The sequence below is a fragment of the Pogoniulus pusillus genome, chromosome 8 (assembly GCF_015220805.1).
Source record: "Pogoniulus pusillus isolate bPogPus1 chromosome 8, bPogPus1.pri, whole genome shotgun sequence".
Taxonomy (NCBI): Eukaryota; Metazoa; Chordata; class Aves; order Piciformes; family Lybiidae; genus Pogoniulus; species Pogoniulus pusillus.
The window spans coordinates 20,434,374-20,574,925 of NC_087271.1; the positions used below are offsets into that span (position 1 = coordinate 20,434,374).

The following is a 140,552-nucleotide window of genomic DNA, read 5'->3' on the forward strand; positions in this document are numbered from 1 at the left end:
CAGCCATTGCTTCAAACTGGCACACCTTCATATCCCAGGACAATTCCAGGAGAGCTCCAGGCTTCTCCACAGCCTCCTCTCTTTCAGAAAGAGCCTTTTCCTCTAAAGAGCCTTCTCCAGGGCCAGCTACCTTGGCAATCCCTCCTTCTGCCAAGTTGGTATCCTCCACACCCTGCTCTCCCTCAGACACACCACTTGCCCCCAGGTCCATCCCTGCAAAACAGGCGTCCTCCTCCGGGCCATCAGCCTCCTCCACACCGCCCTCTGACTCATTTTCCTCCATTCCGAGCAGTTTGCTCCCTCTGGTCTCAACTCCAGACTCTGCAGATGCCTTTTCAGTGTCATCCTCTTTTTCACTCTCTGCATACTCTGTCGTTGTTTCATCCCCAGAGTCCTCCTCACTGTTTGCCTCAGTACTGACTGCTGACAGAGACTGCTTCGACCTCTCTGCAAAGAGCAAACGTAACTTTGGGTTACAGTTTCACACGCAGCAGCTGAAGGTGTCACAGCCCTCAGATGTCAGCGACCACTGACATTAGGTAGCAATCCAGAGGAGCACCATGAAGATGCTCAGAGGGCTGGAGAAGAGAAGGCTTTGAGGAGACTTAAGAGTAGCCTTCCACTATCTGAAGGGGGCCTACGGGAAGGCTAGGGAGGGACTATTTACAAGCTATTGTAAGGCCAGGACGAGGAGGAACTGGTTGAAGCTGGCAGAGGGGAGACGCAAAAGGGATGTTAGGAAGAAGTTCTTTGCAGGGAGGGTGGTGAGACTGTGGCACAGGTTGCCCAGGGAGGTGTTCAAGGCCAGGCTGGATCAGGCCTTGAGCGACCTGTTCTAGTGGGAGGTGTCCCTGCCTATGCTGGGGCATTGGAACTGGATGGGCTTTGAGGTCTCTCCCAACCTAAACCATTCTACGCTTCTACTCTATGACTACCTTTACAGCTAATGTGTGATGAGGCTTCCCTCTCATTTCCAAAGTCAAAATGATGGCATCCATCACCTGAGGATGACTTTGATGACCCATTCGTCTGATCACCAGACTGTCCTTCCTCAGTAGCTGCTTCATCTGCCTCAAAATCTTCCTCATACTCTAAAATCAAAGAATCCAACTGTGAGACAGGAAATGGAATTCACAGCGGACAAAGTTCCTGTTGAGCAGGCAGAGGTTAACTTAATTACTCTCCTTTTGCTCAGACTTTTTTAAAGCAGGAGAGAGAGTCTCAGGCTACAGGCAGGAATCGCAGGAGCAGCTTAGCACAAAGACCAAGAAGGCCCAGGGGATCCTGGGGTGCATTAAAAAGAGTGTGTCCAGCAGATCAAGGGAAGTTCTCCTCCGCCTCCACTCTGCCCTGGCGAGACCTAATCTTGAGCACTGCCTTCAGTTTTGGGCTCCCCAGTTTAAGAGGGGCAGGGATCTGCTGGAAATGATTGAGCAGAGGGCTGTGAGGATGATTAGGGCAATGGAGCACTGCCTGAGGAGGAGAGACTGAGGGACCTGGGGCTGTTTAGTCTGGAGAAGAAAAGACTGAGAAGGGATTTAACCAATGTTTATCAGTATCTGAGGGCTGGGGGTCCGGAGATGGGGAGCAGGCTCTGCTCACTTGCTCCCTGGCATAAGACAATGAGCAATGGATGGAAGCTGGAGCACAGGAGGTTCCAGCTCAACACAAGGGGGGATGTCTTTACCAGAAGGGTCCCAGAGCACTGGCACAGGCTCCCCAGAGAGCTTGTAGAGTCTCCTTCTCTGGAGCCTTTCAAGGCCTGTCTGGATGTGTTCCTCTGTGACCAGAGCTCGACTGTATGCTCCTACTGTGGCAAGGGGGTTTGACTTGATCTCTTTGAGTCCCTTCTAACCCCTAACATCCTGTGAGCCTGTGACCATCATACACTTCCTGGAGAGAGGAGCAGAACTGCAGTAAAGCTACTGAAGGAGGCAGCAGATAGCTCTCTCTCCACTGCCTGTGTTAGGGAATACTGTACCTTTTCTATCACTGGTTTCCTGTCTCTCTTTGCTCTTACCATCACACAGCTCTTCCCTTCCTTCTTCTCCAGTCTCCATTATGTCCTCACATGCCTCAGGACTTGGTAAGATGACTACCACAGAGTCTTTCCTTGGACTCTTTCCATGGCAGCCTTGACTTGGCTCGCTCTGCACTCCTTCTCCCAAGGAATCCACACGCCTTTCCAGATAGTTCTCCTTGGTCTTCTTGGGAGGGGATGGCTTTTTGTCCACCTTCATTGCTATTATGCACCTGTGAAAGAACAAGGAGAATGGGAAGTTTTCCTTGCTGTGAAAGGCAGCAGACCCAGTGAGCTCTGCAGCTCACTGACAGCACTGAAAAGAGGCTCCTGGCCCTGCACTGCCCCTCAGCCCACGAGATGACTGAGGACAAGTCACTCCGAGAAGCACCTTGGCACTCTCAAGAGCTGCACTAGCACAGGTGTGCTTCTTCCTTCAGGAAGAATAGCACGGCCCATGCTTAAAGGTGGCAGTGGAAGCAGAAACAGATGAAAAGCAAAATCATCAAGTGGCCATCCATTTCAAGCTCCTCTGGTATAAAAAGGAGTGGCAGCCTCTCTGTCACCCCTGACAGCAGACCTGTCGCTGATGGGGAGAAGGTGGTCACTGGAGATGCTTTTCAGTGACCACATCAGGCTGGCAGCACTGACCAGAGACAGGAAAACGCAGGCAGCACTAAGACAAAGAGGGGAAGGGAGCTAGAAAGTGGGGGTGACTCAGGAAGCTTCTGCAGCTTGAATTCACAGCAGCAGCTCAGCCTGTCCACTTGAATCCCATTAAGGTAAAAGGTGAGGCTGAAGGGGAAGCCACGGTGCCTCTTGGAGGTCAGCTGAAAGGTCTCTGTAGGGGCAGAAGGGAAAGGCTTCAGAGGGAAGGCTTCTGCTCTTTGCCTTGGCTCTGTCTGATCTGCATCAGCACCACAGCTCCCAGCCCTCTGACGCCAGCTGCAGTGGGGCATTAGTTGCTAAAACTCTGCCTGCCCCACACACAACAGCTTTGGCTCTCTCTGACCCCTGAGTGTCGAGCTGCAAGCACCTAACACATGGTCACTTTGGCCACTCACTGCCACAGCACAACAGGGCCCAGAGCCTCCTGTCTCAAAGAATCCCTTCTAAGCCCTACCCTTCTGTCATTCTCTTACTCCTCCTGTGGGTCTGCATGGAGCAGTGCAGCCCCATGGCAGAGCTCCTGCACTGCAACACAGCCATTCCTCAGTGCAGCACCTCACAGCTGCAGCCAGGCTCCACATCAGCACAACCACAGGGTTGGTGGCTCTGGGCCTGCACTAATATGGTCACGCTCACTAAACAGCTGAGAGATGCTGTTCCTGGAGCTACTTCAGGCTCCTCTGCATCCAGGCCTGAAGGGCACTGAGGCTGCTGACCAGCTCCACACCGCAGGGACTGAGCTCAGCTGAAATCATTTGGATGCCAAATTGTAGCCAAAAAACAAAGACCTTGCCAGAATCAGGATGAACTCTTGGACCACCCTTACCTCCTTCCAGCACCATGCCTTTGTAGACACAAAGGTTTTCTCCCCCGCAGTGCTGCTGATAGACTTTGATCTCGTCCCTGAAGTTGGTGTCAGGGTGAGCCAAGTGCAGACTTCTTCCCAGGAAGGCCCTGGTCACGAGCACGTTGCTGTGTAAAGAGGGCTTGTGGAATCCTCCAGAATTCTGCAGCAGGAAACACACAGCTCTGTGTGCTCACACTACAGCACGTGGAGCATGTGGTGACTCTCACCAGGTGTGACTGAGCAGCACATACTCCAACCAGAGCAAGCTGGAGGTCAGGATGATTGAGTTGACAAAGTGGTGGGCGTGGGAGGCAGGCAGGCCTGGCACCATCCACTAACCTTCTGGAGCGTTCCATCTGAAGGAGCACAAATTATGTCTCTGTCACCTGCTAGAGCCTCTAACAGCAATGGTGGAGCTTGCCTCCGCTCTGCCCTTCACTGGATGGACCCACTGGAACAGCTGGTTAAGGAAGGAGAGGAAATCAGGGGGAGAATGAGAGAGGGATGAGGGAGAAGACGTCTTCCCAGCCTCTGACTCATTTCCCTGCAGCCCTTTCCATCTGCTGATCTGCCCAAGACTCGACTCAGATGCCTCTTTTCGTCTATCTCCTCATTCGTGGTTTAGTTGAAGGTCTCTCAATCAGCCCCTGGCAAACGACACAGGGCACAGCTGACAGCTCTCATCACTACTCCAGAACACTCAAGGCTTACCTTGGTTCTCTCCCACTTCTCCATCCTCAGAGATTCTTCCAGCTTCCTCATCGCTTCCAACTGCTGCCAACGCTACCAGTGGAAGGGGAAGAGAAGTCTCAGTAACAGACATCATGAGATGCCCCTGACTGGCAGCACACTTGCCTCTGTCCTGCCTCTCGCTCACCTGCTGCTCCCTGGGTGCTACCCTCACTGGGCCTCTTGTGAAACCAGGACTGATGCGCCCCCTTTGGCATCACCTCTGTCCATCAACGTGGCAAGGGAAGATCTGAGTAGGTGTGCAGGGGCACAGAGCAGCTCCATTCTGAGCCCTCCTCCTCCTCTCTTCTCATGGTCTCTCCCAAGTGACATGACCCTTCACTCATGGGATTCCCTCCAGCATCCACCAGTGCCTCTAATCCAGATTCCACTTGCAGCACGGGGCCCTTGCCAAGCTCCACAGAGTACTGCACTGCATCCTCTGCTCTGAGGAGAGAGCTCCCTTCTACCACCAGTTCCTGAGACATGGCTGCTCCTGGGGCAGTTTTCTCCACCTCCAGCCACTCTTCCCCTGAAGTTTTCAGGTGGAAAAACTCATTTTGCTGTACAAAGTTTTCTACAACCATTGCTTCAAACTAGCACACCTTCATATCCCAGGACAATTCCAGGACAGCTCCAGCCTTCTCCACAGCCTCCTCTCTTTCAGAAAGAGCCTTTTCCTCTAAAGAGCCTTCTCCAGGGCCAGCTACCTTGGCAATCCCTCCTTCTGCCAAGTTGGTATCCTCCACACCCTGCTCTCCCTCAGACACACCACTTGCCCCCAGGTCCATCCCTGCAAAACAGGCGTCCTCCTCCGGGCCATCGGCCTCCTCCAACATGCCCTCTGCCTCCTCCACACCGCCCTCTGACTCATTTTCCTCCATTCCAAGCAGTTTGCTCCCTCTGGTCTCAATTCCAGACTCTGCAGATGCCTTTTCAGTGTCATCCTCTTCTTCACTCTCTGCATACTCTGTTGTTTCATCCCCAGAGTCCTCCTCACTGTTTGCCTCAGTACTGACTGCTGACAGAGACTGCTTCAACCTCTCTGCAAAGAGCAAACGTAACTTTGGGTTAGAGTTTCACACGCTGTATAGGGTTAACACTCCTGGGGGAGTAACCCTGAACAGTGGGGACCTGAGCAGCAGGTGGCATTTGACCAGATCAAACGAGAGGTGGTCCATGCCATGGCCTTGGGACCAGTTCGAACCGGCCCAGAGATTAAGAACATTCTCTATACAGCAGCCGGTGAGAATGGTCCTAGCTGGAGCCTATGGCAGAAAGCTCCTGGTGAGACACGAGGCCGCCCACTCGGGTTCTGGAGCAAGGCGTACAAAGGCTCAGAGACTAAGTATACCCCCACAGAGAAAGAAATCCTAGCTGCCTATGAGGGAGTCAGAGCTGCCTCTGAGGTGATTGGGACGGAGTCACCACTCCTTTTAGCTCCAAGGCTTCCAGTCCTGACTTGGATGTTTAAGGGGAAAGGTTCAACTCCACACCATGCCACAGATGCCACTTGGAGTAAGTGGATGGCTCTGATAACTCAGAGGGCTAGGATGGGGACTCTCGAGCATCCAAGCATTGTAGAGGTCATCACCAACTGGCCAGAGGGCACTGACTTTGGAAAACCAGCAGAAGAGAAGACAGTGACCCGTGCCGAGGAAGCCCCCCCATACAGTGACCTCCCTGAGGAGGAAAAGGCATATGCTCTCTTCACAGATGGATCCTGCCGCCTGGTAGGCAGCAAGCGAAGATGGAAGGCTGCTGTCTGGAACCCCACACGCAGGGTTGCAGAGGCAAGAGATGGAGAAGGTGAATCCAGCCAGTATGCTGAGGTGAAAGTCATCCAGCTGGCCCTGGACATTGCAGAACGAGAGCAGTGGCCAATGCTATACATCTACACCGACTCATGGATGGTAGCAAATGCCTTATGGGGGTGGCTGAAGGAGTGGAAGAGAAATGGTTGGCAGAGAAAAGGGAAGCCTATTTGGGCTGCTGACCTCTGGCAAGACATTTCTGCACGCCTGGACAAACGACCAGTTAAAATCCGACACATCAGTGCTCACATCCCAAAGAGCAGAGCCACTGAAGAACAGCAGCATAACCACCAAGCTGACCTGGCTGCCCACATCTGCCAGATTGACCTGGACTGGAAGCACAAAGGTGAACTGTTCTTAGCTCGGTGGGCACATGACTCTTCTGGCCACCAAGGAAGAGATGCCACATACCAATGGGCCCGAGACAGATCCGTGGACATATCCATGGAGGCCATAACTCAGGTTATCCATGAATGTGACATCTGTGCCACCATAAAGCAAGCTAAGCGCATGAAGCCTTTGTGGTACGGGGAACGGTGGTCAAAGTACAGGTATGGGGAGGCCTGGCAGATCGATTACATCACTCTGCCTCGGTCTCGTAGTGGCAAGCAGTATGTGTTAACCGTGGTGGAGGGAAGCACGGGGTGGCTGGAAACCTACCCAGTACCTCATGCTACTGCCCGTAACACCATTCTGGGCCTGCAGAGCCACATCCTGTGGAGACACGGTACCCCAGAGAGAATAGAGTCACACAATGGGACCCATTTCAAGAACCACCTTGTAAGCAACTGGGCAAAAGAGCATGGGATAGAATGGGTTTACCACACACGCAGCAGCTGAAGGTGTCACAGCTCCTTCCAGCAGCATGCCTTTGTAGACACAAAGGTTTTCTCCCCCACAGTGCTGCTGATAGACTTTGATCTCGTCCCTGAAGTTGGTGTCAGGGTGAGCCAGGTGCAGACTTTTTCCCAGGAAGGCCATAGTCACGAGCACGTTGCTGTGTACAGAGGGCTTGTGGAAACCTCCAGAATTCTGCAGCAGGAAACACACAGGAAGTGCATTCAGCTTGCAACTCCCACAAAAGCTGGACACAAAGCTTGTGGCTCTGCACACACTTGAGTCCTTCCTTGAACACCTCCAAGGATGGGGCTTCCACCACCTCCCTGGGCAGTCCCTTCCAGGCTCTCACCACCCTCACGCTGAAGAACTCCTTCCTAACATCCACTCTGAATCTACCCATTTCCAGCTTTCTTCCATTCCCCCCACTCCTGTCGCCACCTGACACCCTAAGAAGTCCCTCCCCAGCTTTCTTGTAGGCCCCCTTCAGGTAATGAAAGGACAAAATAAGGTCACCCCAGAGCCCTGAGACTGGATAGGCTCAGAGATGGGCCCAGATTGACTACAAGGGGCGGTTTTAGAGGAGTCCCTATGGAGCTGCTTCTTTAAGCAACACTTCTCTCCCCGGCTGAATCCCCATCGCTGTAGGTGTTTCAAAGGGGCAGGGAAGTGCTGCTGAGGGACATGGTTTAGCACCAGCCTCAGCAGAGTTAGAGAACGGTTGGGCTGGATGGCCTCAAAGGTCTTTTGCAGCCCAAATGATTCTGGCACTCTGGGACTCTACAGACAGCAGCAGACACAGAGAACTTACCACCATGGCAACCTGCCCGTTTGGGGCTGTCATGGGGCAAAACCGCCTCCAGCTGGGCATCCCATTGTTCCCTGCAGCTGCACTCCTGGGCTCCTTTGGTGGGTGAGGATCATAGAATCATAGAATCAGCCAGGTTGGAAGAGACCTCCAAGATTATCCAGTCCAACCTATCACCCAACCCTAACCAATCAACTAGACCATGGCACTAAGTGCCTCATCCAGTCTTTTCTTGAAGACCCCTAGGGACGGTGCCTCCACCACCTCCCTGGGCAGCCCATTCCAATGCCAATCACTCTCTCTGTGAAGAACTTCTTCCTAATATCCAGCCTATACCTACCCTGGCACAACTTGAGACTGTGTCCCCTTGTTCTATTGCTGGTTGCCTGGGAGAAGAGGCCACCCCCCACCTGGCTACAATGCCCCTTCAGGTAGTTGTAGGCAGTAATAAGATCACCCCTGAACCTCCTCTTCTCCAGGCTAAACAGGCCCAGCTCCCTCAACCTCTCCTCATAGGATTTGTGCTCCAGGCCCCTCACCAGCTTTGTTGCCCTTCTCTGGACATGTTCCAGCACCTGGCATCCCATGATGGCCAATGGGAGGGAGGTGACATGGGGAGCTGTCAGTCCCATTCTCCTTTAAATTCACAGGCCTTAACCCAATCCTCTCTCCCTGCAAAAACAGTGAAACAGGTTAAAGAGGCTTGGCAAAACCTGCTCCCAAGCACGTTGACCTAACCACTGTTTGGCTGCTCCTCACGTGCAGCAAAACACACAGACTTCTGGAAGAGAAACAGTTCTTCCACTTGGGGCTTGCAGTTGTGTTCCTGGAAACGCTGCTCCACCCCTTTCTCTTCCTCTGCAAAGCAGCAGGCAGACTGCCTGAAAACATCACAGATACACACAGCACTAAACCAGGTGCAGCTTATGGCCATGGACAGTCCTGACCGCAAGCAGACTGGGCACTGCACCAGCCCACCCCACCGATGGTGGTTCAAGACGCTTCTGGTACTTTTTTGCTCCTCTGCATCTGCAGATGCAGATGAAAACTTGTCAGGCTGAGCAAACTGTTCTGTGTTATTGGCATTAACTGGGTGGCTGCCTCCCTCTCTACAGAAAATCTACACAGGGGCAGAACAGTCTGCATGCAAGAAATGTTGTACTCTAAAAGGCAAGTCACCACATTTGTCCTGCATGTGACTGTGATAGGGAATAATGTGTTTTGTTCACTAAAATAAGGTAATAGAAGGTTTTTAATAAGTTTTGAGTTCCAGAAGTCCAGCTCAAAGGTCTGCCCTGCCTGAGAGGATTTGCCCGCCTCCCCTACCTGAGAGGTTTCCCGCCCAGCGATCACCAGGGGGTCGGAAGAAACCCCTCGGCGACAGCAACGCACATGCGCAGAGTGCTTGTTTACCTCGAAAGGGACCTGTCAGCGGCGGTGGGCGGACTATAAGAGAGGGGGACCGGGACCGGCTGGGCGCGGCAAGTGGGCGGAGCGGGGACTCCCCCTTGTCGTCCAGCGCTGATTTTTGCCTCTTATCCTGCTTGCTCGTTGTAATTAAATAAATTCTAATTGGACTTTAAGATTTTTGTCCTCGAAATTTATCACAGTGACCAAGAAGTGGGCATTAGACCAGTGAGACAGTGTCTTGAAAACGAAAGGGAGGTGAAAAAGCAGAGCCAAAGCTGATAACCACGTGGAAGGGGTTGCCTGCAGTAGCCAGCTCTGGCAGCCTCACCACTGCAGCAATGCTACAGAGCTCTCCGAACGTTTTCTTCTCAGAACAAAGCCTGGCCTCAGCCCCGTGGTCAAAAGTTCCTCGTGCTCATGTGCGTGGCACTCCTCTCTAGAGATGCAAGACCCTGCCACTGCGCAGCTGCAAAGCGGCGGGAGGCAAAGCTGGCGCTGCCTGCTTTCTGGAGATGTGTTTGGTTGATGGGAAGCCTGGAGAAGGAAAAAGAAAAGAGCTACAGAAGCTCCGGGCACAGCTTCCCGTTCAGAGCCGCAGCACTGATCACGAGACTGGGTGTGATGAGTGATTCTCAGGTACCTTCAGGAAACGAAATGCTGTAGTCTGCCTCCAAAGAGCCAGATCCCTTCAGGCATCTCTGCCTGAGCATCCAAAAGCTGCAGCACTTAAAATCACTCGTGGCAATAAATAGAGGGTTTGCTGTTGTTCCTTTACAGGGCAGCCTCGAAGCAAATAAGCATAGAACCGCAGATTTCTGGGCGGTGGAAAAGACCTCTAAGGTCATCGATTCCAACCATTGACCTAACACCACCATGGCCATTAAACCATGTCCCAGAGTGCCATCTCCACAGGGTTCTTGAACACTTCCAGGAATGGTGACTCCACCACCACCCTGGGCAGCCTGCTCCAATGCCTGACCACTCTTGCAGCAGAGAAATTCTTCCTCATCTCCAACCTAAACATGCCCTGCTGTTATCTCAGGCACTTACTCTCATTTCTGTCACCTGCTACTAGGGAGAAGAGACCAAGCCCCACCTGGCTCCAGCCTCCTTCAGGGAGTTGTAGAGAGCCAGAAGGTCTCCCCTCAGCCTCCTTTTCCCCTGCCTAAACAAGCCCAGTTCCTTCAGCTGCTCCTCACCACACCTGTTCCCCAGACCCTTCTTAAGGTTTGTTGCCCTTCTCTGCACGTGAACCTCTGCCTCGAACCCACAGAAAGGGCAGCAGTGGGCTGTGCTCTGGGGACTCCAGCGCACAGACACTGAGCGCAGGCTCTCTTAGCTCTGCACCCATCAGCGTGTTAAGCGGAGAACCACTTAGAAGTGCCCTACGCAGGGGTCCTCAGACTTTCGAAACTGGGGGCCGGTCACTGTCCCTCAGACACTGTCGGGGGCCGGACTCTGGGGTGGTTCCAGCCCCTTAGTGTCGGGGGCCGGACTCTGGGGTGGTTCCAGCCCCGTAGTCTCGGGGGCCGGACTCTGGGGTGGTTCCAGCCCCGTAGTCTCGGGGGCCGGACTCTGGATTCTCGGGGGCCGGACTCTGGGGTGGTTCCAGCCCAGCCCCAGCGGGTGCTCGGGCGGCCTGCGAGCGGATTCAGTGGCAGGGAGCGGCTGCTTGGTTTCCCCCCAGCCCCCGGGGGGGTTCTGTCAATACCGGCGGGCCGGACTGAGGAGCCTGGGGGGCCGTACGCGGGCCGTAGCTTGAGGACCCTGGCGCTATCCATCCCCCCTCAGGCTTACACCTTAGTATCACTCCTGGTGGACGGAGGGCCAGAGCCTTATGCAGCCTGGCCTTAAAGGCCTCCAGGGATGGGGCCTCAACCACCTCCCTGGACAAGCCCTGCCAGGCTCTCACCTCTCTCTAAAAAGTCCCTCCCCAGCCTTTTTGTAGCCCACTTCAGTTACTGGAAGGCCACAAGCAGGTCACCTCGCAGCCTCCTCTTCTCCAGCCCCAACTCTTTCACTCTGTGCTCACAGCAGAGCAGCTCCAGCCCTCTCATCACCTTTGTGGCCCTTCTCTGGACACGCTCCAGCACCTCCACATCCCTCTTGCCCCAGGGGCTCCAGAACTGGATGCAGTGCTCCAGGTGGGGTCTCGCCAGAGCAGAGTAAAGGGGGAGAATCACCTCCCTCGACCTGCTGGCCACACTTCTCCTGATGCAGCCTAGGCTCTGGCTGGCCCTCTGGGCTGCAAGTGCACACTGCTGCCTCGTGTCGAGCTTCTCATCCTCCAAGACTGATCCCAGGACTGATCCCTGAGGCACTCTGCTTGTCACTGGCCTCCACGTGGACACGGAGCCATTGACGGCCACGCTTTGTGTGCGGCCATGAAGCCAGTTCTTTATCCATCCAGTGCTCCACCCATCCAACCCGTGTGTCACCGGCCTGGAGACCAGGATGTGGTGCGGGACAGTGTCAAAGGCCTTGCTCAGGTCAGAGTCCAGCACAGAGCCACAACGACGATGAAGGAAGTTGAACATCTTCCTCATGAGGAGAACCCGAGGGAGCTGGGGCTGTGCTGCTTGGAGAGGAGGAGACTAAGGGGTGACCTCGTTCATGTTGCTAAATATGTAAGGAGTGAGTGTTCGCTGTCTCACCACCCTCATTAGAAACAATTGCTTCCTCATCTCCAGTCTTAAGTCTCTCCTCTTCCAGCTCAAAGCCACTGCCCCTCAGCCTGTCTCCAAAAGCCCTTGACAGAAGTCACTCCTCAGCTCTCTTGTAGGCCCTTCAAAGTCCTTCAGTCAGTGCTGCAGGACAAGCGGCACCTTACCTCCTTCCAGCAGCATGCCTTTGTAGACACAAAGGTTTTCTCCCCCGCAGTGCTGCTGATAGACTTTGATCTCGTCCCTGAAGTTGGTGTCAGGGTGAGCCAAGTGCAGACTTCTTCCCAGGAAGGCCATGGTCACGAGCACATTGCTGTGTAAAGAGGGCTTGTGGAAACCTCCAGAATTCTGCAGCAGGAAACACACAGGAAGTGCATTCAGCTTGCAACTCCCACAAAAGCTGGACACAAAGCTTGTGGCTCTGCACGCACTTGAGTCCTTCCTTGAACACCTCCAAAGATAGGGCTTCCACCACCTCCCTGGGCAACCCCTTCCAGCCTGTGACCATCATGCACTTCCTAGAGAGAGGAGCAGAACTGCAGTAAAGCTACTGAAGGAGGCAGCAGATAGCTCTCTCTCCACTGCCTGTGTTAGGGAATACTGTACCTTTTCTATCACTGGTTTCCTGTCTCTCTTTGCTCTCACCATCACACAGCTCTTCCCTTCCTTCTTCTCCAGTCTCCATTATGTCCTCACATGCCTCAGGACTTGGTAAGATGACTACCACAGAGTCTTTCCTTGGACTCTTTCCATGGCAGCCTTGACTTGGCTCGCTCTGCACTCCTTCTCCCAAGGAATCCACACGCCTTTCCAGATAGTTCTCCTTGGTCTTCTTGGGAGGGGATGGCTTTTTGTCCACCTTCATTGCTATTATGCACCTGTGAAAGAACAAGGAGAATGGGAAGTTTTCCTTGCTGTGAAAGGCAGCAGACCCAGTGAGCTCTGCAGCTCACTGACAGCACTGAAAAGAGGCTCCTGGCCCTGCACTGCCCCTCAGCCCACGAGATGACTGAGGACAAGTCACTCCGAGAAGCACCTTGGCACTCTCAAGAGCTGCACTAGCACAGGTGTGCTTCTTCCTTCAGGAAGAATAGCACGGCCCATGCTTAAAGGTGGCAGTGGAAGCAGAAACAGATGAAAAGCAAAATCATCAAGTGGCCATCCATTTCAAGCTCCTCTGGTATAAAAAGGAGTGGCAGCCTCTCTGTCACCCCTGACAGCAGACCTGTCGCTGATGGGGAGAAGGTGGTCACTGGAGATGCTTTTCAGTGACCACATCAGGCTGGCAGCACTGACCAGAGACAGGAAAACGCAGGCAGCACTAAGACAAAGAGGGGAAGGGAGCTAGAAAGTGGGGGTGACTCAGGAAGCTTCTGCAGCTTGAATTCACAGCAGCAGCTCAGCCTGTCCACTTGAATCCCATTAAGGTAAAAGGTGAGGCTGAAGGGGAAGCCACGGTGCCTCTTGGAGGTCAGCTGAAAGGTCTCTGTAGGGGCAGAAGGGAAAGGCTTCAGAGGGAAAGCTTCTGCTCTTTGCCTTGGCTCTGTCTGATCTGCATCAGCACCACAGCTCCCAGCCCTCTGACGCCAGCTGCAGTGGGGCATTAGTTGCTAAAACTCTGCCTGCCCCACACACAACAGCTTTGGCTCTCTCTGACCCCTGAGTGTCGAGCTGCAAGCACCTAACACATGGTCACTTTGGCCACTCACTGCCACAGCACAACAGGGCCCAGAGCCTCCTGTCTCAAAGAATCCCTTCTAAGCCCTACCCTTCTGTCATTCTCTTACTCCTCCTGTGGGTCTGCATGGAGCAGTGCAGCCCCATGGCAGAGCTCCTGCACTGCAACACAGCCGTTCCTCAGTGCAGCACCTCACAGCTGCAGCCAGGCTCCACATCAGCACAGCCACAGGGTTGGTGGCTCTGGGCCTGCACTAATATGGTCACGCTCACTAAACAGCTGAGAGATGCTGTTGCTGGAGCTACTTCAGGCTCCTCTGCATCCAGGCCTGAAGAGCACTGAGGCTGCTGACCAGCTCCACACCGCAGGGACTGAGCTCAGCTGAAATCATTTGGATGCCACATTGTAGCCAAAAAACAAAGACCTTGCCAGAATCAGGATGAACTCTTGGACCACCCTTACCTCCTTCCAGCACCATGCCTTTGTAGACACAAAGGTTTTCTCCCCCGCAGTGCTGCTGATAGACTTTGATCTCCTCCCTGAAGTTGGTGTCAGGGTGAGCCAAGTGCAGACTTCTTCCCAGGAAGGCCCTGGTCACGAGCACGTTGCTGTGTAAAGAGGGCTTGTGGAATCCTCCAGAATTCTGCAGCAGGAAACACACAGCTCTGTGTGCTCACACTACAGCACGTGGAGCATGTGGTGACTCTCACCAGGTGTGACTGAGCAGCACATACTCCAACCAGAGCAAGCTGGAGGTCAGGATGATTGAGTTGACAAAGTGGTGGGCGTGGGAGGCAGGCAGGCCTGGCACCATCCACTAACCTTCTGGAGCGTTCCATCTGAAGGAGCACAAATTATGTCTCTGTCACCTGCTAGAGCCTCTAACAGCAATGGTGGAGCTTGCCTCTGCTCTGCCCGTCACTGGATGGACCCCCTGGAACAGCTGGTTAAGGAAGGAGAGGAAATCAGGGGGAGAATGAGAGAGGGATGAGGGAGAAGACGTCTTCCCAGCCTCTGACTCATTTCCCTGCAGCCCTTTCCATCTGCTGATCTGCCCAAGACTCGACTCAGATGCCTCTTTTCGTCTATCTCCTCATTCGTGGTTTAGTTGAAGGTCTCTCAATCAGCCCCTGGCAAACAACACAGGGCACAGCTGACAGCTCTCATCACTACTCCAGAACACTCAAGGCTTACCTTGGTTCTCTCCCACTTCTCCATCCTCAGAGAATGTTCCAGCTTCCTCATCGCTTCCAACTGCTGCCAACGCTACCAGTGGAAGGGGAAGAGAAGTCTCAGTAACAGACATCATGAGATGCCCCTGACTGGCAGCACACTTGCCTCTGTCCTGCCTCTCGCTCACCTGCTGCTCCCTGGGTGCTACCCTCACTAGGCCTCTTGTGAAACCAGGACTGATGCGCCCCCTTTGGCATCACCTCTGTCCATCAACGTGGCAAGGGAAGATCTGAGTAGGTGTGCAGGGGCACAGACCTGCTCCATTCTGGAGGTGTGCCCAAAGGTTGCAGTCGGACAGGATTTAGAACCACCTTCAAACTATTTGCTTCTGATGAGATTTGTTTAAGCGACCAACCCTGTGAACATCACCCCATAGCCTGATGGCTACCCAAGAGCAGTAATGGATTCAGGACAGCACGTGTCCCAGTGGCAGTGTGGTGGAAGATCTCAAGGCAGGGGAGGCTTCATGCAGGGGATGTGAAGCACAAGAATTGTCCCTTCTGCTACAGGAGAGCTGGAGAGGCACTTGTTACAAAGGCGTGGAGTGACAGGGTGAGGCCTGATGGCTTCAAACCGGAAGAAGCTGAACTGAGATAACAATTTAGGAAAAATTCTTTCCAGTGAGGGTGGTAGAGACACTGGAACAGGTTGCCCAGGGAGGTCATGGATGCCCCCTCCCTGGAGCTGCTGTGTGTGGCCTTGAGCAGCCTGGTCACACAAGCACAGGATGTCAGGGACTGGGAGGGACCTCGAAAGATCATCTGATCCAACCCCCCTGCCAGAGCAGGTCTAGTGAAAGGAGTCCTTGCCCACAGCAGGGGGCTGGAACTAGACAATCTTTAAGGCCCCTTCCAACCCAAGCCACTCCATGATCCCCAGCAGGGAAGAGCCTTCCAGGGTAACCTGAGGACACAGCTACAGACGACGGCGTGGGACAAGCTAGCAGCCACTGGCTGGCAGCAGGGAAGCATCTGAAGAGGCTTGGACAGCACTGCTGAGTACACACCTTCAAGTCGAGGATCTTGTGGAATATGACTTGAGTCAGGTAGTCCTCCAGGAGTCGCTGGTGATTCCTCCTGATTTCATTTCTCCGGTACTCCTTCTCAGAGATTATTCTCCCACTCCTTGAGATCTGCCAGAAACATGATTGAAGCTGTTTAAATAACCTGTAGGGTCAAAGGTGCTCCCATTGCACAGTCTAAACCCCCTCAGAGAGCCAACGCGAGTCTGTGTATTTACAGACAGGAAGATCCTGCAGAGGCAAACTCCAAGGAGCAAAAAGAAACAGGGAGCAAAACCATAAAACGACTCTCCCTGAGATGTCATCTTCTGCCTGGATGTCAGCTATAGGCAGATTGGCATCACTGGCTGTGCCACATGTAGTCACTGACTGCACCTGCACTGTGAGAGGCTCAGGGCTCAGCCAAAGCTACCCAGGACATACACCACCAGCCCGCAGCAGCCACTGGCCCCACTCTGATGCAGATAAGCAGGACGACTGTTGCACTGCAGGGGATGCAGTGGAAGCATCAGCATGATGCCTGTGGTGCATGGAGTCCAAACTGGGTGTGAGCACACCGCTTCTAGTGTGCCTGCACCATCCACCAGAAGCCCCCATGCCATCACCTTCGTGGCCCCACACAGCCCCAGGGCATCCTCAAACGTCCTCAGTGCCAGCTTTGGTACCTCCTCAGATTCACAGATTCATACAACGTTCTGGGTTGGGAGGGACCTTAAAGATCATCCAGTTCCAACCCCCTGCCCTGTGCAAGGACATCTTCCACTAGACCAGCTTGCTCCCAGCCTCATCCATGATGGCCTTGGACACCTCCAGGGAGGGGGCATCCACAACCTCCCTGGGCAGCCTGTGCCAGTCTCTCACCACCCTCATTGTAAAGCATTTCTTCCTGATAGCCAGTCTAAATCTCCCCTCCAAGTTTCAATTCCTTCTGGTAGAGGTGATCCTGGTATAGGTCATGACCAGGGTGGGGTTGGACCAGATGACCGCTGGAGATCCATTCCAGCCTCTGACATTCTGTGATTCCCTCTTCTCTTAACACTACAAGCCCATGTGAAAAGTCCATCAGTGCCTTCAGAAGCTGCTTCGCACAGGGAGGAAAGCCCCCAGCCCAGTTTTACCTGTCCTTCTGTGTAGTAGTTTGAAGATAGCTAGAATGTTTTGGTGAGAAGAAGTAGATTGCAGGCTGTGAAAGGAAAACAATGGTGATGTCTACTTCCCTCACCATCTCGCTGAGAAGAATGGGAAGAAGAAATGAAAACATTTGATAACAGTCTCGCCATTTTCTCTCACTCTCACTTGGGCTGCTGACTGAACTGCATCTCTCTAACACACCCTTCCATTTGGCCTAACCCACTTTGCTTAACCTCTTGGCTGAACTTCTATTCTTCCTTAGGATTAGGGTTAGGTTGAGAGGGGCAGGGGGAAGGTGCAGGGGTGGTTGAGAGCCCCTCCTGGGGACTCAGGTTTCTGGGAGGGGAGTTGTGTTTCTGTATTACCTTTTACCTTGTATATTTCTGTCTATTTCTGTATATACTGTAAATAGCTGCTTGTATATTGTGCTGCTGTAAATAAATAGCTTAATTTATATTTCCAGAGCCAGCTGAGTCTAGTCTGAGTGATTTCTGAAGTGTGGGGGGGCGGGGAATACCCAAACCATCACATCATTTTATTTGGCACTCCAACAAGGGGCAAATTCATTTTGAGTGACAGATAATTAACTCTGGGAATCAGAATGAAGGTAATGAAGCAGCTATTTTACTTAGTGGGTGCTATTGTGTGGCCTGTTTTCTGTTTTCTTGTGTATAATTGGATCAAAGGCCAAATTGGTTATTTCTTGCTTAATGTAATTTTTAAGAAGGTCAAAGCTAAACTCACAACCATTTTCTGGAATTGGGGGGACTTCATTCTTGGGTATGCTGGATTTAATGTCACTGAAAGTTTTACTAGTAACATTACAGGGGTATTTAATAATAATATTAGAGGCGATGGAAGTACTTCTGCTTTATCTACAGCCCTGATGAGAGTGATCCTTCCCAAAACTGAGATGCCAGACTCTTGTTCAGAATTTTGTTCATGTCAGACTGTGGTATTTCTGTTGGGTGTGATTTTAGGTCTTGTAATTTTGATTTTCATATTTATTATGGCATTATGTAAGAAAAAATCGAGTGCAATGCCTGTAAGAACCAGGAAGCTATGTCGAAAATGAAAGATAAACAATGTACCAGTATAAACCAAAACAATGATAACTCAGGGGCACAGCAAGGGACAGCAAATATTACTCCTCCTTCTCAGGATTCTGGGACAGCCACTACACGTCCCTCTCCAGATTCTGGGGAAGCTGCCACTGTTCCCAGTGGGAATGATAACACGGCAGGATTGGCAGCATTCCCAGGAACACAGGTGACCACTCAAAGCCCAGATGTTCCCTTAACTAATAACACTAATTCAGACAGTTCGAATCCCCAGCCAGCAGACAACCAGAACCCTCCTAGCTCTAAGGCAGATCTGAACTTACAGGCCTCAGGCCAGACCCCCAATGATTCAAACCCTTCAGTAGACATGTCAAAGTCTGTAGCTGCACAGAATGCCTTTTTGGTGCCTGCTAAGGCAAAAGCTAAGACACCACATTTGACAAAGTGTGATTCAAAAGAGGATGTAAGAGAGGGGACCTCTGGTGAGCAAGAAGAGGAAGAGGAGACATATAGTCTTCAGGATTTGGTGAACATGCTCAGATCCCAGTACTCTGATGAGAGGAGTGCTGTGAGGTTGGCTGCCAAGAAAGAGGATGGTTCTGATGAGTTTAAGAATGTGCTTAGGAAAGTTTGGTTTCTAGGCCAGGGACATCCAGATCAACAAGAGGAAGAGGAGAAGGATGACATCCAGGATTCCAACGATCCCCTCAGAGAGGTCAGGGAAGTTAGAAAGGAATACTCAAAGGAATCAGGAGAGCCAATCCTAAGCTGGCTGGTGAGATGCTGTAGCATTGGTGCCAATGCCAAACAGGCAGGAGACAAGTCTGCCACGCAGCTAGGACCACTCACTAAGGAGAGTGGAGTGGACAAATACCTAGCAAGTCCTCTTGGTAAGGTTAGCTTGTGGACATGCCTTCTGTTGGCTGTGGCTATGAGATATCCTTCCCAAGATGATCCGCCACGGGCGGCCAAGAAGTGGAACACCATTGAGCAGGGAATTAGGCTTCTGAAGGAGTTTGCTGTGAAGGAAGTGCTTTATGGAGATCATGGCACACATAAGCCTGATGACATTCCTCTTGGAACAGGTCTCATGAAGAAGCTTGTTAAGCTTGCTCCTTCATCCTATGCTAACATCAGAGTTCAGCAAAGATGAGGGAGAGAACAAGCCCACCATGTCACCCTTTGCTCCTGAGAATTCAGACGTTACTGAAGCTGTGGTACAGACCTCTATGCCACCATCCGAATCCTCCAGTTCAGAATTGAGCGAGTCTGAGACTGATAGCAATGACAATACCTTGTATGAGGCAGCACAGCGAATGATACAGCGCTTAGCAAAGAGAAAAAGTTTGAGACAGCCAGCCTTTGCAGTCAGCCAGCAAGGGGCTGAAGGGAGTGCCCCGAGCAAGGAGGGCGTTAGTAACACAAGCAAGAGAGCAGAAAGGTCCAGCTCGCAACTATCACCTCCTAGGTGGCAACCATGGGGTAAAATAGCTAGGGAGGCTTTATCAGATGGGGACACTGAGGCTGCAAGTATGTTATCTAAAGTATGTCCAGTGGTTTATGACACCCGAGCAGATGAAACAATTGTTGGGGAGCATCAGGCATTTGATTGGAAACTATTAGCCCAACTTAGAGAGACGGTATCTAAATATGGACTTCACAGTGACCCTGCTCAGCAGATGTTACAGTATATTTTCTCTGTCTGAGGGATGCTAGCACAAGAAGATTGGAAACAGGTGTTGAGAATGATACTAACCGCCTCACAACAGATGCAGTTTAATACTGAAATGGAAGCCTTGTGTCAGGGTGCTATTTCACTGCCATGGGCAGATAGTGATCCTCTGCGGGGGATCACCGTTAGCCAGCTGAGAGGCGAAGGTCAATGGGCGGGGGTGGATGCTCAACTTAATATGGCCCTGGAGATATTAAAAGAAAGCATGAGATTAGCTCAGTTATCACTGGGGGGAGTAAAAACGGCCCTGATTACCCCATCTTATACATCAATTAAACAAAAAGAAAGTGAGCCTTTTGGCTCCTTCTTAGACCGACTCCATGAGGCATTGGACAATTCTGACTTACCGGAACACATGAAACACACCCTTATACAACAGCTTACTTTTGATAATGCCAATGCTAGAACCCGAGGTATATTAGTAACCCTACCCCGGGATGCCACAGGAGCACAAATGTTAGACAGAGTGCAGTGAGAGGAAACTGCACCCCTAGAACCTAGGGCTTATGTTGCAGTTTCTCCTGCACCAGACAATACTAGGGATCATCTAGAAAAGATTATTGAACAGCAGGCACAGGCACTAGCAGCTTTAGCTCCGATTAGATCAGCAGGAGGAGGGAACTGTTTTGAGAATCGAATAAGATGTTTTCGCTGTGGACAGATAGGTAATTTTCGCTCTCAATGTCCGATACCCAGTGTACATTGTAAAAACTGTAACTTGAAAAATCACTCCACGGCAGCCTGTCGATGACCGGGAAACAGGGGGAGGAGCGCGAGGAGCAACTGAGTGCCGACACAAATGGCTGCTCCCGTCACCTACAGTCAGCCACCAGAGGGAACCTCGGGGTGGACCTGGCAACAGCAGTAGAAACCACCTTAATTGACAGTAAGCCCCAAAAGATTCCATCTACTTTAAAGGGACCAGTGATAATCAACGGCCAAGCCTGTGAGAGTATACTTCTGGGAAGATCATCAGCATCTATAAGAGGACTATTTGTTTTGCCTGGAGTCATTGATTCGGACTTTGAAGGCATTATCCAGATTATGGTTCAAACGGACTTTCCACCAATACACATTCCTAAGGAAAGCAAGATTGCTCAGCTCATCCCAGTTCCATGTCTACTACAGTCAGCACCTCCTCTCTTACAGCAACATTGAGGAGAGAGTGGATTTGGATCAACTGGAGGTATGGCACTATTAAGCCTACAGCTGGGTCAAAGACCTGTGGTGACAGCGAACTTATCAAATGACTCAGATGGAATACAATTGCCGATGCTTGTGGATCCAGGTGCAGACATTACCATCGTTGACAGAAATCAATGGCCTGCACACTGGACCACTCAGGCCTGCATAAAAGGGGTTGAAGGGGTAGGTGGAACGGCCAAGTACGTCAATCCACTCAATGCCTGCAACTTACCATTGAAAACCAAACTGCCAATCTCTATGCGACTGTAATGCCTCTGCCCAGAGGTGTCAATGGACTAATAGGGAGAGATGCACTCTCTCAGCTTGGACTAATCATCACAAACGAGCATTGTTTTTATTAGCAGCCACTGAGAGGCAGCTTTTCCCCATTCAACTATATTGGCTAACAGACAAACCGATATGGGTGGAGCAGTGGCCGCTTAAAGCAGAAAGGCTGCAAAAAGCACACGAATTAGTTCAAGGACAACTAACAGCAGGGCATTTGATTCCTTCCACTAGCCCATGGAATACTCCTATTTTTGTTATTCCAAAGAAATCAGGCAAGTTTTGATTACTCCATGATCTTTGAGCGATCAGTGACCAGATGCAAGCAATGGGAGCACTACAGCCTGGTTTGCCAACTCCTGCTTTGCTGCCTGAAAAATGGCATCTGTTGATCATAGACCTAGAGGACTGTTTCTTTACCATTCCACTACACCCAGACGATTGTCAGCGTTTTGCCTTTACCCTGCCATCACTGAATAGGCAGGCACCAGCGAGCCATTACCAATGGACTGTGTTACCTCAAGGCATGAAGAACAGCCCTACAATCTTCCAGCTTTATGTGGACAATGCCTTACGACCACTATGAGCACAGTGGCCAACTACCTCCATTTATCATTATATGGATGACATTCTTTTTTGCAAAGAAACTCCATTTAGTGAAGGACAAATCCGGCCACAAAAACTTACTTTACATATGAATATCATGACACTTACAGATGCACAAAAATTAATGGGTGATTTACAATGGCTTCAACCAGTCATTGGGCTTTCCTTGGAAGACTTGGAAAAACTTAGGCCTTTATTTCAGGGCTGTGTCCCTGCGGCTACAATGCACCTGTCCACAGATCAGAAAGCCATGATTGCTAAACTATCAGATCAAATTAGCCAAAGATGGGTCAGTCGCCTAGACCCATGGGAACCTATAGACCTGCTCATTCTACCATCAGCCCACACCCGCATGGGTGCAGTTTGCCAGAGCTAAAACAAAAAAGGGGAGAGCATAAGGATCCTGGAATGGATTTCCACACCCTTACAAACAAAGACAACAATCCAACAAAAAGTTGAAAATTTGGCAGAGTTGATAGTTCGAGGAAGACGTCATATTCTGCAAATTAGTGGCACGGAACCGAGTACCATATTTCTTCCCATCAAAAGGGCTGACCTGGAGCAAACACTCTGGCAAACTCCTGCGTTACAATTGAGTCTACTATCCTGTCCTGCACATTTATCCATGCAACAAATTTAATGTCCCACACTAAAACGGATGTTCCGTTCCGTTGCCTGGAACGGTTATTCCAGGGAAAGAGATCACCACAACCACTGTTAGATGCTATCACCATATACACTGACATGGGGAAGAAATCGAAAACAGCCGTTGCTACGTGATATGAGAAAAGAACCTGGAAGCACCAACTTCCAACCTAGGGACTCTTTACAAATGCTGGAATTAGCAGCAGTAGTTTGGGCTCTTTCACGATGGATGCAAGAACCATTGAACATAGTGACTGATTCTTTGTATGTAGCAGGAATTTTGGAGCGTATAGAAAGTGCTTTTGTGAAGGACATATCGAATGTTCATTTAGGGCAGCTTCTGAGAGCGATGCAAAGTGCAGTACAGCAGAGAGCAGAAGAGTATTGTGTGATCCACGTACGTAGTCATAAATGGGACACAGGTTTGGGAGAAGGGAATGCAAGAGCAGATGAGCTAGTTTCCACAGTTGTTCCCCTGAGTGAGTTCACACTTGCATGAGAAGCACACCAGAGGTTTCACCAGAATGCAAAGGGTTTGCATAATCAGTTTAAAATCACGATGAATGAAGCTAAGGGTATAGTTCAAGCTTGCCCTGAGTGCAGCCATCATGGTCCTGGTTTGGGTATTGGTGTGAATCCTAGGGGAATGGAAGTGTTGCAGTTGTGGCAAATGGATGTCACACATGTTCCAGAATTTGGAAGGTTAAAGTATGTCCATGCTGCAATTGATACATATAGCAAGTTCATCTGGGCCACAGCTCAGACTGGTGAGAAGGCATTGCATGTTCAAAGACATTTGACTGTTTGTTTTGCAGTGATGGGAGTACCAAAGGAGATTAAGACTGATAATGGGCCAGCCTACGCAAGCGAAAGGATTAGGCAGATGTTGCAAGCGTGGGGTGTGAAATATACTAGAGGAATCCCAAATTCACCTACGGGACAAGCGATAGTAGAAAGAGCAAATCAGACCCTGAAAAGGTACATTCAGAAGTACCCGGAAATTGCTGATCCAGCCGAAAGTTTAGCAGTGACGCTTTCTACCCTTAATCATCTATGCATCTTTTCTGATCAGGATGTGCCTCCAGCAAAACTGCATGGTGGTACAGTAGAAAAACAACCACACAAAAAGGTCCAGGTTATGTGTAGAAATCCTAAGACAAGTATGTGGGAAGGGCCAGCAGAGATACTCTATTGGGGCAGAGGATATGTTTCTGTTTCTACATCAACAGGTCTGCTTTGGATTCTGGCGCAATGGACAAAAATTGCTCCTTCTACTGATCCTGTTGCTACTTCTAGAAGTGATGGTCAATGCGATCAATCAAGTGAATCCCCAAGCAAACATGCAAGTGACATGGGTGAACCAGACGGGTAATAAGGACTTTTGTCTTAGTTTACAATCAGCTACTGAGCCTTTTAAGACATGTCTGGTAGGATTACCAGGATTCGACCCAGAAGACTTTAAGGGTTACATGAAAAATTATAATTGTAATAAGATAAAGAATGCTTCTGATTGTGCTGTGTTGCTGATAAGAGGGCTGAATGTAACCCTGCCCTGGGACCCACAAGAACTAGAGTTATTAGGTAGTCAAAAGATAGGGAACTTGTCCACAACTAATTGGACTCGAACTTGTTTTGCTTTCGGGACAAAATATCAGGGAAATTAGGGATATTTGGCTTATATGAAAATGTTACAGCAGTGGACAGACGTATCACCAGGAAAACCTTATAATTGGTGTAATGGTAGAGAATACTGTGGCGCAATACCATGGATAAGTGGGGAGGGAAAAAAGAGGCCTGCATCAGATGCTGTGTATGGTGCAGATATAAAGCAAACTTAGTGGAATAATGGAACAGCCATTCCTAACTTTCTAACAACACCTTTCTTATCTGCGGCGATCGTGCTTGCTTAGCTGAAAAATCATACTAACCACAAAAACCCGTTTGACCAGTGTCTAACATCAATTTTTGGAGGTTTGTCTCCCTGGATACTACAGGTTATTAAGGAGGGCCTCCGCCTGCTGGGAATAGTACTGCTTATGCTTATATTATTAAGCATAGGATATGGATGCATTATGAGGGGTGTGGATCGAGTTACTGAAGGTGCAGCTCTGCTTGCCCAAAAACAAAAAAGGGGAATTGTTGAAGAATGGCTAAAGGAGAATGGACATGACTTAATGCTGGGCAAGCAGAATGAGTATATAGAACTGGAGCAGGGCTGTGCTAGGCTGCACCGAAAACAAAGGCAGCATTTGATATAACTTGGCAGGCAGGCACCGTCCTTGATGAGTCAGCAAACAAGCAGAGCAGAATCCAGCTAACTCTGGATGAGATAAGAAAGTTGGTTTGCAGCTTGCAGCTGTAACAGCAAGTAGGTGTACCATGCAAATATGGTCTTTAGAGATTTAGCCATTTAGCTTCTTACATGTATGCATATATTATCTGTAACACGTCTACCAAATAAAGTTGTCACTTGCTTTTGATCCATATTGCAGTGTCCTTTTAACCCTTCTCCACAAGATCTTCTCTGCAAGACAAAATCATTGACATTCTGCTGCAAGCAGGTTTTGCCATTAAGAGAGACAAGGTCAAAGGACCTGCCAGAGAAATTCAGTTTCTGGAAGTGCGGTGGCAGGATGGTCACTGTCACATTCCACAGGATGTGATCAACAAAGTCTCCACCATGGCAGTTCCCACCAATAAGAAGGAGACTCTCTCTTTCTTAGGTGCAGTGGGATTTTGGAGACTACACATTCCTGGATTCAGTCAAGTTGTCAAACCTCTGCATGATGTGACTCGTAAGAGAAACAATTTCGAGTGGGGACCTGAACAACAAGCAGCCTTTGATCAGATCAAGCGAGAAGTAGTCCATGCAGTGGGCTTGGGACCTGTGAGATCTGGTCCAGACATTAAGAACATTCTGTACACGGCTGCCAGTGACAATGGTCCAACTTGGAGCCTTTGGCAGAGAGCTCCAAATGAGACACGTGGTCATCCACTTGGTTTCTGGGGTCGTAGCTACAGAGGTTCAGAGACAAATTACACCCCAACAGAGAAAGAGATACTAGCAGCTTATGAAGGAGTGAAAGCAGCTTCTAAAGTGATTGGAACTGAGTCACAATTGCTTTTAGCTCCTAGATTGCCGGTTCTAAACTGGATGTTCAAAGGCAAAGGTTCATCACCACATCATGCCACAGATGCAACCTGGGCTAAATGGATGGGTTTGATAACCCAGCGAGCACGAATGGGTAATCTTGATCGACCTAGTACAGTGGAGGCTATCACCAACTGGCTGGAAGGCACAGACTGTACCAAACCTCCAGAGGAGAAAATAACCCATGCTGAAGAAGCTCCTCCCTATGGTGATCTCTCTGATCAGGAAAAGAACCATGCTTTGTTCACAGATGGTTCCTGTCATCTTGTTGGGAACAAGCGAATATGGAAGTCAGCTGTGTGGAGTCCTACCAGGAGAGTTACCAAAGCGAGAGATGGAGAAGGAGAATCCAGTCAGTTCGCTGAGGTAAAAGCTGTTCAACTTGCTCTTGATGTGGCTGAACGTGAGAATTGGCCTATCCTTTACCTCTACACCGACTCGTGGATGGTAGCCAATGCTCTATGGCGTTGGCTAAAGGACTAGAAAAAGAATGGTTAGCGGAGAAGAGGAAAGCCTATTTGGTGTGCTGATCTATGGCAGGACATTGATGCACGGCTGGAGAGAACTCCAGTGAAGGTGCAGCACGTAGACGCGCACATGCCCAAGAACAGAGCCACTGAGGAACACCAACACAACCAGCAGGCAGACCAAGCTGCTAAGACTTCTCAGGTTGATACAAACTCTGATCTTGACCTTGATTGGAAACACCGAGGTGAGCTGTTCTTAGCTCGGTGGGCCCATGATTCATCTGGACATCAAGGCAGAGATGCGACATACCAATGGGCTCACGATAGGTCAATTGACTTGTCCATGGATGCTATCACCCAAGTCATCCATGACTGTGACATTTGTGCTGCTATTAAGCAGGCTAAGTGAATCAAGCCCTTATGGTATGGTGAGAGATGGTCAAAGTACAAGTATGGTGAAGCCTGGCAGATTGACTACATCACTTTAACTCGATCTCATTCTGGCAAGCAGTATGTGCTGACGATGGTAGAGGCCAGCACCGGATGGCTGGAAACCTATCCAGTTCCACATGCTACTGCACACAACACCATTCTTGGCTTGGAGAGACAAATCATGTGGAGACATGGAACTCCAGAGAGAATCGAGTCAGACAATGGCACTCATTTCAAGAACAATCTTGTGAAAAACTGGGCCAAAGAGCATGGTACTGAGTGGATCTATCATATATCCTACTATGCACCAACTTCAGGGAAGATTGAGCGCTACAACGGTTTGCTGAAAACCACCCTCAAAGCCATGGGGGGTGGAACTCTGAAAAACTGGGACAAACATTTAGCACAAGCTACCTGGTTGGTATATAGTAGAGGTTCAGTAAGCAGAGCAGGACCTGCACAATCAGACTTGGTCCAAACAGTAGATGGTGATTAAGTTCCTGTTGTACGTGAAAAGAATCTGTTAGGGAAAACTGTTTGGGTATTTTCTCCTTCGGGCAAAGGGAAACCTGTCCGAGGGGTGGTGTCTGCTGAAGGTCCTGGTCATACCTACTGGGTAATGCAGGAGAATGGTGAAATCCAGTGTATTCCACAGAGAAATCTAACTTTAGCTGAGAGAGTTTAAATTCAGAGTGAATTATACAAGCTGTTAGGAGTTTTTCGTTCTAGGTACCATCAGTGTCCAACAATGAAAAAATCTGCGAGAGAATCTGGAGTACATGAGCACGAACCCAACGTCATCTGGGAGTCCCTGTTCTCTTCTCACCTGTGAGGAGAGAAACTGTTCTGAGCTTTTGAATTACCTACATCTGAGATAGCTGGAATGAAGTGTGAACTGAACTTGTAATATTCATTAATGTAAATACTGGTTTAGGTTAGATCAGATAGTTCTCAGCAATACTCTGAGTGAAGTAGACAGGGGTGGATTGTGCTAGTTTGAAGCTAGCTAGAATGTTTTGGTGAGAAGAAGTAGATTGCAGGCTGTGAAAGGAAAACAATGGTGATGTCTATTACCCTCACCATCTCACTGAGAAGAATGGGAAGAAGAAATGAAAACATTAGATAACACTCTCGCCATTTTCTCTCACTCTTGCTTGGGCTGCTGACTGAGCAACATCTTACTCCCTAACCTCACCTTCCATTTGGCCTAACCTACTTTGCTTCTTAACCTCTGGCTGAGCCTTAATTCTTCCTTGGGACTAGGGTAAGGTTGAGAGGGGCAGGGGGAAGGTGCAGGGGTGGTTGAGAGCCCCTCCTGGGGACTCAGGTTTCTGGGAGGGGAGTTGTGTTTCTGTATTACCTTTTACCTTGTATAGTTCTGTCTATAACTGTATATACTGTAAATAGCTGTTTGTATATTGTGCTGCTGTAAATAAATAGCTTCATTCATATTTCCAGAGCTGGCTGAGTCTAGTCTGAGTGATTTCTGAAGTGTGGGGGGGCGGGGAACACCCAAACCATCACATTCTGTCATTCTGACCTCCAACACAGCAGGCTGAGGCAGCACAGCCCTGCAGCCATCAGTCTCTACCTGACCAAGGGTTGAGAGTAGCACAGGGGGACATGCTGTGACAATCTGACACGTTGCTATTCCCATCTGAAAGGGAGGAGAGAAGGGAAGGGAAGGGAAGGGAAGGGAAGGGAAGGGAAGGGAAGGGAAGGGAAGGGAAGGGAAGGGACGGGAAGGGAAGGGAAGGGAAGGGAAGGGAAGGGAAGGGAAGGGAAGGGAAGGGAAGGGAAGGGAAGGGAAGGGAAGGGAAGGGAAGGGAAGGGAAGGGAAGGGAAGGGAAGGGAAGGGAAGGGAAGGGAAGGGAAGGGAAGGGAAGGGAAGGGAAGGGAAGGGAAGGGAAGGGAAGGGAAGGGAAGGGAAGGGAAGGGAAGGGAAGGGAAGGGAGAAACGGGCGCAGAAGGGAGAAAGAAGAGAAGGGAAGGGAGAAAGAGGGGAGGAGAAGGGATAAGGAGGGGAAGGGGGAAAGAAAGGAAGGGGGAAGAGCAGAGGAAGAGGAGGATAGAAGAGGGGTTAGGAGAGCAGGGGATGGGGAGGAAAAGCAGCAAAAAAGTATTTTTCTCTGACTTTCTCAGCATTTCAAATTGAAAATACTCTACCAGCACCTTGAAAATTCCCCATTTAAAGGGCTGGCCTGGGAACAATTCTTTTTAGCCACAGTAAGTAGCTGGGATCTTAAAAATGGCCAAGTAGCCTTTTAGGAAAAAGAAAAAATATCTACAGCAGCACAGTATAAAGTGTTGTGCTTTTTGATATAGCCACCAGCATGTGCCACAAACGCCTGCACAGCGTTGTCTGTCTGTTAAAACTGGGTATGTATTTGACACACAGGCAAGGAAATTCTTCTCTTCACAAAGTCATCCTGCTGCGGCTACCAGCATAACGTATGGCAGAGAGAATCTGCAAGCACAGATTTTACTGCCACCACTTTTGCACAAAGCCAAGACACCTCTCCAAGAGGCAGAATGTAAGAAGAGAATTACAGAACCATTAGTTGATATTAACCATGACTGCAGACCCACTCTTGATATAGCTATTAACCACTATTGCAGATGCAAGGAGAAAAGGCAGCATTCCTTGCAGCTTTCCCTCTGGCAGTACTTACTCCTCCACTGGCACCATGCACCAGCACCGTCTCCCCTGCCTTGGCATGCCCTCTGCATGGAGAACAGAAAACACTGGCATTAGAGAACAGAGAACACTGGCATTAATTAAGCACCAGACTGCCACATCATGAGTGCTGTAATTAAAACCCCTGATCTACAGCCTAATGCACAACCCTACGGCCTCATTAACATTCACCTTCAGGAATCTGAGCACTGAAGAATTCCATCCACAGATTCCAAGTGCAAACCCTGAAAAGCTTTTACAAATGCACACACACAGAGAGACATTTCTCAGTGTTTGGGTGTTTCTGAAACACGGAAGAAAGTGACACCCTTAAGAGACCCTAAGGCAACTACAGCATGACCCACAGTGCAGAGGGCTGCATCTCGAGCACTGCGAGTGTGCAAATGCAGGAGCTGCGCAGAGCTTTCAGGGCATCTCTCTGACACGACCAAGCTCATCACCTCTCTGTCGCTCTCCTTCAAGCAAAGAGCATCACAACTGCTGTTAGGAACAAAAAGCACACAGAAGTGATTAGGCTGGAGCGAGAAAGTGTTTTAACAGTCTTAATGACATATACCTAAGTGATGGTGCTGTCTAAAGCTATTTCCATTTCCAAACAAACCTTGAATTTCTCGCTCCTGCATGAGATCATTACCTCAGGCGGGAATCATTCTGCGTGGAGCACCTCTGCAATGCCACCAGAGCAGCTCTGCAGCACACCTTTTCTACACGCAGCGTCGCTGCTCCGAGCAGAGGAAGTGCAGTGCTGCTCCCCAGGAGCAACACTCACACCATCAGCACCCAACAAACCGTAAGGAAGTAAATCCCCAAGCACAGGTACCTTGAAGGCTGTGACCTGCTCCCCAACAGTCTCTATGGCACCAGCCACATCCGTGCCGGGGGTGTAGGGTAAAGCTGGCTTGCGAGCGTAGGTTCCAGAACGAATGTAGGTCTCCACAGGATTCACCCCACAGGCATGGACTTTAATGAGCACCTAAAAGAACAGATCACACAATCCCAGCATGCTGGCAGTTGCAAGGCACCGCTGGAAATCGTCCACTACAACCCCCCTGCCAAAGCAAGGGCACACACAGCAGCTTGCCTAGGATCACAGTGGCCAGCTGCGGTTGGAAGCTCTCCAGAGAAACAGACTCCAGGCTCCAACACCCGCACAACAAACAACTGCTAAGGAATCTGCCCCTGGAAACAGTGAGGGATGGGTACAGATCCCTGTCAGGGGTAGTAAGGGAAATCCACCCCGGCCCTCGCCTCCTCTTCCTCTGCCCTTGCACAACAAGTATGAGGTCCTGCATACAGAGGGTACAGAGGGTGAGAACAACGAGGAGCATCCAACTGTGACATTGCCTAGGGTGGAGCAGTCGCCACCAACTATGGTGACTAGCTCCACAAAAAACAAGAGGGACCCATTTGTCGTCCCGACCCGTCTCACAGGGAGGTCTGCTCCCTTCCTGGTGCCCGGGTTAGGGACATCACCAGGAGAATCCCTAACCTAATACACCCCTCTGATTATTACCCCTTGCTGGTAATACAGGCTGGAAGGGATGAAATTGAAAAGAGGGGGACCAGGGCAATTAAAAAGGAATTTAAGGCCCTGGGGAAATTGATAGATGGGGTGGGAGCGCAGGTGGTGTTCTGCTCAGTTCCCTGAGGCAAGGGAGTTCACAGAGAGGAACAGCAGAACCTACGATATCAACAAATGGCTGAAGGGATGGAGCCAGCGGCGGCATTTTGGGTTTTTTGACCATGGGGGAACTTTTACTGCGCCGGACCTACTTGATCGTGATGGGGTGCAATTGTCTAGGAGGGGCAGGAGAGTCCTGGCAATGGAGTTGGCAGGGCTCATTAGGCGGGCTTTAAACTAGGTCTGAAGGGGGTGGGTGAGGCAATTACTCTCCCTGAGAAGGAGAGAGTGGGAAGGAAACTAGGGACAATTGGGGAATCGAGAGCCCAGCTGAAGTGCATCTACACCAATGCACGCAGCTTGGGTAACAAGCAGGAGGAATTGGAAGTCCTGGTCCACCAGGGTGACTATGATATAGTTGCCATTTCAGAAACTTGGTGGGATGACAGGCATGACTGGGCTGCTATACTGGGGGGATATAACCTCTTCAGGAGAGATAGGCAAGGGAGAAGAGGAGGAGGGGTGGCTCTGTATATTAGGGAGTCACTCCATGCCATTGAGCTTGAGGTGAGGGATGAAGGTGTTGAGAGCTTGTGGGTTAAAATGAGAGGGAGGACTAACAAATCTGACATCCTGGTTGGAGTCTGTTATAGACCACCCAACCAGGATGAAGAAACAGATGAGATATTTTACAAACAGCTGGAGGCTGTCTCAAGATCAGATCTTGTCCTGGCGGGCGACTTTAACCTGCCAGATATCTGCTGGGAACTAAGTTCAGCAGAGAGGAGGCAGTCCAGGAGATTTCTAGATTGCATGGAGGACAGCTTCATGTCCCAGCTGTTAAGTGAGCCTACTAGGGGTCAAGCTCAGCTTGACCTGCTGCTCTCCAACAGAGAAGGGCTGGTAGGAGATGTGGCAGTGGGAGGCTGCCTGGGGTGTAGTGATCATGAGTTAGTGGAATTTTCAATATACAGGGAGGTAGGGAGGCACTGCAACAAAACCTACACCTTGGACTTTCGGAGGGCAAACTTCAATTTGCTTAGGAAACTTATTTCCAAAGTCCCCTGGGCAGCAGTCCTCGAGAACAAAGGGGTCCAGGATGGTTGGACCTACTTTAAACAGGAGCTCTTGAAGGCACAGGAGCTGGCAGTTCCCATGTGCCGAAAGATGAGCCGCAGGGGGAGGTGACCAGCCTGGATGAGCAAACAGCTCCTGAAGGAATTGGGGAAAAAAAAGAGGGTGTATCACCTCTGGAAGGAGGGGAAGGCTTCTCCTGATGTGTTTAAGGAGGTAGCCAGATTATGCAGGAGAAAAATTAGAGAGGCTAAGGCTCAGCTAGAACTTAGGCTGCCACTTCCGTGAAAGATAACAAAAAACACTTTTATAAATTTATCAACGCTAAAAGGAAGGGCAAGAAGAGCCTCCACTCCTTACTGGACCAGGAGGGGAATACTATAACTGATGATGTAGAAAAGGCTGAGGTCCCGAATGCCTTCTTCGCCTCAGTTTTCAACAGTAAGGAAGGAGGAGGAGAAGAATGGCCTCTTGAACTGGGGGATGGGGTCGGGGAGCAGTGTGTTCCCCTGGAAATTCCTGAAGAATTAGTTCAGGACCTGCTGAGCCATCTGGACACCCACAAGTCCATGGGACCAGATGGGATCCATCCCAGGGTGCTGAGAGAGCTGGCAGCTGAGCTGGCCAAGCCACTCTCCATCATTTTCCAGCAGTCCTGGCTCACCAGAGAGGTCCCAGGAGACTGGAAAATGGCCAACGTGGTCCCCATCCACAAGAAGGGTCGGATGGAGGAACCTGGGAACTACAGACCTGTCAGCCTGACCTCAGTGCCAGGGAAACTGATGGAGCAGGTTATCTTGGGGGTGATAAGAGTGCACCTGAGGGATGGCAAAGGGCTCAGGTCCAGCCAACATGGGTTTAGGAAGGGCAGATCCTGCCTTTCTAACCTGATCTCCTTCTATGATCAGGTGACCCGCTTGGTGGATGTGGGGAGGCCTGTGGATGTGGTCTAGCTGGACTTCAGCAAGGCCTTTGACACTGTCCCCCACAGCAAACTGCTGGCTAAGCTGTCAGCCCATGGCTTGGATGGCAACACTCTGTGCTGGGTTAGGAACTGGCTGGAGGGCCGGACCCAGAGAGTGGTGGTGAATGGTGCCACATCCAGCTGGCAGCCAGTCACTAGTGGTGTCCCTCAGGGATCTGTGCTGGGCCCCATCCTCTTTAACATCTTCATAGATGATCTGGATGAGGGCATCGAGTCAGTCATCAGCAAGTTTGCAGATGACACCAAGCTGGGGGCAGATGTGACTGAGTTGGAAGGCAGAAGGGCTCTGCAGCGGGACCTTGACCGCCTGGACAGATGGGCAGAGTCCAATGGGATGGGGTTCAATAGCTCCAAGTGCAGGGTGCTGCACTTCGGCTACAACAACCCCATGCAGAGATACAGGCTGGGGTCGGAGTGGCTGGAGAGCAGCCAGACAGAGAGGGATCTGGGGGTGCTGATTGATACCCGCCTGAACATGAGCCAGCAGTGTGCCCAGGTGGCCAAGAAAGCCAGTGGCATCCTGGCCTGCATCAGGAATGGTGTGGTCAGCAGGAGCAGGGAGGTCATTCTGCCCCTGTACTCTGCACTGGTTAGACCACACCTTGAGTCCTGTGTTCAGTTCTGGGCCCCCCAGTTTAGGAGGGACATAGAGATGCTTGAGCGTGTCCAGAGAAGGGCGACGAGGCTGGTGAGAGGCCTCGAGCACAGCCCTACGAGGAGAGGCTGAGGGAGCTGGGATTGGTTAGCCTGGAGAAGAGGAGGCTCAGGGGTGACCTCATTGCTGTCTACAACTTCCTGAGGGGTGGTTGTGGCCAGGGGGAGGTTGCTCTCTTCTCTCAGGTGGCCAGCACCAGAACGAGAGGACACAGCCTCAGGCTGCGCCAGGGGAGATTTAGGCTTGAGGTGAGGAGAAAGTTCTTCACTGAGAGAGTCATTGGACACTGGAATGGGCTGCCCGGGGAGGTGGTGGAGTCGCCGTCCCTGGAGCTGTTCAAGGCAGGATTGGATGTGGCACTTGGTGCCATGGTCTAGCCTTGAGCTCTGTGGTAAAGGGTTGGACTTGATGATCTGTGAGGTCTCTTCCAACCCTAGTGATAATGATACTGTAATGATACTGTAACTTTCTCCCCATCTTCAGATGGAACTTCCTGTGTTCCACTTTGTGTCCATGGTCCCTTGTCCTAGCACCCACCACTAAGGTACTGGCAAACACTGACCAGATCCCCTCTCAGCCTTCTCTTCTCCAGACTGAGCAGCCCCCTGCCTTGCAGTCTTCTCTCATCACACAGATGTTTCAGTCCCATCACAGGATGGCAGGGGTTGGGAAAGACCCAAAGAGACCATAGAGTCCAACCTCCCCTGCCACAGCTGGACCATACAATCGAGCTCAGGTTACACAGGAACACATCCAGACAAGCCATGAAAGGTTACAGAGGAGACTCCACAGCCTCTCTGGGCAGCCTGTGTCAGTGCTCCAGGATCCTTACACTACAGAAGTTCCCCCTTGTGTTGAGCTGGAACCTCCTGTGCTGCAGCTTCCATCCATTGCTCCTTGTCCTATACTAGGGAGCAAGTGAGCAGAGCCTGTCCCCTCTCTCCTGACCCCCAGCCCTCAGATACTGATAAACAGTGATTAAATCCCCTCTCAGTCTTCTCTTCTCCAGACTAAACAGCCCCAGGTCCCTCAGCCTCTCCTCATCAGGCAGTGCTCCAGTCCCCTAATCATCCTTCAGCATCCTCATAGCCTTCACTGGACTCTCTCCAGTAGTTCGCTGTCCCTCTTGAACTGGACAGCCCAAAACTGGACACAATACTCCAGACGAGGTTTCGGTAGGGCAGAGTACAGGGCAGGAAAACCTCCCTTGACACCTCAGGATGCTTCTTGAACAATAGTGATAAAGATTTAGCACTTGAATTCTCAGAGCAGCATCGTGCTTTTTTAACCAGATTCTTAAAACACAGTCAGCTAAAGTTCAGTCTTAAACTGAAGCCATTTTCAGCAGCTCCTTTACTGCAGCCCCTACCACACTAAAGGGCCACGTTTTGTTCAGCTCAGCACGTAAGAATGCACTGTCCAGGAACCACACATTCGAGATCCCGGGAGCTTTTAGTTCCGTACTCCACACCCTGCTCCGAGCGCCCCTGGTGTTCTCCCTCACCCTTACTTCGGCTCACAGAACCCCCACGTACCTGCTGTGCCTTTGGACTGGGGATCAACACATCTGACTGGAGTTTCAGCACATCAGGGCCCCCAAATTCAAAGACCCTGACTGCTCTCATCACGTTTCTGCTGGCTGCCATCGCGATCAGAGCGTCTGCGAAGGGGGGAACACAACGTTTACGTTCCCTTCCTATTTTGCATCCTCACAACACTCAGCCAACTGCCCGGTAAGCAGCTCTTTAAATGGGGCTCCGTGCGCCATTAACACCTGGGCGGCTTTGGGTTCCTTCCAGAGCCACGCAAAGGCACAAACTAAGCCAAGCATTTGCGTGACCTCAGGGCTGTCGAGAGAATCGATCGCTAATGCTTTAGCTGCTTTCTGAGCCGGCTCCCGTGAGCACCGTGACCTGCTGCCGGCGGCGAACGCGGCTCTGGGTTTCAAGCACCGGCTCCGGGCGGCTCCGCCGCCGGGCGCTGGGGGAGCGGAACAGGGGCACGGCCGCGGGAGCGGAGCCTGAGCCGGCTCCTGCGAGTCTCACGGGAAAATTCGGCAACGGAGCGGGAAGAACGGGGCACCACACAAGCTCACCCCCGAGCACGTCCCTCGGCTCACGGCTCGCCCCTCGCCGCCAGCCCTCGCCCCTCCGACACCTCCCGCCGCGCCAGTCCCCGCCCCGCCGCCCGCCGCTGCCTCCGGAGGGCCCAAGGGCTGGCACCCGCCGCGCCAGCCCGGAGCGCGGCGGATCTGTCCCACCCTGCCCGCGGAGCCCGGCCCTGCGCACCGGGGACCGCCGGCAGCCCCATCACGCTGCCCGGGGCAGAGACGAGTTTCGGCGGCCAGCGGAACGCCCTGGCGACCACCGCTTACCTGCCGCGGCGGCGGAGACGGGCCCGGGCAGGAGCTGCGGCGGAGGGTCAGCGCGGGGCTGCGGCAGCCGCGGAGCGGTGTCGGCCCGCCCTTGCACCCCGCCCTTCGGTTGGCCGTGGGCAGCTTCGGCCCTGGCGGGCCGCCGGCGGGCCGAACGATGGCGATCCCCCAGCAACGGCGTCCTTCCAGCAGCGGAAGGCGCAGCGGCTGGCGCGGGCGGACAGCGGCAGGAAGGGTGCGGTGGACGAAGGCGCCGCCGCTGTCGTGCAGCTGCTGAACGGGCGGGCCCGGTTCTGCACCACCAGCTCCTGCTCGGGACGCCTCGTCCTGGTGCAAGGCACCGCCACGGTAAGTCCCGGTCGTCCCGGGCAGAATAGTTCAACAAGAGGTTTGTGTAGCAGAAACGCTGCCTTTCAGAAAAAAGCTAAGATAGAATGCTATGCTTCTCTGATTCTCTTACACTGCTTTTTTGAGTGAGTGCCTTAATATCCCCTGAAATTTAAAGATATTTTTGCAGTAGGGTGGTGTTATTAGGACTTCCAACACAGTCTGCTCTCTGCGTTCATCTCTTTTCTTTGCCCAAAACAGAAGAGGTTACAAGTTCAGAAATTCACAGCTTCCGTCTCTGCATCCACACATTCTCAAATCTCCCCCCAAATACCTGACTGCCTGTCAGTCAAAGCTAAAAGCAGAGCGGATGTCCACGGGCCCGAGGTTGGAGACAGCAGTAGGGCAGCGCTGACAGAGAGTGTTTATTGCTGCCTTCAGCACAGCTGTGCTTATCTTCTTAAACCTGGAGCACAAATGACACACTTGGCTGTGTTCGGAGAGCACTGCTTTCGGCTGAAAGCAGGAGCAGGTATGAAGGGGACGCTGCATAAACACATTTACCTTCTGGTCAGTGCAGAAAGGAGAGGGTGTTGCTTCAGCAGTTGCTTTTTATGCTGCCGTGGCCTTAAAAATCACATGGCTTTGATTCTTGCCTGAAGATTCCTCCTGACTATTTTCATTTCACAAGAAGGAGGAGAAAGGCTGAACCAAATAGCAGTGTGGAGAAACAGCTGAAATGCCCCAAGGTAACAGAGCAAATTTTTTAGTGCTGTGAAGTAAGCCAGCGAAGGCAAACAAGAAGATGGAGCAGAGGGCAAATGGTGTTTAGAATTATGTGATCAGACAATGAAATAAGTGGTAGAACTGCCTCAAAGCACCCTCTTTGAAGAGAGAAAAGTCATAGCAACCTTTGAGATGTCTCTGCCCCACAGATGTGGCACCAAAGTGTTTTGGGCTTTGCCCTGTCATCTCAGTGCCTGTTTGGTGGCTTGCCCTTGGCACGGTGGGATGCAGAAGGCTCCCAATGAGTTGGCTGCAATAGCAGTGCACTTTAACTGTCCATCTGACAGGCCAGCTGAACATGTCAATTCACCACGGAGAGAAGCTCTCACTGATGCTTTTCCAGTTCTTTACACCTTCAGCATTTCCCACAGAGTGAGTACACTGCAATGCAAGAGAGATGTGGAGGTGCTGGAGCAGGTCCAGAGGAGGGCAGTGAAGCTGGGGAAAGGGCCTGGAGAATAAATCTTAGGAGGAGCAACTGAGGGAGTTGGGGATGGTTAGTGTGAGGAAGAGGAGGCTGAGGGGAGTTGCTGTCTACAACTACCTGAAGAGACATTGTGGAGAGGCTGCTGCTGGGCTCTTCTCACAGCTAACTGGACACAGAACAAGGGGAAATGGCCTCAAGCTGAGGCTGGGCAGGTTTAGATTGGGCATTAGGAAAAAGTTTTTCATGCAGAGAATGGTCAGGGAGTGGAATGAGCTGCCCAGGGAGGTGGTGGAGTCCCCCAGCCTGGATGTGTTTAAGGCTGTTTTGGATGTGGTGCTTAGGGCTATGGTTTAAGGTGACTCTTAGGTTCTAGGTTGGACTTGGCAACCCTGAGGGGCTTTGCCAACCTCCATGTTTCTGTGATTCTGTGAGGATCTACAAGAGTCTTTTCTGTTAAGCAGCTCCCAGCCAACCCAAGTCAGAAGCATCTGGGGGTGTCCTTTTGTTGTATCTTTGCAGGGCATGATTGCCTTTACCTTCCAATTGCAGCAACAGTCCTTCTGGTCTGGAGATGTGCCTTATCCTAAATACACAAACTGGTATGAACTGACACCTCCTGCTTCATTTGCAGTGCTGGACACCACCCTTCTCAGGGTCTGACTTTGGATGACATGAGAAGAAACTTCCAGTGCCCACCAGTTGACCAAAATGGTGAGTTAATGCAGAGTACTGCTCTGACCACCTTGGTGTGGCTACCCAGGGGCAGCTGCAGTCTCCTGAGCTACCAAAAAGTCTCAGGAAAAACTCACCTGTCACAAAAATGGATTTTGGTGTAGAGGATCCTGGGCCCTGCCTTCTCGCCCTTCTCCCACTCCACCTAATGCCCCAGACAGTTTTCATCTTCCAGTGCCTGTGCTCTCCTGTTTCCATCTGGCTGTCTCTGTGCAATGCCAGGCTAGCAAGAGCTTTGTGCTGGCTCCATTGGGTTCGTCACCTTAGCACAGTGACCAGTGACACCTGCAAGGGTGAGGACAAGCCAGTGCCTTTAGCACCACTGGAGCAGCTCCCTGACAGCACAGCAGCTGCTGCTTTCTGATGTGCAGCATCAAGAATGTAGCTGTTTTAAGGACACTTCCCAGAATGCTGAGTTTGAGCCCTTCAAGGCTCCAGTCGCAAGGGCAGAGGTTGTTGGTTCCTTTCCATGGCAAAGCCCCACAGTGTTGTTTACACTTCGATGTCAGTCACCAAAGCTTCTTTGTGCCCCGGTACCGTGGGTTCCTTGGGTGATGTTGACTTCCCATTGCCACTTCCCCTTTCCGCTTCTCCTCAGCAGGTGGCATCAGAGGGAGGCCTGCAGCCAGCACAGGGCATCAGTAGGCTCTGAGCCTGTGCAGCCCAAACTGGTTTTGTCGACATCATCACTGTGGGGAAACTGGGAGGCAGCATTGCTGCTGTGCCGAGCTGCACCTGAACTTCTCTCTGCCTCTTGCAGGCTACGTGTCAGATCCCATGGGCACCATGAGGTTCCACTCCTGCAGCAGCAGCGGCACCTATGAAGGAAGCAGCTGAGGGCAGGAACTGTCCAGCTCCAGACACTCGGCGTCGAGCAGCAGCACCACTCCTCACCGTGTCAGCCTGACCCTCAGCTACAAACTGAACAGTTTGACTTGGTGGTGCTGGCAAATGTCGTTGTCCTGAGCGCTGCTCTGGTGTCCCTCTCTGCTGGCCCCCTCGAGGGTGTCAGGTTTTGGTGGTGTGCATCCATTCTTCAACAAAGTCAGTGCCCACAAGGAATGCTGTGCTTTCATCTTCACCTTTAGGAACGTGGCAAGATGAAAGGAAAAATGCATCTGTGGTAGGTTCAGAGAGGGTTTTTTGTCCTAAGGAGCTTAAGCTTCCCTTCAGACTTTTCTTTACCAAAAGCAACCTGGGAGCTGCAAACGCGACTTGAAACCAGGTGGAAACCCTGCTAAATAGGACAGTCCTAATGCAGAGCAGAGTGCCACTTCTGACCCAGGGCAAAGCTGCTTCTCAAGGCAATACATGTGTAGTATAGAAAGCTCTTCCCAACACCAACTGCCTGCAGATAATGTTGCTAGTAATTACAGTGACTGGCTGTGGTGCTGGGACCGCAGCAGCAGGAGCTGCTGGCTCAGCAGGCGCTGCTGGCTCAGCAGGCTGGGCAGGGGCTACAGGAGCAGCTGCCATCTGTGGTACAACTGGAACAGAAGCTGCAGCTGGTGCTGGCTGTGGAGCTGCAGGTGGAGGAGCTGGAACTGCAGGAGTCGCTGGGCAGCCGCAGCACCATCCGCTGGTGCTGCACCAGGTCCAGTGGGTTGTGTGGGAACAGGTGGCCGCACTGCAGCACCAGCTGGCTGTGCTGCACCTGCTGGCGTAGCACCTGCCCCACTCAGAGGTGACTGTCCAGCAACTCACAAGGCATATCTCGGCCTCGCAACCTGATCAGCAGCATCTGCTGGCTGGGCAGGAAGCTGGAGGGGCCTGTGCACTCCGCGGCTGATGTAGGGGATGCCGAGCACCTGTCCCCACATTGACGCTGGCACGCTCATCCTCCTCTCGACTCAGTTCCTCAAGGTGTCTCCTCCACTCTCTACCCTTTCTCTTAGCTGCTGCCACCTCGACCCTTTCGGTGCTGGCTACCTCGGCACAAGCGGGCCCTGCCAGGGCACTGCCATTTGCCATGACGGCTGTCACACGGCTACTGCCACTTCACACCGTGCCGGCACGCAGCGAGCTGTGCCGCTGCGCCCCGGTGTGAGACTGGCACTAGGGGCACACTTGCCAGAGCAAGCAGGGCGCAGGCGCGGCTCGGCGGGCAGGGCGCAGCGGTGGGCGAGCGGCGGCTGCCGCTGCTGCTGCGTGCCGCAGGGTCTCAGCAGCTGTCGCCACCTCTGCCGCCGCTTGCCTAGGCACACCGGCAGCTGCGGGCGGCAGAGCGGAGCCGGCGCTCTCTCGGGCGCCGCCCGAGCCCGTGTTACGTCGGCAGCTGCCGCGACCGCACCCCCGGCCGCGCTTCTTCCTACGGCTGTCGCGCCCCCCGCCGCCGCGCCCTGGCTCGAAACGGCCGGAGTCGGAGGCGCCGCCGCCTGCCGCCGCGCCGCGGCCAAGAGTGCTCCTCCACCGCTCCCACCCCAGCTGAGCCGGCAGGAGCCGCCGCGCCGCGGCCAAGAGTGCTCCTCCACCGCTCCCACCCCAGCTGAGCCGGCAGAAGGAGCCGCCGCGCCGCGGCCAAGAGTGCTCCTCCACCGCTCCCACCCCAGCTGAGCCGGCAGGAGCCGCCGCACCCACACCCCGCACCGCCTTTGCCGCGTCGCTGTGAGGAAGGGGACTGGCGTGGAGCCCAACTACCCGAGTGAGCCCGACGGCGGCGGCGGCGGCGGCGACAAGCTACTGCGAACGCACAGGCTGAGCATGTGAAAAGTGTATTTAGGCGTATTAACCCCTGCCACCTCCCCCCCGCGCTCTCCCTCCTCCACCCCAACCTCTCTCCTCCACCCTGCCCTCTCCCTCCTCCACCCCAACCTCCCTCCTCCACCCCAGCCTTCTCCCTCCAACACCCTAACCCTCTCCCTCCTTCACCCTGCCCTCTCCCTCCTCCACCCCAGCCTTCTCCCTCCAACACCCTAACCCTCCCCCTCCTCCACCCTGCCCTCTCCCTCCAGAGGCCTCTCAGCCTCCTCCACCGGGTCCCCTGCCTCCTCTGCCACGTCCTCTGCCTCCTCCACGTGGCCCTCTCCCTCCTCCGCAGGGCCTTCTGGCTCTTCCACCCTGCCCCCTCCCTCCTCACCCGAGCCCTTGGCCTTCTCCTCACGGCCCTCAGCCTCCTCCACCAGGCCCTTTGCCTCCTCCTCACGGCCCTTGCCCCCCTCCACAGGCTTCTTGGCCACCTCCACAGGGCCCTCAGCTTCCTCCGCGGGGTCCTCTGCCTCCATCACATCACACTCGGCTTCCTCCGCGGGGTCCTCTGCCACCTCCATTCTGACCTCTGCCTCTTCCTCATGTCCCTGTGCCTCCTCCACCTGGCCCTTGGCCTCCTCCTCCCATCTGCCTTCAGCCTCCACAGGCCTCTCTGCCTCCTCCACTCTGACCTCTGCCTCCTCCACCAGGTCTTCTGGCTTGTCCCCCCTGCCCTCTCCAGCCTCCACCGGGTCCTGAGCCTCCTCCACTGGTCCCTTTGCCTCTTCCTCATGGCTCTCGGCCTCCACAGGCCTCTCAGCCTCCTCCACATTGGCCTCTGCCTCCTCTACAGGGCTCTCAGCCTTCTCCACTGGGTCCTGAGCCTCCACCACCAGGCCCTTTGACCCCTCCACAGGCCTCTCAGCCTCCTCCACATTGGCCTCTGCCTCCTCCACAGGCCTCTCGGCCTGCACAGGCCTCTCAGCCTCCTCCACATTGGCCTCTGCCTCCTCCACTGGGTCCTGAGCCTCCACCACCAGGCCCTTTGACCCCTCCACAGGCCTCTCAGCCTCCTCCATGTGGCCCTCGGCCTCCTCCGCAGGGCCCTCAGCTTCCTCCGCGGGGTCCTCTGCCACCTCCACTCTGCCTTTGGCCTCCACAGGCCTCTCAGCCCCCTCCATCAGGTCCTCTGCCTCTTCCACATGGCCCTCTGCCTCCTCCTCTAGGTCCTCTGACACCTCCACTCTGGCCTCACCCTCCTCCACTCTACTCTCTCCTGCCTCCTCCACCAGGCCCTTTGCCTCCTCCTCATGGCCCTTGGCCCCCTCCACAGGCCTCTCGGCGTCCTCCATGTGGCCCTCTACCTCCTCCACCAGGCCTTCTGGCTTGTCCACCCTGCCCTCGGCCTCCTCCACCCAGCCCTCTCTCTCCTCACTCCGGCCCTCAGCCTCCTCCACTTTACTCTCTCCTGCCTCCTCCACTCTGCCTCCTGCCTCCTCTACCAGGCCCTCGGCCTCCTCCTCACAGCTGTCGGCCTCCTCTCTGCCCTCTGCCTCCTCCGACAGGTCCTCTTCCTCCTCCACCGGGCCCTTGGCCTCTTCCTCACTGCCCTCGGCCTCCTCTCTGCCCTCTCCCTCCTCCACCAGGCCCTTTACCTCGTCCACCCTGCCCTTGGCCTCCTCCTCACAGCCCTCAGCCTCCTCCACTCTACCCTCTCCTGCCTCCTCCACTCTGCCTTCTGCCTCCTCCACCAGGCCTTCTGCCTCCTCCTCATGGCCCTTGGCCCCCTCTACAGGCATTTCGGCCTCCACCACTGGGTCCCCAGCCCCCTCCAGTCTGACCTTTTCCACGTGGCACTCTGCCTCCTCCACTGGGCTCTCGGCCTCCTCATGGCCCTCTGCCTCCTCCACTCTGCCTTCTGCCTCCTCCACCAGGTCCTGAGCCTCCTCCACTGGGCCCTTGGCCTTTTCCTCACAGCCCTTGGTCTCCTCCACAGTCCTCTCCGCCTCCTCCACATTGCCCTTGGCCACTTCCACAGGGCCCTCAGCTTCCTCCACCATGTCCTCTGCCTCCATCATATTGCCCTCGGCTTCCTCCACATCGCACTCAGCTTCCTCTGCGGGGTCCTCTGCCACCTCCATTCTGACCTCCGCCACCTCCATTCTGATCTCTCCCTCCTCCACTCTGCCCCCAGCTTCCACAGGCCTCTCTGCCTCCTCAACTCTGACCTCTGCCTCCACTGGGCCTTCTGGCCTGACCTCTCCCTCTTCCCCCAGGCCCTCGGCCTCCTCCACTCTCCCCTCTCCCTCCTCCACCAGGCCCTCAGGCTCCTCCACGTTGCCCTGTACCTCCTTCACCGAGCCCTCAGCCTTCTCCTCATGGCCCTCTGCCCCCTCCACTCTGCCTTCTGCCTCCTCCATCTGGCCTGCAGCTTCCTCCACATCACCCTCCGCCTCCTCCGCATCGCCCTCCGCCTCCTCCTCCGCATCGCCCTCCGCCTCCTCCTCCACATCGGCCTCCAACTCCTCCTCCGCATCGCCCTCCTCCTCCGCATCGGCCTCCAACTCCTCCTCCGCATCGCCCTCCTCCTCCTCCGCATCAGCCTCCAACTCCTCCTCCGCATCGCCCTCCGCCTCCTCCTCCACATCGGCCTCCAACTCCTCCTCCGCATCGCCCTCCGCCTCCTCCTCCGCATCGGCCTCCAACTCCTCCTCCGCATCGCCCTCCGCCTCCTCCTCCGCATCGGCCTCCAACTCCTCCTCCGCATCGCCCTCCGCCTCCTCCTCCGCATCGCCCTCCAACTCCTCCTCCGCATCGGCCTCCGCCTCCTCCTCCACATCGGCCCCCAACTCCTCCTCCACATCGGACTCCAACTCCTCCACATCGCCCTCCACGTCCTCCTCCACATCACCCTCCACGTCCTCCTCCACATCGCCCTCCACGTCCTCCTCCACATCGCCCTCCACGTCCTCCTCCACGTCCTCCTCCACATCACCCTCCACGTCCTCCTCCACATCGCCCTCCGCGTCCTCCTCCACATCGGCCTCCAACTCCTCCTCCACATTGGCCTCCAACTCCTCCTCCACATCGGCCTCCGCCTCCTCCTCCACATCGCCCTCCAACTCCTCCTCCACATCGGCCTCCAACTCCTCCTCCACATCGGCCTCCGCCTCCTCCTCCACATCGCCCTCCGCCTCCTCCTCCACATCGCCCTCCAACTCCTCCTCCACATCGCCCTCCAACTCCTCCTCCACATCAGCCTCCAACTCCTCCTCCACACCGCCCTTCGCCTCCTCCACACCACCCTTCTCCTCCTCCACACCGCCCTTTGCCTCCTCCACACCGCCCTTCGCCTCCTCCACACCACCCTCCTCCTCCTCCACACCGCCCTTCGCCTCCTCCACATCGCACTCCGCCTCCTTCACACCAGTCTTCTTGGGAGGGGATGGCTTTTTGTCCGCCTTCATTGCTGTTATGCACCTGTGAAAGAACAAGGAGAATGGGAAGTTTTCCTTGCTGTGAAAGGCAGCAGACCCAGTGAGCTCTGCAGCTCACTGACAGCACTGAAAAGAGGCTCCTGGCCCCGCATTGCCCCTCAGCCCACGAGATGACTGAGGACAAGTCACTCTGAGAAGCACCTTGGCACTCTCAAGAGCTGCACTAGCACAGGTGCGCTTCTTCCTTCAGGAAGAATAGCACGGCCCATGCTTAAAGGTGGCAGTGGAAGCAGAAACAGATGAAAAGCAAAATCATCAAGTGGCCATCCATTTCAAGCTCCTCTGGTATAAAAAGGAGTGGCAGCCTCTCTGTCACCCCTGACAGCAGACCTGTCGCTGATGGGGAGAAGGTGGTCACTGGAGATGCTTTTCAGTGACCACATCAGGCTGGCAGCACTGACCAGAGACAGGAAAACGCAGGCAGCACTAAGACAAAGAGGGGAAGGGAGCTAGAAAGTGGGGGTGACTCAGGAAGCTTCTGCAGCTTGAATTCACAGCAGCAGCTCAGCCTGTCCACTTGAATCCCATTTAGGTAAAAGGTGAGGCTGAAGGGGAAGCCACGGGAAAGGGAGCTAGAAAGTGGGGGTGACTCAGGAAGAAATGAACCCACCTCTGGTGACCTAACAATTCAGAAAATTTACTTCAAGTCTTTTAGAGACCACACAGGAGCTGATATTTGGCCATTTGCCAGCTCTACAGCCACTGCGTCCCTTCCAAATTCTGATGCTTTCTACTACTTGGAGCATACCAACCATGTGCTGTGTTAGATTGGATTAGACAAACTCTGCTAGAATAAAGCAGAAGTTCTGTTCCGATGCCTGACCACTCTTGCAGGAAAGAAATTGTTCCTCATGTCCAACCTAAGCCTCCCCTGACACAATTTCAGGCCATTTCCTCTTGTCCTGTCGGGAGAAGAGACCAACCCTGAGCTCACCCCAACCTCCTTACAAGAAGTTGTAGAGAGCATTGAGGTCTCCTCTCAGCCTCCTCTACTGCAGACTAACGACCCCAGTTCCCTCAGCTGCTCCTCACCAGCCCTCCTGTGGGCCTCCGAGAGCCAGGCTCAATTCTGCACATTTCAAGAAGTGCTGAGAAACAGAGCACGTTGGACAGAGCTAAGGGGTGCCAGAGAGATGAATGGGGGGAACCAAGGGATAAAGTCTCTTAAGGCTGCTGAGTCCAGGTGACCATACCTGTAGCAAGGAGATGCTCCCTCCACGCGGACAAACCCAAAATATCCGCGTCTGCCTCCCAGGCGTGAACGCTTCTGCAGCTTAAATTCACAGCAGCAGCTCAGCCTGTCCACTGGAATCCCATTAAGGTAAAAGGTGAGGCTGAAGGGGAAGCCACGGTGCCTCTTGGAGGTCAGCTGAAAGGTCTCTGTAGGGGCAGAAGGGAAAGGCTTCAGAGGGAAGGCTTCTGCTCTTTGCCATGGCTCTGTCTGATCTGCATCAGCACCACAGCTCCCAGCCCTCTGACGCCAGCTGCAGTGGCTCATTAGTTGCTAAAACTCTGCCTGCCCCACACACAACAGCTTTGGCTCTCTCTGACCCCTGAGTGTCGAGCTGCACCCACCTAACACATGGTCACTTTGGCCACTCACTGCCACAACACAACAGGGCCCAGAGCCTCCTGTCTCAAAGAATCCCTTCTAAGCCCTACCCTTCTGTCATTCTCTTACTCCTCCTATGGGTCTGCATGGAGCAGTGCAGCCCCATGGCAGAGCTCCTGCACCGCAACACAGCCGTTCCTCAGTGCAGCACCTCACAGCTGCAGCCAGGCTCCACATCAGCACAGCCACAGGGTTGGTGGCTCTGGGCCTGCACTAATATGGTCACGCTCACTAAGCAGCTGAGAGATGCTGCTGCTGGAGCTACTTCAGGCTCCTCTGCATCCAGGCCTGAAGGGCACTGAGGCTGCTGACCAGCTCCACACCGCAGGGACTGGGTTGCACTCCCCTAACACAGTTTGCTTCATTGGCCTAACTTCTCTATGCAAAACCGATCTGAGTCACAGTATTTGGTTAAGTCCCTTCTCTAAATCCCTTCTGCCCTAGTCTGCAGAAGTCACCGTAACCTCACCTCACCCATGGAACAGTACAGGCAGCTTGAGTGTGGAGGCAGCCGGTACAAGAAAACCCTGCATGGACACATCTTGACTGAGCTCAGCTGAAATCATTTGGATGTCACATTGTAGCCAAAACACAAAGACCTTGCCAGAATCAGGATGAACTCTTGGACCACCCTTACCTCCTTCCAGCAGCATGCCTTTGTAGACACAAAGGTTTTCTCCCCCACAGTGCTGCTGATAGATTTTTATCTCATCCCTGAAGTTGGTGTCAGGGTGAGCCAGGTGCAGACTTTTTCCCAGGAAGGCCATAGTCACGAGCACGTTGCTGTGTACAGAGGGCTTGTGGAAACCTCCAGAATTCTGCAGCAGGAAACACACAGGAAGTGCATTCAGCTTGCAACTCCCACAAAAGCTGGACACAAAGCTTGTGGCTCTGCACACACTTGAGTCCTTCCTTGAACACCTCCAAGGATGGGGCTTCCACCACCTCCCTGGGCAACCCCTTCCAGGCTCTCACCACCCTCACGCTGAAGAACTCCTTCCTAACATCCACTCTGAATCTACCCATTTCCAGCTTTCTTCCATTCCCCCCACTCCTGTCGCCACCTGACACCCTAAGAAGTCCCTCCCCAGCTTTCTTGTAGGCCCCCTTCAGGTAATGAAAGGACAAAATAAGGTCACCCCAGAGCCCTGAGACTGGATAGGCTCAGAGATGGGCCCAGATTGACTACAAGGGGCAGTTTTAGAGGAGTCCCTATGGAGCTGCTTCTTTAAGCAACACTTCTCTCCCCGGCTGAATCCCCATCGCTGTAGGTGTTTCAAAGGGGCAGGGAAGTGCTGCTGAGGGACATGGTTTAGCACCAGCCTCAGCAGAGTTAGAGAACGGTTGGGCTGGATGGCCTCAAAGGTCTTTTGCAGCCCAAATGATTCTGGCACTCTGGGACTCTACAGACAGCAGCAGACACAGAGAACTTACCACCACAGCAACCTGCCCGTTTGGGGCTGTCATGGGGCGAAACCGCCTCCAGCGGGGCATCCCATTGTTCCCTGCAGCTGCACTCCTGGGCTCCTTTGGTGGGTGAGGAAGGGGCACTGGCATCCCATGATGGCCAATGGGAGGGAGGTGACACGGGGAGCTGTCAGTCACATTCTCCTTTGCGTTCACAGGCCTTAACCCAATCCTCTCCCCCTGCAAAAACAGTGAAACAGGTTAAAGAGGCTTGGCAAAACCTGCTCCCAAGCACGTTGACCTAACCACCGTTTGGCTGCTCCTCACGTGCAGCGAAACACATAGACTTCTGGAACAGTTCTTCCACTAGAGCAGGTCACTCAAGCCCTCGTCTACGCTGCCCTTGAACACCTCCAGGGAGGGGCATCCACAATCCCCCTGGGCAGACTGTTCGGTATCTCACCACCCTCACTGGAAACAATTGCTTCCTCATCTTTAGTCTTAAGTCTCTCCTCTTCCAGCTCAAAGCCACTGCCCCTCAGCCTGTCTCCAAAAGCCCTTGTCAAAAGTCCCTCCTCGGCTCTTGTAGGCCCCTCCAAGTCCTTCAGTCAGTGCTGCAGGCCAAGCGGCACCTGCACACTTTCAGCTCTGTGTGCTCACACTACAGCACGTGGAGCATGTGGTGACACTCACCAGGTGTGACTGAGCAGCAGATCCTTCAACCACTGCAAGCTGGAGGTCAGGATGATTAAGTGGACGAAGTGGTGGGCGTGGGAGGTAGGGAGGCCTGGCACCATCCACTAACCTTCTGGAGCGTTCCATCTGAAAGAGCACAAATTATGTCTCTGTCACCTACTAGAGCCTCTAACAGCAATGGTGGAGCTTGCCTCTGCTCTGCCCTTCACTGGATGGACCCCCTGGAACAGCTGGTTAAGGAAGGAGAGGAAATCAGGGGGAGAATGAGAGAGGGATGAGGGAGAAGACGTCTTCCCAGCCTCTGACTCATTTCCCTGCAGCCCTTTCCATCTGCTGATCTGCCCAAGACTCGACTCAGATGCCTCTTTTCGTCTATCTCCTCATTCGTGGTTTAGTTGAAGGTCTCTCAATCAGCCCCTGGCAAACAACACAGGGCACAGCTGACAGCTCTCATCACTACTCCAGAACACTCAAGGCTTACCTTGGTTCTCTCCCACTTCTCCATCCTCAGAGATTCTTCCAGCTTCCTCATCGCTTCCCACTTCTGCCGACGCTACCAGTGGAAGGGAAAGAGAAGTCTCAGTAACAGACATCGTGAGATGCCCCTGACTGGCAGCACACTTGCCTCTGTCCTGCCTCTCGCTCACCTGCTGCTCCCTGGGTGCTACCCTCACTGGGCCTCTTGTGAAACCAGGACTGATGTGCCCCCTTTGGCATCACCTCTGTCCATCAACGTGGCAAGGGAAGATCTGAGTAGGTGTGCAGGGGCACAGACCTGCTCCATTCTGGAGGTGTGCCCAAAGGTTGCAGTCGGACAGGATTTAGAACCACCTTCAAACTATTTGCTTCTGATGAGATTTGTTTAAGCGACCAACCCTGTGAACATCACCCCATAGCCTGATGGCTACCCAAGAGCAGTAATGGATTCAGGACAGCACGTGTCCCAGTGGCAGTGTGGTGGAAGATCTCAAGGCAGGGGAGGCTTCATGCAGGGGATGTGAAGCACAAGAATTGTCCCTTCTGCTACAGGAGAGCTGGAGAGGCACTTGTTACAAAGGCGTGGAGTGACACGGTGAGGCCTGATGGCTTCAAACCGGAAGAAGCTGAACTGAGATAACAATTTAGGAAAAATTCTTTCCAGTGAGGGTGGTAGAGACACTGGAACAGGTTGCCCAGGGAGGTCATGGATGCCCCCTCCCTGGAGCTGCTGTGTGTGGCCTTGAGCAGCCTGGTCACACAAGCACAGGATGTCAGGGACTGGGAGGGACCTCGAAAGATCATCTGATCCAACCCCCCTGCCAGAGCAGGTCTAGTGAAAGGAGTCCTTGCCCACAGCAGGGGGCTGGAACTAGACAATCTTTAAGGCCCCTTCCAATCCAAGCCACAATATGATCCCCAGCAGGGAAGAGCCTTCCAGGGTAACCTGAGGACACAGCTACAGACGACGGTGTGGGACAAGCTAGCAGCCACTGGCTGGCAGCAGGGAAGCATCTGAAGAGGCTTGGACAGCACTGCTGAGTACACACCTTCAAGTCGAGGATCTTGTGGAATATAATTTGAGTCAGGTAGTCCTCCAGGAGTCGCTGGTGATTCCTCCTGATTTCATTTCTCCGGTACTCCTTCTCAGAGATTATTCTCCCACTCCTTGAGATCTGCCAGAAACATGATTGAAGCTGTTTAAATAACCTGTAGGGTCAAAGGTGCTCCCATTGCACAGTCTAAACCCCCTCAGAGAGCCAACGCGAGTCTGTGTATTTACAGACAGGAAGATCCTGCAGAGGCAAACTCCAAGGAGCAAAAAGAAACAGGGAGCAAAACCATAAAACGACTCTCCCTGAGATGTCATCTTCTGCCTGGATGTCAGCTATAGGCAGATTGGCATCACTGGCTGTGCCACATGTAGTCACTGACTGCACCTGCACTGTGAGAGGCTCAAGGCTCAGCCAAAGCTCCCCAGGACATACACCACCAGCCCGCAGCAGCCACTGGCCCCACTCTGATGCAGATAAGCAGGACGACTGTTGCACTGCAGGGGATGCAGTGGAAGCATCAGCATGATGCCTGTGGTGCATGGAGTCCAAACTGGGTGTGAGCACACCGCTTCTAGTGTGCCAGCACCATCCACCAGAAGCCCCCATGCCAGCACCTTCGTGGCCCCACACAGCCCCAGGGCATCTTCAAACGTCCTCAGTGCCAGCTTTGGTACCTCCTCAGATTCACAGATTCATACAACGGTCTGGGTTGGGAGGGACCTTAAAGATCATCCAGTTCCAACCCCCTGCCCTGTGCAAGGACATCTTCCACTAGACCAGCTTGCTCACAGCCTCATCCATGATGGCCTTGGACACCTCCAGGGAGGGGGCATCCACAACCTCCCTGGGCAGCTTGTGCCAGTCTCTCACCACCCTCATTGTAAAGCATTTCTTCCTGATAGCCCGTCTAAATCTCCCCTCCAAGTTTCAATTCCTTCTGGTAGAGGTGATCCTGGTATAGGTCATGACCAGGGTGGGGTTGGACCAGATGATCGCTGGAGATCCATTCCAGCCTCTGACATTCTGTGATTCCCTCTTCTCTTAACACTACAAGCCCACGTGAAAAGTCCATCAGTGCCTTCAGAAGCTGCTTCGCACAGGGAGGAAAGCCCCCAGCCCAGTTTTACCTGTCCTTCTCTCATTCTGACCTCCAACACAGCAGGCTGAGGCAGCACAGCCCTGCAGCCATCAGACTCTACCTGACCAAGGGTTGAGAGTAGCACAGGGGAACATGCTGTGATTACACAGATCTGGCTGTGGTGTGACTGGCTGCCTTTGGTCGGGCACAGCACAGCCCCACGTGTTTGCCTAGCCGCTCACATTCTCACCCATGAAAACACATGAGGCTGAGAGACAGAGCAGAGGCCTGGGTGCATGGCTTGTGCACAGTTCAAAGAAACCCTCTAAGACAGGAAACTTCTCAATCTCACCAGTCCTGATCTCTGCAGATGTTGTCTTATCCGGGCATTTCTGAAATATCCAGCCAGGTGTTTGTCCGTAAGGCTGTTGTAGGTAGGAATCGACCTGAAAGATCATCGGTGCAGATGCATATAAGCCCCTTGACAGCCAAATCATCACATCTTCACTTGCAAGGCCATCCCCGACAGGCTTGATGGATCACACCCGGCATTCTGCCAGACAAACGCCCGCTAGGTGATGTCAAGCTAACTCCTTATAGCCTCCAGAAGACTTCTATCAGAAACAAGCAGCTGGCACATGAGATACAGCAGCTCCGCATCGAGCGGCGTGCCACCACCAAGGCACAGGCTCCAGCACAGCTCAGCCCTGAAGCACACAGCTCCCACCACAGCCTCCTCACCTATAAGTGCTGACCTTCAGCAGGTCACTAGCACACCAAATCACAGAATACTACCCTGGCTTGGGTTGGAAGGGACCTTAAAGGTCATCTAGTTCCAAACCTCCCCTGCCAGCAGCAGGGATGCCTTCCACTAGACCCTGTTGCTCAAGCCTCCATCCAACCTGGCTTGGAACACTCCCAGCCTTGGAGCCTCCCCAGCTTCTCCAGGCAACCTGTTCCAGTGCCTTACCACCCTCATGGGGAAGAAGCTCTTCCTCATGTCTAATCTAAAGCCAGCTTCCTCCTCCATCCTGAAAGCCATCACCCCTCATCCTGTCACTCCATGCCTTCATCAGAAGTTCTTCTCCAGCTCTCCCGTAGCCCCCTTCAAATACTGGGAGGCTACTACACAACTTTTGCTGCTGTATGGCTGGTTGAGTCCAGCAGGCACAGACACAGCTCCCTGGCCAATTCCTGGAGGTGCCCTCCCCTCACTGAAGAGAGGAATGGCCTCAGATGTCTCCAGAACCCTTGCTCTACAACATAGTTCGCCTACCACATGGCCTATGCCATCTGCCCAGGGGAGCTGTGGATGCTCCCTCCCTGGAGGTGTTCAAGGCCAGGTTAGATGAGGCCTTGAGCGACCTGTTCTAGTGGGAGGTGTCCCTGCCTATGGTGAGGGGTTGGAACTGGATGAGCTCTGGGGTCCCTTCCAACCTAAACCATTCTATGATTCTATGATTGTCCACAACCCCTCTTCAATCTGGTGTCTGCACCGGCAGGTGGCACCAGCACATTTATCACCTGGTTACAGTGAGCACTGACTGATGCTATCACCTGGCAACTGCCCACAGAGGCAGAGGAGAAACCTCCAAGATCATGCAGTCCAACCTATCACCCAGCCCTGTCCAATCAACCAGACCATGGCACTAATTGCCCCATCTAGTCTTTTCTTGAACACCTCCAGGGACGGCGACTCCACCACCTCCCTGGGCAGCCCATTCCAATGCCAATCACTCTCTCTGCCAACAACTTCCTCCTAACATCCATGCTAGACCTCCTCCACCACCACTTGAGCCCCTGTCCCCTTGTTCTGCTGCTGGTTGCCTGGGAGAAGAGAACGACCCCCACCTGGCTACAGCCTCCCTTCAGGTAGCTGAAGACAGCTATGAGGTCACCCCTGAGCCTCCTCTTCTCCAGGCTAAACAATCCCAGCTCCCTCAGCCTGATGGTGAGGACGTCAGTGAAGGCACTGCCCACTTAGAGCTCTGTATCCCACTCGACTCTGACTGCATGTGCATTGCCACCAGTGCCTGGGTTTCCCAGTTGACAGCACACTATTCCCAGACACCATGACTTTGAAAACCAATCTTGCTTATTTCCAAGGATACCAAGACAAAGCCATAGCAGGCACCTGACATCAGTTCCGTAAAACAGAGCTTGGTCATTAATCATTTACAGTGCAATTAAACCAGCGGCTGCTCACCAAGGATGACCTAAGAGAGCAGCAGACCTTCAGTTACTGTCACCGCCAATTCCAGCCCATTGTGATTCACAGCTGGAGCAGTCTCCTCCTACAGCCACAGAAATAGTCCTGTGCCCCACAGAGCCTGTCTCTCACCTGAACTACCTGCTGTGTCCTGCCCTGCTTCTGCTGGGGACACCAGCCCAGCTGCCCTGGCTTCCATACAGCCCAGCTCCCCTTGCCACCCTTCACCAGCCCTGTTCTCCGGACCCTTCACCAGCCTTGTTGTCCCTCTCCGGACCTGCTCCAGCCCCTCAGCGCCCTTCTTAGCTCCCAGTGTCCGAGGTGTGGCCTCGACCGGTGCTAACTCTGCATCACTCTTTTGACACAAGGTGGCCGGTAGCCTTCCAGAGCAGCACACCGGTACAGCTCCGTAAGCAGGGGCAAGCCGGCGGCTGCTGGCAGCGCAGCGAGCGGCGGGCACGCAGGCGACGAGCCCCCGCGGGCTCTCCGTGCCACCATAAACACCCCCCCTCGGCACCAACCCGCAGGGCAGCTCAGGGAGGCGGCGGGACCGCGGGGGGCGACGCCGCAGGAGAAGGGCCCGGCCCGGGAGCACAGCTGCTGCCGTCGTCTCCTGCCCCACCGTCCCACTCACCCCGACCGCGGGCCGATCATGGCGGCGGCGAGACCGGGCACGAACGGACACAGGAAAGAGTCAAGAGCTACCGCGGACCCAGGAAAGAGTCAGCCAAGAGCTACCGCGGACACAGGACAGAGTCAGCCAAGAGCTACCGCGGACACAGGACAGAGTCAGCCAAGAGCTACCGCGGACACAGGAAAGAGTCAGCCAAGAGCTACCGCGGGCCCAGGAAAGAGTCAGCCAAGAGCTACCGCGGACACAGGAAAGAGTCAGCCAAGAGCTACCGCGGGCACAGGACAGAGTCAGCCAAGAGCTACCGCGGACACAGGAAAGAGTCAGCCAAGAGCTACCGCGGACACAGGACAGAGTCAGCCAAGAGCTACCGCGGGCACAGGACAGAGTCAGCCAAGAGCTACCGCGGACACAGGAAAGAGTCAGCCAAGAGCTACCGCGGACACAGGACAGAGTCAGCCAAGAGCTACCGCGGGCACAGGACAGAGTCAGCCAAGAGCTACCGCGGACACAGGACAGAGCCAGTCAAGAGCTACCGCGGGCACAGGACAGAGTCAGCCAAGAGCTACCGCGGACACAGGACAGAGCCAAGAGCTACCGCGGACACAGGACAGAGTCAGCCAAGAGCTACCGCGGACACAGGAAAGATTCAGCCAAGAGCTACCGCGGGCCCAGGAAAGAGTCAGCCAAGAGCTACCGCGGACACAGGACAGAGTCAGCCAAGAGCTACCGCGGACACAGGACAGAGTCAGCCAAGAGCTACCGCGGACACAGGACAGAGCCAGCCAAGAGCTACCGCGGGCACAGGACAGAGTCAGCCAAGAGCTACCGCGGACACAGGACAGAGCCAGTCAAGAGCTACCGCGGGCACAGGACAGAGTCAAGAGCTACCGCGGGCACAGGACAGAGCCAAGAGCTACCGCGGGCACAGGACAGAGTCAGCCAAGAGCTACCGCGGACACAGGACAGAGTCAGCCAAGAGCTACCGCGGGCCCAGGAAAGAGTCAGTCAAGAGCTACCGCGGACACAGGACAGAGTCAGTCAAGAGCTACCGCGGACACAGGACAGAGTCAGCCAAGAGCTACCGCGGACACAGGACAGAGTCAGTCAAGAGCTACCGCGGACACAGGACAGAGCCAACAGCTAGCGCGGGCACAGCGAGCGCGGTCGCGTCCCCAAGCGTCGCTAGGATACGGCGCGGGGCGCGGACGCAGCTTCCTCCGCCTATGACCGCATAGGGGTGCGGCTGCCCGAGGCTGCCCCACGGCTCTCCGGCCCGGGCCCCGCCTCCTGCAATCGCAGCCCCCGGGGACTACCGTGGCCGCGGCAGGAGGGGCTGCAGGGTCGCGACTGTCTGAGCTGCTGTGCCTCCACGGGGAGTGAGATGGGAAAAAGAGGGAGGAAAGGCGGGTGAAAAAAAGGGGGGGAAATGGAAAAGCCAAATAAAAAGAAGCAGGCGAGGAGGGAGGAAGAAAAGGGAAGAAAAGGAGAACAGCCAGGGTCTCGGCTGACCTTAAATCCAGTAGAGCCCACAGGAAGAACTGCAGTCCTCTCTAGACAGCTTCTGCCATCAAGGATCAGCTGCTTCTGCCAATATGCTCAGCTGCAAAGTAACAAATATTAGCAGGTACCTCCAGGATTAGGGTAGTTTGGGGTTAACTGGGGCACTTTCTCCTCAGATACTTAGGTAGGCAGAGCAGAACTGCATCTGCTTCCCAACACCTCACATTTGAGACATTCTTTGGCCATCTCTTGAACTGAAAAGTGCACAAGACTGTCAGTAAAAAGCTTTTATTGCAAGTAAATGAGGTGACAAAAGATGAACAAGACTGATTTTGTGGCTAAAGAACGTGCATAGCTCTATCCGAGCTACACACATGGCCAGCTCTATACATGGCTTTGTGTACTTACCTACCAGGTGGCACTTGGCACCACCTGCAGTGGCCTCCCTATCACTTCCCCTTGAGCACAAGATCAAGAGATATTCGTTTCCCTGCATCTCAAGGCCACACCAGCAGAGAACTGATTTCCACATAACACAAAAAAGCTGCCAAAATCATTAAAAAATATATGCAACCCTGATTATTAGTAAACGTCCTTAATTAATGTAATTAATTAGCCCAAGGTGGCCTTTGCTGTCACTGTCAAACCTGATCAAAGCATGCTTGGTAACACACGTTTGCTGCAAAGGTGCGGTTCGAGCAGCTACACAACAAAGGGCAAAGGACTTCATGGAAGCAGCACCATCTTTCCTTGAGCACCACTGCAGTGAATGATGTCTTCATGAGCCTTCACCACCTTCTCCAGGGGATATTCAGAGCCCACAGTCGGTTTCAACCAGCCAGCCTCAATGCCATCAAAGACTGCTGTTGTACACTCACGCCTCTCCTCCTGCATGCAATCAGGACAGCATTTACCACACTGTAAAGCAGTATTGCCTATTTGTGCAAGTGCTAAACCAAATATCACAACCCAAAAACCTTTCATCATCTGCTGAGATTGAGTCAAAACATAAAGGAATGAAAAAAACATTCACTTGCAGTGAAATTCTGCTGTCATCCTACAAAGGACTCTAGCAGGAAAGAGGGAGGTGCTGCAATCCCAACACAACGTTCTTTACAATAAGTGTGCTTCTTACCTCAGTTGCAAGAAACAGACTAACTCCAATGATGCTGGACTCTTTACTCATAGTGTCCCTTGGATTGATCTCAACAGGACCTCTGCAGCCCACGACCTGTTACAAAGGAGTCCAGAGAGGAGCTCTAACTGCTGAATTGCGCTGCTAAAAGCACGAACTGAAGGTAGCAACAGAAAGTGCTCACCATCACCCTTCCTCCACGGGACAGCAGCTGCAAGTCAGTAGCCAGGTTGACATTAGAGAGCATTTCTATTATTATATCAACCCCTTCCACCCCTGTGTATTCCTGCAGAGGATACAAGAAGTTGTTAGATCACCCCAGTTACTGCTTGGCTACCACTCTTTATTTCATATGCTACATATAAGAGACATTCTACAGCTTGAATTTGAGAGGCATCCTTTGTGCTAAGGCAGCTAATCACTTGAATTTCAGCAGATTTTGCTATGCTGCATGATGATATCTTGCTGGGATGCAAGAGCTTCTAAATCACAGATGCCACTGCCTGTGCAGAAGGCTCAGCTTCTCCAGCCTGGAAAAGCTTTTCCTTGTGTCACAATGAAAAAGGCAGGACATTATTGCTGCTGCGTAAGTCTGCTCTAAAACACTTCCACAAACAACTGTTCTGTTGGTAAGAAACACACTTCAGCCAGCCCTGATACATGCTTACCTTAAGTTTACTGATGTAATTAGCTTCCCTGTGGTTAAATGCTTGGTGGGCACCATTTCTCAGGACCGTGTTCATGCCTTCTTCAGTTCCTGCTGTACCCAAAACCTTCAAACCACAAGCTCTGGCAATCTGACACGCTGCTATTCCCACCTGGAAGGGACAGGAAAAAAAAAAAAAAGAAAGAAAAAAAGACACCAAAAATAGGGGGGAAAGGAGGTGGGGAGGGAGGGGGGAGAGGGGAAAGGGGAGGAAAAGCAGCAAAAAAGTATTTTTCTCTGACTTTCTCAGCATTTCAAATTGAAAATACTCTACCAGCACCTTGACAATTCCCCATTTAAAGGGCTGGCCTGGGAACAATTCTTTTTAGCCACAGTAAGCAGCTGGGATCTTACAAATGGCCAAGTAGCCTTTTAGGAAAAAGAAAAAATATCTACAGCAGCACAGTATAAAGTTTTGTGCTTTTTGATATAGCCACCAGCATGTGCCACAAATGCCTGCACAGCGTTGTCTGTCTGTTAAAACTGGGTATGTATTTGACACACAGGCAAGGAAATTCTTCTCTTCACAAAGTCATCCTGCTGCGGCTACCAGCATAACGTATGGCAGAGAGAATCTGCAAGCACAGATTTTACTGCCACCACTTTTGCACAAAGCCAAGATACCTCTCCAAGAGGCAGAATGTAAGAAGAGAATTACAGAACCATTAGTTGATATTAACCATGACTGCAGACCCACTCTTGATATAGTTATTAACCACTATTGCAGATGCAAGGAGAAAAGGCAGCATTCCTTGCAGCTTTCCCTCTGGCAGTACTTACTCCTCCACTGGCACCATGCACCAGCACCGTCTCCCCTGCCTTGGCATGCCCTCTGCATGGAGAACAGAAAACACTGGCATTAGAGAACAGAGAACACTGGCATTAATTCTGCAAATCCTGACATCAAATCTCATCTGTCACAGAGCATTTCCAATTCATGTTAGGACTAACAAGGTATACTCTGCCTCCTCAGAGGCAAAATAAACTGTAGCTCTGAGAATTTTCAGTACCATGCAGTTGTGTCAACATGTAGCAGACTGGTACTGAGCCTCAGTCCCACATCTTCACCTGTCACAGATCCCAGCAGTAACCACATCGGATCCAGTCACCACTTCTACCAAACTAATCCAGCTCCCCAGCGCTAAGCTCTCACCCAGCCTACCACTCACTGTTATGCTGTCCCCAGAGTGTCTTTGGCAGGGAGAGGCTGCTGAAGAGAAGAGGTGGGTCTGCTCTGCACCACATTAATTCAGAAATTAATTACTGCTTTCCTTCCCTAGCTAAAACATCAGTGAGCACTGAAAGAGCCTTACATGGTTTATTACATGTACTTACCAAAGAAGTCTCTCCAGGACTCTTCTCTTAAGAAGAAATAAGTAACAGGCAAACACAGGCACTAGCTTCTAGCTACCAATTATCTGACAATTCCATCAGCACAACAAATGTGTCTTAAACATTGCCCACTCGCTGATCTCACCACCACCCCTTTTTGACAGGACAACAGAAACAAGGGCTTTGATAATCTTAAACACTAAAAAGAACAATGCACAAGCTTAGCCCTGAGCCCCTTACTTTTGGCACAGAGCCCGGTAGGCAGTGAAATAAGGTACTGCAATGGCTGCTCCCTGCTTAAAGTCCAGCTTGTCTGGCAAAGGGAAGACTTTGTCAGCTGCAGCAACTGCATACTCTGCATATCCTCCAGAGATCGTCTCCATGGTAAAAACCCTGTCGCCCTTCTGGAAAGCAGGGAAAGAAAGAGACAAATTCATAATTTGCCTTATTTGTACCTTTATGTACATGAAGAATCAGCTTACAGGAGCTTGGGCTATTTCTAGCAGCTCTCCTATTAAAAATAACCAGTTCTATTTGTCACAGAGGAGATTTTTCTAAATGCTAATGTATACAATCAATGCAGCACAAGCCACATCATGAGTGTTGTAATTAAAACCCCTGATCTACAGCCTAACACACAACCCTACGGCCTCATTAACATTCACCTTCAGGAATCTGAGCACTGAAGAGTTCCATCCACAGATTCCAAGTGCAAACCCTGAAAAGCTTTTACAAATGCACACACACAGAGACATTTCTCAGTGTTTGGGTGTTTCTGAAACACGGAAGAAAGTGACACCCTTAAGAGACCCTAAGGCAACTACAGCATGACCCACAGTGCAGAGGGCTGCATCTCGAGCACTGCGAGTGTGCAAATGCAGGAGCTGCGCAGAGCTTTCAGGGCATCTCTCTGACACGACCAAGCTCATCACCTCTCTGTCGCTCTCCTTCAAGCAAAGAGCATCACAACTGCTGTTAGGAACAAAAAGCACACAGAAGTGATTAGGCTGGAGTGAGAAAGTGTTTTAACAGTCTTAATGACAAATACCTAATGATGGTGCTGTCTAAAGCTATTTCCATTTCCAAACAAACCTTGAATTTCTCGCTCCTGCATGAGATCATTACCTCAGGCGGGAATCATTCTGCGTGGAGCACCTCTGCAATGCCACCAGAGCAGCTCTGCAGCACACCTTTTCTACACGCAGCGTTGCTGCTCCGAGCAGAGGAAGTGCAGTGCTGCTCCCCAGGAGCAACACTCACACCATCAGCACCCAACAAACCGTAAGGAAGTAAATCCCCAAGCACAGGTACCTTGAAGGCTGTGACCTGCTCCCCAACAGTCTCTATGACACCAGCCACATCCGTGCCGGGGGTGTAGGGTAAAGCTGGCTTGCGAGCGTAGGTTCCAGAACGAATGTAGGTCTCCACAGGATTCACCCCACAGGCATGGACTTTAATGAGCACCTAAAAGAACAGATCACACAATCCCAGCATGCTGGCAGTTGCAAGGCACCGCTGGAAATCGTCCACTCCAACCCCCCTGCCAAAGCAAGGGCACACACAGCAGCTTGCCTAGCATCACAGTGGCCAGCTGCGGTTGGAAGCTCTCCAGAGAAAGAGACTCCAGGCTCCAACACCCGCACAACAAACAACTTTCTCCCCATCTTCAGATGGAACTTCCTGTGTTCCACTTTGTGTCCATGGTCCCTTGTCCTAGCACAGGGCACCACTGAAAAGGGACTGGCCCCATCTTCCTGACACCCACCACTAAGGTACTGGCAAACACCGACCAGATCCCCTCTCAGCCTTCTCTTCTCCAGACTGAGCAGCCCCCTCATCAGACAGATGTTTCAGTCCCATCACAGGATGGCAGGGGTTGGGAAAGACCCAAAGAGACCATAGAGTCCAACCTCCCCTGCCAGAGCAGGACCATACAATCGAGCTCAGGTTACACAGGAGCACATCCAGACAAGCCATGAAAGGCTACAGAGGAGACTCCACAGCCTCTCTGGGCAGCCTGTGCCAGTGCTCCAGGATCCTTACACTACAGAAGTTCCTCCTTGTGTTGAGCTGGAACCTCCTGTGCTGCAGCTTCCATCCATTGCTCCTTGTCCTATACTAGGGAGCAAGTGAGCAGAGCCTGTCCCCTCTCTCCTGACCCCCAGCCCTCAGATACTGATAAACAGTGATTAAATCCCCTCTCAGTCTTCTCTTCTCCAGACTAAACAGCCCCAGGTCCCTCAGCCTCTCCTCATCAGGCAGTGCTCCAGTCCCCTAATCATCCTTCAGCATCCTCATAGCCTTCACTGGACTCTCTCCAGTAGTTCGCTGTCCCTCTTGAACTGGACAGCCCAAAACAGGACACAATACTCCAGACATGGCTTTGGTAGGGCACAGTACAGGGCAGGAGAACCTCCCTTGACACCTCAGGATGCTTCTTGAGCAATAGTGACAAAGATTTAGCACTTGAATTCTCAGAGCAGCATCATGCTTTTTTAACCAGATTCTTAAAACACAGTCAGCTAAAGTTCAGTCTTAAACTGAAGCCATTTTCAGCAGCTCCTTTACTGCAGCCCCTACCACACTAAAGGGCCACGTTTGTTCAGCTCAGCACGTAAGAATGCACTGTCCAGGAACCACACATTCGAGATCCCGGGAGCTTATAGTTCCGTACTCCACACCCTGCTCCGAGCGCCCCTGGTGTTCTCCCTCACCCTTACTTCGGCTCACAGAACCCCCACGTACCTGCTGTGCCTTTGGACTGGGGATCAACACATCTGACTGGAGTTTCAGCACATCAGGGCCCCCAAATTCAAAGACCCTGACTGCTCTCATCACGTTTCTGCTGGCTGCCATCGCGATCAGAGCGTCTGCGAAGGGGGGAACACAACGTTTACGTTCCCTTCCTATTTTGCATCCTCACAACACTCAGCCCGGCAAGCAGCTCTTTAAATGGGGCTCCGTGCGCCATTAACACCTGGGCGGCTTTGGGTTCCTTCCAGAGCCACGCAAAGGCACAAACTAAGCCAAGCATTTGCGTGACCTTAGGTCTGTCGAGAGAATCGATCGCTAATGCTTTAGCTGCTTTCTGAGCCGGCTCCCGTGAGCACCGTGACCTGCTGCCGGCGGCGAACGCGGCTCTGGGTTTCAAGCACCGGCTCCGAGCGGCTCCGCCGCCGGGCGCTGGGGGAGCGGAACAGGGGCACGGCCGCGGGAGCGGAGCCTGAGCCGGCTCCTGCGAGTCTCACGGGAAAATTCGGCAACGGAGCGGGAAGAACGGGGCACCACACAAGCTCACCCCCGAGCACGTCCCTCGGCTCACGGCTCGCCCCTTGCCGCCAGCCCTCGCCCCTCCGACACCTCCCGCCGCGCCAGTCCCCGCCCCGCCGCCCGCCGCTGCCTCCGGAGGGCCCAAGGGCTGGCACCCGCCGCGCCAGCCCGGAGCGCGGCGGCTCTGTCCCACCCTGCCCGCGGAGCCCGGCCCTGCGCACCGGGGACCGCCGGCAGCCCCATCACGCTGCCCGGGGCAGAGACGAGTTTCGGCGGCCAGCGGAACGCCCTGGCGACCACCGCTTACCTGCCGCGGCGGCGGAGACGGGCCCGGGCAGGAGCTGCGGCGGAGGGTCAGCGCGGGGCTGCGGCAGCCGGGGGGCGGTGTCGGCCCGCCCTTGCACCCCGCCCTTCGGTTCGCCGCGGAGGTTTGGCCCAGGCGGGCCGCCGTCGGGCTCCCTCGGCGCTAGCGCCTGCGCCTGGGCCGCTCCGAGTGCCTGCCGATGGCCTCCTTCCAGCAGCGGAAGGCGCAGCGGCTGGCGCGGGCGGACGCCAGCAGGAAGGGTGCGGTGGACGAAGGCGCCGCCGCTGTCGTGCAGCTGCTGAACGGGCGGGCCCGGTTCTGCACCACCAGCTCCTGCTCGGGACGCCTCGTCCTGGTGCAAGGCCCCGCCTCGGTGAGTCCCGGGCAGTGGCGGCTCTCTAGAGGACCGCGGATGAAGCCTTGGTTCCGGAGGCCCCTCCAGCTGGCCGGGCCGAGACGACGGTGCCTGTTTTGCGAGGGAGCCTGGCGACTTTTCCCGTGTGGGTATAGTGTGGGTGCCGGGGCCCGGCGCCGCGCTTAGTGCCTGCGCCCTGGCAGCACCCGGAGACCCCGCAGCGATCCCGGCAGAAGGCCGCCGGCGCTGACGGCAGCACCCGGTGCCTCTACTCCTGGTTCCCGGGGCAGAGACGGCAACACTTGCGGTGCTGCCCCCTAGCCCGACGGTTTCGTCTGCCACCTGAACAGAAGCTAAGTCCGTTTCACACCGGCTGGATGTGAAAATCTTTCTGTGCGCTACCGAACCGTGTGGCGTCGAAAGCCAGGCTCCCTCGCCAAGACAGCCACCGTCGTCTCGGCTCCGGAACCAAGGCTTCATCCGCGCTCCTCAGAGTGTCGAAAGCCATGCTGTTTATTTCGGGGCACCGGTCTTTCACACAGGCAGAAGCTGGGGCAGGAGTTTCACCGTTTCTCTGCCTTTCTAGGACACAAACAGCTGCGACATTCAGAAGAAAGACTGCAGGTGGCTCATGGTGACACATGGAACGTGTGCCAGAGACAGTGTGGTAAGAGGACAGTCTGGTACAGCTTTGATTTCTACTGAATGTAGCCTTGCCAACGTCATGGAAAATATGTCCTGTGAACCACGAAAAAGTCTGTAGAGAGTTTGTATCCCTGTTAGTGATATGAATTGATGTGCCAGTTTCAAGATGAACTTCTCTCTAGGTGCTGTACTTAGTAAATTCCTAAGAGCTGTTATGAGGAGAATACATTTAGGCTAACGGCAGTTTTCCTGTAAATGCAGCTAATGTGACATTTGAAGAATGCCTTTCTCCATAGCCCAACAGTTCAACAAGAGGTTTGTGTAGCAGAAACGCTGTCTTTCATTAAACCCCTGCTGAAAAGCTAAGATAGAAATGCTTGTTGTTTTTTACATCCTTTTCTGTATTCAGAACTAGTGGAAATAATGTCTTCTTCCCCTCCTGAAAGGTTCCTGTTAGCATAACAGCACTTTTCATCTCTGCAGCTCTTTACCTGCTCGTCTGGAGTGTGACAGAGCTGTCAGAGCTGCCTCGATTGGTGTGCACCCCATTAACTGTTCTGTAAGCTGACTGTATGGCTTCAGTCAGCAATCGCAGAAGCAGCCAAAATGAATTCCTTTGTTTCCCTTCAGTGTGGATATGTTCATTTCCTGTGTCACATCTCCTTCAGTACAGTTAAAACAAAACCGTTAAAGCTGCCTCAAGTTATAAAAACTGCCTCGAATTTAAACCTGTCTTGAGCCCAGCCTTGCATTTACACACATCTGAAAGTAGTGCAGCCCTGTGAGCCACAAAGATGCTGAAGGGAATGAAACATCTCTCTTACAAGGAGAGACTGAGGGAGCTGGGCCTCTTTAGCCTGGAGAAGAGGAGACTGAGAGGTGACCTCATCAATGGTTATAAAGAAGTAAAGGTGAGTGCCAGGAGGCTGCAGCCAGGCTCTGCTGGGTGATGCCCAATGACAGGACAAGGGCCAGTGTGTAGAAGCTGAGGCATAGAAAGTTTCATTTAAACACGAGGTGGCATTTTTTTTTCCCTGTCAGGCTGACAGAACACTGGAACAGGCTCACTAGGGGGCTTGTGGAGCCTCCCTCTCTGGAGATACTCAAAATTTGCCTGGATGTGTTCCTGTGTGATTAGGTCTATGAGATCCTGCTCTGGCAGGGGGATTGGACTGGATGAGCTTTCAAGGTCCCTTCCAGCCCCTGACATTCTTTGGTTCTCTGATTCTCTTACACTGCTGTTTTAATTTAGTGCTCAGAATCACAGAGCCATTTTTGCCAGCCAAGACTTTCCAGGTCATGGAGTGCAACCATTAACCCAGCACCACCAAATCCACTGCTCAAACTTGCTTAGCTTGATAGAAAATTACTTCCACCATTTCCCTATTAAACTGAGCTTGCAGGAAATTTAGATGCAGCAAGGTGATAAAAAACCTTTGGTGGAAATGTCACTTTTCCATTGAGAAGCTTTCACGGGCCCGAGGTTGGAGACAGCGGTAGGGCAGTGCTGACAGAGAGTGTTTATTGCTGCCTTCAGCACAGCTGTGCTTATCTTCTTAAACCTGGAGCACAAATGACACACTTGGCTGTGTTCGGAGAGCACTGCTTTCAGCTGAAAGCAGGAGCAGGTATGAAGGGGACGCTGCATAAACACATTTACCTTCTGGTCAGTGCAGAAAGGAGAGGGTGTTGCTTCAGCAGTTGCTTTTTATGCTGCCGTGGCCTTAAAAATCACATGGCTTTGGTTCTTGCCTGAAGATTCCTCCCGACTATTTTCATTTCACAAGAAAGAGGAGAAAGGCTGAACCAAATAGCAGTGTGGGAAAACAGCTGAAATGTCCCAAGGTAACAGAGCAAATTTTTTAGTGCTGTGAAGTAAGCCAGCGAAGGCAAAAAAGAAGATGGAGCAGAGGTGTTTAGAGTTATATACATATATATTATATATATGTATATTATATCTATATAATGAAATAAGTGGTAGAACTGCCTCAAAGCACCCTCTTTGACAAGAGAAAAGTCATAGCAATCTTTGAGATTTCCTCTGCTTGTCTTTGCCAGCTTTTTGCAGAGACAAGCAGAGGAACTGCAATTCCCAGGACTGATGGCTGAATTGGAGCTGTTTTCCACACTCCACATCCAAAAAAGTCACCACTAGCAATCTCAGTCTTCTAGTCTGAAGGTAATGTCTTGAATTTTGTAATTATTAAGTTAATTTTTATTCTAGTTGTCTTCTGGGTTTATGTGCCTCTGTTTTCACCCTCTGAAATTCTTATCTCTATAACTCTTACACTGTTTTCTACACATTATTAGTATTATTTAAATTAGGATAATTTAAACTAAGTTTGTGATCAAGTATGTTAGGCCATTAATTTAATCTACCAAAGCCCAGAAGGTCTTCTGAAGTTGAATTATGTGCTCCAGAAACCAGATGGCTTTGATTTTAAAGAAGAGTTAAAAAAAAACAGATTCCAAAAAACTAAAAAACCTCTGCGCAGGCTCCCCTGATTACAGTGACCCAGCTCTCTTCCCATGCTGCAGTGACTGTAGTGATTCCTTCGAAGGTATGGAGATGTAAACAGGGAAACTCCAGGGAAACTCAGTTTTTCAAAGTGTTAAATCCACCTTGTGATTAATTTCTATCAGACCTCATCAGCTTAACAAATGGAATCGTGGAAATCCATGGAATTTCTATATGCTGTGAGCAATCACAGGATCATAGGATCACAGGATGTTAGGGGTTGGAAGGGAACCAAAGAGATACTAGACTCCAACCCCCCTGCCAGAGCAGGAGCATACAGTCAAGCTCAGGTCACAGAGGAACGCATCCAGACAGGCCTTGAAAGGTGCCAGAGAAGGAGACTCCACAGCCTCTCTGGGAAGCCTGTGCCAGCACTGTGTGGCCTTTACAGTAAAGAAGTTCCCCCTTGTGTTGAGGCAGAACCTGTTTTGCTGCAATTTACACCCATTGTTCCTTGTCCTGTCAGAGGGAGCAAGTGAGCAGAGCCTGTCCCCCTCTCCTGGCAGCCTTCAGATACTTACAAACATTTCTCAAATCCCCTCTAAGTCTTCTCTTTTCCAGAAAACTTTCCAATGAAAAATCAAAAGCAGCTGAACAAATCTGACTACTTGGAACTCGTTTGCTGCGTGTCTAATGCTTGTTCCACACACTCACTAGGTGTTCTTTCTTTTTTTTTTAATTCTTTTTTAGTAATTTCACCCATTTGCAGCATTAATTTAAGTATTTTGGTGTGTTTTCCAGCTGGCAGCTCTAGAGAAAGCCACCGGTGACGTCGTGCTCAAGTTTGAACCATTTGTTCTTCATGTGCTGTGTCAAGAGCTGCAGGATGCCCAGCTCCTGGTAACATGACATCAAGTAACAGTGTTCCGTTGTTCTATTATGATCCTTGCTGGAAAAGTGCAAATGCTGCTTCCTGAGAAACTTTTGGCACTTCAGAATAGTCCCAGATCACACAGGCTTACAGGATGTTAGGGGCTGCAAGGGACCCAAAGAAATCATTGAGTCCAACCCCTCTGCCACAGCAGGATCTAGCTCAGGTCACATAGGAACACATCCAGACAGGCCTTGAAAGGCTCCAGAGAAGGAGACTCCACAACCTCTCTGGGGAGGCTGTGCCAGTGCTCTGTGACCCTCACAGTAAAGAAGTTTCCCCTCGTGTGGAGGTGGAACCTCCTGTGCTGCAGCTTCCATCCATTGCTCCTTGTCCTACCCTAGGGAGCAAGTGAGCAGAGCCTGTCCCCACCTCCTGACCCCCAGCCCTCAGATATTTATAAACATTTAAATCCCCTCTCAATCTTCTCATGTCCAGACTACAAAGCCCTAGGTCACTCAGTCTCTCCTTATAAGGCATGTGTGCTATGTGTTTAATAAGTAGGTTAGTAAGGTAAGCTGATGGAGAAAACACTGCTGTAGGCTTACAGAGGCTGTGCTGTTCAGAGTGACTCACCTACAACTTGATGCTTGAGCTGAAGCAGGCTGCTAGCTAAAACTTTTCCCCAGTGAGGCTGGGTTGCTGTTGCTGCCTGAAGTGGTGATTTTCAGCCATCATTTTGCCACCAGGCATGCCATTTGGCCACAGTATTTCATCTGACGCAGTACTACCTTTGCCTTCTGCTTCTCCAAAATGCCTCAAGAGGGTAATACCTGATAGGTTTGTTCTTCGTTAATGTGGGAGAGAGCTGATCAGCTTCTTTCATAGCACTGCTGCACTTTTAGCTCTAACAGTATTACACCTCTGGTCATCAGCTGAAATGATGTTACCAGCTTTTCAAGATGAGATGGTGCAGTGCCTGGAGGGATCTTAATGTCCCATCAGCACTGGAAACCAACCACAATTTCTGATACCACCTGGGTTTGATTTTTAAAAACATTTGAATCCAACTGTTACTACAGTAATGTAGGGAGGTGGGGTTGAATTGTTTTATGCAGCTGGGATTATAAACTGCATCACAACCAACCCATAACTGTTTCTATTTGTAAAAGTGTCCAAGACCTGTTTAAGGCCTTTCCTTTTTCTGCAGCACTCAGTGGCGATCAATTCTGGGTTCAGGAATTCTGGCATTACAGTTGGCAGAGGAGGAAAAGTTATGATGGTAAGGACTTTGCTGATTACCTGTAAGGAATTGTATAGGGTTAACACTCCAACCCTATACAGGAATGCAACAAATTCATCTTGTTGCTCTTAACTTTGGGGCTTTTTTGCAAGCCAAGATCTGAACTTTAATATGACTTGACGGCTGTCTCTGGGTGTGCTGCAGCAAAGAGCTTTTTGTGCTGTAGTTGACAGCAAACCAGCCAGCTGTGTGGATAAGTGTGGATTTTCTGTAATAAACTCTCTCTATTACTTAAATCACCTTCATAAAGCAAAATCCACTTCATTCTAGCTGATGCCTTCTTCTGGGTGTGTTTTAGGCTGTCCGGAGCACTCATTGCTTAGAAGTTCCACTGACCCATAAGGGGAAATTGATGGTCTCTGAAGAATACATTGATTTTCTGGTGCACATAGCTAATGGGAAGATAGAAGAAAACACAAAGAGGATTGACAGGTCTGTAAGAATACAGCAGCCCCGTTCATGACATATAAATCCAAAACTCAGGTTATAGGAAAAAAAGGGGGGAGGGGGGAGGAATGAAAACTAACAAACAAAACCAACCAACCAAAAAATCCAAAAGCAACAGATAACCACCTCTCAAAGTCCAAAATACAAATTCTTTTTTTTTTTACCTCTGAAGACTACAAACTGTTTAATCAAAACCCTACGAGCAACAAGAGTTTGTAGACTTTGTCACTGTGTAGGGTTTAATTTTCTGCCTCTAACTATAACAGCACTTGTTCTAGCACAGTAACCATCTCAGAAGTGGTCAGATCCAGTGCATGTTTAAACCCTGTAAATGTTTTGTGTGGTTCCCAAAACTGATGATTTATGAAGGTGGTGGAAGGTTAGACACACTTGGCTCTTTACTTATGTTTCCATCTGAGGAGAACAGAACAGGTTGAAGAGCCAAAGAGCACAAGCATCAAAAGGATGCTGGAAACGCACCAACATGTGCCAAGATTAATTCTTTTTATATGTCCATTGAACATCTTGGTAAAAGTAGCTGTTCCTAGTAGCAGTCCATCTGATGGTATCAACCTGATACTATTTTATAGTTTCTGTAAGAATAATGGGATCTTAATGGCCTGTGAGCACATCACTGACTGATTTCTGACATAGAATCAGTCAGGGTTGGAAGGGACCACAAGCATCATTTAGTTCCAGCCTCTCTGCCATGAGCAGGGACACCTCACACTAGATCTAGAGCCTTATCTAGCCTGGCCTACAACACCTCCAGGGATGAGGCTTCCACCACCTCCCTGGGCAACCCCTTTCAGGGTCTCACCACCCTCATGCTGAACAACTTTGTAATATCCAGTCTGAATCTACCCATTTCCAGCTTTCTTCCATTCCCCCCAGCCCTATAACTATCTGACACCCTAAAAAGTCCCTCTCCAGCTTTCTTGTAGCTCACTTAAGATACTGAAGGGCTACAATAAGGTCACCCTGGAGCCTTCTCCTCTTCAGACTGAACATCCCCAACTCCCTCAGTCTCTCCTCAGAGCAGAGGTGCTCCAGCCCTCTGATCATCACACATCATACATGCGGATGTACAGAGAGAGCTGGCATGTTGTGCACAAGGACACCTGCTGACATTGCCCATTTTCCTTCCAGTATTGGCTAGAAATTTCAATGCTTGTAACAAATTTCTTCTCTTGCCATGTTTCCATTACACCACAGAAGCTTTAGTTTCTCAGAGCAGTTTTTCAGGTCCTCAGCAAACCTACAAAAATAACAGCTATGCAATTGCTTGTTTCTAGGTTCTACAAAGGCTTAGTGTTGGCTTTGGAGACTGGCACTAGTGTCAGCAGCTCTGCTGAAGGGAGGGAGAAAAATCACTCCGTGTACCTTCACAGGAGGAAGAGAAGGACTGGCCAAGAACGAGATGTCCACGCTCCTCCAGAGCACCACAGCCAGGACTCAGGAGCTGAGGAGGACACAAAAAATAGTCTTGATATTTTTGCTGAAATCCTGACCCAGGACTCAGGAGCTGAGGAGGACACAAAAAATAGTCTTGATATTTTTGCTGAAATCCTGACATAGACTAAGACACCTGAATGTAACAACTGATGGTAACTGCAGTGCTCTGTATATGAGACACAAATGCTGCTCTGTTCTAGGGAGCAGCACTCTCAGGGACATCTACCAGGAAAAGGGGAATCAAACACAGCTGTGAACAGGTTTAGCAACAGAAGCATAGAGAACAAAGCCTTAAAATGTTGTGAGGGGTTTTTAACAGCACTATGGAATTAACAATCTTTTACTCTGCCAGTTACCACAGCAGTACCTGGTTTGGCCTAGCCTTTGGCCACGTTCCTGGTGGAAGTGTCAGTTTCAGCACTGGGTTTAATCCTTCTGATTTTTGTCAGAGAGGTTATTAACTCCTGAGGACTTTTCATCCCTGCAGAACCTCTTTGAAGCATTGTGCACCACTCCAGATGTCCCTCTCAGAACAATACAAAGCCACACATTGGTCAGCTGAGAGCAGCACCTGGTTGGAGGTTGGAATGGATAAGCTGCAGGTCCTGCTGTTCTCTGCTGCCTTCAGCTGGGGCACACCAGGACCCTTCCAGCCTGTGCCAAGCAGAAGCACTGGTGCTGTTCTCCTGCACCTTACTGCTTCTGGCTCCAGCACCACTCTGCTCAGTGTTCTGCTTCCCCCAGCCAGCATCCATTCTGTGTTGCTCAGCCAGCTCTGGTCTGTGTGGCTGACACCCTGCCTTAGTTCCAACAGTGGGGCAGAAAGTGTACCCCAGTGTACAGTAAGGGGGTTTCTCACCTGCCTGTGCAACACTGGCATGCAATAAATCTTAAAACATAAAGCTGCAGCAATTGTGCACTCTGGTGTTGTGCCACTGGAACAGCCACTCTGTGTTCATAGTGAATTTGTCAGGCTGAGTTTGTAAACCTCAGTGATGATGAATTCTGAGCCCTTGCTGACGACAAACACTGCTGGGCAAAGCTTTGGCTGGAGGAAATGGCTTTTTGGTACCAGAACTCTTAGTTCAGGCAGGTCACTGTTTCCATTACATAAGCATCCCTCTTGGGGACGTTTTTGTTCCACTGTAAAAATCTGACACACAAGGAGGTAGCCAAAGGGAAAAACAGCTGGGGGCTTAAATGAATTCTGAATCATAGAGTGTCAGGGGCTGGAAGGAACCTTGAAAGCTCATCTGGTCCAGCCCCCCCTGCCAGAGCAGGATCACCTAGAGCAGATTACACGGGGACACATCCAGACAGTTTTTGATATCTCCAGAGGAGACTCCACAACCTCCCTGGGCAGGGAAAAAATTCTTCCTCGGGTTCACATGGAACCTCCTATGCCTCAGCTGCCCCCCATTGCCCCTTGTCCTGTCCCTGGGCATCACCCAGCAGAGCCTGGCTCCAGCCTCCTGCCACTCACCCTGCACATCTTTATAAACACTAATGACCTGTTTGGCCTGTTTCCAACAAGCCTGAGCCTTTGGTGTGAACTGTCCTGGTGTGATCTACAGCCAGGACAGTTTGGTATGCTTGCTGTCACCCTACTGCTGGTGGTTTGAGAGATCTCAGCACCTGGCTGGGACATGAGAAGGTGAGAGGGCAATTTGCCTCCATGCTTGTAAGAAGATCATGGTCATGTCAGGTGTATGAGCCAACAACAGCAAGATTTTTTGACTTTTCTCGTCTCTGGAGGGGTGAGGTACTGCTGACACATTTTGAAGATTAAAAGAACATCAGCTTGGGAAGTGACCAACTACCACAAGAAACCGGAAATCATACTCTGTGCCATGCCCTCAGGTAGGCTTCATGTGTGTTTGAGGGGACTAACTATTGTTCAAGGCTGACTGAACATGGAGAGATCACTTATGATGCTGAGGAGCTGCTGGCCAGAGGGTGGGCAGCAAGCACCTGTCACCTGGCAGGACTGGAGCATGTGGCATGAACATCCTGAGGCCACCATAGCCCATGCAGCAGCAGGTGGGGACAGCTGAGGGCCTCTCTACAGGCAGTGGCCCTGTTACTGAGCAGCACTGGGGGAGGGGCTTGCATCAGATCTTGGCAGGAACAGTTTCTCACAGACCTTCCTTTCCACCAGCTGGCTGTCCCTTTCACCTTCCCTGTTGGGGGCTTCTCACCATCCTACAGGTTCCTCTTATTACCCAGGATGGGTCCTGTGTGCAGAAGGGGCAGTGGGTGCCTCTAAAAGGGTGTAGAGGCCAGACTTCAGGGAGTTTGTTCAGAACCATCTGAACATCTGCATTTAAAGCAGTCCTACAAGATCTGACTCTGGTCTGTTGGAAAGCCACAGAGTGGCTTGATGTTGTGCAGACTGAGCAGTCTCCACATGCTTTGAGTGCCATGATCTTCCACCACACGCAGGAAGAGAAAATACAGCACTGACAAAGCAGAGTTGCAAAGAAACCACATCAGGCTTCAACCCCAGCCCAAAGCCTCTAAAACAAAAAGCTGGTTTCAGAACTCAAAGGAGGTTAACTTCCAGCTGTGGGTGCACCTGTGTGAGGTGGCAGAGGGATCACTGATACTCATCTGTGTGTAAATCAGGACTTCAGTCTGCTTTCATGGGCAGAGCTGTGGGGCTGTGTGTTTGGAGGAAAGGGCATTGAATGCAGCTGCTTCATTCTATTTCACCTTTACCATTGTTTTTTGAAGTGCAGCCCAAACTACAATAATGGCTCAAACCTTCACAGTCTGTAACAGCATGTTCAGGATCTGCAGTCTCAGAAACACAGTTCATCAGAAACTAGTGTATGATAAGACCCCAAGTTCCTGTTAAAAATGGTACTACCAAATGCAGGAAGAGTTTGTGACAGTCTTAACCTAGGATAGTCACCCTAACATTGGCCATCTTCTTCCTCCATACCTGGCAACTCTAACCACTCTGCAAGCCCTTGGACCAAAAAAAAACCAAAATGAGACTCTACAGCTAGAAAAATAAACAGTCTTGGGATTCTCAGAGGAAGATTAGGGGCTCGTGTTACTTCAGGGCTCAAGATACCCAGCAGTTTTTACAAGCTTTTCCTGAATTTTTTAGCCCCCTGAAGGTTTCAGAGAGCAACACTGAGGTGGTGTCACCATCCTCCAGCTGAGCACCAGCCCCACTCATCACCACCCTGTCCACCACAGACCAGGTGATAGCCACACTTCCCTCAGCCTTACCCAAGTGCTCCTTCTGAGATTAATTTCACCAAGTTTTGTTTCATTTTCAGGTTCTCTTATCTATTCTGGTTACACCCTCAGTGCAGCATTGAGCTGCAGCCCACAGGTACCACAGCCAACAGGTTACAGGCAACGAGCAGCAGCCTTTGGATAGGTGATTCTGGGGTTCATGGCAGAAGAAAAAAACACTAATAAGCAACAAAATTATCACTGGCAAGCAACAAAACTCCTAAAACTGGCAAGTCTTTGTAATTTCTAAATGTGCTTAGCCACTTAATTAACAGAAGGGTATTTAAAATGACAGTTTTACTCACTGTACCCCAAAAGGCAGCTCTATTCCTTTTCTCATCTACAACATTCAGCACCTGTTCCAAAAAAAAAAACCTCACCTTCAACATCACCCCTCAGGCTGCAGCCAGAACCTTGCCCAGTTGTGCTCACCTGCAGCACCCAGCTGTCCCACAGCACGGACCCGTCACTGCCTTGGCTCACCAGGACAGCTGTGGTACGAACCACAGGATTCACAAGGATTTGTCTGAAATCAGAGCTGCTTCCTCTGAAGTGCTTGGGGCTGTTTGCAGCAACGTAGTAGAGAGAGCATGGGAAGCTTTCCAGAAGCAGCCGAACCTCTCAGGGAAGAGCAACTCTCAGCCAGCACTCCTGAGTGCTGTCCTTCAGTCCAACTCCCAACTAGATCAAATTTAGTCTCCTATTGTATAAGTAGCTTTGTACTTACATAGCAGGCACTGGAGATGTAGAAAGTCTTCGGTGCTTTTCATTGCTCAAAATGAACAATTAATTCACAACCTCTTGTCAGTTTGTTTTGACTTAGCGTGATATTAAGGAGAAGGTTTAATTTGTGACCCACCAAATGGTAAAGACAACACCACTGTGCACGTTTTAAAAAGACCTTTGGAAGGGTAGCTGAGGCTTTTAAAAAAATTAGGTAATTATATGCCTAAATTTTCCTAGCTGCCCACTTAATTTATTTAGACCAGGAAGAAGTAAAGCTTACCAGAATTGCTGCCTTCAACCTGCCAGCTGTGCTGTGAAACAGCAGCCACCCGAATCCCACACAGAAGCTTTTCTCCTGTGCTGGGTGAAGTTCATTTTAACGGTAAATGAGCAGATAAGGAACTTCGGTCAATTTTGCCCTGGGGAAGAAAAACAAGTCTTATTTTGGTTTCATTTTCTGCATAACCCCGTGAAAATATTTCTTCCTCAAAATCAATTGGTTTGGTTTCGGTAGTTTGGGGTTTTTTTTAATCAAAAAGAGCGCTGATGCTGCATAGGTCGATACTGGATGCCGGGATGCTGTGCTGCACAGCTCTATACCGGCTCCGGCAGAAGGTGACCATCCGAGCTCCGATGCAGGCTTTCAGATGGTCAGAGATGGCAGAAACCCGATTTGATTTTTACCGGGTACCAGCGGTGTTTGCTCCGTGGAGACGAGAGACAGCGTTCGAATTTCTCCACCCAGCGCTGTCCACCCCAACTTTTGGGCATTTTTAACCGCACACAGGAGCCCGCCCCGCACCGGCCCGGGCTGCTTTAGGGGGTTCTGGGTTTGTGCGAAAGTCCGGAGCTTCTGACTACGAACGGGCAAGGACCCGCACGCAGTCCGGCACCGGCAGGGCAGCACCTGGCGGTTCCCGGAGCCCCGCACCCGGCTGCTGCCGCTCCCGGGCCTGCTGCCTGCAGTGCCCGTGGGGAGACCCTGTGGAGATTTCCCCGCGGCCCGGCGCCGGGAGGAGCCTGGAGCCGAGCCCAGTGCGCTCCCCGCAGCCGAATGGCGGACCGGTCCTGGCCCTTCCCTTCCCTTCCCCTCCACCGGCTCTGGCCCCCTCTTTGCTCGCTGCCCGGCCGCGGCCACCCGGAGCGCAGAGGGTCGCTCCTTCCCGGCGGCCCGGGGTCGGGGGTCTTCCGTGTTGAGCCCCACTGAACTGAGCTTTCCCGGGGTCACCCGACAGGGACGGCAGCCTCGCCAGCGACGCCGGCATCTGGGGATTTCGTTATGCGGTGTTACCGGCGTTAGCGACGGCGCACCGGCCCCTGGGACACGGAGCGACCCTCTGGGAACGGGCAGAGCAGCGGGCGCTGTGCTGGGGGGTCCCCGAGACCCCAGCCTTTCCCGGGGGTTTCATCAGTGGCACTGAAACTTCCGACGGGGCTCCCCGCACCCGTAACTCGCTAGCGCTAACTAACCCGATACGGGGTTTTGGTTTGGCACATCGCACCGAAACGGCTACGATTCTCCGGCTGGGTACCCACGGAAGGCTGATGCCACGCTGTCCCCTCCCGGGTGGCGCAGCCTGGTCCCGCACCACGGTCACTCGCTGACGGAGGAAAGGTTCCCGCGGCTGGCAGTGGCTGCGAGCGCCAGAGGACAGCTCGGGGCCTCCGAAAGCAGAGGCTCCGCTCTCCCGGCCCCAGCCCGTCGAGCCGGGGGTGCTCACACTTCCGAGCAGAAGATCCTTCGTCTTGACGGGGAAAAGCCAGTTCTGGTGACTTGCGCCGGGCTGCCGCGCTCCGAACCGTGTAACCTCCCGACACGGGGACCGCCGGCTGGGAAAACCCTCTTACGGGGCACGACCCCGTATTGCCCGGGATGCAGATGGTCCCAGTGCCTCCTGAGCAGGTTTCCAGTCTGGAATCAGTCCTGTGTCCCTGGTAAAAGTGTCAGAACTGCTCTTTTTTCTTTTTCTTTTTCTTTTTCTTTTTCTTTTTCTTTTTCTTTTTCTTTTTCTTTTTCTTTTTCTTTTTCTTTTTCTTTTTCTTTTTCTTTTTTTTCCCCCTTTATCTGACAATTTAAATATTTTTGCGTGACACTGCTGACAAAAAAATCCAGGAATATTTACTAGGGAAGTTCCCCCAGAGTTTAGCTATTACTAATTACTTAATTCCACCATTTTGCATCCCTCGGGAGCATGTTTTAGACAGAATTCCCTTTGATTCCAGCGAGGCTGAGCCTGCATTTGTTCTCTGTGGCTGAAAGCGCCTCACTTCGGAGACGGCACAGAGGAGAAAGTCAAAGCCTGCAGGCTTCCACGGAGAGCTCTGTGCAGGATCTGCATGCTTTCCCTGCACCACCCTCACCTCGGAATGACAGGCAGGACCCAGAGACATGCCACTTTTGGAAACTATACTCAGTAACACTGCAGCTAACTTATAAAGGATCAGAATTTGGCCCCCGAAATGCGCAGTATTGCAAATGATCCATTCTCCCCCCAGCCGATGATATGAGAGTTCTCGCTCAGGAATGTGTTCACAAACCCACAGCACTCGGGGGTAATATTGAATAGACCCCCTTTAATAAAACACATTCCCAGTTGTTGTTTTGATGGGAGCATTACACTTTTGTCCTGCCATAAGTAGCTCAGATTTCACCGGGTCATTGAAATTTTTTGAGTCAAGCTCTCTTTAAATCACGCTTAAAATGCAGCCCCCTAAATAACTGTGGCAACAGATACAGTCACAACTCCAGCCAGAAACAGGGACACGACGCTGAGCTGAAGCTTTCACTGCATTTATCTCCTAAGTCAGAGAACAAAACATTTTCATCCTCCAAAACACTGATCACAAACCATTTTACAAAGGCACCACACTCATGCAGGGGAGCCATGGCTCCCCGTTCTGTCCTCCATTCACTACAATAAGAGGTATTTTGATCACAGATGCCTGCTATTACCAAACACTGCGGGATTTCAGAAGGATGAGCTCACCTGGCTGAAGCTGCATACATGTCCCCTTCAGTTTTCTGGCCTGCCTCTGGTTTTAGAAGCTTTGTTACTTAGAACAGAGGCACCAGATACAGTCAGGGCAGACCCTGGGTCTATGGCTGGACAGCACATTGTCCAGATCCTCAGAATCTATGTTTTCTCCCTGGAGTATGCCAATGTGAAAGTCCTAACAGACTTGCAGGAGATGTTGGAATGAATATTTTCCTAAAGACTGAAATGCATGGGCATGTTAGGAAGAGGAAAATCAGCTGCAAAGAGGAAAACCAGTGCAACAGGAGCTGCAAAGAGGAAAACCAGTGCTCATAGGTGTGCTGAGGCACCAGGTGCATTCCCCACCACGACAACCCAGCAGCTCAGGGTCCTGTGCTGTCTCTCCTTACGCTGCCCACAAGGCACTGACAGCAGGGTCAGGGCAGGAAAGCTTGAGCCAGGCTGGGCAGCCCCTGACCACACAGGCTGTGCCAAGGTGAGTCTATTGCCAGGACAGGTGTACATGAGTAGCCCCTACATGGAGACCCCCTCACCACCTGTGCCCTGCACCCCACGGGTGTTCCCACAGCCCCCCAGGGCAGCACAGACCCTTGCCCCTTCATTTGGGAAGTTTCTAAGGTAGAAGGTTTTCCACTGGGGCAGCTCAGGCAGGAGGTCCTGTGGTGGGAATGACACTCCTGCTCAGCATAGCCCCTGATCCTGGTGCCAGGCTGTGGGCACCACACACTAACAGAGCAAAAGAGCCATTTCCTTACTCTTTGTGTGCCTTCCCATGAACTCTGAGCACGCTGAAGCCCTGCAACCACAGCTTCCCTCCGGGCTTTTCTTCCTGGCACATCCTCACCCTGCATTACTTTTCCTTCTGGCATGACATCAGTGAGCATCCTTGTGGTGGACTTGGTAGAGGAGCAGCAGGGCAGAAAAAATAAAACTCTGACAAACGGTAACAGCCTCCCAACGCCCCTTTAAAATAATAACGATTTACCAAATGGTTGGGAAGTTGTTATAATTCCTCTTCCAAATTATTACTCGCCCTTTAGATTAGAAATGAGGCCAGGGTTAGCAATCAGCCATAAATGGTAGGATTTCTGAAGTAGAAGCACTTGTCTGATTGTGAAGTGGAGGCCATTATTGCCTTGATTGAGTCTTTTTTTTTTTCCTTCCTTTTTTTTTTTTTTTAAGCTTGCTTGATTTGTGGCTGAGAGTGCACATTCACCACTGCACTTGGAGCAATCAGAGCCTTCCCTGCTCCTTTCTGCTCAGCGATTTAGGGTCCACTACTTTGGCACAGCTGCCACCTTTTAGCCTCCATCAAGCAGAGATATTTTTAAGTGAACTGCATTTCATGTTTGTCTTTTATTCTCCCACTCCTTTCCTTCTTCACCTTTTTTTTCCTTTTCTTCCCCCACCCCCCCTCCTTTTTTTGTTTTTCTCCTTCCCCTCTCCCCCATTTCTTTTCTTTTTTGGTTTTTTTTTTCTTTTGGTGAAGGGGGAATGAAAATATTGTGTGAACTTTAATTCCAAGTATGAAGTTGGAAGAAGAGAGCTGAAGCTGGCTAGTGTGTTATTTGGACTTGTAACAAATCAGCTGTCGCACAAGGAACAGGGACAAGGCAACTTGCTCAAAGGGTTGAAGTCAACCAAAAGCACTGAGTTTAGAGTTCTGTTTGTCTGAAAGCCAGATTCGAGCCAAGAACTTGTATTTATACCACTTCTTTCCAGAAATCATTTGTGCTGCTGGCATATCATACTTTGCCACTCCTCCCAAGCGAGCTCTAGAGGGGAGCAGCACAGCAGAAGAGTCCTGGTGCAACAGACAAATGCCACACAGATCTCAGGGTTCATCCTTTAGAGCTGTGGGGCTCACCTCATAGACCCCCAGGGCTCACCTCACACACCTCCAAGGGTTCACCCTGCACACCCCCCGGGCTTACCTCACAGACCCCAGCCCGCACACACAGCAGCAGTGAAGCACTAACACACAGAGCAGGCTGCACCAGTGCAGCTGCTCCAGTGCCAGCCCTGTTCAGATGCCAACCAGCAGAACCAGCCCACAGGCACTTTGGGTTCAGAGAAACATAGGCACATCTGCAGGAATCACAAACACCTACTTTACTTCTCTAGTTTCTGCTGCTCTGAAACACCTAAGTTTTACTTCAGGGCACACTTGCAGGCAACTCCACTGCCAACTAACCAAACAGAAGACACTGTCATGGTCCTCTGGCAAAAACAAGCAGTTCAGCACTGTAATGAGTACCAAATCCACAGCTGTAAGTGGGGAGTGCAGGGACCAGAGTGTGCAAGTCTGTGCTACTGTGAGTAATCAGATGAGCAGAAATAACAGAGCTGCTGTCTGCTGGTGCTGGAGGCTGCACATGAAGCAGAAGAGGGATCCTTGTCTACTCAGCACCCCTTTGCTTTCCAAAGCCATTGGATTGAAGGGTCCAGCACTTCAAGGGCAAAAGCTCCTGTTTCAGCCCAATTAGCAAGCTGAGTGAAATGAGGTCATGGAATGCTCACCAAAAGAAATTGCTTTAGAAAAAGGAAGAATCTGTTTCAGTGTTATCCAGGGAAAAACAAACAAACAAACAAACATGTGGATTAGGCCAAAATGCAGTGACAGAAATTATTTTCTTTCTTAAACTTCTCTCTGCAGCAAATTCTTGTGGAGCCTCAACAGGCACCTTGCCCTGAAAGCAGCATCAGAATCCCAGAATCCCAGGTTGGAAGGGACCCCAAGGATCATCTGACCCAACCTTTATAGGTGACAGTGCAGTTGGAATGAGCTGTCCCAGCACTCTGTCAAGCTGAGTCCAGTACAGGAGAATCCACCACTTTTCCTTGGGAGATGACTCCAATGTCCATCTATGCTCATGGAGAAACATTTTCTTCTGGAGTCTAGTGGGAATCTCCCCATCACTAATCTGTCCCCATCACTCCTTCTTTTACAAGTCCCATAAGACTTGTAAAAACAGAGCTTCCATCCTCCTGGTAATCACCCTTTATGTACTGGTGATGACACCAAACTGAGAGGCTTGGCTGACCAAGCTGAAGGCTGTGCAGCCATCCAGTGAGACTTGGACAAACTGCAGAGCTGGGCACAGAGGAACCAAATGAGGTTCAACAAGGACAAGTGCAGAGTCCTGCATCTGAGGAGGAGTAATAAACTGCACCAGTACAGGCTGGGAGGTGATTTGCTGGAGGGCAGCCCTGTGGAGAGGGACCTGTGTGTGCTGGTGGATAACAGCCATGGCACAGCAGTGTGTCCATGTGGCCAAGAAGGGTAATGGGATCCTGGGGTGTATTAGGAAGAGCATGTCCAGCAGATCAAGGGAGGTTCTCCTTCCCCTCTACTCTGCCCTGGTGAGACCTCATCTTGAGTACTACCTTCAGTTTTGGGCTCCCTAGTTTAAGAGGGACAGGGATCTGCTGGAGAAGGTCCAGCAGAGGGATATGAGGATGATTAGAGGACTGGAGCACTGCATGATGAGGAGAGGCTGAGAGACCAGGGGCTGTTTAGTCTGGAGAAGAGAAGACTGAGAGGGGATTTAAGAAATGTGTATCAATATCTGAGGGCTGGGGGTCAGGAGAGGGGGGACAGGCTCTGCTCACTTGCTCCCTGGGATAGGACAAGGAGCAATGGATGGAAGCTGCAGCACAGGAGGTTCCAGCTCAACACAAGGGGGAACTTCTGTACTGTGAAGGTCTCAGAGCACTGGCACAGGCTCCCCAGAGAGGCTGTGGAGTTTCCTTCTGTGTAGCCCTTCATGGCCTGTCTGGATGTGTTCCTGTGTGACCTGAGCTCTACTGTATGCTCCTGCTGTGGCAGGGGGGTTGGACTCGATGATCTCTTTGGGTCCCTTCCAACCCCTGGCATCCTGTGAGCCTGTGAACCCCCTAACTTCTAGCTAGGCTTTGTGGCTCCAGTTACCATCACCAGCCGAGGACAGGCAGCGCTCTCTTGATCAGCCATGAGGTCCACAACACTGGGGAGGAATGTACGTTGTGTTTCCTCCCTGCAGACTAAAGCTGAACACATTTGACTATGGTGGTTCAGAACTGTCACTTAACATTATCAGCTACATCTCCCGCAGGCCCCAGCACCTCCCCCAGCGCAGGGTGGGAGCCTGCTGCAGGGTGGCAGCATGTCACCGGGGCTCTGGGCGTGTGGGATAACCATCTCTGCCAAACCTGACATCCAGAAATTGATCACATCAGCGGGCACTGGTGGTCCTTTCAAGTAACGCTCCTTTTGTTTCGGCTTTACAGTAAAATCACCCAGCAGCAGTTTACAATTAAGGGGAAACAATAATAACTGCACATGCTTTCATCTGCACACATAATTACAATAAACTGCATGCTTTAATAGGATTGTGAAAAATCTGTGTTTGACCCATACAAGAAAGTAAACATTCTTGTTCTGGATACTATATCATTATCACAACAAAGGGAAACTCCTGAAATCTGATGATTTAAACATCTGGAGAATGTTAATCACTTCAAAATGACGGATGTTTTTTATTTCAGCTTTTGACAGACACACTCCTTCCATAGATAGATGATTATTTACATAAATTACATCACCAATGTGAAAAGGGAAAAAAAAAAAAAAACCAACAACAAAACACCAAAAACTTCAAAAGACAAAGAGCTTAATTAAAAGGAGACTTTTCTATTTCTTCTCTTGTCGAATACAAAACCAATAGAAGAATTTGCAAAGGGAAAAGGTAACTCCATTGCTTTAAATATTATGGCCTGGGCTTCAGAGGTTCACTTCAGGCAGAGCCAAGCTGCAGTGGTGCTCAGTGCAGCAGAGCAACTGGCCAGCCTCCAGCTCAAGGAACAGAGGGCATTGTGAGACTGGGTCAAGCCCTAGATCTGCTTGGCCACAGGTTATGGTGCTGCTCCAATCAGTGTCTCCAGTCTTCTTTGATCATGAATTTTTATGCAATACATCATGATTTTTTTTTTATGCAATACAAAGCAGAACTGCTCTGCATCAGCTTTTGTTTGTTTGGGCTTAGAGAGAGATAGAGATATAAAATGGTGTGTTATTTGTACCACGGATGGGCTGTGTTCTGTACACCCTAACCTGTTCCATCTAAAATACACACGTGTGGGATAGCCTGGAATCCCCCAAACCATGACAGTGCAACAGCACCATGATCACCAGGAACAGGATTATGGGACCTGTACTGGGTCCTTCACTCTTGTCCCCAGGTAGAATCATAGAATGGTTTATGTTGGAAGGGACATCAACAATCATCTAGTTCCATCCCCCTGCCATAGGCAGGGACACTTCCCATTAGAACAGGTTGCTCAAAGGCCTCATGCAACCTGGTCCTGAACACCTCCAGAGAGGTTGTGAATCAAAAGATCACATTCTGTGCTCCTGTGATCCACAGCCTCCCTGGGCAACCTGTGCCAGTGTCTCACCACCCTCACTGGAAAGATCACATTCTGTGATTCTATGATCCACAACCTCCCTGGGTAACCTGTGCCAGTGTCTCACCACCGTCACTGCAAAGATTCTTCCTAATATCCATTCCTAACTCCCCTCTGCCAGTTCAAACCCATTCCTCCTCATCCTGTCATTACAAGACCTTGTCAATAGTCCCTCCCCAGCCCTCCTGTAGGCCCTTGTCAGATACTGGAAGGGTACTCTAAGGTGTCCTTGAAGCCTTCTCTTCTCCAGATGTCACAGGTCAGGAAATAAACTGAACCTCACAGCACGGTGCAACTCTGAGAGCAGACTTGGCAGCAAGGTTTCAGCTCCTTACTACCTGCAAGGACCTGCAAGAAGGCTGCAGATGGGAGTGAAGGTGCAGGGAAAACTGCACCACGCAACATCTGCAGAGAAGTGAGACCAGCCTGGATAGGAGCAGGAGATTGCTGGGTTTGGTACCAGGGGTCCAGGGGACCGCTGAGCAGGTCAGCACGAAGCTGAGAGGGTAGCCACGCTGATCCAATTCCTTGTCACCACGCCACTTAGACTCCTCAGGCTTAAGAAGGGCCTGAATTGGACCAACATCAGCAGGACAGCACTGGAGCTGGAGGGCTCCTGCTGTGCGCTGCGGGGTGGGGGCTGCGGCCCCTCCGGGTCTGGCGGCGTGCTGCCCACCGCTGCCGGCCTGCCTTGCTGCAATTTAGCTGATCCCCTACAATTTCCTCCTACACTCTGAGCTGATCTGCACGCTGACCTTAGACAATTTGTCTTCTTTCTGGCAGAAATGTCATCCAAAAGGAAGCTATTAAGTCAAGAAGGTAATTCTGCTGGAACAGTCCACTGTATAAACAAAACTTGACCTAGGGTAATTTATTGCTAATCCTGCACAAAGAACCTAAGAGAGGTGATCAATACCTTGCAGGACCCGAATGCGCCCATCAGGGTGAGAACATCAGGATCTGAGGCAGCATTTGTGAGAGGCTGTCTTTAATCCCAGAAACTGAGGCAGCAGAGTGTAAAACACAGCCTCTAAAATCTGAGGAGGTTTTTGTGTCTGCATTTCACAGGCTAACATCTGTGCACTTTGGTCTAAACTTCTGTTGATCAACTACCTGTCATATAATTCCTCCCCCCACATTGAGCTACACCAATGTCCCAGGGCTTGGCACCATTTACTGCCGTAATTATTCACTACCTTAATTATTTACCCAATTTAGAGGCTGCTAGAAGTTGGAAACGATTTTTAAAAGGAGACAAAGTAGTGTGTGCGTAAGGTTTCATTCTTGCTTTGAAACATTGAATCAAATGAATTTGGACTGCAGGAAGAAGCTTGTCTTTCTCGTTAACACTGTGCTAATATTTTGCTTAGCCCAAAACAAAGCTATTTCCTTCTCCAAAACTCATTTTCAGCACATCTGTGGACATGAACCATCAGAGTTTTCTTACAGGGAGTGTATCGCAAGCACTACATCAAAAGCTGACAGTTGGCAGAAACAAGCCCAGACCCTGGGCACCACCAAGGGGAGTTTTGCAGAGAAATATCTGGAAGCAGACTTGGAAGCAGAGGTTTATGCTTTGTGTCATAGACTGGTTGGAGACCTTAAATATAATCTAGCTTCAACCCCCTGGCATGGACAAGGACACTTCCTACTAGACCAGCTTGCTCAAGACCCCATCCAACTCAGCTTTGAACACTTCCAAGCTCAAAGCCTCCACAACTTCTTTGGATAACCTGTTCCAGTGCCTCAATACCCTCATGAAGAACTTCCTCTTCGTGTCTAGTCTAAATCCAGCCTGAAGCCATCACTCCCTCACCCTTTCACTCCATACCTTTGTGACAAGTCCCTCCCCAGCTCTCCTGTTAGCCCCCTTCAAACACTGGCAGGTTAAATGCTGGAAGTAGGTGTAGTCAGGAGACAGTTCAAGCATGGGTTTCAGTAAAGCTGTAGGTGGGTGATGTTATCAGAGTTTCATGTCTCAGCAGGGTGCATGCATGTCACAGGTTCTACACCATGCAAACCCCCTTCTGGTGTGCCAGGTGTATGAAATGGTTAATGGAGAAAGCACAGAACTCCCCAGCAGCTCCCTTCCTCGCCTGCTATTTACACTGACAGTCAGTAACACACTTTAGGGGTACCAGCAGCTGAAGTTCAAGGAACTTCACAGTATCAAACGTTTCCTTACTGCCTGCACCTGGAGCCAGATGAGCTCATTGTATACACCTCCATCCCAGTTCAAACCAGCTGGCTGCTCTGCTTGTTCTCACCAGCCAAACATGAATGCCTGTGCCTGACAGTCCTGAAATCTGCTTTTTGTTCTTGCTCTTGTCACCCAAAAGGGATTTCAGAACACGCTGGAGGGTCCTCAAAACCTCTTTGAGAATTACTCATGCTGACTGGAATGAGAAGACAACGTGGCTCACTAACTCCTGACTGCTGCACTGATGTTGGGTCCCCCACCATCAGCTGGAAAGACATCCTGACAGTGTATGCCAGAGAAGTGAGTCTGGTTTTTGGCAGTCTTTGCAAGTTCTTTCCCTCCTCCTACTTGAAATTGCAAATTCTTTTCACAAGGGGTTCGCTTTGCCTGCTGAAGCAAAAAAAATACCTCTGCCTCCTGTCCAGATTTTACCCCTGACACAGTGCAATGAGCTTTTGGTGGTGCAAGGTCTATTTCTGGTAGAGTGACTCACATCAGGCAGATACTTTTTTGGTCTGGCACAGAGTGTAAAGCTCGACTTCACAACCAACGTTTTGCTGAGAGGTTTTACCAGACCCACTCGAGGTAGCAAGAAGCCAGGTACTGCAAACTCCAACTTCTGAGCACTTCCCCAGGAGGCAAACAATCTCATCCTGCAAGACAGCTTCTATCTTCTTCATAAGGCTGTGTGTAGGAGCAGTGTGGGACACTGGGCACAGATCCCAGGGCAGCCAAACACCCCTCTTGGTGGCCAAAAGGGCCATCAGTTCCCACCTCTCTTGCATTCTATGATTCTATGATTGTCTCCCCTCTGCAGTGACTCCACTGCCTCTTCACAAGGACAGTCACTGCAACATAGCTGCTCTGCAGCTCCTAGACAGCCTCTAACGTGGTGCCCAGAAAGGTGCCCATCAGAGGGGCATCAATATAGCCCAGAGAAGGTGGAAAACACACACTGTCACTGTATGAAAGCTATTCATCATATATTACCCATTTTTATCATTGTTTACCACGGTTGGAAGGCAGCGAGGGGGAAAAGGATCTGGGTGGGTCCTAGTTGATGGCAGGTTGACCATGAGGCAGCAATGTGCTCTGGTGGCCAGGAGGGACAATGCCATTCTGAGGTGTATTAGAAAGGCTGTGGTTAGTAAACGGAGAGAAGTTCTCATGCCCCTCTACTCTGCCCTGCTGAGGCTGCACCTGGAGTACTGTACCCTGTTCTGAGCCCCCCAGTTCAAGAGTGACATAGAACTGCTTGAGAGTGTCCATCAGAGCCACAAAGACAATGAAGAAACGGAACATCTCTGTTAGGAGGAGAGCCTGAGGGAGCTGGGGCTGTGCTGCTTGGAGAAGAGGAGACTGAGAGGTGACCTCATCAATGGTTATAAAGATGTGCAGGGTGAGTGGCAGGAGGCTGGAGCCAGGCTCTGCTGGGTGATGCCCAGTGCCAGGACAAGGGGCAATGGGTGGCAGCTGAGGCATAGGAAGTTTCATGTAAACATGAGGAGGAATTTTTTTCCCTGTGAGGGTGACAGAGCACTGGAACAGGCTGCCCAGGGGGGCTGTGGAGTCTCCCTCTCTGGAGATATTAAAAATCTGCCCGAATGTGTTCCTGTGTGATCTTGTATAGGAGATCCTGCTCTGGCAGGGGGTTGGACTGGATGAGCTTTCAAGGACCTGTCTGCAATGAGAACCAGACAATCACCTCAAGCCTGCCAGAGTCAGGGCAGCAGTCCTTGGTCTGTTTGTCCTCGCACTGTTTTCAGCCAGCTTTTGAAATCTGTTTTAAGGTTTAAGGTTTTTCTATGATCCAGTTACAGTTCTCGAGCTGCTAATTGTTAAAGACATTCCTTCCAATGACCAGACCTATCAAATCACTGGTTGTCTTCCACTTTGCTCTCTGTTGGCAGTGTCCTATGCATCTGGGAGCAGGCAGCTTTCCATGACACAATTCAGTTTTGTCATCACACAAAATATCACTTCTGCCAGTGTCTAAGCAGTCAAAGTTCAACCATACAAGAAGTACCCCCAAACAATGGTTAAGTAACAAATTCTCTGCCTTCCTCTAGAATGAAAATCTGTTTTCCAAGCAGCTCTTCCCTTGTGTTGTCTTGTGTTGTTTGGCTAGGAAGGCGACTACAGGTCCCCACCTGCCATGCACATTCAGAAACCCCAGCTCTGCAGAAGAGGACACAGAGGAACAGGCTGGGGTGAAGTGAGCAAGTCCTGCTGCACATGGGGATGGTCAGTGCTGCCTGTTGGTCTAAGTTTCTCTTTCTGGGGTTCCACCTTTTCCCAGGGCTACAGGGTTCCAAGTTACAAAAGCCTGGAAAACCCCAGGGTCAACTACACTCAGCAACAACCTCCCCTGTGCCTGGGTTTTATCATTTGATCCTTGTTTATTCACCGTGTCATTTGCTGATTTCACAGTACCACAGTATCACCAAGGTTGGAAGAGACCTCACAGATCATCAAGTCCAACCCTTTACCACAGAGCTCAAGGCCAGACCATGGCACCAAGTGCCACGTCCAATCCTGCCTTGAACAGCCCCAGGGACGGCGACTCCACCACCTCCCCAGGCAGCCTATTCCAGTAGCCAATGACTCTCTCAGTGAAGAACTTTCTCCTCACCTCCAGCCTAAACCTCCCCTAGCACAGCCTGAGGCTGTGTCCTCTCGTTCTGGCGTTGGCCACCTGAGAGAAGAGAGCAACCTCCCCCTGGCTACAACCACTCTTCAGGTAGTTGTAGACAGCAATGAGGTCACCCCTGAGCCTCCTCTTCTCCAGGCTAAACAATCCCAGCTCCCTCAGCCTCTCCTCGTAGGGGAGAATCAATATAGAATCAATCAGGTTGGAAGAGACCTCCAACATCACCCAGTCCAACCTAGCACCCAGCCCTATCCAATCAACCAGACCATGGCACTAAGTGCCTCATCCAGGCTTTGCTTCAACACCTCCAGCAACAGAGACTCCACCACCTCCCTGGGCAGCCCATTCCAATGCCAATCAATCTCTCTGACAACAACTTCCTAACAACTTGCAGCCTAGACCTCCCCCAACACAACTTGAGACTCTGTCCCCTTCTTCTGTTGCTGCTTGCCTGGCAGAAGAGCCCAACCACCCCCAACCGTGGTATCTCCTTGTGAGACTTCTCTGGCTCCTAGAACTTAGGAAGATCATTACTTTGTCAGTGAGGGCCAGCGTTTGTAGCAGCTTGCCCATAAGTTACACCAACTTCACACACACAGCAGCAAGGCAGAGCTGGCACAGGAAGGGCACAACTGCGGCCACAGCATTTGGAACTGCTCACAGCAGGCAGGGTACCCACAGTCCAAGGCTAGAAGCCTCACACACAGTTAAACCCCAAACTAGACACTGACGGCTCTGCTTGCTGGAAAAGGCACCACAGCAAAGAGGGTCAAGTGCCTCTGAGCAGCCCACTGCTCCCAGGACCTTCTCCATGCCATCTCCAGAGCACCATCACTCACAGAGAATTATCATAGAGCTGTTTGAGTTGGAAAAGTCCTCTAAGATCTTTGAGTCCAACCACTGACCCAACACCACCATGGCCATTAAACCATGTCCCAAAGTACCACATCCACGTGGTTCTTGAACACCTCCAGGGACAGTGATTCCACCACCTCCCTGGGCAGCCTGTTCCAATGCCTGACCACTCTTGCAGGAAAGAAATTGTTCCTAATCTCCAGCCTGAACCTCTCTTGACACAATTTCAGGCCATTTCCTCTCATTCTATCACCTGACACTAGGGAGAAGAGACCAACTCCCACCTCACTCCACCCTCCTTTCAGGGTACTTTTGAGAGCAATGAGGTCTCACCTCTGACAGAGAGAGCCTGGCACCAGCACCACAGGGAGCATGACTCACCTACAGCTCGCACCATTGATGTCACTTCTCAGGAAAGGCAGGACAGTCTGGTACACCCATTTGCACACCTTGCTGAACAGTCTGGGGCAGCCCAATGGCACAGGGCAGCACACAGACACACCATGCTGCTCTGCTTATGCCCAGGCCCAACTGGAGCCCCTCATCAACAGCTCCTTCCCAGGTGCAGGTCTATCCTCTCTACTGCCAGAGCCCTCCCTGGCAAGCAGCAGCCACCTTTCCCCTGGCATTCCTTCCTCAGCCTGGAGGCACCTGGCCTCACAAGCTATCCCCAGCAGACAAGCATCAGCATCATCTCTGGCCTGAGGAAATTACATGCATGGGAGCTCCTGGTGAGTTTACAACATCCCAAAGTTTTTCCCTATGTCTTGAGATGACCTGACCCTCACTACTAGGCTGTCATGCTAAAAGGCTGTGTGTGGGCTTTTAGGTAACTGGTCTAAAGAGGGAAAGCAATGGTGTTGAATCAGATGTGACAAGGTTCATGACAGAGTCTCCTTGACAGTCAGCACCACAGTGCAGTGTGGGCTGCACTCCAGTCTCAGCACAGGACTGAATTCAACATGGTTGCTGTCACAGAGGTTAGATCTGTTAGGTCAGCACCTGTCCAGTCCTGCAGCCTTTCAATGAGCTCAAAGGAGAGTATATTCCCCCTGGTGTGGGTCTCGGCTGGCAGCACTCACTGGCATCAATGACAGTCAGTACTGAACAGCTGATTCTGCAAGCACTAAGGGCTAAGATAGATCACAGGCTCACAGGACGGCAGGGGTTGGAAGGGACCCAAAGAGATCATCGGGTCCAACTCCCCTGCCACAGCAGGAGCATACAGTCGAGCTCAGGTCACACAGGAACACATCCAGACAGGCCTTCAAAGGCTACACAGAAGGAGACTCCACAACCTCTCTGGGGAGCCTGTGCCAGTGCTCTGAAACCTTCACAGTCAAGAAGTTCCCCCTTGTGTTGAGCTGGAACCTCCTGTGCTGCAGCTTCCATCCATTGCTCCTTGTCCTATCCCAGGGAGCAAGTGAGCAGAGCCTGTCCCCCCTCTCCTGACCCCAAGCCCTTAGATATTGATACACATTTCTTAAATCTCCTCTCAGTCTTCTCTTCACCAGACTAAACAGCCCCAGGTCCCTCAGCCTCTCCTCATCATGCAGTGCTCCAGTCCCCTCATCATCCTCATAGTCCTCCTCTGGACCCTCTCCATCAGATCCCTGTCCTTAAATTGGGATGAAACCTGTACAACAGGAGAAATTTCCTTGGGCAGAAAGACCACAAAGAGTTTCCAGAAGAAAACAAGAAGAGAGTTTAGTGCCACTGAGTGAATGGATTAGTCACTTCTATCTTCAATAAATAGGAGCTACAGAAAGTCCAGAGTGCATCTTTTAAGATGACAGCTTCACATTGGCATTTCACATCCTGGCTTTTCACAGAGCTGGCAAAGCATGAGACTTCTGGCTTTCACCCTCAAATATCCAAGCTCTTCTGGTAGCATCCATGATCCCTGTTGAAAAACAGGTCTCCAAATAGCTGTCAAAGTGTTGAGTAATTGAAAGCAACAAGCTCTTTGAGCATCAGTCTGCCCCCACACATTTCTGTGTGCAGTTAAAGAAACTTCTCTCAGGTGGTGGCATGTAATGTCAGATGGAGTCGACCTGAGCTTAAGAAAAGGAACTAGAAGCTGTGAATCAGAAAGGAAAAGTGCTTGAACAAGAAGGTTCAGGATAGTATATGAACCAAAGTCACTGCTATCAGTGAACTGGCCCATCCACAGGCAGTTACACACAAGCAAACAAAAAGTCTTCCATGACCCTGAGAGATCCATTCTCTTACCTTATTTCTCAGCTTTCCTGGTCAGTAGTGGACCAAAAGCCTCTTAGTCTACATGCTCCCAAAGTAACATGCAGCTGGAGATTCCTTGTAATGGTCACAGGTACCCAGGTGAGCAGATGTTCCTGGTGTCTAATCCAGCCTGCACCAGCCTGAGAGAGCAGTGTAAGGTAGGACCATGCATGCCTCGGCCAGCCAGGTAACACCCATCACATTATAGATCACAAGTGTCTACAACTGCAGACGTTCACTGGGCTTTCTGCAGACCCAGGGAGATACTGGCATCACCAACAGCCAGTTGCTGCAATACCATCGTTGGTGGAACAGGAGGGGCATGTCACTACAAGAAACTGCTGCTGTGCACAGGTCTCCTCAAATATTTTGGTTTATTCAAAGAATCATAGAATGTGAGGGGCTGGAAGGGACCTCCAAAGATTACCTGGTCCACCCCCCAGCCAGAGCAGGATCACCTAGAGCAGATCACACAGGAATGCATCTGGGTGGTTCTTGAATATCTCCAGAGAGGGAGGCTCCAACAACCTAATTTTATTATTATTCAGTGTAGTGCAAAAACTTGTAAAAGTGCAGGACAGCTTGATGGAACTCTGCAAACTTCCAGAGCAGCAGAGAGAGGCCTGAAAGCCAAGTTCACAACTCTGTGACTGCCATGAAAGTCACACACAGGCTGCAAGTGTTTGAAGAGCTGCTCCGAATAACTCAGTTTTGGTGCTCCCCTGTCACCTGCACCTGAAGGACTGAGCCCTGTGGCGTTAGCAGGCACAGCTCTCTGCCAGGGTCAGCACCAGGGACCAGAAGCAAGAGAAACACAACAGGACAAGCTGCCCTAAGCGGCTGCCTTTGCTGCTCCCTGATGCTCCCCTTTGCAGAAGTTACTCCTTGGAGTCACACACCCGTTTTAATTGCTGACTTCCCGTGGTGTGACTGGAAAACACAGGATAAGCATTCCCAGGGCCACGTTTTCCTTTGCATTACATTGACACGGCTGTGACACAATCACTGTGATTACCACGCAGGGTAATGGACTCCCACCCAGTGACTCTGGATTTACTGCTCTAGCCTCCTCCCCTTCACTCTCTGATTTACTCTTCTATTACTACTCTTGTATTACCTTTATTTTTCCACTTCCACTAATTTTCCAGGGTCTGCAACATATCATTGTGGAGTTCTCCAGCCTCTTTGAAGAGCTGAATACAAAACGTTTTTCATGCAGAGTTGTTTAGGAACAGGATCTGTAGCTACTCCACATCAAGAGCATTCAGAGGGGTACATAAATGGCTTGCATTAGTTTGGAGCTGCAACCAATAAATAAAGTTCAGGGTAGATACTTCATTCAGTCTAAAGTGCCAGGCATAGTCCTCATAAATCTCTCACTGAGGTAATCATTCACTGAAGTTCATCTACACTGAAGAGCTTCTTCAAGTGAGTAGTCAATAACAGGCTGACTTCAGCCTGGTGCCCCTGAACATCTCCCCTCATCCTTTACTCTGTTTTAATCTAAGTAGGGGCTCACACAGCACAGGCACTGGGAGATCCTGGGGTTTCCACACTGTCTAGAAGTTCATCAGTGGTGAATTTAACTGTTCTGGGAAAGAAGAGGAAGCTGCTCTGCTCCTCGCTCTGGAGTTCTCTTCCATCATTGACTGATGGGGACCCAGGTAAGCTTGAGTGTGTCCAGAGAAGGGCGACGAGGCTGGGGAGAGGCCCTGAGCACAGCCCTACGAGGAGAGGCTGAGGGAGCTGGGATTGGTTAGCCTGGAGAAGAGGAGGCTCAGGGGTGACCTTATTGCTGTCTACAACTACCTGAGGGGTGGTTGTGGCCAGGAGGAGGTTGCTCTCTTCTCTCAGGTGGCCAGCACCAGAACGAGAGGACACAGCCTCAGGCTGCACCAGGGGAAATTTAGGCTGGAGGTGAGGAGAAAGTTCTTCACTGAGAGAGTCACTGGACACAGGAATGGGCTGCCCGGGGAGGTGGTGGAGTCGCTGTCCCTGGGGCTGTTCAAGGCAGGATTGGACGTGGCACTTGGTGCCATGGTCTAGCCTTGAGCTCTGTGGTAAAGGGCTGGACTTGATGATCTGTGAGGTCTCTTCCAACCCTGATGATACTGTGATAGTGTGATACTGTGATATGTTGATCTTCAGGGCACTCTCTAAAACCTATTTCTTCAGAGACTTTCCAATAAGAAAACTCTGTACAGAGTTTCAACTCTGTCATGGACGATTTTGTAGCACATGTGTCTTCTGTGGCCAGAAAGTAGTATGGTGGAAGCTTTTGAAGAGGACAAGAGGCAAACAATAGAGAGCAAATCAACCCAAATGGCAAGGACAACCTGTGGGCCAGCCCAAATCATGGGTTGCTGCAAAGCACACTTCAAGACACAAGAGTTAGATAATCCAGACTTAAGTTCTGAAGTGCCTTTCTGGATTAGAATCATAGAATGGCTTGAGTTGGAAGGAACTTAAAGACCTCCTACTGACAAAGCCCTGCCATGGGCAGTGCACAGGGTTGACCTTTCTGGGAGGGTGACCTTGAACTCGACTGCAGGTGGTCTTGGTCCCTCCTCAGGGGTGGTGGGTCTGAACACCACCAGGTGATTCATGGTTAGTCTACTCCCCCTTCCTGTCTAAAGGTCTACAAAAGCAGGAGGACTGCCTGTTCTCCTTCCCTGCTCTCCCTCCCTTCCTGCTCAGGAGGAATCACCGTTTCTGTTCCCTGCTGCTCTCTGTTTCACTGTGTGGCCACCATCACCACGAGGTGGACAAATCCCATTGCTGTCACAAACCTGGGTGTATATTTACATTTTTTGTACCTTCTTTTCCCCTCCCTACACCTTTGGAACTTCCCTACCTCAGATAACTTTTGATTTATTGTTAAACTTTTCCCTTTTTTAACTTCCAAATTGCAGTGAGATTATGTATTTGGGTCTGCTTCACCTTTCCTCTCTCTCCATCTAACTCCTTTTCTTTTGGGAAAGAAGGGGGAAGAGGGAAGGGCACTCTATAAATTGTTATTGGTTCTATCAACTATATTTCAGCCTCTGGGAATTTAAATTAGAACCGAGACAGGCAGGAACACCTTCCACTAGATCAGGTTACCCAAGGCCCCATCCAACATGGGCTTAAACACCTTCATGGAGGAGCCATCCACATCTTCTCTGGGCAACTCCTTCCAGTGTCTCACCACCCTCACAGTAAAGAACTTCTTCCTAATATCCTATTTAAATCAACCCTGCTCTAGTTTCAAATCACTGCCCCATGTCCTGTCACCACATGATGATACCTCCTATCTTCTCTCCAGCCTTCTTGCAGGCTGTCTTCAGGGAGTGAGAGGACACTAGAAGGTGCCTCCCAGAGCCTTCTCTTCTCCAGGCTGAACAGCCCCAACTCTCTCAGCCTGTCCTCACAACACAAGATCACAGGATTGACCAGGTTGGGAAAGACCTCTAAGATCATTGAGTCCAACCTAACACCTTCTAATTAACTAGACCATGGCTCTAAGTGCCTCATGCAGCCTCCTCTTGAACACCTCCAGGGATGGCGACTCCACCACCTCCTCAGGCAGCCCATTCCAATGCCAATCACTCTTGCTGTGAGGAGCTTCTTCCTAACATCCAGCCTGAACCTGCCCTGGTGCAGTTTGAGACTGTGTCCTCAAACATAGGCAGGGAGCACCTGACAGCATGAACACACCTAACAGGGAATCACCCTGAGCTTTCTGCTGCTCACTCCCGAAAATATCAACTAGAACTAGAGACATTTCTGGAAATCTCATGAGGTATCTACCTGTGCATCCACAGACAAAACCTAACCCAGAAGGCCCCAGCAGCTGGACATTTGCAAAAGTGGGCTTTGAGCTGCAGAAAGCACCTGGCAAACCTACCCCTGTGATCCTTTATGGTCAGCTGCTCACTGTAGATGTAAATAGTGTGAGCTTACACTTTTCATACTGTGTTTGCACTCAATACGTGCCAAAGCCTGGAGCCAAAATGCTGTCAAGGCTCTGTTCTTTTCAGTTTTGATTCCTTGAGAAAGAATCTGAGGGGGAAATCACTCACTCATACAAATGAACAGAGGAGAAATAGACACTGACAAGAAATGTCATCAAAGCCTCCAGATTCCAGCAGCCACAGAGATGTGAACAATCCTCTGGCAACCCTACAGGGAGCAAGCTGCAGGCAGTGTCGTTGGAATGGCTGCTCAACATCTTTTGCAAGTGTCCACCCAGTTCATGTCCTGCATGCCCTACACCACACCTTCTGCCACAGGTAGAAGAAAGCTCAGCCATGTGTTTCTGTTTTAACTACAAACCCAGCCCTTTCAGCTCATTCCTGGATGACTTCATTAGGCTGGGAGCCTGAGCAAGGCTGACAGATGAATGTGCACATAAGAAATGCAGCTGCTCAGCTGGACCTTTCCTCTGCTCTGAGTGGCTGTGATCTCCTGCTAAGAGCAGCAGAAGCAGAACATCCAGGGGACCCAGGGGGGCCTGACCGTGGTTCCAGGGCTTGTGCAGGACTGTACATTGCTCTAGAAGCTGCACACCTTACCTACCCAGAATATTTCCTTTTACAAAACCCCTAAGGGGTCAGGTTGGTACCTGCGGAAAGTCAGGCACAGTGAGTGAGCAAAGGATTTACCTGAGGGCTCAGGGCAATTAGTGCCACAGCAGGGAACTGAGCTTTGATGTCCAGAATCCTTGGCTTGTTCACTACACACAAGCTCAAGTGTTGAGCTCTCTAGTTTAAGAAGGACAGGGATCTGCTGGAGAAGGTCCAGCAGAGGGTTACAAGGATGATTAGGGGACTGGAGCACTGCTTGATGAGGAGAGGCTAAGGGACCTGGGGCTGTTTAGTCTGCAGAAGACTGAGAGGGGATTTAATCAATGTTTATCAATACCTGAGGGCTGGGGGTCAGGAGAGGGGACAGGCTCTGCTCACTTGCTGCCTGGGATAGGACAAGGAGCAATGGATGGAAGCTGCAGCACAGGAGGTTCCAGCTCAACACGAGGGGGAACTTCTTGGCTGTGAGGGTCCCAGAACACTGGCACAGGCTCCCCAGAGAGGTTGTGGAGTTTCCTTCTGTGTAGCCCTTCATGGCCTGTCTGGATGTGTTCCTGTGTGACCTGAGCTCAATGGTATGCTCCTGCTGTGGCAGGGGGGTTGGACCCGATGATCTCTTTGGGTCCCTTCCAACCCCTGACATCCTGTGAGCCTGTGATCATTCTCCACACTCAATCTGTGCCCACTGTGAGCCTGTGATCATTCTCCACACTGAATCTGTGCCCAAAGGCACGTGCAGTCCAGCAAGAACCAAGCAAAGACACAGAAATGTGTAACACTACCCCAGTGCTGTAACCATCTGTGGTCCAGCCCAGATGACTCCAACACACGGTGTGGTGGTGTCCCAGCTAACGAGCAGAGGTCCTTCTAAAGGACTACGACAAGAAAAGCATCAAACATCCACTGCCACCTACACCACAGCACTCATGATGGCACTGGGATGGCAGTGGAGTGTCCCAGGCCCTATTCCTTGAGGTGACAGAAGGCAGGTTTCCATTTCAACACACAGACTAAAGCCCATGGGTCCAGAGGTATTCAGTCTCTCTGTGGTATGTCTGAGCTTTTTCTCTTCCAGTGATGACTATTCAATAAAGCCTTGTAACTGCAGCTTCACATCCACAAAATAAATCAAGTTTCACTGCACGAAGTATGTGAGCATTTTGGCAACCAGCTGAAAGCAGAGAGATTCCTACTCACAGCCCCATGGCAGTGGAAACCGTGACAAACTGAGGAAGATCTGTTCAGAAAGCAAAATCTCACACCAATACTCATATGGAAATGATTTTTTCAAAACACTCTGGTATTGCAAACCCAGCCCAATAAACAGCAAGGTCATGATAGCATTGTTCATCATGGCATCTCCTGTAAAAACCCATTTATTCAGCATTTTTTGGCTGCCAGGACCCTGCTTGCTTCTCAGTGCTAAAAATTAGTGTTAAAACAGCTGCACCAAAGAGTCATCCTCAGCCACAACTCATTGTTTCTGTTGGTTCTAAAACCCAGGAACTGGCCTCCATCCTCTTGAGTGCTGCAACTTTACCTAGAGAAGCCTTTCCTAAATACCAACACAGAACATTGCATGCTTGCTACTTAAAAACTGACCATTTTATTAGTTAATATTGCTGTGAGAGATTCCATCTCTGTATTTGGTTCTCAACACAAAGCTGAAAAAGCTTCTCTTTGCTGCAGGACACTGCGAAGGAACGAATGGAAACCACAGAGAAAAAGAAAGTATCCCTAGGTTTTCACAGTATCACAGTATCACCGTATCACCAAGGTTGGAAGAGACCTCACAGATCATCAAGTCCAACCCTTTACCACAGTGCCCAAGGCTAGACCATGGCACCAAGTGCCACATCCAACCTTGCCGCAGCAGAACACATACAGCCTTACAAAATCCACCTGGAAAAGGAGGCTTTGATGCATGAACCCAGCAGAGCTGAGCCACAGGACTCAACACATCTCTTCCACCTTCCCTGCTGGAGAGCAGAGGGATCTGGAGAACTCAAAAGTGCTGCTCAGAAGACAAAGATTCACACTGTCAGACTGTCAGTGCAGCCTCCCTGGAGACTACGTCCAGGAGAGGAGCATGGCCAGGTCAGTAATGCTGTCCCAGGGCAAACTTGGCTCTTCAGCCACTCTCTTTAGACTTTTCCTGCAAACAAAGCTGACAAAAGCTTCATTTTGTGCATGTGAAGCACGTTTCGAGGGACACGAGCTAGATAACCCAGACTTCAGTTCTGCTTAGTGTTTTGCTGAAGTGACTTTCTGGATTAGAACCACAGACTGATTTGAGTTGGAAGGAACTGAAAGATCACCTATTTCCAAAGCCCTGCCATGGACAAGAACACCTTCCACTAGATCAGGTTACTCAAGGCCCCATCCAACATGGGCTTAAACACCTTCATGGAGGAGCCATCCACTTCTTCTCTGGGCAACTCCTTCCAGTGTCTCACCACCCTCACAGTAAAGAACTTCTTCCTAATATCCCATTTAAATCAACCCTGCTCTAGTCTCAAATCACTGCCCCATGTCCTATCGCCACATGATGATATCTCCTATCTTCTCTCCAGCTTTCTTGCAGGCTGTCTTCAGGGAGTGAGAGGCCACTAGAAGGTGTCTCCCAGAGCCTTCTCTTCTCCAGGCTGAACAGCCCCAACTCTCTCAGCCTGTCCTCACAACACAGGATCACAGGATTGACCAGGTTGAGAAAGACCTCTAAGATCATTGAGTCCAACCTAACACACCTAACACCTTCTAATTAACTAGACCCTGGCTCTAAATGCCTCATGCAGTCTCCTCTTGAACACTTCCAGGGATGGTGACTCTGCCACCTCCCCAGGCAGCCCATTCCAATGCCAGTCACTTTTGCTGTGAAGAACTTCTTCCTAACATCCAGCCTGAACCTGCCCTGGCACAGCTTGAGGCTGTGTCCTCTTGTTCTGTCACTCCAGCCTCTGCTCCAGGTATCACAGCAGCCTTTCACAGCGGTACTAGCCCATCACAGCCACAACAAGCAGAATTCAGCTCATTACAGCCCTGGTATCAGTTGGGTTCTGGATATGCATTTTTCTGTCAAATACACCTCTGCCATCTAATTAATTAGCAAATAATTAGCCTAAATTTTGGCAGGTCTTCAAGTGGTTGCAACTTCCTACAGTGAGCAGCATTTCCTAACAGCTCATTGCTCATCCTCCCACTGAATGCACTGGAAAGCTTGGGCAAAAGTGGGGATGGAATCAGGGGCTTCAGAGCATCACGGGTGGGCCAGGGCTGAGCACCCTCCTGGGACCCACCCACCTCTGTGGGCAGTCAGGGATCAATCAGTTCTTCCCCACACATTGCAGCAAACACTCGCACGCCCCACTGGGGACCTTACTCACTGATAAATACCAGATTGCCTCAACATGGCTGCTCTGGGGCTTGGATTTCCTGCAAAAAAATGCAGCTTTTATTAAAGATAATGAAGGCTTGTTTTCTTTGGGGTGAGCCCCTGAGCTGCACCGTGCGCCGCTTCCACGCTCAGATCAGGATGATGATACCGAGCAAACAGAACCATTTTGATTACCACAGCTAAGAGCAAGGGCAAAAAAGTGCTGATCTTAAATTTCACAGCGAGCATCCATTATTGCTCCCCTATTAACAGAGCAGGGCCCTGGACATGTTCATTTGTTACTCAGGGCTCCCTGGGAACACTGGGATAACCCTCATTCCGCCCCACCACCCCCCTGCTAGATACCACAGCCTTGAGGTTCACCAGTTCAAGACAAATTCAAACCGACTTCAGGAAACGGTTAGGATGTTTTAACCAATTGTCTTGTAGCAAGAGGTAATTACTGGTGAACTGCAAGGATTAAACTCCATCTTCAGTGAGTTTTAAGCATCTTTTTAGCCACTTCCTCAGGAACACAGAATGCAGGGTTTGGAAGGGACCTGTGGAGATAACACTACGTTGGAGGAGTCAAGGCTCTTAAGCAGTTTTGTAAGAGAAGATTTTTGCAGTGCCAATAAAAGTTAACAAAGTTAACTTCTGAGGTTGTTGAAGTTGACAAAGACTTTGTTATCACTTATTCAGTGGAGTCAAATCTTCATCAGCAAGGATGAGATTTACCTCCAGTCTCTCAGAGGAAGCAGACACTGCTATTTTAGGGCACATCCACCCCAAACACAAAGGCAGTTCTCCAGAGCTCTCATTCACATCTGAAATGCTTTTGGAGCAGTGGTGTGGAGGTGTCATGCCAAAATAACTTGGCTTTCATCACAGTTAGGATTGCTAGCTAACTCACTGGCAGATGGAGTAGTACCAGGGACCACCTCCCTCAGCTCAAAAGCCTCACCAAAATCAACGAAATCAGCTTATTAACAGCACTGGAAGGTCTGGAGCTCCATTTTTCATTGCCACCTTTGGTTTTCCTTGGTTGAATGTCAGGGTTTGAGCAGAATCGAGTAGTCTGAAGCTAAGCAGAGTAGGCAGGGTAACATTAAGTCACTCTGATAAGAGGCACAGCTGCAGGGAAGCTGCCTTTTGGAGGCTAGTAGAGAAGCTGAGAAGTTAGCTGCTATCTGTAGCTGAGCTGTGCGAGGGGGCCTTGAAGGGGGGCAGGCTGGTCAGCCCTGGGAATAGCTGATGACCAGAGCCTATCAAAAGTACACAGCCCTGTACCACATCCATGATAGGAGCATCACTCCTAGCTTCAGTAAACGGACCGACCTTCTGTGCATCACACTGGGATAAGCTCGTGTCTGTCCAGCCTCCAGCATGGCCGTCTAAGAGCCCAGCAGTTGAATTCCTGTTCATTTCATGATCCTGTGCCTATTGCAAAGAGAAACGTCTGCCTTTTAAAAGAGAATAGCAGTTGTAGGCAGCAAAAATGATCAAGCAGCCCTTTGGAGCCTTGCAGAAGCCTTGCAGGGGCGTTTTCTTGTAACTTGCTAACATGTATTTCAGCCCCTGAGAAGAAAGTCTCTCACTTTGGTGGCTAAATACAGCTCAGACCTATAAACCTGTAGCAAAGATGCTAAGCCTACAGTAACAAAGCCATAGATTCCATTCCACCAGCTCAAACAAGTGGAGACTGGAAGAGGAAAGAATCTTTTAATTAAAAAATAATCATTGTTGCTCTAAATAATGATTTTGGTTTTTTCCAAGTGTGAAGGCATACAGAAGAGTTTGATTTCTTGTGGGAAATTATGGATGATCTCTAAAGCTTGATCACCTATACAGGACACATCTATGTTTGCGACAGAGCTTTTCAAATGAGTCTGACTAATTCCCACAAGATGAAATCACCAAGGGTTGGCCTCTAAAGCTAATTTCCATTCCAAATACCTGCAATAAATTATTCTGACCACTTTCTGAGTTCCAGGCTGCCACAAATTATCCAAACCACACTCCTGGAATGAAACACTTCAAAGCTTATCATTCCTACAGAATATTTTGATTATTTTATTCAACTAAAACAGGAAAAAAAACCCAAACAATAATAACCCCAAGGAAAGCTCCTGTGTGGTTTCAAGCTGTATTCACCTGGTTTCAGATCTTGTCTTTGTCTTCAGTTAAACCTATACTCAGTAAATTGAAACAATAGACTCCAACTTTAAATTTGGATGGAATCTGACTCAGAGTCTTGGCAGCATCCTGCTAGGGTGTTACCCACAGCCTTCTTTGGCTCTCCCAGATGTACAGTGCTGTCAAGCTCCAGGGACAGTGTCCCTGGGACAGCCCAGGTTTCCTTAGCTCTGTACAAAAGCCTAAGCCCTGGGCTGGTCACCACAGCCTCACTGAGTGTGTCCTGGCAGTGCCAGCACTTGCTCAGAAGCAAGTGAAGTCATTCTGTGGTGAAAGGAGGTTCCAGAAGGAAGCACAAATGGCCCATGGATTTCCACACAAAATGCTGGGCTTTCTGGAAGGTGCAGGAGAGTGCAAAGGGTATTTACCAGTAGGAGGGACTTTGTAAAAGCACTCTTCTTGCTACCTCCTCATAGAATGGTTTAAGTCAGAAGGGACCTCAAAGATCATCGAGTTCCAACCCCCCACCATAGGCAGGAACACCTGCCACTAGAACAGGGGATTCAAGGGTGACCCATCTCAGTATGAACTTAGCAGCTCTGCAGTTGTGTGGTACAAAGCCTCTGCCTGCTGAGAAAACACATCCTGTGTAGGAGTGTCCCCTGATTTCCTGACCATTTCTTTGCCTGTCCTCAACCACACACCAGGCTTACAGGACTGCCTCAGTGCTGCCTTGGTCATGCACAGATTGCTGTGGTGAAAGCCTTTGCTAACCATTACAGCACAGCAATGTCCAAACAGTGCCATGTTCCCCTAAAGGTGAAGCAGGAAATGTTTTCTGAAGTGTTGTGGCATCTCACAGCAGCAATTCAGTGCTGTCAGCACTGGATATCACACACTGTTCTCCAGACCTTGACAAGAGCTCCAGGAGGCTCAGTGGAAGCTCCCTGGGGCACAGGGCTGATAGCACAGTGATGAGGTGAGAGAGCTTCAGATGCAGCGATAGGGCACTGTCTGCTAAATGAGAGCCAACTTCTGCCAACAATCATCAACATGGAACTGTGCAAGTGCTTCATACCAGTCCCAGTAGCTAAAGGAGGGAAAACCAGGCTGCAGGGTGAAGGCACTCTGCAGCCCACCAAGCAGAGCTGCTGCCAGGATGACTCACTGGCCCCAGGAACCCCTGTCCCACTGTGGCCAGCAGATCACGGTGGGCAGTGCCCTGAGCGGCTCCATGTTACAGGTGGGTGCTGCATGCACCCTGCCAGCTGCCCCTGGGGCTGCAGGTAAAGAAGAGGCACCTAAAAGCTGAGGACAGCTACTGCCAGCTGCCAGGATTGCTGTGTCCCACCAAACTGGAGCACTGCCTTATGAGGAGAGGCTGAGGGATCTGGGGCTGTTTGGTCTGCAGAAGAGAAGACTGAGAGGGGATTTAATCAATGTTTATCAATATCTGAGGGCTGGGGGCCAGGAGGAGGGACAGGCTCTGCTCACTTGCTCCCTGGGGTAGGACAAGGAGCAATGGATGGAAGCTGCAGCACAGGAGGTTCCAGCTCAACACAAGGGGAAACGTCTTTATTGCAAGGGTTCCAGAGCACTGGCACAGGCTGCCCAGAGAGGCTGTGGAGTCTCCTTCTGTGGAGCCTTTCAAGGCCTGTCTGGATGTGTTCCTTCATGACCTGATCTCAATTGTATGGTTCTGCTCTGGCAGGGGTTTGGACTCAATGATCTCTTTGGGTCCCTTCCAACCCCTGACATCCTGTGAGCCTCTGATCCTGTGAACCCCTTGCCCCTCCACCATGTAAGCTCTGCCAGTGCCCATGGCCCTCAGCAAGCCAGGAACCATGCTGTCCAGCCCCAGTCCCATGGCCACATATCCTGCAGCCCCAGGGAGCAGCAGAACCTCCCACCAGCCTCACCAGCTCCTTACCCTGTTCCTGCTGTTCTCCCATGCCACAGACTCACAGACTGCATCAGGTTGGAAGAGATTCTCACAGGTCATCTTGTACAACACTGCTGTAGTCAGGAGGGACACCTCTAACTAGATCAGGCTGCCCTGGGCCACATCAAGTCTGATCAAGAATATCTCTAGGGATGGGTCCTCAATCCCATGCCATGGGGTTTCACAGCAGCAGGTGCCACAGGCACAGCTCCTTCACTGCAGATAGTGGGTAAGGGACACAACACTCAGCACCTGCACATGCAAACACAGAGCTCCCACTCCAGAACTCTAGTTTGAGTCAATTTGTTGACATGGCAAAAAAAAACCAAACAACCCAGAACAACACAGAGCATCCTGCAGCACACAAAGGTGGCCAAAACAATTCTCTATAGGAAAGACAAAATAATTTCCACTTGTGGCAATGCTGATGAAACCCCCAACTCCCATGGTACATACACAAAATGACCAGATCCAGACCTGAATTACTGCCTCTGCTCACATGCTCCTCTCTGGGTGCTTGCATTGCCTGCCAGGACTTTTCAGAGAGATGTTTATATTTAAAAGATGCTGATTCACCAACAATGAGGGGGTTTTTCTTTAATGTCAGGGAAAAGGTCACCAAGTGTAAGGTCCTGCACCTGGGTGGGCACAGTCCCAAGTACAGCTCCAGGCTGGGTAGTGAATGGCTGAGAGCCCTGGGGGTCTGGGGTGATGAAAAGCTGAACATGAGCTGGCAGTGTGAGTGCAGCCCAGACAGCAACTGTGTGCTGAGCTGCAGCAAGAGCAGTGTGGGCAGCAGGGCAAGGGAGGGGATTCTGCCCCTTTGCTCTGCTCTGCTCTCCTGAGCCCCCATCTGGAGTGCTGTATGCAGTTCTGGAGCCCCCAGCACAAGAAGGACATGGAAATGTTGGAGCCAGCCCAGAGGAGGCCACCAAGATGCTCAGAGGGCTGCAGCAGCTCTGCTATGAGGACAGGCCATGAGAGTTGGGGCTCTGCAGCCTGGAGAAGAGAAGGCATCCAGGAGACCTTGGAGTGACCTTCCAGTATCTGAAGGGAGCCACAGGAAGGCTGGAGAGGGACTACTGACAAGGTCTTGTGATGACAGGATGAGGAGTAATGAGTTTAAACTGGCAGAAGGGAGATTTAAACTGGATGTGAGGAAGAAGTTCTTTGCAATGAGAGTGGTGAGACACTGGAGCAGGTTGCCCAGGGAGGCTGTGGAAGCACAGAAAGTGATCTTAAATTCTGTGATCCACAACCTCCCTGGAGGTGTTCAGGGCCAGGTTGGATGAGGCCTTGAGCGACCTGTTCCAGTGGAAGGTGTCCCTGCCTATGGCAGGGGGTTGGAACTAAATGATCTTTGAGGTCTCTTCCAACCTAAGCCATTCTATAATTCTATGACTTATGACAAGTCTCCAGTTTCAATATCCAATTCAAAAGCTAGTTTCAAAAGTCTCAGTGCAAAGTTCCAGTTGTGTAATCAAAGCCATTTTTCTCATTATGAAAATGGGATGGCTTACAGCAAAAATGTAATGTAAAACAACAGCAAAAAAAAAAAAGAAGTGAAATCAGAACAAAATACTTTAAACAGTCTAAACAGTCACAACCAACTGCCTCCATTTTTGCATTTTCAGGGGTTCCTCACACTCTAATCACCCAGCCAGGAGTCTGAAGTCTTTTCTGATGGCTGTTTTCCTGCAGCATTCTTCTAAGCACCATCAAGAGCTGCTCAAACTGCCTGCTGGCAGAGAGGGCACAGGTGCCCACCTTGTCACCTGCAAGGCAGGCACACTCCCGTGTGGTGCACCAGGTCCCAGTAACTCCCTGTCACAATGCTCCTTACACAGTCCTCTGCTAGTGCTCCATCACAGCCTGGCTTGCAGGACACCACCCTCTGCAAGCCCCTTTATTTTACTTCTGCCAGGCACTTGTTCCATTCACACAGTGATAGCCTTGTGCCATAAGATCACTAATTAACATTTCCCCCATTTTGCCTGCTCTCATCTGTCCTCTTCTCTCCTTTGTGCAGAGAGGGTGAGACAGGTTTACAGCAAGCCTGTCCCCATCCCTTCTGGACTCACCCCTGAGATGGCCATGGCCACTCCAAGCCCATGGCACTACCCTCCACTGCCCTTTCTAGGGGCAGTAGGCACCATCAGCACCCTTGGCAGAGACATGGCACTGCAGCTCTCCTTGGCCCCTGCTAGCAAGGACATCCAAGACTTTTCCAAACACCACAGTGTGTGTGCAGAGGGGTCTGCAGCTCTGGAAAATGACAGTGTGTTATTAAACACTGCAGCGTGTCTTGTCCCAGACCAGCAGCAGCAGCCCAAGGACAGGAGCCTAGACTAGGCTGTAATTTGCTTCTACATTTTAATCAAGAAGCAAGACTTAATCAGCCTTCTTGTAGCTCCTCACTGAAACAGCGTCATGGAGGCACTCACCAAAGTTTCTTCCTACAACTTTGCTTTAAACAAGCAAAACAAAACAAAACAAAAATATGATTGCAAGTCCAGGTTTTCAAGGCAAGCTCCTTTTGCATGAAAAATTAAGCAATTAATTAATTAAGCTGCTTCTGCACCAAGATCTCCATGTTTCTTTACTCATCTGAGCAAGGAAGGTCCACTTGTTTATGGAGAAAATGTTACCTGGGGCTTATTTGTTCTCCCTGTCCAAAGGCACTCCACTGACAAAGCACAACCTACTCACCCCCGAGCAAATCCACCCACCCTTGAGCACACCCCATGTGTGAGCACAGCTACCTAACCCTGAGCACAGCTACCTAACCTTGAGCACACCTACCCACCCCTGAGCACATCCACCTAACCTTACCCCTGAGCACACCTACCCAGCCCTGAGCACATCCACCTAACCCTACCCCTGAGCACACCTACCCACCCCTGAGCACATCCACCTAACCCTACCCCTGAGCACACCTACCCAGCCCTGAGCACATCCACCTAACCCTACCCCTGAGCACACCTACCCAGCCCTGAGCACATCCACCTAACCCTACCCCTGAGCACACCTACCCACCCCTGAGCACATCCACCTAACCCTACACCTGAGCACACCTACCCACCCCTGAGCACATCCACCTAACCTTACCTCTGAGCACACCTACCCACCCCTGAGCACATCCACCTAACCCTACCCCTGAGCACACCTACCCAGCCCTGAGTACATCCACCTAACCCTACCCCTGAGCACACCTACCCACCCCTGAGCACATCCACCTAACCCTACCCCTGAGCACACCTACCCACCCCTGAGTACATCCACCTAACCCTACCCCTGAGCACACCTACCCACCCCTAAGCACATCCACCTAACCCTACCCCTGAGCACACCTACCCACCCCTGAGCACATCCACCTAACCCTACCCCTGAGCACACCTACCCACCCCTGAGCACATCCACCTAACCCTACCCCTGAGCACACCTACCCACCCCTGAGCACATCCACCTAACCCTACCCCTGAGCACACCTACCCACCCCTGAGCACATCCACCTAACCCTACCCCTGAGCACGCCTACCCAGCCCTGAGCACATCCACCTAACCCTACCCCTGAGCACACCTACCCAGCCCTGAGCACATCCACCTAACCCTACCCCTGAGCACACCTACCCAGCCCTGAGCACATCCACCTAACCCTACCCCTGAGCACACCTACCCAGCCCTGAGCACATCCACCTAACCCTACCCCTGAGCACACCTACCCAGCCCTGAGCACATCCACCTAACCCTACCCCTGAGCACACCTACCCAGCCCTGAGCACATCCACCTAACCCTACCCCTGAGCACACCTACCCACCCCTGAGCACATCCACCTAACCCTACCCCTGAGCACACCTACCCAGCCCTGAGCACATCCACCTAACCCTACCCCTGAGCACACCTACCCACCTCAAGCACTCCACATCCCACAGGCACTCTTGGCTGCCCACAACAATCCATACCAAACGTTAAGAAAGCTCCATGAAGGAATTAAGTCAGAGAAAGACAACGATAAAGAGGGTGTGTAGCCCACAAGATGCACTTTCAACCCCCTAACAAGCATTTGCCTTCCAAAGGACAGCAACCTGGAGAGCTCAGAACGTTATGTAAGGGACACAGGCAGCAGAAGTCACACAAAGTTAAGAAGTCTCTGTTAATCAATGACAAATTTAGTACTTGTTGCTACAATTACAAAGATAATAGTTCCTTTATGTCAGTGCCTTTGGGTTTGCAGCTGTAAAATAGCTTTGAAATTCAGCATTTCAAATAACAGAAATTAATAGGAGGTCATTTCTACCAGAGAAATTTTAGGGGCCCATCCTCTCTAATCATCATTAAAAAACTAAATCCACAGGAGAAGAGGCACTTTACTGATTGTCAAGTGGAAGCTATTATTCATTTGATGAAGCTCTTGGCACAGTGCCATTTATTCTGCTGTAGAGCCTGCTGGTTGCTCTACTTCATCTCATGCAATCAAGGTTGTTTCTGCCTGCCAAGAGTTATTTATAGAGTGGAAGGAAAAAAAAAGGAAAGAAAGAAAAAAAAAAACCCACCCCAATGTGCTCTTGCTTCAAAAACAAGTTTCAAACTTTCTAACTGAACAACTGCTTCCCAACAATGTGCCTTTATTTTGAGCCCATTTGTACAAAACCAAAAGCACATTCCTGGATTTCATCTTCCTTAAACCAGGGGAAACATTCCCCATTCCATGAACATTTTCCCTGAGAAATCATCTCCTTTTCTCAGGCTGAGGTTCTGCAGAGCCCTGTACCTCTCATAACATGCAGCCAGTCCCACCACACCCCAGCCCTCTTGGCCACATCGGTGCAGAAGGGGACATGGGGAAGAAAAGAATCCCAGAATGCCAGGTTGGAAGAGACTCCAAGGATCGTCTGGTCCTGCCAGATCTGTTCTAGGTGATTCTGCTTTGCCAAGGGGGCTGGACCAGATGATCTTTTGAGGCTCCTTCCAGCCCCTGACATTCTATGATTCTATGAACCAGATGATAGTCCAAATGAAATGAGATGACCCCAAAAGAGCTGAGTCTTCAAATTGCCCAATGTATAAGAATCCACCATTTTCCCTTGGCAGACTTTTCCAGTGTTCAGCTGTTCTGATGTTGAACAATTTTCCTCTGGATCACAGGCTCACAGGATGGCAGGGGTTGGAAGGGACCCAAAGAGATCAAGTCCAACTCCCCTGCCACAGCAGAAGCATACAATCGAGCTCAGGTCACACAGGAACACATCCAGACAGGTCTTGAAAGGCTCCACAGAAGGAGACTCCACAATCTCTCTGGGGAGCCTGTGCCAGTGCTCTGGGACCCTCACAGTCAAGAAGTTCCCCCTCGTGTTGAGCTGGAACCTCCTGTGCTGCAGCTTCTATCCATTGCTCCTTGTCCTACCCCAGGGAGCAAGTGAGCAGAGCCTGTCCCCCCTCCTGACCCCCAGCCCTCAGATATTGATAAACAGTGATTAAATCCCTTCTCAGCCTTCTCTTCTCCAGACTAAACAGCCCCAGGTCCCTCAGCCTCTCCTTATCATGCAGTGCTCCAGTCCCCTAATCCTTGTAGCCCTCTGCTGGACCCTCTCCAGCAGATCCCTGTCCCTCTTAAACTGGGGAGCCCAAAACTGAAGGCAGTACTCGAGATGAGGTTTTACAAGGGCAGAGTAGAGTAGGAGGAGAACCTCCCTTGATCTGCTGGACACACTCTTCTTAATGCACCCCAGGATCCCATTGGCCTTCTCCCAGTGGGAATCTCCCCAGGAGCTATTTTGCAGTTGCAAGGGGTCACAGCTCACAAGTCTTTTTCTTTGGTTTGCAAACATTGTGTTGGGACTAACAAAGGTGACTCAACAGGCCCCGTTTCTAAGCTGCTGTTGTTATCATCATTTAATGAACTCACAGACAGAAAGCAGAGACCTGATTTCTGATCTTCACTTCCTAAATGAAATGCTGTTTCTTGATGGGTTCTGTTCCTTTCACAGAATCACAGAAACATCCAGGTTGGAAAGACCCTCAGGATCACCAAGTCCAAGTTCCTTGTGACCAGGATAAAAATCAGATACAGCTCAGTGGATCTTTAGTTAAGCAGAACCCATAAGATATGGAGAGAGCTTCCAACAAGCAACTGCCCTTGCAAGACTGCCAGGAAATCCCTGCAGTACAGAAAGTGTTGAGCAGTTGTTAGCCAATTTCCTAAGGATTTTATACATAATAAGCAAAGTGCATCAGGAGCTCTTGATTTAACAAAAACCCCTGAATTATGCATTTGTGTAATGACACAAGTACTGCAGGCAACGTTCCCCCAAGTATGCAAATGCTGTGGGAAACCAGGTTTTTATATGGTGGAAGTCCCATCCCCCCTCCATGGAACCCTGGATGATTGCTGGGCAGTGTCTCCAGCAGGTACCTTCTGCTGCTCAGTGAGCACCTCACAGCATGATCCACAAAACACAGGTCTCTGGAACAACCAGCAAGACCATTGTTCCAGCTGGTATCACAGAATCATGGAGTGCCAGGGGCTGCAAGGGACCTCAAAAGATAATCTGGTCCAGCCCCCTTGCCAGAGCAGGATTACTTAGAGCAGATCACACTGGAACACATCCAGATGGCTCTTGAATATCTCCAGAGAGGGAGACTCCACAACCCCCTGGGCAGCCTGTTCCAGTGCTCTGCCACCCTCATAGGGAAAAAAATCTTCCTCAAGTTCACATGGAACTCCCTATGCCTCAACTTCCACCCATTGCCCCTTGACCTGTCACCCTCACAGTGAAAAAGTTCTTCCTCAGGTTCACATGGAACTCCCTATGCCTCAACTTCCACCCATTGCCCCTTGCCCCTTGTATCTGGGGATAAAAAGAACATGCATAAATGGCTGTAAAACCATGTGGTTTGAAGATCATGCCTCCAACCTGGCTTTCCCATTGGATGCCACGCCAAGCCCAAGGCACCAAAACAGGTTATGCTGAAGAGCAAAGACCAGTCATTAGCTTTCCCGTGGCTTAATAATTACACCTCTTCCTGGGGATGTGATTAAGCCACACGCAGCATTAGGATAGGAAACAGAGGGAATTAAGTCAATATGCCTTAGAAGTGGAGAGCGAGGGAATGGGTGAGAAAAGGCTGGGTCAGACGGCTGGATGTATTTTGTTGAGGTCTGTGCAGCGGTGCAACACACGAATGCGATGGGAACCACATCATTACCAGATGTAAGGGCACACCCCACCCCCTCCTTCCATCCACAGGGGAAATGCAGCATTTCGTTACAGAGCAAGGGGCACCACCAGCAGCAGAGACCTGGCCCCCCACCATGAGCCCTGGGTCTCTCATGGGAGGATGATCCTTGCCAGAGCACTGCGGCCCCGTTTGCTTCAGCACCAGTGCTGTGGGTTCCTATCCCTCCTGAAACACCAGGAAAAGGCACCTGGAATGCCTACCACGGTGCTGTTGCTTCTTGAAAACCCAAATACAACCAAACTGAAGCCTGTGGAAAGAAACGCTGGCCCCAAGAACAAACACCCTTGCCACACACAACCTGCCTGGCTGCAGATGAGCTGAACGTTCAGCCCTTCCTATTCTCTTCCACTTGACTTCGGCTTTAGCACTGCAGTGCTGGAAGCATTTCCCATCAACACAGGATTAACACATCAGATAATGATTCGGGTGACATAAGCCACAAGAAATGGCATTTCAGGAGAACTGCATTAAACAAAGACTCTCCTGTTTCTCCAGTTTTCAGCTGGAGTAACTCCAGGAATTTCACTTGAGTTACTTCTGGGTGGGAAGTAAGAAAGGGAGGAAAAACAGTTTATTTCTAGCCCTCCCTTAAGACAAAGTTGCACAGCAGCCTCTCGGTTAGACAATGACACTTAGCATAGCCTCCACCACGGAGATAATACATCTAAAGTGTGGAACTGGCAGGGAGGGTTTTTCACCCCTGCCTGCCTAATCCTTGCTCTCAACCCACTTGCTTTCCAGTCCAGGTCCTTGCCTTTGAGACTGGAGAAGATCCTAGCAGCAGGCTGTCGGAGGGAAGCTCACTCACCCTCTAACAGCACTTGGCTCACGTTGGGGAGCTACACCACGATCCTCAGAGAGAGCAGCTGGTGGTTATCTCTCTTGCCTGGATCTGAACCAGTGACCAGGAGAGAAGGGATCTTTCTGGGCTGTTGTCAGCTGAGACATTCAGTGCTCCGTAATCTGAGAAGAGCTTTTGCTGCAGTGTTTGTGGACCTCAGTGACTGCGATTCTTCACTGGTGTTACTGAAAAGACAAATGTTCCAGCAGCGAATGTTCCTAAAAACAACAACTAAGAGGAGATAGTCAAGTAAATGGTACTTTGCCTTCTCCAGGGAAGAGAGCATTCCTAGCAGCTGGCAGGATTTGATTCAAGCAAAAAGTAGCAAATTCAGACAGGTAAAGAATTGCTACTTGTCCCTAAAAATCTTCCAGCTTTATCAACCCACTGTTAATGCACAACAAGAAGTATCTTCAGGCTGGGTGCACTCTCCAGGCAAGGAAGCTCTTTGCCCACTGACCATGAACATATCTGGAAGGGATGGGAAGAGGACTTGCTCTAAAACCCTTTGCAAGCAACAGTAACAAGCCAAAGAGGTTTGGCAAAGTTTTGGAGGATGCTGGCTCAGGAGGCCAAATTAATTGGCTTTGATGGAGTAACATCGGGGAGGAATTTAAGACTAAAGCATTTCAGTTGTTAGTCATTTAGGCTCCAATGCCACCATCTGGTTCTGGACAGTTTTGTAACGTTACTGCTCATGGCTGTACATAGGAAGAGCATGGGCGGTGCTGTGTCAGAGCGGGCAGCAGCCAGGCTCTGTGCCTGGCCAAGGGCTCCTCTCAGCTCCCAGGGTGGGAAACAACAAAAGATTCAGTGTGCTAGTTTTCTTTGAACATTCTTCTTCAGTAGTTTTGGAGGTTTCTTTCAAATACCCATGGGGAAGACGTTTCACCTTCCAATCAACTGAGAAATCATTTTCCACCTGGTGGTTCCATCCCCAGAACTTAACTGTGAGTGTTCCCTCTGTAAACCTCCATTTTAACAGGGGATAAAAAATTGGAATAAACCACCTCCACTTCCCCACCCCGAAAAAAACCCAAACAAAAAAACAAAACAAAAAAAAAATCAACTAAACCATTTCAAACAGTTCTAGCTGATTTCTTGCTCCACTTTCATGGAAGTACTCCAGTACAGAGGTGGGACATGCAAGCACCTCATACATCAGCTCTTGGCACCGGGCTGGCAGGAGCTATGCTCACCATAGCACAGCTGGGAGGCTGCCCAGATGCTCCAGTGTCAGCAACAGTCACCAGCACCTTTGGGACAGCACTTTCCTAAACTGAGGGGCTAGCCCTTGCTGCAGAAATCACCAATGTCAGCAGTAACCCCAAACACCACCTGCATTCCTGGGTACACCACCACTGTCCTGCATCTCCTGGGACATTGCTCCCTCAGGCACAGCTCTGTGGCTCCTTTCAAAAGGGGATGAAAAGAACATTCAGCCCTATGGTCACATCAGTTTCTTGCCCTGAGCATGCTCATTGTCACAGAATCACAGATTGGCAGAGGTTGGAAAGGACCTCTGGAGATCACTTGGTCCAAACTCTTTGCTCAAGCAAGACCACCCTGAAGCCAGTTTCCCAAGCTCATGTCCAGCTGGATTTTTAGTATCCCCAAGGGTGAAGACTCCACAAAGAAGCAATTTTCTTCAAGCAAAAAACAGCAGGTCAGTCTGAGATGACCTGTGTTTGGTGGACTCTCGCAGCATTTGATCCCATTTGTGATTTACCTCCACATTTTGATCATCCTTTTCAAAGTAAAACTACTTCTGTGGTCTGGCTGACAAGCCAGCAGCCATCCACCACCTCCTCTGGACACCTCATCATTCTGCCTAGGGTTACATGACCACCAGGGCTTAATTAGCAAGGGGGTCATTTTCCCTCCTTCCTCCCATCCAGCTATTTTGACTCCCCAGAATCTCCAGAACAATTTCTGAGCACAATAATAGCAAATACTCTTGCATACTATTGCCAGCTTGTGGACCCTTCAGAATGAGCTAGAGGAGTGGCATGTCCAGGGAAGTGGTTGGGGCCCCATCCCTGGGGATATTTGAGGTCAGCAGGGCTCTGGGTAACCTGATCTAGTTGAGGATGCCCCTGCTGACTGCAGGAGAGGCTGGACTAGATGACCTTTGGAGGTCTCTTCCAACCCAGACCAGTCTATGATTCTATGATTCTATGACCACCATGCCCTGATCACACAGCACCTCCTCAGCCTCTGGTTTAATTGCAGCACTGCACCAGTCTGCTGGAGGCAGATGGGAGCACCCCTTTTTTCTTTTTGTCTTTTTTTCCCTCCTCCCTTCTCTCAGGCTACAGTTGCCTATACCTCCTCCAGGTTTTGTGGCTGGGCCCACATGGTTCTTTCCTCCATTGCACTGCAGGGTGAGGAGAAGTGAACAAGAAGCTGGTTGGTGCTTGGTTGCTGGCTGGGATCAACCTACCAGACTGTCTCTAATGCAGGTCTTTCCTTTTCCTTTTGCCTCATTGTCTACCCAGCATCTGCTCACGAGCCTGAAATCACATGGATGGGAAACTTGGACAAAGCATCACAGAATCACAGAAACATTTGGGTTGAAAAAGACCCTTGGGATCACCAAGTCCACCCTATAACCCTGCTCTGCAAGGTTCACCCTGAACCATATCCACAAGTACCACATCCAAATGACCTTTAAACACACCCAGGGTTGGTGACTCCCTCACCTCCCTGAGCAGCCCACTCCAATGCCTGGCCACTCTTTCCATGAAAAATGTTTTCCTAGTGTCCAGTCTAAACCTACCCAGTGACAGCCTGAAGCCATTCCCTCTTGTTCTATCACTGTTTACCTCTGAGAAGAGACCAGCACCAACCTCTCCACAGCATCCTTTCAGGTAGCTGTAGACAGCAAAGAGGTCTCCCTTCAGCCTCCTCTTTTTCAAACTGAACAGGCCCAGCTCCTTCAGGTGCTCTGCATAACATTTATTCTCCAGCCCTTCACCAGCTTTGTTGCCCTCCTCTGCACAAGATGTCAAGCAAAAACATTGGTTCTGCTTCTTTGTGCTCTGAAGTAAGACATATAAAAACCCACGCTTCACAAAACAGGTTTTTGGGCTACTTCCATAGCTACACTTAACCACATGTACTGCACATACTCGCTCTCTCCTGAGATCTGAGGAGCTATGCAGTATGTGTGCATGGATACTCTCATCTTGAGCAGAGCTACACTATTCACCCAGAGCCGTGAATGCAAAGCTCAGAGCTTGGATTTCACCAAGTTCTACTATGAGCTGTTTTTAAACAAAGCTGGATTTACAAGGTGTGCTCTACAAGAAGGGATTTTCCTGGCAAATTCTGGGATTAGTCTAAAGGAAGCTCCAGACTACAGCTTTGAACTATTTCAGCAAACTTGATCCCCCGTGGCAACTAAACAAGAGACCAGTTGCTGTGGTCTGCATCCAGATTGTGTCTTCTCTTCTGCCCTGCCACTGCATCCTGCTGTTCTCACAACGTTTACTGAGATCACCCAGCATCTCTCCCCACATTCTCTGCACCTGGAGTGCTGTAGCTTCAGCACACTCTGGCAAACCCCTCGGAGCCACTGGCCATTGGGGTGACCTGCAGGAAGGGCAGCCACTCCTTGGTGGGGTTGGCCACAGACTTTTTGTAAGGGTGTCTTGCAGCAGAGCAAGAGGGAAGGGTTTTAAGCTGGAGTAGGTTTAGACAGGATCTTAGGAAGAAGTTCTCCAGCACAAGGATAGTGAGACTCTGACACAGGTTGCCCAGGAAGACTGTGGATGAGCCCTCCCTGGAGGTGTTCAAGGCCAGGTTGGATGAGGCCTTGAGCAGACAAGTCTAGTTGAGAGGCATCCTTGCCTATGGCAGGGAGAGTGGAGTAGATGATCTCTGAGGTCCCTTCCAAACTAAACCACTCCATATTTCTATGATTCTCACATCATCAAGAATCTGATGAGCAAGCCTAAGAGCTGGGAGATGTCTAGTTCCTGAGAACACCACACAGCACCCTGGTTTTCACTGCCAGTTTTCTATCACCTGCCACAAGCAAAGGAGGACAGCCATGCTGCATCTCTATGAGGTGGCTCAATTCATGTGTGCATCATCTAGGCAAAAGAGGAGTCTATGTTATTTCTGTCATTAGTTATAATTAGAGAACTCTAATCAACCCCCTGCCTGCCCCAGTACTCAAAAGTGTTTGAATCTGCAATTTTCCTTGTGTTCTTCATTAAAGAAGAGGGGAAAGGGAAAAGAAATTCATTCATGAAATTCCCATCCACATCAAGGATTTTTTATTTTAGGTTCTTCCTTCCACATGTGAATCTTTATCTCGTTTTAAACAGCACAGTTCTCCTCCTGTACCATCTCCAACAATAGTTCTCTGTGCATAACAGTGTGCAGTGCCTGCTAAAGATGAGGTGTTTCACACTCTCTTCAACACCAGTCACAAGACTGTGATGTAGAGAGAGAAGAAACACTAAGAGAAGATAAAGGTCTTTAAGCTAACCGCAGGAGGTGTTCCTTGCACACACTTTCTGGTGCAGAAGGGCAAAGCTACTCAAAAATTTTTAGCATCTTGAGTCTCAACTATTTCCAACAGATGGTGCTGATGACATAATTACTTATGATTACATTTCAACTTTTATTAGTGAAGGATTTTTAAAGGCACAGGTAAGCAGCATCAAGCCCAGACTGAGCTCTTTGCCAAAGCTGCCCAGGTGCCGTGGCACCGAATGTCACCTCCAGCCACTCCACTGCTCTTCTGCCATGTTTCTAGGAAGTTCCACACAGATGCTGGACAAAAACCTGTTCCCATGCATACTGCTGCTAGTCTGCAGTGTTGCCTACCATATCCTCATGGATTGTCCTAGACTTACAGAGTCATAGAATGTCAGGGACAGGAAGGGACCTTGAAAGCTCATCTGGTCCAGCCTCTCTGCTGGAGCAGGATCACCTAGAGCAGATCACACTGGAATGCATCCAGACAGCTCCTGAATAACTTCATAGGATTAAAGAGGTTCAGAGAGCAACAATCAATCACTCTTTTTCACCTTCCTATCGCTGCCCCAAAGGCACTGTCCTCATGTGTTGAGACATGAAAAAAGGCTTCATTTCAGCCAAGTATTTCAGTCTTGCAACCAAAACCAGAGATTAGTGACACAGATCATGCCACCTCTACCTGACACAGTCAGGAAGGCAGGAGGGAGGAGAAACATAGAATCCTAAGAATGATTTAGGTTGGAAGGGACCTCAAAGATCATCTAGTTCCAACTCATACACAGCTGGTTTCAGAAACCAAGCTGCATACCAGTGGATGGGAAAGAAGTGGCAGGGGGGGAAATGCAAGAAGTTCTACTTGGCAAAAAGCTCAGACTTTGCTATAGTCACAGATCTGCTGCAAAACCCACCAATCAAGCACTCAAGGGAGTGCTTCCCCCAAAATCCCAGCACAGCTGACTCAGAGTTTTGTTTCAACAAGCTAATTGCCTATTATACTCTCAAGAAATGGTGAGATGTAAAGTTTTGTGCTGCCTTGTGGAGAAAACCTTTCTGCCTGAACCTGAGATGGAATAGGCAGAAGCCCCAGAGCCAAATATGTTTGGCTCTCTTGAGAAGTAATCACATGCCAAGATGGAGGTGTCCCTGCCTATAGTGGGGGGGTTGGACCTAGATGATCTTTGAGGTCCCTTCTAACCTAAACCATTCTATCTATGATTCTATTCTATGTGCCAGCTCTGAAGTGTCCCAAGTGTGTGCTGAACTCCAGCAGTAACCAAGCCAGGACTTAACAGGTTCCTTTGCCATGGGTTCCAGCAGGCAAAAGCCTTTCCTGTGAGGCTTTCCAAAGTGGAACCAGACAGTGTAACGTTCATTGAGCTGGACAGGCACGTCTCAGTTTCTCTAGGTTTCCACATCCTGCCTGAATCACACCAGTGAAGCAGCCTAGGCTGTTCTCACCACAGCACTGCAAAGCTGAGTGTGGTCAGGTGAGCTGCAGGAGCAAGGGAGAAGAGCAGGGAGCAACCAGCTATGATCTGCTTATGCAGCTTATCTGGAACAAAGTGTGGGTGGCTCTCACATATCCGTGCTCTCAGAAGTGTAATTATTTCATAAATCAATCACTTTTGTTGATATGAGCCAAGTCAAGGAAGCAGGCAAACAGACAAACAGCAGCTCCTGGAGATGCAGTGACACCAGCCTGCTCACAAGGCTGTCAGTTAGTTGTGTTGCTGCAATGCCAAGGATCCAGATGCTCACCTGGGATCCAGGGAGGTCACAGCCCTCACCATCACTCATCAGCAATCCTCAATGGCCTTGAGCTCTGCAAGACGAACCAGCAGTGTAGCTAGAAAGCTGTTAGAGGACTTCTTATGCACCAGTGTACACCCAGCAGAGTTCAAAAGATCAAAGCATCAACCCAGCAGTTTATCCTGACACACCAAAGGATTTAGTGATGGTCTGATAGTCTCAGAACTGAGGGCAGAAAATGGGTACCAGTACTGCATGATTAAAAGAAATAAATAAAAAGGCACAGCTCAGAGTCATAAACAGAATCCCAGCATGGTGGGAGTTGAAGGGGACCTCAGGAGATCATTCAGTCCAACTCTTCTGCTAAAGCAGAATCACCTAAAGACGCTTGCATCTGGATTGAGGCAACCTCAAGCTCCAATACAGGCTGGGCAGTGCCTGGCTTGAGAGCAGCCCTGAGGAGAGGGACTCGAGGGTGCTGGTGGATGAGAAGCTTAATCTGAGCTGTCAGTGTGCTCTTGCAGCCCAAAGAGCAACCAGAGCCTGAGCTGCAGCAAGAGAAGTGTGGGCAGCAGGGCCAGGGAAGTGATCCTCCCTCTCTGCTCCACACTGGTGAGACCCCATCTGGAGTACTGCATCCAGTTCTGGAGCCCCTGGGATAAGAGGGGTATGGAGGTGCTGGAAGGTGTCCAGAGAAGGGCCATGATGATAACCAGAGGGCTGGAGCACCTCTGCTCTGAGGAGAGACTGAGGGAGTTGGGGCTGTTCAGTCTGGAGAGGAGAAAGCTCCCAGGTCACCTTATTGTGGCCTTTCAGTATGTTAAGGAGGCTACAAGAAAGCTGGGGAGGGACTTTTTAGGATGTCAGGTAATGATAGGACATGGAGGAACAGAACAAAGCTGGAAATGGGTAGATTCAGCCTGAATGTGAGGAAGGAGTTCTTCCGCATGACGGTGGTGAGACCCTGAAAGGGGTTACCCAGGGAAGTGGTGGAAGCCTCATCCCTGGAGGTGTTTAAGGCCAGACTAGATGAGGCTCTAGACAGCCTGATGTAGTGTGACATGTCCCAGCCCATGGCAGGAGGGTTGGAACTGGATGATCCTTGTGGTCCCTTCCAAGCCGGATTCATTTTATGATTCTATTGTAATGTCCAGGTGGGTTTGGAATCTCTCCAGAGGAGATTCTACAGCTTCTCTGGGCAACCTGCTCCAAGGTTTTATGACCCTCATAGGAAAGAAGATTCTCATCCTAGTACTGTATTTACTTAAGTATTTCACATGCCTTTTACCTCCCAGCAACCGACAAAACTGAAGAGAGGCTGAAGGAGCTGGGGTTGTTTAGCCTGGAAAAGAGGAGGCTCAGGGGTGACGCCATCTCTGTCTACAACTACCTGAAAGGAGGTTGTACTCAGGAGGGGTTGGGCTCTTCTTCCAGGCAACCAGCAACAGAACAAGGGGACACAGTCTCAAGTTGTGGCAGGGGAGGTCTAGGCTGGATGTTAAGAGGAAGTTGTTGGCAGAGAGCGTGATTGGCATTGGAATGGGCTGCCTGGGGAGGTGGTGGAGTCACCATCCCTGGAGGTGTTCAAGAGAAGACTGGATGAGGCACTTAGTGCCATGGTCTGGTTGACTGGATAAGGCTGGGTGCTAGGTTGGACTGGATGATCTTGGAGGTCTCTTCCAACCTGGTTGATTCTGTGATTCTATGAAAACTGTCCCATACTACATAGATTTTCTGCTCTCCTGCATAGTTCACACAAATCATTGCTGCCTAAGAAATCCTTTCTTAGAATGGAAAATCAGGGGAAAATGTTCTGTGTTACAGTCTGCACCTGAAAAGGGAAGGAGTGCTGAAGTGTCTGATGATGCAACAAAGGAATACCAGGCTAGAAAAAAAGAAGGGTTGATGGGCAATTATCTGCTTACAGATGTAACTGATGTAAGAAATAAGTCAGAAAACAGCAGAAGAAACAGGAAGCTATTTCAGCCACCAGCACACCTTCTTTGATTTTAAAAGAGCTGATGCTGGCAAACAAACTTCAGTCTTCCAATGGAAAAAAAGCCATGTTGCCTTCTTAGGAAATCCTTAGCATTACTGAACAGCTGAAATCTGACAGAAGCCTGATTATTAACTGTTTGTCTGAATAAGATTGTGTAGGGAAGGATTCAGCTGTGCTCAAGCCCCAACAGTCTGCTATTAAGACTAAAAGTTTGCCTTCAAACACAGTTGTTATCCTCAATTCCTTCAAACTTGTGGAATTTATCATGCCCTTACATGCAGTAATGGAAAGAACATTTCCCTGTGTAAATAGATTTGGATGGAGTGCAGAAAACTGCTGAGCACAGATTTTTTTTCTGAGGACTGGGCTTAAGGTTAATGCTGAAGTTAAAAAAAAATAAGGCAAAATATGTAAAAAAAAAAACTTTCTTATTTGATTGGAAACAGCCAAGACACATGAAAATAGAATCCAACAGCCTGAACAGCAACGATAATGGTGAAACAGAGTCCTGTATGTGAAGGGAGTTGAAATACACACTGGAAGGAAAGGTCCAGTTGGCACTAGGGAGCAGCTGCTGCTCTAAAATCTCCCTTGGGAGAATATGCCTTTGTTTTTCACCCAGGAAAGGCAGATGAATGAACCAAGCATCAGTGAGCACTGCTGTGACAGCTCTCCTAGACACGCAGCACAGCCCAGGCATGCCAGCATGGGAAAGGTGATATGGAGACGTCAGGAAGCCTGAAGTGCAGTGTGATGACTCTTGGTGCCTTCCCTATGGTTTTCAAACTCCTCCCCAGACTGTGACTTGCAATGAGTTCTCTAAAAAGCTATTTTCTAGGCCAAGAGAACACCACTGACTACAACTCCTTTAAGGAAAATCAACTTTTTGTTGAGGAACTATAAAAACAAGTACAATGAGAAAGGAAATTCAGCATGCATGGACCATGTCTGATCCACTGACCACAACTCCTTTAAGGAAAACCAACTTTTTGTTGAGGAACTATGCCAATAAGTACAGTGAGAAAGGAAATCCAGCATGCATGGATCATGTCTGATCCACTGAATCATAGAATCATAGAATGGTTTAGGTTGGAAGGGACCTCAAATATCATCTAGTTCCAAGCCCCCACCATAGGCAGGCACACCTCCCACTAGACCAGGTCGCTCAAGCCCTCATCCAGCCTGGCCCTGAAGACCTCCAGGGAGGTCGTGTGTCAGTGTTTGAGCAGAATTGAGCAGTCAGAAATAAAGGAGAGTAGGCAGGGTAACGTTAGGTCATTCTGATAAGGAGCACAGCTGCAGGGAAAGTGGCCTTGGGAAGGCCGGCAGAGAAGCTGTGGAAGTCAGCTGCTATCTGTAGTCACTGTGCGAGGAGGACTTAGAGGGTGCGGTCAGTCAGCTCTGTGCCCCTGTGCGTGGGCAGCCCATATGTCTGCTCTGTACCCATCAGAATGATGTACCTTGTGCTGAGCCCCGAGATGAGCATCACTCAGCTTCCATAAACGCAACCGGCCCTGTGTATCGTGTTGGCATGAGCTCGTGCCATTCCCGTCTCCTGCACGGACTTTGGGAACCCAGCAGTTGTGCAGCACAGAATCTTTGATCACACTCCGTGATTCTGTGCTCCACAACCTCCCTGGGCAACCTGTGCCAGTGTTTCACCACCCTCTCTGGAAAGAACTTCTTAACATCCAGTTTCAATCTCCCCTCTGCCAGTTTAATCCCATTCTTCCTCATCCTGCCATTACAAGACCTTGTCCATAGTCCCTCCCCAGCCCTCCTGCAACCCACTTCAGGCACTGGAAGGCTACTACAAGGTCTCCTCAAAGCTTTCTCCTCTCCAGGCCAGAGAGCCCTAACTCTTGTACCCTGTCCTCAAAGCAGAGCTGCTGCAGTCCTCTGAGCATCTTGGTGGCCTTTTTTGGACTGGCTCAAACAGTTCCACGTCCTTCTTGTGTTGGGCGCTCCAGAACTGCACACAGGACTCCAGGTGGGAAGCCAGGAAGTGTCTTGACACCTACCCTTCAGATATTTATAAACATCTTAAGATCTCTTCTCAGGCTACTCTTCTCAAGGCTCAACAGCCCCAGGTCTCTCAGTCTTTCTTCACGAGCCAGAGGCTCCAGTCCCTACACCATCCTTGTAGCCTCCATTGGACACTATCCAGTACATCCCTGTCCCTCTTGATCTAAGCCCTGGCCAAAGCAGTGACTGTGTGGTTCCTCTGACAGCACCAGCCTGTCTGTGGCACAGCCACCACAGTCCTAGCTATGCCAGGAGGCACATGTGGACAAGGGGTGCAGGCATCACCTCTTCTTCAGGGAGAACCTCTGCACAGTGCAGGCTCAGGATCCTCCTCCATCTGGACAAGCTGGCACCACCCCATGACCAGAGTCTGTTGTGGGCTCAGACAGGCAAAGGTGGGACACAGTCATGAGGAAAGGGAATCACAGAATCACAGAGACATGCAGGTTAGAAAAGCCCCTCAGGATCACCAAGTCCAACCTAGAACTCTACAAGTGTCACCTTAAACCATAGCCCTAAGCACTACATCCAAACCAGCCTTAAACACACCCAGGCTGGGTGACTCCACCACCTCCCTAGCAGCTTATTCCAGCCCCTGACCACTTTTCTCTGTGAAAAACGTTTTCCTAATGCCCAATCTAAACCTGCCCAGCCTCAGCTTGAGGCCATGCCCCCTTGTTCTGTCTCCAATTACTTGTGAGCAGAGCCCAGCAGCAGTCTCTCCATAATGTCCCCTTTGGGTAGTTGTAGACATAAATGAGGTCTCCCCTCAGACTTCTCTTCCTCACACTAACCATCCCCAGCTCCCTCAATTGTTCCTCATAAGATTTATTCTTCAGGCTCTTCCCCAGCTTCATTGCCCTCCTCTGGACCCACCCCAGCACCTCCACATCTCTCTTGTATTGCTGTGCCCAAAGCTGAACACAGAGCTCCAAGTGTGGCTTCAGCAGAGCCAAGTCCAAGGGGACAATCACCTCCCTGCTCCTGCTGGCCAGGGATGCAGAAGGTTCAGTTTAGTTTTGGATTAGGGGAGACCTTTGCCACCAGCAGTTATCCCCATGCTCCCAGTCGCTTCTGCCCCAGCGCTGGGGCAGCCTGGCTAATTGTGGCATGCGAGCGGCAGGCTGCGCAGATGTCAGATGTCACGCTCTATCTGATGAAGAGGTCTCTGCCTCGGGCTGTTTATATGCGACCTACCAGAATTTCCTGCTGCATGATGAAATAATTAGGGGGCCCTCATGCAGGGAATGCTGTTGCAAGTAGGTTGCAAAGGCCTTAGACATGCAAAAAAAGAAAATCCTAAGCGTTTTCCTTATCTGTGATATAATGTTCCAAGGCTCCTTACACACACTCAACTTGTTTGCATTATTTCTTTTCAAGTTCTCCGTGCAGATGCTAAATGAAGGCTTCAGAAAGTTTAGCAGCATGCTTCCCTTTGTGCTCAGATTACAGAGTGGGAATAGTGGCAGAAGCAAACAGGAAAAAGCAGGGTGGGGGGGGATTTGTTTGTTTGTTTTAAATCAAGATTGCTTTTGTGCCTCTCAAGGCAGCGAAGTCCAAGCCACGGAGAGCGTAATAGAAGTTGATCCTGTCATCAGGAAGAGCCTCATTTTTGTGGCTCTTCTTTTTTTCCAATCAGTTTTAATTCACAACTGGTTTTAGACAGAATGTCCACACGCCCACAATGCTCCATGTGCTGATTGATCTCAGCCCTCTCCCCTCCTGGCTTCCTATGGCAGACCCAACTGGATCACACCCCCAAGTTTCAGTCTGGAAAAGCTTCTCACGGCTGTCACATCCCCAAGTAAAACTTAGAAACCTGAGCTAAGGCTCTGACCTCATGTTCTGAGTATGCCCAAGGTAGGTGAACTGGGTGATTTTGCTGCCTGGCAGCAGTGATGTGGAGGAGCCTGGCAGGGAGCTCTGTTCAGAGACACCCTTTTAGGAGAGACGCACTCAGTTGCTCGCCCCCACCAGGGCTGTGCCCAGAGGCCCCAGCCTGGGGTCAGTTTGCCAGAAGAGCTGCAGGCAGTGCAGATGTTGGGCATACTTGGCACCAAGAAACTCCTGGGGTTTCAGACTGTATCTCAATGACCTTGGCAGATCTGAGGCAAGAGCTGGAAGTCACATAATGGTTTGGGTTGGAGGGAACCTTAAGGGTTCCAATCCCCTGCCATAGGCATAGACACCTCCTACTAGACCAGGTTACTCAAGGCCCTATCCAGCCTGGCTTTGAACACCTACAGGCTTGGACCCCCCACCCTGTTCCAATGGGTGCAAACAGTGAAGGCCTGTGTGTCTCAGCAAGGTACAAGTGGTTCTGGATCAGATCACTACACAGCTTTTTCCTTCAAGCATATTGACCTCCCATTAACTGTTTTTTAACTTTGACCTCACCTTTTTAACTTGCCTCACTATACTGGTTTTGTCTGGGGTACAGCTCATTTTCTTCACATGTCCTGGTCTTCACAGTAGCTGTTTGTCAAGGCCTTTTCCACACCTCATACCTACCAGTGAGGAGGCTGAGGATGCACACGACCTTGGGAGAGGACCCAGCTAGACAGCTGACTCCAAGTGACCAAAGGGATATCCCAGACCGTAGGATATTGTACTCAGCATGTGAAGCTGAGGGAATAAGAAGAAAGTGGGGGAGATGTTTGGAGTAATGGCTTCTGTCTTCTCAGGTGACCTTCATATAAATCACAGAATCATAGAATGGTTTAGGTTGGAAGTGACCTCAAAGATCATCTAGTTCCAATCCCCTACCATAGGCAGGGACACTTCCCACTAGAACATGTTGCTCAAAGGCCTTATCCAACCTGGTCCTCGACATCTCCAGGGAGGTTGTGGATCACAGAATCACAGAATGTGATCTTTGATTCTGTGATCCACAGTGTCCCTGGGCAACCTATGCCAGTGTCTCACCACCCTCACTGGAAAGAACTTCCTCACATCCAGTTTAAATCTCCCCTCTGCCAATTTAAATAATGATGGAGCAGTGATGCCCTGGGCATGGCTGAACACCTGCCTGCTGATGAGAAGCAGTGAAGGAATTCCTTGTTCTGCTTTGCTTTCCCTGTTAAACTGTCTTTGTATCTCAGCCCACGTTTCTGCACTTTCACCCTTCCAGTTCTCTCCCCCACTCTACTGAATGCCTGTCAAGACGAAACCACTGTAATTCTGATGGACCCCAGTATAGAACAGACCAGGCTGAACCACATCAATCTGTCTGCTTCTTGCACAGTCTCAAGTAATGCACACAGATACACTAAAGCTCATTTCAAAGACTGAACTCTACTGATCTCCCAAACTGCTCAATTAGCTGCCATAAGTGGGTCACATTTCCATTTGCAGTAATCAATGCAAATGACCTCAAACAATTTGAAACAGGATAACAGGTGACTGAATTATGAGAAGGAAGAGTCACAGGCTCACAGGATGTCAGGGGTTGGAAGGGACACAATGAGATCGAGTCCAGCTTCCCTGCCACAGCAAGACCATACAATTGAGCTCAGGTCACACAGGAACACATCCAGACAGGCCTTGAAAGGCCCCACAGAAGGAGACTACACAACCTCTATGGGCAGCCTGTGCCAGTGCTCTGGGATCCTCCCAGTCAAGAAGTACCCCTTGTGTTGAGGTGGCACCTCCTGTGCTGCAGCTTGCATCCACTGCTCCTTGTCCTATCCCAGGGAGCAAGTGAGCAGAGCCTGTCCCCCCTCTCCTGACCCCCAGCCCTCAGATATTTATAAATATTTTATTAGATCCCCTCTCAGTCTTCTCCAGACTAAACAGCCCCAGGTCCCTCAGCCTCTCCTCATCAGGCAGTGCTCCAGTCCCCTAATCATCCTCATAGCCCTCTGCTGGTCCTTCTCCAGCAGGTCCCTGTCTCTCTTAAAATAGGGAGCCAAAAACTGAAGGTAGTACTCAAGATGAGGTCTCACCAGGGAAGAGTAGAGAGGGAGGAGAACCTCCAGTGAGGTGACCATCTCTGTTGTGATGATTAGGAAAGCTAGATAAACACTTTTATCAGAGTACAGCACGGAAAAGAAATTCACATTTCCCAAGTATCAAAAGTATGTCAGTGCTCAACAGATAGGGAACACAAATCCATCTCTAAAGTCCATTGCATTCCTATGCCTGTTTAGTATCCCAACAGTCTTCCTTTGCCTACGTTAGAATCATAGAATCAGTCAGGATTGGAAAGGACCACAAGGATCATCCAGTTCCAAACCCCCTGCCATGAGCAGGGACACCTCACATTAGATCATCCAGCCTGGCCTTAAACACCTCCAGGGATGAGGCTTCCACCACCTTCCTGGGCAACCCCTTTCAGTGTCTCACCACTGTCATGAGGAAGAACTTCCTCCTCACATCCAGGCTGAACCTACCCATTTCTAGCTTTGTTCTATTCCCCCATGTCCTAGCACTACCTGGCATCCTAAAAAGTCCCTCTCCAGATTTCTTGTAGCCCCCTTAAGGCACTGAAAGGCCACAATAAGGTCACCACCTGGGAGCCTTCTCCTCTCCAGACTGAACAGCCCCAACTCCCTCAGTCTCTCCTCAGAGCAGAGGTGCTCCAGCCCTCTGATCATCCTCGTGGCCCTTCTCTGGACACCATCCAGCACATCCATATCCCTCTTGTAACAGGGACTCCAGAAGAGGACACAGTACTCCAGGTGGGGTCTCACCAGGTAGAGCCTCACCTTTTCTTTTACTAACCAAAAGCTCAAGCATGATAAACAGACACTTCTTGGAGCATCTGCTGTCCCTTCATGTTTCCACTCACATTAGCACATTAGAACTGTACACACCACTGTGTACTACCAAGGACAGTGGTCTCAACCCCTTGAGCAAAACCTAACCTTTCCCTGATCTTAGTCCTCTGTTAGGCCCAGCATCTAATAGATTCTTCAGCTATATCAAAAAGACATGGCCTCACTTGCTCACCACCATTAAGAGCATACAAATACCCACCATCAGCTAAGGTTTTGGGCTGATAAGGCTGGGGTACATCTTACATGGACTGTAACAGTATCCTGTCCTCTGAACAAGACAGAACTGTATTTCAGCCTGCAGACAGCACAAAGAAGCCACTGCCAGCTCAACTCAGGCTCCTTATTCTCAGTGTACCAGTGCACCTTCAAGGAAGAATAAAAAGACCACAAGACAAGAAAATGTCTCTTGCTCATGTATTTGAAGACTGCAACCATAACAGACATCAAGCTGCCTATCATCAAGGCGAGGACCCCCTCGACAGCAGCCATTCCTTTCTGTAAGGGAAAATCAGCAATGATATGTGCTGATGGAAGGCACTGCCTTCCTCGAGGATCAATTTAGCACAGCAGGGGAAAAGTAGCTAAGGCAATATGCATCTCAAAGCAGGAGAAAAATTAAAGGCAGGAAGAGGACAAGTGGATCTGGAAGGGAGAGTAAGGATTGAAAGCAGCAGTAGTAACCATGGGAAGGATAACCATGATAAGGCCAGTGGATAAAGCAGAGCAGATGCAGTCCTTGCATTCATTAGCAGGGGGGACATCTGGACTGAGAAAAGTGTGACACCATGGGTAGAGCTGGAGCCTGGGGAGTGCAAGCTTAGCAGAACAGCCACTGCTTTGCTTAGCCTCTGTCCACCAAAAGGTACCAAGCCTGTCCAAGCCCACCTCTGCAGGTCAGCTGCTGTGTAGCAGGGTTACACTGCTGCTGCTCTTGCTGCAGGCCCAGGCTTGGTCCCTCACCTCTGACTACTGCACCAGGGTCAATCAGGAGGTGCTGCTTCTGCCTCAGCATGCCTGTCCCACATGACCCAACCCAGATGTCTCCCTGGCTTTCTCCCTGCCTTCCTGACCTGCCCTGTCCACACAGTGCCACTCCTTTCGGTGGGATCATTCCAAGCTTATGAGAGAGCATCCTCACAGCACCCTACCTATGTGCACCTACAGCAAGGCTTGCTGCTGGGGCTGCATTGTGCTAGCAGATCCTGAACCTACAGGACCTTAGGCAAGTTATTAATCTCCCTACAACTCTGTTTCTGACTCTGTTAAATATTACTGACTTACCTCATACAGCTGGGAAGAAAAACTATTAAATTAGTAGTATATTAAAAGTGGTGGGAAAATCCCTTCACAGCTGGCTGCTGTCAGAGATGTGTAACTGTCTCCAAAACAATTCACAAGCCGTAGAAACATCTGATATTTGGATAAATTATTTGATGAATCATCCTTATCTTTTAACCTTTTTTTCTTCCAAACATAAAAACTCACAACTTCTGCCTAAATGTGCATATTAAACCAAAAGTGGGAGTGTAAAGAAACAACTCATAGAATCATAGAATCAGCCAGCTTGGAAGAGATCTCCAAGATCATCCAGTCCAACCTATCACCCATCCCTATCCAATCAACTAGACCATGGCACCAGTCTTTTCTTGAGCACCTCCTTACACTAAGTATGGCCATGGAAATTTGATGTATGAAATATCTATTTTTCACCTGTAGTGCTCAGTCCTTCAACCCAAAACTTCCATTAACTAAAACCCAGGACTCCTTTTCAAAATGGTTATGAATATAAACAGACCACTCAGAATCACAGAATCAGTCAGGGTTGGAAGAGACCACAAGGACCCTCCAGTACCAACCCCTGTACAGACACACAACTGTCTACAACTACCTGAAGGGACATTGTGGAGAGGCTGCTGTTGGGCTCTCCTCACAGGAGACAGAACAAGAGGGAATGGCCTCAAGCTGAGGCTGGGCAGGTTTAGATTGGACATTAGGAAAAAGTTTTTCATGGAGAGAGTGTTCAGGGAGTGGAATGAGCTGCTCAGGGAGGTGGTGGAGTCCCCCAGCCTGGATGTGTTTCAGGGTGGTTTGGATGTGGTGCTTAGGGCTATGGTTTAAAGTGAATGCTGTAGAGTAGGGTTCTAAGCTGGACTTGGTGATCCTGAAGGGCTTTGCCAACCTGCACGTTTCTGTGACTGTGAACACACAGGTCAGAAGGGTTTTACAGGTTCACAGGAAATGTTGTCTTGGTGGTCTGCTTGAGCACATGTATCTGAAGGACACCACCAAAATGTTCTCTACATGAAAAGGACTCCAGTCCAGGGGAAACCTGAACCCCCTTGCTGCCTGCCCCACGATTCCTGCGACTGATTACATCTATCTCTGTCTTCGTTTTAAGCTATCCCTCGTTTATTTCACATGCAACATTTCTAAGCCTTTTTCCTGATAATCATTTTATTCCCTTGTCTTCCTTTCATTTGGCAACAGCTGAGCTGGCAGTGAGCCCAAAACATGGCAAATGACAAATCACTACCAGATGAAGCTGTGAGTTTTACAGAGAGCATTTCCTCCAGCCACAGAGTACTTTGAGGCCCAATAAAATTACGAAACTGACTGAGAATTACACCAAGATCAAGCTTTACATGGAGGCCTCCCAGCTACAGCAAACCACACCAACTCTGCAGGCTGCGAGTCGTGTAACCGGGTTAACGAAGCCCCAGCAAAGCTGCAGGATCAGAAGCAGTGACAGCAATGCAAATCCAGAGCAGGGCCCCCCAGCCAGGGTTCAGTACTTGCTGCCTCACCTGAGAGCAGGAGAGGCCCTTTGTTCCCCAGGAGGGACAGCAGCCACGGACAGAAATGCCCCCCAAGAAGCAGTAATCCCCCTTGTATCCTCCCTCATCCACATTAAAGCCAGGGAGCTGTGGCAAGGGACCTCCCTGCTGATGGGTCTTAGAGGGGCTGGGGCTTTTCCAACATAGCCACAGAAAGCTTCCCAACAATTCAGCATGGGCACGAAATGGGAATGTTTTCCTGAGCCTTGTTTCATCCTCCCAGAGCTGATGCCACAGGGCACCACCTTTTGTCACCCAAAGTTATCAGACTAGAATCAAGACTCTCCATCCTGCAAAAAGGCTTCCTCTCTGTTTCACATTTTTAATCAAGGCTGTGGCACTGGCAGTGCCTTGGAGCTCAGGCACAGGGTTACATTTCTTCATCTTCACACCCCGGTGAGGCCTCATCTGGAGTACTGTGTCCAGTTCTGGGGCCCCCAGTTCAAGCAGGACAGGGAGAGATTCCAGTACAGAGCCACAAAACTGATTAAGGAAGTTGAACATCTTCCTTGGGAGGAAAGCCTTAGGGAGCTGGGGCTGTGCTGCTTGGAGAGGAGGAGACCAAAAGGTCACCTCATTCATCTTTATACAAGGAGTGAGTGCCAGGAGGCTGGAGCCAGCCTCTTCTCGGTGATGCTCAGTGACAGGACAAGGGGCAATGGGTGGAAGTTGAGGCATAGGAGGTTCCATGTGAACCTGAGGAAGAATTTTTTCCCTATGAGTGTGACAGAGCACTGGAACAGGCTGCCCAGGGAGGCTGTGGAGTCTCCCTCTCTGGAGATATTCAAGAACCGCCTGGATGTACTCCAGTGTGATCTGCTCTAGGTGATCCTGCTCTGGCAGGGGGGCTGGACCAGATTAGTTTTCAAGGTCCCTTCCAGCCCCTGACATTCTATGATCTAGTTGTGCAGACAGAGGTCTGAACTTCTGTGTGTAGTAATTCTGCAGGAGGTACAGGATGATAAAGTGGGTGTAACCCCAAACTTGAGTTGACTAACACAGGGTGGTAATCTCCAACTAAAGCGGGCTGCTCAGAGCCCAGTCAAGCCTGACCTTGAATGCCTCCAGGGGTGAGATTCTCCACCACCCCTATGGGCAAATTTTTCAAGGGTTCCACCACCCTCAAGTGTAAAGAACTTCTTCCTGTCCAATCTCAACCTCCCCTGCCCTAGTTGAAAAGCACTGCCTCTTGTCTAGTTGTGACGTGCCCTTGGAAACAGCCCCTGCCCAGCGAGGATGTTCATTTGTTACCACTGGAGTGGAATATTTTCCAACAAGTCTTTCTTTCTTTAAACAGGTTTAAAGTTAGGCATCTCTTGAGAAATAACTGCACTACATCTCCTCAGCCCTCTCAGTTTGCAGACCCACCCCCCTCCTCAGTGGGTCACAGGCCAGTCCCAGCCACCCCAGCCTGCACAGGAGGGATGCTGGGGACTTACTGTGGGCTCCCCACCACAGGCTCCCATGGAGTGGGCTCCCCCACAAACACCCATGGTACCCAGAACTTGCAGCCTCTACGCACGGGGGACCACAGCGCTGAAACCACAACGAGCTGGAAGGTAGAGGTGAGGGAAACTTCAAAGGGTCAGGTCCAGACAATGCTTTCCTGTCTGGGGGAGCTGCATGCAGGCTGGGAGAGCAGGGCAGGGGAGGCCTGTCAGCCCTCATTGGCCACAGGTAATGGAACAGGGTAATTTCTCCTGATAATGTCACCGGAAGAGGAAATCCTGCAGACTAAACTCATTAAGGGCCGAGGGGCTCTTTCTGTAGGGAGCAGGACCATAGCTGAGCTTGTCTGAGTGGGGGAGCATCTCTCGTGGCACAAAGGCTGAACGCTCTCAGGATTTCCTTCTCTGGCATATGTTAGTTCTTAAAGCCTGGCTTCTGGCTTTTGAGCCAAAAGCATCCTTCCAAGAGGTGACTCTTCCCCACCTCACCCCCTCCTAAAAAACAACGACGATAAAAACCAAGGTGGCAGAGTGGTGCTCAAGAGCCAGTAACTCAGAGGCATTCAAACAACTTCCCCTCGCTACTGCTCTTGTTTCAGGCAAGCCCATCAGTGAGACACTACATTTCCAGAAGCCCTTGTTCCAGAAGCAGTCAGATGGAATGCAAATGTCTCCACTGACTCTGGATCAACACCAATAGTGCCTTCACACTGAGGCTGTTCAAGTGCTCTGTGGGGAGTGTTGAAGCAGACCCAAACAGCTCTTCACCGTTTGCCAAATGCAAGCACTGTCCTCCATGCAAGGCACCTGGGGCACATCCAGACGTAGCACCCAGCTCCTGCATGCACCCACAGCTCTGGAGCAAGTCCCCCTGTGACACTGGCAAGAGGGGACACCACAACAGGAGGCTGCCCATCAAATGAGTGGATTGTCCCTCCCAGTGCTGGTGGCATTGCCAGCCCTGCAACCACCAACTGCTCCCGCCCTGATAAGCCAGGCACAGGACAGTGCTCAGTGGCGTGTCCCACACCTGCTTTCCAGCTACTGCTGCCACCATTGCTTTTCTGCACCTTAGTAGCAGCCTTGGAGAAAAGGTGCAGGTTCCTTCCGTGCTGAGTCCACAGCCAAGTCGCAGGCTCAGCTGGCTCAGCACAGCAGAAAGCAGCCCTAGTTTCAGAGGCCATGCAGCCTGATCCCTGGCATTCCATAGGAAAACACTGCTCGGAGCAACAGCTGGAATCAGACAAAGCTAGGAAAGCTGGCATTTCATCCTTCCAAAAGTAGTTAACTGGAAAATATCCATTTTTTTTCAGTCCATGCCTCCACTTGGCAGTGGGGGTGGCAGCTCAGCTGGCACACAGCTCTGACCTGGCCTGCTGAGGACATGGCCATTTACTGAAGACAGCATCTCAGCCACAGCTCCTCTCCCACACCAGCAAAGCCATCCCACCCCTTCCTTCCTCCACAGTGCAAACAGATCTGACCCACGTTCTGGGGTGATGAAAAGCTCAACATGAGCTGGCAGTGTGAGTGCAGCCCAGACAGCAACTGTGTGCTGGGCTGCAGCAAGAGCAGTGTGGGCAGCAGGGCAAGGGAGGGCATTCTGCCCACTTACTCCGCTCTGCTCCGACCCCACCTGGAGTACTGTGTGCAGTTCTGGAGCCCCCAGCACAAGAAGGACATGGAACTGTTAGAGACAGTTCAGAGGAGGCCATGAAGATGCTCAGAGGGCTGCAGCAGCTCTGCTATGAGGACAGGCTACAAGAGTTGGGTGTCTGCAGCCTGGAGAAGAGAAGGTTTCCAGGAGACCTTGGAGTGGTCTTCCAGTATCTGAAGGGGGCTACAGGAGGGTTGGGGAGGGACTATTGACAAGGTCTTGTGATGACAGGACAAGGTGGAATGGGTTTAAACTGGCAGAGGGGAGATTGAAACTGGATGTTAGGAAGAAGTTCGTTGCAGTGAGGGTGGTGAGACACTGGCACAGGTTGCCCAGGGAGGTTGTGGATGCTCCCTCCCTGGAGGTGTTCAAGGCCAGGTTGGATGAGGCCTTGAGTGACCTGTTCTAGTGGGAGGTGTCCCTGCCTATGGTAGGGGTTGGAACTGGATGGGCTTTGATGTCCCTTCCAGCCTAAACCATTCTGATTCTGCAGTCACTACAAGCTCTTGTGAAAAGTCCCTCCCCAGCTCTCCTGTAGCCTCCTTCACACACTGGAAGGTTGCTCTAAGGTCTCTCTGGAGCCTGCTCTTCTGCAAGCAGAACAGTCCCAATTCTCTCAGCCTGTCCCCATAGGTGAGGTGCTCCAGCCCTCTGATCATCATTGTGGCCTCATCTGGATAATCTTTGACTTGTGATAACTTCATATCCAAAACAGGTCCCACTGCAAAGGTGTTCAAGGCCAGGTTGGATGAGGCCTTGAGCAACCTGTTCTAGTGGGAGTTGTCCCTGCCTATGGTGGGGGTTTGGAACTGGATGAGCTTTGAGGTCACTTCCAACCTAAACCATTCTATGATTCTATGATTAGATGAAGAGTGGAACCTGAAGCAGGCGAAATTCAAATTAAAAAAAAAAAAAAAAAAAAAAAAAAAAAAAAAACCAAATTCAAATTGGGTCTCAAAATGAAGAAACTGCCACAAATGTACACCTGCAGCAGTCACAGCGTTTCTGGTGAACACCTCCAAAGACAGCAGCTTGTCAGAAGTGAAATCATTCTGGGCAAAATGCTTCATTTTTGAGGAATGCTGGTTTTAAAATAAAGATGCAGGAAAAGCATTTCTAGCAAAATAAAACATTGTATTTCTAAACAATTTTTGAAACTAGGTTTTGAAACTAACATTGTCAGAGAATCACAGAATTAACCAGGTTGGAAAAAAACTCTAAGATCATCCAGTCCAACCTAGCACCCAGCCCTATCCAATCAACTAGACCATGGCACTAAGTGCCTCATGCAGGATTTTCTTGAACACTTCCAGGGATGGGGACTCCACCACCTCCCTGAGCAGCCCTTTCCAATGCCAATCACTCTCTCTGGGAAGAGCTTCCTCCTAACATCCAGCCTGAACCTGCCCTGGCACAGCTTGAGGCTGTGTCCTCTTGTTCTGTCCCTGGATGCCTGATAGAAGAGACCAACCTCACCTGTCTACATCCTCCCTTCAGGTAGCTGTAGAGAGCAATGAGGTCTGCTCTGAGCCTCCTCTTCTGCAGGCTGCACACCCCCAGCTCCCTCAGCCTCTCCTCACAGGGCTGTGCTCCAGGGCCCTCACAAGCCTTGGTGCCCTTCTCTGGACACTTTCAATCAACTGTAAAATGTTAATATCAACATTCCAACAATGCATTTTGATTTTGCTAATCAGACTGCTTGCTTGCTACTTTTTTTGGTGGTTATTTTTTTTTCAGCATTTGAGATCATAGGAAATGCAGAAGACAAACAAACAAACCTATTCCAGAACTTCATCAGAAAATGAAAAGCAGTGTTCCTGGTACTGCTGTACTTTGAAGCACTTAACCCTGCTTGTGGGTTACTCTCCTGTGCAGATAAACACAGCTGTTTCACAGAATCACAGAAACATGCAGGTTAGAAAGGCCCCTCAGGATCACCAAGTCCAGCTTAGAACCCTACTCTACAAGAGTCACCTTAAACCATAGCCCTGAGCACCACATCCAAACCAGCCTTAAACATATCCAGGGTGGGTGACTCCACCACCTCCCTGGGCAGCTCATTCCACTCCCTGACCACTCTCTCCATGAAAAACTTTTCCTAACTTCCAGTGTAAACCTCCCCAGCCTTAGCTTGAGGCCATTCCCCCTTGTTCTGTCTCCAGTTAGCTGTGAGAAGAGCCCAGCAGCAGCCTCTCCACAATGTCCCTTCAAGTAGCTGTAGACAGCAATGAGGTCTCCCCTCAGCCTCCTCTTCCTCACACTAACCATCCCCAGCTCCCTCAGGCACTCCTCATAAAATTTATTCTCCAGGCCCTTCCTCAGCTTCGTTGCCCTCATCTTGGACCCACTCCAGCACCTCCACATCTCTCTTGTATTGTGGTGCCCAAAGCTGAACACAACACTCAAGTTGTGGCCTCACCAGAGCTGAATCTGAGGGGACAATCACCTCCCTGCTCCTGCTGGCCACAGCATTTGTAATCCCAGCCAGGATGCCACTGGCCTTCTTGGCCACCTGGGCACACTGCTGACTTCTATTCAGCTGCCTGGGCACACTGCTGGCTCCTATTCATCTCCTGTCTATTACAACTCCCAGATCCCTTTCTGCCAGCAGCTCTCCAGCCACACTGCCCCAAGCCTGTAGTGTTGCTTGGGGTTGTTGTGACCCAAGTGCAGGACGGGCATTTGGCCTTGTTGAAACTCATCCCATTAACATTGGCCCATGGACCTAAGCCTATCCAAGTCCCCCCGATGAGCCTTTCTACCCTCATTCATTCAAATCAACACTGCCACCTAACTTGGTGTCATCTGCAAACTTACTGATGGCACTCTCTATGCCTGAATCCAGGTCTTCAATAAAGGTGTTAAAAAGAAGTGGTCCCTGTCTCACCTGTGTGCATGCATATTTCCATAGCAAAGCCAGAGAGCAGCCCAGCCCTGTGGGGGGTACTCAGGTTGAAGGCAGTGGATGTTCTGATAGAGCAAGGACAACAGGGCTCTCTAGTGAATGGTGCTGCCACAGGGTTGTTTAATACAGAACTTCCACACTTGTCATCACTAAATACATGAGGAGGTGTTCAGTATCACTCCCAGAGGCATTAAGTAACATGTATCATTGTTGCCCAGGTGGCCAAGAAGGACAATGGCATCCTGGCCTGGATCAGGAATAGCATGGCCAGCAGGACCAGGGAAATCCTTCTGTCCCTGTACTCAGCACTGGTTAGGCCACACCTTGAGTCCTGGGTCCAGTTCTGGGCCCTTCAGTTTAAGAAAGATGTTGAGGTGCTTGCTTGAACATGTCCAGAGAAAGGCACCAAGGTTGGTGAGGGGCCTGGAGCACAGCCCTGTGAGGAGAGGCTGAGGGAGCTGGGGGTGTGCAGCCTGCAGAAGAGGAGGCTCAGAGCAGACCTCGTTGCTGTCTACAACTACCTGAAGGAAGGTTGTAGCAAGGTGAGGTTGGTCTCTTCTGTCAGGCATCCGGGGACAGAACAAGAGGACACAACATGAAGCTGTGCCAGGGCAGGTTCAGGCTGGATGTTAGGAAGAAGTTCTTCCCAGAGAGAGTGATTGGCATTGGAATGGGCTGCCTGGGGAGGTGGTGGAGTCCCCATTCCTGGAAGTGTTCAAGAGAAGCCTGGATGAGGCACTTAGTGCCATGGTCTAGTTGATTGGATAGGGCTGGGTGCTAGGTTGGACTGGATGATCTTGGAGGTCTCTTCCAACCTGGTTGATTCTATGATGATACCTGAGTTGTTTGCCTAAGATGGCCTTGCTAAGAAATCAAAGACAAAGCTATGCAGAGGAGGAGGAACTGACTGAGAACACAATAAATGTGCTCACTGTGACTGCAGTCTAGGGGGGATGGTTTGACTCAGAACTGGGCTGCGTGCACAGACGAAGTCCAAAAGCCTCAAAGGATCCTAGATGCCAAGCTCCAAGTGAAGTAGGCATCATTTCTCTGGCAAACAGGGATACACAGGAAACACTGCCAAGGCAGCATGTGTACAGATCTGTCCCTCAGCACAACACACCCCACTCCTCACTTCGGAAGGAGCCAGCCTGTGGGCCATGCTCTGAATCACTGTTACACCCACCAGTACCCCGGCAGAAAGCCAGGTGCAAACACACAGTGCTCATGCCCTGCCATGAGAACCAGCAGCCTCAGTCCATCCATCCCCAGAATGCCCCCACCTGCCTTGGCATCAGCTGAGCTCACAGCATGCTGGCATCACAGCTTGAGGCACTTCTGACAGCGCAACTGTAATGTGCAGCCAGGACCAGAGCACACCTACCACTTCAAACTGGACCTGGACCACAGGGTCACAGGATCACAGGATGTCAGGGATTGGAAGGGCCCCAAAGAGACCATCAAGTCCAACTCCCCTGCCATAGGACCATACAATTGAGCTCAATTCACACAGGAATACATCCAGACAGGCCTTGAAAGGCTCCACAGAAGGAGACTCCACAACCTCTCTGGGCAGCCTGTGCCAGTGCTCGGGGACCCTTACAGTATAGAAGTTCCCCTTTGTGTTGAGGTGGAATGTTGTGCTACAGCTTCCCTTACCAGTACCCATGAGGCAGGTGCCTGGGGCAGCAGGCAGTTGGAGGCACCAGAAGCAGAGCTCAGATAGCACCCTGTGCAGATGGCCTGTCCACATCGAAGTCAATCCATTCATCATCCTCACCCACGTGGGGTGAGCCTGATGTGAGGCTGGCAGAGGTCTGAATGATGTGTTTTCAGATGCACATTGCAGGCCGTTGAGCCCTTACACGTGGCAGAGAGACACTGCTGCTGGAACTGGTGGCTTCAGATTGCATCACAGAGTGCTGGAGAGTCAGTAAAAGCCTGACAAAGAAACCTACTCTCAGAAGCGTGTGTGTTTACACAATCCATTCCCAGGACTGTTTACTGGTATTGTGAACTGTACACATACAACCGTAAAATAACTCTTTCTTCTGGCATCCTGTTTGCAGAGGAAGAAATTACACCCCTTAACTGGATCCATGGCTCTTCCAGTGCTTCCCTAAATTAACTGGTTTGGTTTGGGAATTTAAATGGAAGGAAGCATAAGTACATAGTCAGTACACACTGCTGTTCACTGAGCTGGTCTAAATCCATCTCTTCCTTCATTCCTGACCATGTTCTTCAAAGTACTTTGCATCAGACTTACAAGCTTGTGCTTTTGCCTGGTTGTTGCTTCCTCACATCCAAACAACACAAAGAGGGTGGTGAACAGAGAGAAGCAGCACCTATGCGGCCCATGGGCTATAAGGACAGGATGGTGCTTCAGATGATCCTGGGAAAGATGAGAGCTGTTCTCTTTGCTGGACCTTGCACCTTTTAATGTGCACCAGGCTAAAACCTAAATCCTAACAAACAAACCTTGTGGCAGCATTTGCTATCAGCTGATCTTTAAAGAAAAAATATTGGTGGATATTCCAATTGGCCTCAGACCAGCACATTATGAACCTTCTGTTGCCAGTATGCAACTGCTCCCCAAAACCAAGCAGAAAACAACTGCCAGACTGATCCCTTGTGACATAATGAGGGGTGCTGTGATCAGTAAAACCACCAAGATGCACTTACGGAGCAGGCTGCCCTATGTTCTTGTCAAAGCACTGCTGGGGCTTGCACAGAGTGGATTAAAACAGCTTCATTTGCCAAATCCAGATGGTGAAAGCATACTCAGTTCTCATTTTTACTTAGAGTAAAACCAGCCTGCTTACCACAGCATCTCTAAAAACCCTGAAAGAGAGCGGAGCTGGGAAGAAGGGAAGCTCCTGCTGCACTGAGCACAACTTCTTCCGTGATACAGACTGCAGAAAAAGCAGGCTCCAGGAATATCTTATGTCTTAAGACTGATCCCAAAAATAAATTCTGTTTCTCTTACATACTTATTTTAAAACAGGTTTTGTTCCTACTCAAATGAAAATGCCAACGTCTTTGAGGTCTTAATCATGTAACAACAAAGAACTAAAATGAGTGAATTCCACTCTAATTTTCCTTGCAGAGCTAAATAAGAAGCACACAAAACACCAGTAATTTTACATCCTCTCTCTAAATCCTAATCATTAGCTGCTATACCTAGATCGAAACAAAAAGACAAAACACAAAAAACAAAACCAAAACAAGGCAAAACAAAAAAATGTTTTATTTGGTGTGAGCTGAGAGGTGCAGAGCACAGAATCCCTGCTGACACCAGAGTAAATTCTTTCACTACTTCATTTCTGTTGAGGAATTCGTCCAGCAGTATCGGGACTAGGCAGAGATGATCACACAGCATCTGCAGTTTGGAATAATTAGTGCAAGAAGACCTTAACTACAGCATACAGCATAAAGAAAGACATTGCCCTAAAGGGGAGGAAGGCCTGACACTTGCTACCAAAAAAAAAACCCAACAAGATATAAATGCTTTGTTGGCCTGTGCTGCCATCTCCCTCTTGCTTGGCACTGGCACTACTTCAGGACACCTCACTCTGCTCAGTTTTAAGCACTCACAGAGTATCCAGACATGTGTCTCTAGCCAAGGTACCACAAGTGTCCAGTTAACAATGAGACAAATGCTGCCCCTGAGCCCACCTAAGAAGGATCTCTGTGTATACTGGTGGGTGCAGGACAGCAACAGGGCAGCAGAACTGAGTTTCTGGTGCTGCTGCTTGAGGGCTGCCAACTAGGGCAGAGCTGGAGCTCATGGTCACACCAGAGGGGACAGCAGCTGTGTGGGAAGAACAGGACTGCAGTGTGAGTAGCCATGCAGGAGACATATGCCCGTGTCCTGAGCAAGTACAAGTGTACTGCAGAGCTGCTAGTGGAGCCCGACAAGAGCTGCAGCCTGCAGTTGCATGCAACATACATAAAAGGGATCTGCCACCCAGCTGCTGATCTTCAGTCAGCCTGACATACAATCACCAGAGAGCAAATGTTGCTCCACTCTGATGCAGCAGAGATGCAGCCAACACAAACTTCAAACTGTTCAGAGGGTCAGTGACAGCATAAACAAAGAGACATTGCAGAGAGAGCTCTGAACTACACAGCGAGCAGCAGGCAGTGAGGCAGGTACCTTGCCTGTCAGTTTGGCACATGTATCAGTGAACTCTGTGTCCACTGAAGAAGTGCTGTCACAGACCAGATCAGTCACCATCTCAATGCAGTCAGTCCTAGCTGCTGTCCCTGCCTGCCCCAGAAGACTTATTTGCACTTAAATGGGCAAACCTAGACCAATCATTATTCTGAGCCTACTTTATCTATCCATTCATTATGGGAAGAAGTCCATTACAACAACATCTTCTCAGCTTTTAGATGTAACAGCTGCCTGGTCAGACTCTATTCTTCTTCCACACATCATGTAGTCATATATACCATAGCTGAATAGCACATTCATAGCTTTCAGCACTGAATAGAATCTGTATGTTCTCCTCCTGTCCCTCTGCAGAGATTTAGCTGTCTGAGGTATTTGCCATTGGATCCTACAGATCCTATTTAACACCAACATTCTGACATGAAACAGCACTGTATATCTTGGCTTGTTCCTCTATAAGAACATGGTGCACAATCAGTAATCAGAGCAACCTCCCCCCCCCAAACCCTGGTATGAACTGCAGATACACCAGATGGAATGCAGCAAAGATGGGATACATGTAATTCCCATTCCTGAACTCTCTGTGATTTTGTCTTACAAGAAAAGGCAGGTTCCCAAAATCATAATGCACAGAAGAGGTGGAAACAGCAAAAATTAGAGCTTATTAGAGCAAAACTTGGGGTACAAACAGTGAGACAAGACAGAGCAAGGTCATGTGCCCTGCCCAGCTTGCAGCAATGTAGGAGGCAAAACCAAACATACTCTGATGAGAGCACAGCTGCTGCTGTAGTGGCCACAAAGCAGGCAGGCTTCCAGGGAGTCAGCTTTGTGCTGTCTGAAATCACGGCCTCCAGCCTGACTGCACTCTGCATCCTGCGAGCCTTTCAGTGGTGAGGAGCAGGGCAAGGTGAAGCCTGCAGCTCCATCCCTCTGACATGATGTGCAGAGCACCAGCTTGCTGCATTCTTAATTTCTTAAACCTGCCTCTGGATGCCATCAGCGGCTGGCTGCTGAAGACCTGAATGTTTGGGTGCGTGGAACACAGCAGCAGAGGAGTGTCAGTGCGACAGTCTATATAACCTTTATGGCAAGGCCATGCTCCGTGGAACTCTGACTTCTCTTTCATGGTGTTCAACACCCCCTCTGAGAGCTAGATAAATAACTCCTCCTGCTCAGACACTGACATTCAGATAGTGCTAAGGAACAGGAAAGCGTTACATGGTGAAGTGCTGCTTTATGTAAAGCTTTCTGCAGGTAACCAACCAGAGCTGACTCAATTTGCAATGTTTGTTTGCACAGGTCAAAACAAACAGTTGCCTTTAAGAATCCTCAGTGATGTTCTCTGTCACTCTCTGCTCCTTCTTGCAATCCCCAGCTGAAGCAATGAACAGAACATTATCATCAGATCATCAGTAACAACATTCATCTTCTGTCAGACTTTTGTTGTGGAGTACAAAGAATATTGAGAGTACCACAGGGAGAGTCAAACAGCTCCTGGGCCCTGCAGAGGGGACGAACAGCTTTGTGCAGAGCAGTGGGATGAACAAGGCTACTCCTGTATGTGCAACCCGTAAATTCCAGCTGGCTGATGTGCTGCTTGTGTAATCAATCTCTTCTGTGGCGTTTTTATGAGCTTTTCACTCATGTTCAGTGAAACAACTTCTTGCTGCCCTTCAGAAGCAGAGACACAACAGCCAAGGGTGCTACTGATCTCAGCAGGAACAGGACTGGATCCAGATTCCCTGCCACAGTGCAAGGTGCCACAGTGCAACACTTCTTCCTAAAGCCATGGAATGCTCCCAGATCAAAGATGCATGTGAAAACACAACCACTGTGCTTCCACGGGTGAACTCACTCATCCACATCAGAAAACTGCTCAGAATAGGCAGATGGACAACGGCAGTTGAGTCACACTTACATGACACTTCACCTGTCTTCTCCCCTGCCCTGAGGCACCGGACTGCCTTTGAGCACTGAGCTCTGGAGAAGTTGATGTCTGAGCAGAACCATTTGCTATCCAGACACCTCATCCTCTAGAATAACACCAGGCAAAACTCCCTCACTTAGTTCTATGAGTGCCAGTCAAGAGTTAACATAGCCATGCCAGTAGAAAAATGATCAACACAAAGAGGAGTAAGAGCCCCTATTTCTACTTAAAACACTAAACTGAACACTGGCAGCCTCTGGACTCCCAGAAGAACTGTATTTTGTTTCAGAGGATCACAGTAGTACTCTGTGCACACCAGCCACAAGCCTGTACATATTGGTTCCCTCCCTGCAGAAACATGCAAACACTTCAGGGATTGTGACCCCAGGGGTCACAAACCAGGATCTTATTTCTGGAAGCTTGCAGTGGTTTTCAGCCCTGGTATGAATGAATCACCTGTTCTCATGAGCCTCCTGCCCAGCCTGTCCACTTAGCAAACAAAACTCACCTAACTAGGTAGACCCAAAGGTGCAGGGTTTTTAACAGAATGTTCACTTTAGTATAGATATGCTGTATCAAGAGGCAAAGTCTGGATGAGCTGAGGAAGGCTGTGAAAGCCGACATCTCAAAACAGAGTGAATCTGCCCTTTGATTCACATCGTGAAGGTCAGTCATTGTACTGGTATGTCAAAAGGACATCCCAGGTACTCACTGTAACATGCTCTGAGAAGCCTCACTACCCTACTCATACAGCAACCAAAGTTGTTGGTATCTCTTTTGACTATGGAGACAGAAGTGTTGAAGTTTCAGAAGTACACCACCTCCTTGATTCCTGATTTTCACTAAGCTAAGCACTATGGCAGAAGTCCCCT

At 50.7% G+C, this 140,552-nt stretch overlaps 5 protein-coding genes and 1 long non-coding RNA gene across 6 annotated transcripts; 1 reads left to right on the forward strand and 5 right to left on the reverse strand.

The window, feature by feature from the left end:
• Nucleotides 1–1,865: 1,865 nt before the first annotated feature.
• On the reverse strand, nucleotides 1,866–5,215 carry LOC135177486 (glutamate-rich protein 3-like). Its single transcript, XM_064147513.1, has 4 exons — nucleotides 4,248–5,215; nucleotides 3,764–3,996; nucleotides 3,516–3,661; nucleotides 1,866–2,253 (listed from the first exon to the last, which is right to left on the reverse strand). Exons 2-4 carry the CDS (start codon nucleotides 3,865–3,867, stop codon nucleotides 2,246–2,248), a joined length of 258 nt encoding a protein of 85 aa, XP_064003583.1. The 5' UTR covers nucleotides 3,868–3,996; nucleotides 4,248–5,215; the 3' UTR covers nucleotides 1,866–2,245.
• A 1,842-nt stretch (nucleotides 5,216–7,057) lies between these two features.
• LOC135177487 (uncharacterized) lies at nucleotides 7,058–9,726 on the reverse strand. Its single transcript, XR_010303077.1, has 3 exons — nucleotides 9,051–9,726; nucleotides 8,264–8,396; nucleotides 7,058–7,111 (listed from the first exon to the last, which is right to left on the reverse strand). It is a non-coding gene; the product is annotated as an uncharacterized LOC135177487 (long non-coding RNA).
• Nucleotides 9,727–14,031: 4,305 nt separating this feature from the next.
• Nucleotides 14,032–40,074, reverse strand: LOC135177805 (uncharacterized). Its single transcript, XM_064148260.1, has 10 exons — nucleotides 39,922–40,074; nucleotides 39,677–39,772; nucleotides 38,181–38,248; nucleotides 35,832–36,241; nucleotides 34,993–35,117; nucleotides 29,943–30,095; nucleotides 29,097–29,148; nucleotides 15,715–15,840; nucleotides 14,670–14,741; nucleotides 14,032–14,314 (listed from the first exon to the last, which is right to left on the reverse strand). Exons 1-8 carry the CDS (start codon nucleotides 40,072–40,074, stop codon nucleotides 15,812–15,814), a joined length of 1,086 nt encoding a protein of 361 aa, XP_064004330.1. The 3' UTR covers nucleotides 14,032–14,314; nucleotides 14,670–14,741; nucleotides 15,715–15,811.
• Nucleotides 40,075–40,082: 8 nt separating this feature from the next.
• Nucleotides 40,083–53,521, reverse strand: ERICH3 (glutamate rich 3). The gene is made up of 10 exons (XM_064148261.1): nucleotides 53,454–53,521; nucleotides 50,963–51,056; nucleotides 49,527–49,652; nucleotides 48,482–48,553; nucleotides 47,998–48,126; nucleotides 47,332–47,544; nucleotides 46,535–46,715; nucleotides 45,479–45,665; nucleotides 41,021–44,268; nucleotides 40,083–40,705 (listed from the first exon to the last, which is right to left on the reverse strand). The coding sequence occupies exons 1-10, from the start codon at nucleotides 53,471–53,473 to the stop codon at nucleotides 40,083–40,085; spliced, it is 4,893 nt and encodes a 1,630-aa protein (XP_064004331.1). The 5' UTR covers nucleotides 53,474–53,521.
• Nucleotides 53,522–55,225: 1,704 nt separating this feature from the next.
• Nucleotides 55,226–61,858, reverse strand: LOC135177485 (quinone oxidoreductase-like). The gene is made up of 9 exons (XM_064147512.1): nucleotides 61,704–61,858; nucleotides 60,872–60,996; nucleotides 59,438–59,590; nucleotides 58,367–58,530; nucleotides 57,575–57,626; nucleotides 56,757–56,906; nucleotides 56,273–56,374; nucleotides 56,089–56,184; nucleotides 55,226–55,841 (listed from the first exon to the last, which is right to left on the reverse strand). Exons 2-9 carry the CDS (start codon nucleotides 60,980–60,982, stop codon nucleotides 55,680–55,682), a joined length of 990 nt encoding a protein of 329 aa, XP_064003582.1. The 5' UTR covers nucleotides 60,983–60,996; nucleotides 61,704–61,858; the 3' UTR covers nucleotides 55,226–55,679.
• On the forward strand, nucleotides 61,807–70,142 carry TYW3 (tRNA-yW synthesizing protein 3 homolog). Its single transcript, XM_064147511.1, has 6 exons — nucleotides 61,807–62,073; nucleotides 62,642–62,722; nucleotides 65,960–66,058; nucleotides 67,240–67,311; nucleotides 67,631–67,764; nucleotides 69,075–70,142. Exons 1-6 carry the CDS (start codon nucleotides 61,900–61,902, stop codon nucleotides 69,355–69,357), a joined length of 843 nt encoding a protein of 280 aa, XP_064003581.1. The 5' UTR covers nucleotides 61,807–61,899; the 3' UTR covers nucleotides 69,358–70,142.
• Nucleotides 70,143–140,552: the final 70,410 nt, after the last annotated feature.

What these genes read in the sequence shown, in the direction of transcription:
- TYW3 (XM_064147511.1), top strand. Translation starts at nt 61,900, where the DNA reads ATGGCCTCCTTCCAGCAGCGGAAGGCGCAGCGGCTGGCGCGGGCGGAC. An exon ending in TGCAGGATGCCCAGCTCCTG is followed by an intron (nt 66,059 to 67,239) that starts GTAACATGACAT and finishes CTTTTTCTGCAG; the next exon opens with CACTCAGTGGCGATCAATTC. An exon ending in AACACAAAGAGGATTGACAG is followed by an intron (nt 67,765 to 69,074) that starts GTCTGTAAGAAT and finishes GCTTGTTTCTAG; the next exon opens with GTTCTACAAAGGCTTAGTGT.
- LOC135177486 (XM_064147513.1), bottom strand. Translation starts at nt 3,867, where the DNA reads ATGGTGCCAGGCCTGCCTGCCTCCCACGCCCACCACTTTGTCAACTCA. An exon ending in GTGCTGCTCAGTCACACCTG is followed by an intron (nt 3,662 to 3,763) that starts GTGAGAGTCACC and finishes CTCTTTACACAG; the next exon opens with CAACGTGCTCGTGACCAGGG.
- ERICH3 (XM_064148261.1), bottom strand. Translation starts at nt 53,473, where the DNA reads ATGATCGGCCCGCGGTCGGG. An exon ending in AGAAGTGGGAGAGAACCAAG is followed by an intron (nt 48,127 to 48,481) that starts GTAAGCCTTGAG and finishes GTGCTCTTTCAG; the next exon opens with ATGGAACGCTCCAGAAGGTT. An exon ending in CAGGGTGGAGGAGGGGGAGG is followed by an intron (nt 40,706 to 41,020) that starts GTTAGGGTGTTG and finishes CCTTCCTCACAG; the next exon opens with CGACGCGGCAAAGGCGGTGC.
- LOC135177485 (XM_064147512.1), bottom strand. Translation starts at nt 60,982, where the DNA reads ATGGCAGCCAGCAGAAACGTGATGAGAGCAGTCAGGGTCTTTGAATTT. An exon ending in TACCGGGCTCTGTGCCAAAA is followed by an intron (nt 57,627 to 58,366) that starts GTAAGGGGCTCA and finishes TTCTCCATGCAG; the next exon opens with AGGGCATGCCAAGGCAGGGG. An exon ending in GTCTGTTTCTTGCAACTGAG is followed by an intron (nt 55,842 to 56,088) that starts GTAAGAAGCACA and finishes GATTGCATGCAG; the next exon opens with GAGGAGAGGCGTGAGTGTAC.
- LOC135177805 (XM_064148260.1), bottom strand. Translation starts at nt 40,074, where the DNA reads ATGGCAAATGGCAGTGCCCTGGCAGGGCCCGCTTGTGCCGAGGTAGCC. An exon ending in ATGAGCGTGCCAGCGTCAAT is followed by an intron (nt 39,773 to 39,921) that starts GTGGGGACAGGT and finishes TGAGTGGGGCAG; the next exon opens with GTGCTACGCCAGCAGGTGCA. An exon ending in TGCATGGTGCCAGTGGAGGA is followed by an intron (nt 15,841 to 29,096) that starts GTAAGTACTGCC and finishes TGTTTCTGGCAG; the next exon opens with ATCTCAAGGAGTGGGAGAAT.